Source organism: Notolepis coatsorum (genome assembly GCF_963971535.1).
Source record: "Notolepis coatsorum genome assembly, contig: SUPER_7_unloc_3, whole genome shotgun sequence".
Taxonomy (NCBI): Eukaryota; Metazoa; Chordata; class Actinopteri; order Aulopiformes; family Paralepididae; genus Notolepis; species Notolepis coatsorum.
In genome coordinates, this window is record NW_028174878.1 from 716,621 (window position 1) to 860,799 (window position 144,179).

The 144,179-nt window shown below is 43.3% G+C and overlaps 2 protein-coding genes across 2 annotated transcripts; both read right to left on the reverse strand.

Annotated features, from left to right (window-relative positions):
* Positions 1-50,199: 50,199 nt before the first annotated feature.
* LOC311232744 (B-cadherin-like) lies at positions 50,200-104,076 on the reverse strand (the record flags this gene model as incomplete). Its single annotated transcript, XM_084338324.1, has 12 exons — positions 50,200-50,320; positions 62,441-62,661; positions 74,350-74,433; positions 75,665-75,858; positions 76,813-77,032; positions 78,402-78,641; positions 81,824-82,012; positions 86,003-86,131; positions 86,854-87,026; positions 98,996-99,137; positions 99,597-99,752; positions 104,026-104,076. The coding sequence occupies 12 exons, from the start codon at positions 104,074-104,076 to the stop codon at positions 50,200-50,202; spliced, it is 1,920 nt and encodes a 639-aa protein (XP_084194450.1).
* A 12,633-nt stretch (positions 104,077-116,709) lies between these two features.
* LOC311232745 (kelch-like protein 42) lies at positions 116,710-120,275 on the reverse strand (the record flags this gene model as incomplete). The annotated part of the gene is made up of 3 exons (XM_084338325.1): positions 116,710-117,164; positions 118,316-118,521; positions 119,509-120,275. 3 exons carry the CDS (start codon positions 120,273-120,275, stop codon positions 116,710-116,712), a joined length of 1,428 nt encoding a protein of 475 aa, XP_084194451.1.
* Positions 120,276-144,179: the final 23,904 nt, after the last annotated feature.

Below are 144,179 nucleotides of genomic sequence, written 5' to 3' on the forward strand. Positions count from 1 at the left end.
GAGAACAAGAAAAAACCTCCTTCGTTAAAGAGAACAGGCTGTGTTTCGGTTGCCTTAAGCTTGGCCATCTCTCAAAGAATTGTAGCAAAAAGAGTGAATGCGACGTGTGCCACAAGCGGCACCCTACATCACTGCACTCGGATAGAGCCAAGGAATACAGGAAACCTACACACGTCAGAGAAAGGGAGTACCAAGATAAAGAGGAAACTAAATCGACACCTCCTGAAATACCCACTACAGCGGCTACGACTCACAGAGCTATCGTTGGTAATGTTGGCGCGATCACCTCTGCAATCATCCCAGTCTGGCTCTCGTCAACAACCTGCCCAGCAGAAGAAGTCCTTGTGTACGCGATGCTGGACTCCCAGAGCGAATCGACCTTCATTCTAAGGGAAGTTGCAGACACGTTGAAAGCCAACAAAGACCAGATCAAGCTACGACTCACCACGATGACTGCAACCTCTACAGTAAACTCTCTAAAAGTGAGTAATCTACAAGTCCGTGGCTACAATACAGGCAAGGCGTTATCCCTGCCACCAGCCTATAAAAGAGAGTTCATCCCAGTCAACAGAGCTCACATTCCAATGAGAGAAAAAGCAAAGTCCTGGTCCCACCTGGAGCACCTTCAGAAAGACATAGCACCTCTGTTGGACTGCGAAGTAGGCCTGCTCATCGGGTACAACTGCTCCCAAGCGCTTCTACCAAGGGAAGTTGTATCCGGCAAATCGAACCAGCCCTACGTACAATGGACAGACATAGGATGGAGCATCGTGGCATGTGGAAGTCCCTGTGTTGATTTCGGAGATGCCATCGGAACGAGTCATCATATAGAAGTAAAACAAGTGACACCGGATGTTGAGTCTTCAATCAACCTTCAAACAGAAGTACACTATGTAAATCGGCTCAAAGTGAAAGAAGTGACCCCTACAGAAATACTAAAGGCCCTAGAGTCCGACTTCTCAGAAAGGTTCAAAGAAGATAATCCCATCTCACAAGATGACCTGAAGTTCTTATCAAAGCTGAAAGAAAACATCACACAGAAGGAAAACGGAGTTACCTAACAACAAAATCAGCACGATTCACCGCCTGAAAGGTCTCGAAAGAAGACTGAACAAAGATGGAAATTATTACAAAGACTACTGTACTGTGGGAGCAGGGAGGTGTAGGTCATTTTGTCAATGGTGGTGGTGGGTGTGTCTGTCTGGAGGTGTGGGAAGAAGGGTAATTAATATCACCTGTGCCTGGGAACCACTCAGTGTTGTTTGTTACAGAGAGAGGGTGAGGCAGGGTGCCTATATTTCTGTTGACCGCACTACGTTACTCAATATATCATCTGCAAGAGCATGTAACCAAAGGTAGAAAATAAAAAACCTTGCACTGCAGCTACGGACTCATGCTCATTCATTGGACTCGCGTGTCGGTCAGATCTCCCTGCCCAAGCCCTCTCAGCGGCTTTTTACTTGTCACATTAAAATAGTCGCGTTACATGTACCTTTATGGAGAATATCATCTCCTGTGGTGACGCAGAAAGAGTCCCTGAGGAAGAGATAGACAACAGCCCGGCCTGGTACATACCTCATCACGGGGTGTATCATCCGCAGAAACCAGGAAAAATACGCGTCGTATTTGACTGTTCTGCCCGCTTCCGAGAGACTTCCCTCAACGACCATCTGCTCACTGGTCCTGACCTAACAAATGCACTGGTTGGTGTCCTGTGCCGCTTCCGAAAGGGCTCTGTCGCAGTCATGTGCAACATCGAGAAAATGTTCCACCAGTTTCAAGTAAGAAAAGAGGATCAAGATTATCTACGCTTCTTATGGTGGGAGAATGGCAAAATGGATACAGCACCATCAGTCTACAGAATGAAGGTCCACCTGTTTGGGGCCAACTTCGGCCTAAAACATCTGGCAGCGCATGGAAAAGGCCAGTTCAACAAGGAAACCAGACGCTTCATCCAAAGGGATTTCTACGTGGACGATGGTCTGGCAAGCGTGGAACGTGAAGACAAGGCTATAAGACTTGTCCAAGAGTCAAGAGAACTATGCAGCACTGGGAGGTTGAGACTGCACAAGTTTGTCTCTAACAGCAAACACGTCATGGCAAGCATCCCAGAAGAAGAATGTGCTGTAGTTAAGGAACAAGACATGGACTTAGGATAACTACATGTGGAAAGAGCTCTTGGAGTAGAGTGGTGTGTTACATCCGACACCTTCCAGTTCAGAGTCCAAGTAAAGCCCCATCCACTGACAAGACGAGGCGTGCTATCTACCATAGCCTCCATATATGACCCCCTGGGGTTCGTGGCACCCTTCGTCCTCCTCGGGAAGCAAGTTCACCAGCAGATGTGCAGAGACAAAGTCGACTGGGACGATGAACTACCAGAAGCCCTAAGACCTCAGTGGGAGTCATGGCTCAGAGACCTCCCCAACTTGTCCGAGACACACATACAAAGATGCTACGTACCTCCAGATTTCGGGGATGTCAAAGGCTACGAACTTCACCACTTTGCAGATGCAAGCATCACAGGGTACGGCGGATGTTCCTACCTTCGAACAATCAATGAGTCTGATGAAGTCCATTGCTGTCTAGTAATGGGAAAGGCAAGAGTTACTCCAACGAAAGTTACAACAATACCAAGACTCGAACTCGCTGCAGCAGTTGTTGCCGTTCGAACCAGCGACATGCTCCGGAATGAGCTCGAAATCCAAGATCTACAAGAGTCCTTCTGGACGGATTCCCAAGTTGTTCTTGGCTACATAAACAACGATGCTAGAAGATTTCAAACCTTCGTAGCCAACCGCATCGAAAGAATTAAGTACAAAACCTGAACAGTGGTTCTATGTTGCTTCTGAGGACAACCCCGCGGATCACGCTTCTCGAGGTTTGACTGCAGATCAACTTAAGTCCTCAAACTGGTTCACCGGACCAAAGTTTCTTTGGAAAAAGGGTCCACTCCTCAGAGAATGCAAGAAGGGAGAGGTCAACGAAGATGACCCGGAACTTCGCAAGGCTTTTGTGTGTAACACTGAGACAAAAGAAGAGAGATCTTTACCAAACAACCTGAAGAAGTTCTCTGACTGGACAAGAGCTGTAAAGGCAGTGGCAAGGTTAAAACGAATGGCCAAAGAACATAAAGGTCTGAAAGAACGCACCAACGAAAATACAAGTATCGAAGAAAGAAAAGAAGCTGAGCTTGCCATCATTAAGCTTGCTCAATAAGAGGTCTTCCTGGCTGAGATAAAAGGACTCAAGCAAAAGCAGGAACTTGTCAAGACAAAGGGAAGTAAGCTACACAGGCTAAGCCCCTTCCTGGACGACAACGGGATCCTCAGGGTGGGAGGGCGTTTAGGCCAAGCGGAGCTACACCCACACATAAAACATCCGGCGATACTTCCACAGAAAAGCCACATCGCATCCCTACTCATCAAACACTACCACGAAAAGATCCAACACCAAGGGCGTGGAATGACCACAAACGCACTCAGAGCTAATGGATGGTGGATTATGGGATGCAGCAGCGCTGTCTCGTCACACCTCTACAGATGTGTCAAGTGCCGAATGTATAGATGACCCCACGAAGAACAGAGAATGGGCAACCTACCTCAAGATCGGATGGAAGCAACTCCACCTTTCACCTACACCGGGATAGATTGCTTCGGCCCAATCTGCGTAAAAGAAGGAAGAAAAGATCTAAAAAGATATGGACTTATACTCACCTGTCTATGCTCAAGATCCGTTCACATAGAAGTGATTGACGATATGACTACAGATTCATTCATCAATGCACTCAGATCATTCATTGCGATCAGAGGAAACGTTCGCCAACTCAGATGCGATCAAGGAACCAATTTTGTTGGCGCAAGAAGAGAATTTACAGAACTCATGAAGGGAATGAGTGAAGAAAGACTGAAGGCTCGGGATGTGAGTTTCTCATGAATCCTCCAGCGGCAAGCCACATGGGCGGTGTATGGGAGAGGCAAATAAGAACGATAAGAAGCATATTGACTACCATACTGGACCAGTCCTCACAAAGGCTTGACAGCACCTCTCTCCGGACGTACCTGTACGAGGTCATGTCCATAATCAATAGCAGGCCGCTCTCCGCTGAGTTTCTGAATGACCCATCCGGACCTGACCCTTTGACCCCGAATCACATTCTAACGATGAAATCTACAATCATTCTGCCCCCACCTGGACAATTCACGCAAATGACATGTCATCAGCTTGTGACTGCAACTTGTTCTTGTTCGCGGACATCACTCAGCCCTGCTGGTCTCTGACAAGAACAAGTTACAGGTTGAAAAAACCCTCAGCTCAGAACTCGGCAGAATCTGCACCTGGCTCGCTGATAACAAACTATCATTACACCTGGGTTGTTATGACCCTGGCTCAAAGGGACGCAACATAAGTGCAAACAGACACCAATGCCTGTGTTTAAACCAAAAGAATACTCTAACTATGAATATTAGCACAAACTAACGATCAAAGAATGGTGGAACGTGAAAAGACTCTGTTTCCACAAACTCTTCTAGCAACAGTCAGCCTGCATGTGTGCATTGAGGAAGTGGCTTTAACCTGCATTAGCAGCCCTCACATGCATGCACAGTGACACAGGAGTGATCAAGCTCATGGTACATAACATCTCCCCCACCAAAATGGTTGCCCATTAAACAAAAAAATCTTGTGACCCATTAATTGTCAGGGCCACTACCACAACAGCGATAACGGGCCGGCCCCTGTCGAACACGACCATCAACCTGGTCGCATGCTCCCCACTGTGGAACATTGTCCCGCCTGCTGTGTGTAGCCAACCCTGGACCCGCTAACCGCGCAAGCAGAGCGTTCCGTGGAGTCGGGACATCAGACCATGACACTACCCACGAGGCAATCGCACCCAAGGGGGGACCCCGACAGAAAGGGCCGGTTTGATACGGGAGAAGCTGACATCATACTAGGTGACAAAATCTCCCCCACTGAACACCCTTCCAGCATGGACTGCTGAGGAATTGTTCTACAGCTGGACATGCAAGGAGTGAGGCCCCCACACTGCCCGATAGGGTGGGTTCCTACACACCGTAGCCCTGCAGTGATATTACTACCACCCAAATCACGTGCGCCTGCCAGACCACTGCCGGTCTTCCGGGAGTGGGAGGCACTAACGTGATACCCGGCCTGGCGAAGGCGAGGTCGGGGGAACCCGCACTGTTTGCCTCAAGAGGTCTCGAGCCCCCCTGCTGACAACCTTTGTAGTTGACAAACACCAGGCTCAACCAAACACAGACACAGAACGTGTGGCGTGGGAGCCGCTTGACAGCACAACATTCTCACGGACAGACCCAGTTTCAGCCATCAAATGGGTGTCAGCCCCTGTCCCCATGAGAAGCGAAATGTGGGGCCGCTTGCACTTCATTGAAGATACGCAACCCGCAACCAAAGGAAACAAATCAGAGCCCTTATCCCACTGGTGTTGGGGGGGGGAGTGACCGGAGAGCGAGCTGCACACAGCTAGACGGCGACGGTTTTTTAGGGCGTGCTCATCTAATGTAGCCGATCCCTCGGCCGCCAAGGCTGTCTGCCTTGCGGTCACCTGTTGACGTTGTGCCCAGGGTACCTCAGGCGGGGGAAACATGGCCGCTGGTTGAGGGCCTCGCCACAGCCGCTGGCGAGGCCGTGCTCTCACCTCTGGCTGCGCGGTGTGAGGCGGTGTGGGGCCTAGGTCAAATACCGCCTGCGCTCCTGCGGAAAGACCAAAGTCCCTCTGCGGAGAGGGGAGCCCTGAGGAGGGAAAAAACTTCTCACCCCCTCAAAGGGAGACTGATCCAACCAAAATGTCTGTAAACAAGCGTTGACAGCATCCTAGCCCTCCCTGCGGTTATAGCTTAAGGCTAGGTCAAAGCTAATAATGTCAAAACCTCGCGCGATGTTTCGACGTTGGCTGGCCTTCAAGGCCCCGCCACCCGACACCATTTTTGACAGAAAAAACAGCAATTCGAACAATGTTACTAGTCGCTGCTAATTCTATACCGTGGCGGTATAGGCTTAACAGCCCACCAGCCACCTGCCGGGCCGACTCACCTCATGACGTCAGCCAGGCGGGGCACTGTTCCAACATGCCAGAGGCAAAGGACTGATGCCACCTGCTTCACAAGCACGGAGCACCAGTGGTGGTTGCAACAAAAACTACTACTAGTGAAGCACTGCCTCACTAATAGGAATGCAGCAACCTCCACTGTGGTGTGCACCCATGAAGGGGTAAATGAATAAATGAACTAAAACTCCACCAACACACTGCAGAATGGGCTAGCCCATACACACAATGTTAAGGGGATGCAGACCAGAGAAACACTAGTCCCGCACACAATTCATAGATTCACAAAAAGCACACCAGCCCTAGGCCTCAGCCCATCCACCCATGAAAAGGTAAACAAACCCCCGTCAAAACTCCCAACAGTAGACACCGATTGACCGTCAGCATGAATGGTTAAGAGGAGGGAAGACCTTTTTAAAAAGACAGCCCTCGGCGGGGGATCAACGGAACAGTAATCCAGCATCGTAGCATAGCATTAGCCGCGCGCTCCAGGATAGCCGGGAAAACGACAACGTTTACCCAGATATCCTGCCCCTTGCGCCAATACACAACTCGGTTGTCTCACGGGACAACGAGCAGTATCACAAATGCCAGCATTGACACCTGGTGGCGCAGGCGCTACCTGGGCGCGACCTAGCCACGACAGCTAGCCGCCGCGCAACGTCCCTCGATCCGCTGTCAGAAGACGAGGAAACCCCAGGACAGGCCCGATGCGCTGTTAGAATGTGCCGAGAAGATTCCAGGGGCTGGCAAATCTCCGGCGAAAACCCAACATTGTTCAATTTCCTTCTGCATTTCATAACAACTAGTTCATGGAGTGCACTGCATCGTCCATGATGGAAACAAAAAAGAGGAAGGGCGAGTATGACCATGTCTGGTGTCTTATAGGGGGACACTGGGGCGGGGCCTAGGGTGGGGACAGTCCCGATATTGGGACATTTGTCCTGCGTCCCACTACAACAGAACAATGTCCCGCAATTCAAAGATTTTTTTTTAATAATAATATATATATATATATATATATATATATATATATATATATATATATATATATATATATATATATATATATATATATATTTTTTTTTATTATTATTCAAATATTATTTAATTTTTTTTTTTAATGTTGTTAATTTAATGCCTCATTCCAATACCCTCTTATATTTAAAATAAAAGAAATCGGGCGACGTCAAACCAATGCGCAGCCGAGCGGAGCAGCTCGACTCGAGTCTCGCGAGTCGCGCTGCCTATCACTGTCAGACAGTCCGAGACCGAGGCAGCTGCAGTGTGTGAGACGTCAGTCACTCGAGTAGTCAGAAGAAAGACCGCCAATATTACTGATACAAGTTGTTTAGCTATCTAAGAAAAACAAGAAAATGGAGGCAAAAAAAATACTTTGCTCATATAACAGAGACTGGGACAAGAAGTATACGGTAGAAGGCAGGATCTGCCACAGGAGCTTCACCATCACCCATGGAGGAGAGGGGGACGTTAAGAAGCATGGTGATGGCGAGGCTCACAAAAAAAATTAACAGCAAAGGAATACTAACAGTAGCATGACTAGCCTTTTCTCGAAGCCACAGGACAGCAACACAGACAAAGTCACAGCGGCTGAGGTGACCAGTGTCTACATAACGTGCAGCATGGCTTATCTTATAGATCTCACCTTTTCTTTATGTTATATAGGGTTTGTGGAGACTTTGGGTCTCACCCTATGAGCAACTGAGTGATCCGCTATTCACAATAAAAACCTTATTATATTGTGAAGATGAACCATCGCATTCCGTCTCCTCTCTTCTACACTTCACTGCTAATAATGCTCAGGAAAAGATGGCTGAAAAGACTTAGCTCCTGCTCTTTCTATTAATGGAGTGATTTTATCAGCTTGGATACCAAGATTGATGGTTACCTGCTTAATGATGAAAGTGTGATTAAATAAAGATGTTGGTGACATAGACAGTAGCGGCTGAGAAGGTGATTGGTGAAGCATCTATACAGTTTAATAAGATTATTAACAAAATGTGCTATATATAGCCTACCGTCTGCGTCGAATATGAAATAAAGGCATTTAAATAATAAATACATTTCTTTAATTTTAATTAGCAATACATTTTTTATTTTTTTTAAAATACTCCCCCCCCCCCCCCCACCTACGTGTCCCGCATTGTCCCGCAAAATCAGTGCTGCTGTCCTGCGACTGAACCATTTTGACCTGGTCACCCTAGCGGGGCCTGGTCAAGTGCATGGGTGCATTGTTTTCGTTAATGAAGTACAGTAGGTACTGGAGATAAAGATATATCTCGGTATGGTGACGAGCGAGACGTGAGGCCATATAACCTTTATCATGTTTTGTAACAGATTACAGAAATTCAAGAAGCCTATTGGAACGCGAGGTTCTGATATGATTTGATTAATATATCTGCATTATTTTATCCCACTTTATGCTTTGCTCTTGCTGCTTGTTTTACACAGATTGTATGTCTTATTTCTTACTGATGTAAAGCACTTTAAACTGCAATCCCCTGTATGAAAGGTGCTATACAAATAAAGTTATTATTATTATTATAACTGCTGGAATTAAAACTTGTACAACTTGATCGGCAATGATTATTGAACAAGGTCTTAAATTCTGCAATAGAGTCGAGGGGAGAATCTAAATCTTGTTCCTATGGATTTGACTTGAGGCGGTGTTTCTGAAAACTGAGAGGGTGGGATATTCTACAAACTCTACACTAAGGCCATATGAATGGAGTCTGTCCAGAAGGCCTTCCACCCACCCATCAGGTGTATTTTTGGATGATCAATGGCACTATGAAATATTAAAATCCTAATTTCCAGAGATTTCATTTATTTTTCATTTCAACCTTTATTTAAAATCGTAAGCATCTGAGGTTTCCCTCATTTACAGAAACGACGATTGTACAGTACATAATAAAAACAATATTCACAGAAATTTAAACACCAGAGTAAAACAAATTAAAAACGTTTAAAAATCATTTTAAAATATCAACTAGAACAGTTACAGGTAGTCACACAATGGTCTGAAATCATACATTTAAACATTCCAAGGGAAGGGAGAACCTCCAATTTTAGCGTGAGTTGAAGGACATTCGATGAGTTAGAGGCATCAAAGGAAAAGGCTGACTTCCCTAGCTCAGAACAAATCTGAGGAACCCTAAGAACCATCCAGTCATTCGATCGAGTTGAATAGGTTCCAATATTCCAATCTAACAGTGAGGAGATATAAACAGGTTGTAACAGATAATAGGAATGATTTGGGACTCGATGATTGAAGACGGTGCAGAACATGATGTCATGTTTAAATCTCCACTTTGACTGTTACTAAATTAACTGTAAGGTGAACGCCAGGTTGATATTGCTAATTTAGTGTTAATTTAAAGGTCTGTGTTGATTCTCTATTAATTTGTCAACCAGTGAGAAAAACAGCAACACTGCTTTAAAAAAATTGATAAAGGCAAAAAATATATATAATTTTGTTCAAATTCAAATCAAAGTTTATTTGTCACCTACACATTACACATGCACAGTGGCAGTGAAACCAAACATTTATTTTCAACACAAAAAAACGAATCGAGGTTTGCCCTCATTTTCAATATTGTGTCAAGATAAACAAATACAACGGGTGCATATAAAGATAAACAAATACAACGGGTGAATATAAATATATAATATATATATAATATAATATAAAGGTGAAAAGAATATAAAAGAAAAAAAGATCAAACAATAAAACTCTTGACCCTTTTCACTGCGACAATCCACAGCAGGTTAACCCTTTCACTGTGACAATACACAGCAGGTTAACCCTTTCACTGCGACAATACACACCAGGTTAACCCTTTCACTGCCACACAACAGCAGATTAACCCTTTCACTGACACACAACATCAGGTTAACCCTTTCACTGCAGCACTACCAAACGGTTAACCCTTTCACTGCCACAATACACAGAAGGTTAAACCTTTCACTGCCACACGACAGCAGGTTAACCCTTTCACTGCCACACTACAGAAGGTTAACCCTTTACTATCACACTACTGACGGTGAAAGGGTTAATAAAACGTGCTATGATGATAGACTACACTGATCCCAGAGCAGCTGGTGATAGACTACACTGATCCCAGAGCAGCTGATGATAGACTACACTGATCCCAGAGCAGGTGATGATAGACTACATTGATCCCAGAGCAGCTGATGATAGGCTACACTGATCCCAGAGCAGCTGATGATAGGCTACACTGATCCCAGAGCAGGTGATGATAGACTACACTGATCCCAGAGCAGCTGATGATAGACTACACTGATCCCAGAGCAGCTGATGATAGACTACACTGATCCCAGAGCAGCTGATGATAGACTACAGTGATCAGGCACGTGCACAGAGGCCAAGGGGTGCTTGAGCACCTGCCTTTTTGAGCCTCATCAAAAAAGTGCCCTTTTTGAAAAAATTAAAAATTAAATTAAATTACATATGGATAGGACAACCTTTTCATGCCAATGGTTTTTCAGTATTTGAATTTGAAATAATTTCCAAGAAATGTTTTCTGAATTCATTGATTTTGAAGGTGAGTGGATCCCAGCCCCCTGTACAAGCTGCCCTTAATGATAGATGCTGATTTTGTGAACCCAGAATGTTTGTTTTATTTTTTTATACCCAAATGTGCCTGTATGCTCTCAGTCTGGCCTTTACCCTCTGGCCTTTACCCCCTGACCTTTACCCTCTGACCTTTACCCTCTGGCCTTTACCCTCTGACCTTTACCCTCTGACCTTTACCCTCTGACCTTTACCCTCTGACCTTTACCATCTCTCCCAATTCACTGACTCTGGAGCAGCTCCAGACTTTATGCTTGATGACATCACAAAGTATATTAATAATATATTATAAATAAATAATAGATACATTTGAGATTTTGGGGGAGAGAGTTGCTCATGTTCACTATCATCGTTGGTCTTAAACATCTGCTCTGTTGTTCTATCAAGTGTTAAATAAAGTTAATATTATTATTAGAGGTGGGCATAGATTATTTTTTTTAATCTAGATTAATCTATCTGCAATCCTGGATTTAATCTAGATTAATCTAGATTAAAATGGCCCAAAAAAAAAATGCTGAAGGCATTCAAAATATGTGTGTTCTACCCAAATAATGACCAGAAGTAAGTCCTTACTTTTTCTTTCCTCCTTATGTTTCTCAGGCCAGGTGGCCCACTACACCATGAGCCCATCTCCCGATTCCAAAATGCATTACAGACTGTTTGAAAAAGCTGTTTTGCTATGATAATTGGTAATGAAATATCAAAATAATGTTCAATAAGATGTACTTGTGTTTAATAAGTTGTTTTATTCAGAAGTTAACACAAATAAATAATATTACCAGTACAGTACAGTATCTAGCACACTCTCAGGAGCAAAACAGAAAGAATCATTTCAAACTTGAACCATGTGACATGGCTTGAATCAACTGCTCCAGTGGAGTTGCAGTGGCCAATGGTGTCAACTGTGGTTGTACTGGGCAGCTCCCAGGTGTGAATGGAACTGTGTGAATGTGAAGCAGGGCGTTCCTGAAAAAGAGCGTCTGTGCTCAGCGAACCTACCCTGAGTAAATAAAGGTAAAAAAATAAAATGTACAAAAATAAAATAAAATATTTTTTTTTTCTTTTTTTTTTTTTAGATTTTGCGTTAATTATATTATCGCGCGATACTAGTATAGCGTTAACGCAGCACGTTAACGCCGTTAACGGCCCAGCTCTAATTATTATTATTAAACCATATGAATATCATATATGAATTCTGAAAATGGGTGTAGTTCCCCTTTTCTAAATCAGAGCGATGGACTGCTCCGTTGTATGTTAGAGCGACGGACTGCTCTGTTGTATGTTAGAGCGATGCTCTGTTGTATGTTAGAGTGATGCTCTGTTGTATGTTAGAGCGACGGACTGCTCTGTTGTATGTTAGAGTGACGGACTGCTCTGTTGTATGTTAGAACGATGCTCTGTTGTATGTTAGAACTTTGTAAAGAAACTCAAAGTACTAAGAGCGATACACTGCTCTGTTGTTATATATTTTTTATTGAACAATCTTATCACACCTTTTTACTGTCCGTTCTATCTTATTATCTTTAGCCTATTTTAAACTGAATCAAACCGCACTTTTCTACTCTATCTAATCTATTCTATTTTATTATTTGTATTGCTGAAGAACTGTGATTTGCCTAACCTTGCTACTGTACCTCTCTATCTCTTTGTATTTAGATTTAAAAAAAAATATGCTCGCTTATGCCTGTATTTTTTACTGTTGTGAAGCACTTTGAACTGCAACCTCTGTATGAAAAGTGCTATACAAATAAAGTTATTATTATTAAATGAAAATGGACTGCTTCTACCCTGTGCGGCTGCACTCTCTGGTTCCCAAAATTCAGATCAAACTGTAAAACTAAACGTTGCCGATCAGATCCAGCAATTGCACATCTTATTTTTCAACTAAAATGTTATCAAACATAATTTTAGTAAAAAACCTTTTAGGTGGAGAAAGTCATCATCATCAAACCTTTATTTGAATAGGCAGGTTAATTAAGTTAAGTTCTTATTTTCAATAACGGCCTATTTGGGGGTAAAAAGCCCCCTAGGGGAAAGGGGATGGGGGATAAAATTAAATAAATAAAAATAAAACAGAAAGGAACATTATTAAAAAGGCAGGACGGGGCGCCCCCCAGTGGCAAACCACATAACGCGCTGAGTCGCGGCACGGCCAACCCGGGTTCGGTTGCCGGACCCGTCGTTATTTGCCGAATGTCTTCCCCCCACTCTGTCTCCCGTTCCTCCTCTCTCTCTCTCTACTGGACTGCCCAGTAGTAAAAAAAAAAAAAAACAAGAAGCGATAAAAGCAAAAAAAAAGGCAGGACATACATACAGAGCAACAACTGCACCGAACAACAACAACTGGCGGACAACAGAACAATAGTGGCAGCATGGTGTTAGCTCACGGAGAAGCAGCTACATGAGTGCTCTATTGCAGGGGTTCCCAAACTTTTCAGGCCGCGACCCCCAAATAACGGTGTCAGAGAGCCGCGACCCCCACTATTATAGGAGGTAACACATTTCTTTTTTCTTTTTTTATAAATGGAAATGGTATGGTTGAAACATGCACACGTTCAAACGCACACACACTAATAAGCATTGGAGGCTTTTAACCAGGGCCGGACTTGGGAAATCATTCAGGCCAGGAAATATAGTGCAAAATATAGCCCCAGTCAGGCCACTTTTTAAGCAGGGGGTCTGGGGGTCCCCCACCAGGAAATGTCTTGTTACAAAGACTTCATTTTCTGCATTCTGGTGCAGGAATTTTTTTATTTGTACCCTTTAAATGCCAGTGTTTGTGATGGCATCACAAATGATTGTTAAAAAACAGGCTAGCATATATGATTAGCAACAACACTGATTTTGATGTATTTTCTGTTTTTTTGTAATGTCAGATTGAAAATAATACAATCGTTTATTCAACTTCAGCCCTGATCATAACACCACATATTCATTTTATAATTCTAACCCTTTAAATGCCAGTGTGTGTGATGGCATATATTTGCAATATATCAAATGCAAAGCAGATTTTTCTGGGGGGGATTATTACAGGCTAGCATGTGTCAATGATTAGCAACAACAGTTTTTTGTAAGGGTCCCGCCTCCACCAATCACATGCGGCTCCCTTTGTGTGTGTGTGTGAGAGCAAGAGAGAGAGAGAGAGATAGTTCTCCAACTTGTGTGAGTTGCAGTGATCTCCTGGTTGTTCCCCACCTAGGTTATCTAACTATTGCGCTGCTGCAACTAGAAACACTGGCCTGGCCTGCTTCTAAGTTCAGTGGCCTGACTGCATACATTTTTTGTTTTTGTTTTTTGGAAATTATCTGGCGACCCCCCTGCGGCGGAGGGTCGCGACCCCGACTTTGGGAACCCCTGCTCTAGGGAGTTTGTTAAAGTTGTGTGTGTGTGTGTTTTGTTGTGGGAAATTGTTTGTTGTGTTAAAGGACAAAAACGATGAGCCGTTTGTATAAATCATTCTGAGTCGTTATTAAAAATAGAAACATAGTTTATTTCATCTGTGGCCACAAAATGAAAGTTCAGTTTACAGTCAGAGACAACATGTGTTCACACACTGAATCTGACTAGCAAAGTGACCAAGAGAAATACACGTAACATTAGAACAGATATGACTGAAAGTATCAAATGGCCCAGTTAGGAGAATCAACCTTGGCTAGGCAGTGATGTTCACAATGTTCCTAACTGGAATGTTAAACAACCTTGCTAGGAGAGGAAAAGATTAGATATGTGCTAATCAATGTTCCTGTCTCCCTGATAAACTGGTTTAGATCCTGATGCGTGAGTTCCTCTTTGGTGAGCCTGTTTTGAGAGCACAGACACCACAAAAGACACCCCCCCCCCTTCTCAAAGTCAACTGGTATTAGTATAAGAGGAGGTGGCCCACAAGCAGAAGCAGAACCCAAACCACAGAGACACACATTGTATACTTTCCACTGATAGGATCCGGCAAAATGTTGAAGACCGCTTTCTGGTTCCTCTTTGTGTTCCTTGGATATGTGTCCATTGAACCTGTGGAATCTGAAAGCTTAAAGCAGAGACTTGAAGTCCTTGAAAATGCCATCAAGGAAGATTTTCTCTTCCTGAAAGAGGAAATCAACCAGCTGAAGGTGAATGAAGATGCCAGCAAGAAGGTAATCAACCAGCTGAAGATGATTGAAGATGCCAGCAAGAAGGAAATCAACCAGCTGAAGGTGAATGAAGATGCCAGCAAGAAGGAAATCAACCAGCTGAAGGCGAATGAAGATGCCACCAAGAAAGACCTGCTCATCCTGAAACAGGAAATCAACCAGCTGAAGGTGAATGAAGGTGCCAGCAAGAAGGAAATCAACCAGCTGAAGGTGAATGAAGATGCCACCAAGAAAGAACTGCTCATCCAGAAACAGGAAATCAACCAGCTGAAGGTGAATGAAGATGCCAGCCAGAAGGAAATCAACCAGCTGAAGGTGAATGAAGATGCCACCAAGAAAGACCTGCTCATCCAGAAACAGGAAATCAACCAGCTGAAGGTGAATGAAGGTGCCAGCAAGAAAGAAATCAACCAGCTGAAGGTGAATGAAGATGCCACCAAGAAGGAAATCAACCCGCTGAAGGTGAAGGTGCTCGAGCTGCAGAGACAATCCACTCCACAAGCAGGTAATTAATTAACACAATTAATTTCTCAACAGTATGTATAATTGGTAACAATCGAGGGGGCACACGTAATGAATATTTACCTAAGAACTAATAAAGAACTATTAACAAAATGTGGGAACATTATGGAAATATATTGTTAACGTTTAGAATTAAAGCCAAGCAGGTAGATAATTGGGATTTGAGAGGCAAATGTAATAGTTCTTCACTGAATGTGTCATAGAACCTTTTCACAGCGACCGTTTTGGTACATCATCACAGCCCCAGGGGTAAACACAGGTGCAATGATATTATATATAGGTGTGCAAGGGCCCTGGTAAACACAGGTGCAATGATATTATATATAGGTGTGCAAGGGCCCTGGTGCAATGATATTATATATGTGTTATATTATATAGGTGTGCAAGGGCCTGGTATTTTGCACGCTGTCCTGTCGGAATGGTTGTGACCCATTTAAATGGAATGGGACCATAATTAATGTTCTTAATTACACCTGTGATGACATGTTAAAATGACCACTGTGAGAAGGGCCTAAAGCAACACTTCCTCCTACAGTTCTTCTGTACTTTACTAACAATTATTGTTATTATCGTATTATTATCGTTATTTATTGTTATTATTATTGTTATTTATTGTTATTATTAGTGTTATAATAATAATCATTATTATGTTGTATTATTTATTTTATTGTGCTTCTTGAAGTGAAGTGTAATAATTTAAGGGTAAGCCCTGTTGTTGAAGGGCAGAGTCCTTTCTCACCACAATCCATGCTGTTCTCCATACTGATCTCTGGCTTGTCAGCCACACGCCTAATGGGGCCACGCTCCTATCTGTACAAGCACTGAAATAAATGCTGAGACCTACTTTGGTGCCTCAGTGGCTGAGGTGACAAGCTACAGGAGTTTTTTTTCTTTATTTGAATTTTTTTTTACTTCGACAACTCTCAACCTCTTGTGCATCCCTAGCAATGGTGGAGCTCACTGGGCTTAAGAGATGAAATGATGGCTCATGTTTAAAGCCATATAATTTTAACTGTTTACTATTTTTAAAACATTTTTTTACCCATGTTTAACATTCATAGCCTATTCTCAAGATATCTGTAAAAAATTACACATATTTTCGAATTTTAACCACTTAAATTAGTGTTTGTTTGATACCACGTCAGTTTTTATTGAAAAAAAAACTGATAAACCGCCATATTCACCATATATCTATTATTTTTTTCCACTACTTTACAGCATATCAAAATGGGACAAAATACCTGTGAATAAGAATCTGCCATTATAAAAAAGAAAGGTAGACTATTTCGGTCAGAAATAGCGGTCAGAAATAGCCGAGAGTCTAACGTTAGAAAGGACCGGTATATCTAATATTTCTAGCGGGGGTACAGTAGACTTATTTGCCGGTATATTTCTCAACACAGAGCCGCTCCCATGGTAGAGCGAGCCCTCTCTCGTCTCACCAGTGAGCAGCCGGGAGCAGAGGGGCTTGACCAATCACAGTGATCTAGCTGGCTGGTGACACAACTCACACAAGTGGGCTCGCTCTGTGAGGAAAGTATATTCGACCGTGGTGCATACAAATATTAATTTCTACATTTTATACATAATATCCCAGCGTTTCAACCAGCTGCACATTATACTCACATTATGTGCTCATTAGAAAAAAGAATTTACGCATATTGGTCTGGACATGGCGAAACGCACGTTTATGAACATACTGAAGAAAAAAGACAAATAGATTTCTTTATAATTCATTTTATTTTACATGTGTTAAAATTGCGTGTTGGTGACGATCGACCAACATCGACCTACGTCCTACGTGACAAGTGATAGGAGCTCCAGTGGCACAGTGATTCTGCAGCTTAATCTTGATGACACGGTCTCCATTTTCAATCAAGGCAATGTGTTTGATAGTCAGTATGATGTGTTTGATCATCAGAACCACCGCACCACTTTCAGTGGCTTCCTGCTCTTCCCAGTGTAGACTGGTGTACTATGACATGTCTCGTGACATGTCGGGTCAATCAATATACTGTAGCTCAACACCACAGCTCACTGGCCATGTTGTCATTTAACAGTAACCAAAAATAAAACTTAAATTACTTTGAAAGCGTATTGTAATCAGTAAATAAATACGTTCATGCCTATAATGAGTAAATTGAACCTGTACCTTTTGCAGCAGTGGTAATCGGTGTGTGTTTTCTGTGTAAACAGAAATGTTTGAAACCCTTTCCTTTCCTTTGGAATATCTTTTACTGAATATATGAACCACTCTAAGTGCATCCATAGCTTGGTGTTTTATCGTGTGTGCCTGCTCTTGATCTGTGCCAGACAAACTCTAGTAGTTGAATGTGGAAGGAGGGGCTGGGAGGCAGTGAAGCCATCACAGGCTTCTTCACCTGACAGAGAAAGTGTACGAGAGTCGTCTTTGAAATTAGTTGTTTTTATTATTTTACCTTAAACAATGATCTTTAATTTAGCATGACCGGCAGTATATCCATTCTAGTCTCAAAATTGCCTTGTATGTACAGTACTCTGGTGTCTGGAGTGTGAGGTGGGCGTGGACACTTATGGCCCAGTGACATCGTATTGGCCAACGTTGAAATGTATTCCTCTTTTGCTATGTTGATTGGACAATGGTATCTGTAATGTATTCATTTTCATATTCTCTTATTGGTTGATTTGTGATGCTACGTCCTTCCTATAAAACCATCATTGTGAGTCAAGCTGTTGTTGTACAAAACAAAGTGCTTCCTAGATCTGGTAAATAAACAGTTCTAACTTCTTGATGAAATCCTGGGTTGAGGTGTCTTTCTTCCGTCCTTAGCCAAGTCTCCAAGGCTGCCTTACAGTAGTGAGCAAAGAATATGCAAATAGGATAATACCTTTTTGTAAGGAGATGACTGCGATTGAATATTTAACTGGTTAATATAAAACAGCATAAAAATAACTTTGTACAGCTTTATCGTTAGTCACATTGTCAACCGGGAAGCCATACATTCCCCTATGCTAAAATCATTAAATATAGCACACAAACACATATCTCCAGTTTTAAATATGTCAATGTATTTTCATGAAAAACAGGGGCATTGCAGAAAGCTCTATCGTACTATTGATGTACAGTAAAGTAGTAAACAGATCATAGTCCCTGAGGATGCACATTACACTACAGTCCAGTTCAGGAGAAAGTACATGTTCATTGCATCAATACATTATACTGACCAAAGAAAACAGTGCAGCTCTTTGACTTGTTTTAACAGTTTTTGGACAACCATGGAGTTATATGACCTCTGGATATGATTGTGGGAGAATAATAACCCCCCCCCCCATCCACCCTGTGTCTCACCTAACGTTCCCCAGTCATGTTCCCCAGTCCACCACCCCCCCCATTCACCTTATGTCTCACCTGACACCCCCCCCCCCCTTCCCCCGGCCCCCCAACATGGACCCTCTCCCCTCCCGGAGACAGACACCTCACACCTTCGGCCCTATCCAGCCCCCAACCCACATTTCCCCCCCTCCTCCTTCTCCTAACTAGAACCCCCCCTCCCTCCTTGATACGCCAGATACAACCCCTCCCCCCTCATAGAACCACCCTCCAATCCCGACCTGAGCCAAGCCTACCCAGAATGCCCCTCTCTCTCTCTCCTATAAAGAGCCACGCCTGACTGGACTCTGGAGCTCACCTGCCTCTGGGGACACATCAGCTGGTGTCCCGGTTCGGTCATCCAGGCCTTAACTCTGAATAAACCTTTGTTTTATCAACTCTACCTGACGGTCTACCTTCATTGATCAGGTTCAATTCCCTAACAATATGAGCTGTCATCTGCTGTTGGCTAGATGGACCATGGTTTAAATGCATTGGGTTTGGTCTTTTCGTAGGTCTTTCTTGGTATACTATACTATACATAGCTATACTATGTTATTTGATACTATCTTGTCTAGCACAGTCTCTGGAGCGTAACAGTAAGAAGCATTTTGTATGAAAGTATTCTGTACTTCTGTATGACAACTATTAAAGAAACTTGAACTTGAAACTATAAATAGATTATACAAAACTATCTTTCTTGGTATTGTGACGAGCCTGGTGGTGTTCAGACTCTGAGTCTGACTGAGTTGGTCTCCCATGGGGACTTCAAGCGGTTGGGTTCGGACTGGTATCTGTGGTGGGGTGAAAGAATACAGAGCTTCCTGGGACGCCCATTTTTTTTAAAGGTTGATATGGTATATTTTCACCGGGTTGAGGTAGCGGGGTGATTCAATTCATGTAAATATCTGTCCATTGCCATTCGTTCGATTGGTGAAATGTTCTGGGGCTCTGCTAACAGCCAGTTGTTCGCTAGCCGTAACAAATCATGTTGTTGTTCTTTGGGGGACAAGGTCGCATCATCAGCCCAATCATGATACCGCTGGGAGCGAGTGAGAAATGTAATTCCCGAAAGTCGCACTATTAATTTTTTCAGAAACTCATACGTCTTATCCGCCAGCGGGGCGGTGTCATGATATGCTGTCTGGGCCAGGGGCGGATTTAGGATTGTAGGAGATCCGGGGCTGAGCCCACCGGCTTTTTTTTTACTTCGACACCACAACCTTTAACTTATACCACCACCTTAAAGCGGACAAAAGGCACTAGAGAACACTTAAATTCACACCCTTTAATTAATGAAGCAAACTATAATAATTTATAATAATAATAATAATAATAATAATAATAATAATAATAATAATAATAATAATAATAATAATAATAATAATAATAATAATAATAATAATAATAATAATAATAATAATAATAATAATAATAATAATAATAATAATAATAATAATAATAATAATAATAATAATAATAATAATAATAATAATAATAATACACTGTGTTTGTATAGCACCTTTCATACAAGAATTGCAGCTCAAAGTGCTTCACAGCAGTACAAAAAGACATGAGCACAACATTGGCAGATCAAGAGCGATGCATAAAGTGCAGACATAAAGCATAAAATAGATAGCAGTAAAATAGACAAAGTCAAGGTAAGACATAGAACATTAAATCACATCGTTTTTCATATTAGGATCTAAGATCTAGGGTTAACTCGGCGAACGTTGAGTGCCAGGACCCCCGAAAACCAGAGTATAGTCGGGTTTACATCGTTGTTTCTTTTATTCGATATTTCCATTCATAAAGACATGCCGGCAGCCTGTGTTATCACTGGGGATGGGTCTGAGATCTCAAAAGTCCAATACCGCCGCCTAACACCTTGCGGCCGCTATTGCACTCCATTTGAAACGATGTGGCTTGGTGTCTGTAATTTTGGAAATGACACCAGACCACCCTGAAACTACACTCATATTCACGACGGTATAAAACGGAAATGTATGGATGGAAAAATTATCTGTTTTTTGCATCTTGATCGGAAGAAACTCAAGGACAATCCACTATATTATTAGATCCATAGCTATAATATATAATATAGCTTTAGGCCTGCAAACACAGCCATGTATCCACATGTTAAAAGGCGCTGGCCTTTCAACAGTAACAGTAAACAGCGCCATCTGGCGCTGAAAGTGTTAATATGCGTCTTTGTTTACGGTTTGATTATCACTGATACAAAGTAAAATAGTGCAGTGCAATAAAATAGTTAGTAAAATAGAATAAAATAATGCAATAGTGCATTGCAATAAAATAGTTATCATCGTATTTTTTCGGGAGGCCGGTAAGGAGTGCATTACAGTAGTCGAGTCAGCTTGAGATAAAGGCATGGATCTGGTTTTCAGCGTCCTTTTGATTTATAAATGGCCGTACTTCAGCTATGTTTCTAAGGTGGAAGAATTATGTTTTTGTCAACTTGTTGATTGTGATTTAAAGCTTAGGTCTGAGTCTACCATAACACCAAGACTTAACTCACTCAAATACAGTTAGCAGCTGGATAGACTACAGATGGAAATTAGCTTCTGTTAAATCTGGTGCAAACATATTTTCATGTAACAATGATTAATTGTCCAAAAAATGATAATAATAATAATAATAATTGTAATTTTTTTATTTTTATTTATTTTTGAAAATAGATTCGGGGCTTTTCAGAAAACATTCAGGGCTTGAGCCCAAGTAGCCACCCCCTAGCCCTGCCCCTGGTCTGGGCTAGCCCAAATAAGAATGGTGCCAACAAACTAACCCACTGTTCTGCTGGTCAGTTCTCTCGTTCAGTGGTGCGTTCAAACGCCGACAAATAGCTTTCAATGTCGTCCTCGCTATTCAGTTTGACCAGGAAATGTCTGGGGTTAATATTGTTCATCTGCCTCTCCGCTCTGTAGGTCTCTGCATGGTGGAATGAATCGAGCGCTTCCATTCCTCCATTTCTCCGCAGTTTCCAGAGTTTCACTCAGAACCACGTCATGGGGTGTCTGGGAATCCTGCATCGCTTCCTCATGGCGCTTCTGATTCACCTGTTGCTGGGTCTCGCTCTAACGTGCCCACTCCTGAAACAATGCCGTAACATCGACTGGATTCGCCATTGCTCTTGTGTTTCTTTGTTGGAAATTATTTCGTTTTTTTTTACCAAAGAACGCTGCTCGCAGCCTCCACCAACTTCAACATGTCACGTAAAGGAGAGATTACTGAGCTAGAACAAGAAGATGACACAATAGCTCAAAAGGAACAGATCATCGAACAGGTTGAAGAGGAACCCAGAAACAAAGAAGATTCCCAAGAGCAGCCCGAAAGGTGTAAAGACGGCGACACAGCTGAAAGGAATACAAGAAAAAGTGGAAGAATCATAACTCTGACAGAGAAGGGCAGAGAGATGCAAGAGGAGAAAATTGTAGGACTCCAGCGAAGGTTCCAAGCAGTATACAAGAGATGGAAAAATAATGTGAGAGACGCCAAGGAGATACTATCACTAACTAAGACAGTGACTGGGGAACTCAAAACAGTCATTACTGATATCCGTGGTTTCTCCGCTGACGTCCACCGTGCATATGAAGAATTACGACAAGTTGACACGCCAGATCAGGAAACCCGTAGGAGAGTCGATCTGTGCACCCAAACATCCCAGATCATCTTCAAAAGAGCCTCAAGCCGACTGTATGGAACACATGAAGATGAAGATTACTATCCTGAAGACAGTACTCTATTCACAGGAAGCCACAACTCTTACTTCTCTAACTCAAAGAAGACCTCCGTACGTTCGAAAGGGTCCACAGCAAGACGTCAAGATGCTGGTGCTGACGTCGCTGCAGGCCAAGCTGTTCTCAAGCTAACAAAAGAGCAACACCAAGAACATCGAGAAATACAGCGGCTGGAAGAGGAAGCTAAAGAACAGTTAGCCAAACAAGAAGCAGCAGCTGTCCAGCGTCGCTTGGAGAGAGAGGCGGATCGCTTGGAGAGAGAAACAGATGAGTTGAAAAGAAGAATGCAGCAGGAGGAAGAGGAAGCTACAATCAAAGCTCAAATGATATCGCAGCATACAGCCCTCCAAAGAACCCTGGATGAAAGGAAAAGAAGGGTACAGCAACTGGAGGAAATGAAAAGTCTAGATGCAGCCCAAGTGAGAAAACAAGTGTACAACCAAGTGGCGACTACAGAAGAAGAAGAGAAGCTAAGCATCGAAGTGGATAGCGAGAGGAGAACAATCAACCAAATACCTGCTCCTACAACTCCTCCTTCCCCGTATGTGCTCTCTGCACCAAGAACTGTAGCCCCCCTCCTGGGTGAAAGTACTTCAGAGCTCGTCAGGATCCTAGCTGACGCAGTGAGTTCAAACAGAATCCCCATTCCCGAACCTGTAGTATTCAAAGGGGATCCATTATTATACAGTGACTGGAAACTATCATTTCAAACTCTGATAGATCAGAAGAATATCAAGGAAAATGAAAAGATCTACTATCGCGCACCACAGCATACAACGACGGCCTGGTGGCAGGCAACATGAATGACCACAAGGTGGCGCGATACAACGTAAGGAGGACAGTAATAGAGGCAAAACGGTGCTACAGGGATAAAATTGAACTCCAGTTTGAACAGGCTGACTCCAGAGCTATGTGGCAGGGCCTCAAAACGATGACAGACTACAAAGGCACCTCCCTCAAACTGAACAGTGACATCTCCTTAGCAAATTATCTCAATACCTTCTATGCGAGGTTTGAGGCTGGTAATAACAACACCAGCCTACAAGCCACGGAAATGGGGGGGGGGGGGGGGGTCTGCTGATGGAGACTCAGTGTTCAGGGTAACAGAGCATGAGGTGAGGCGGACCTTTAAAAAAGTGAATATCAGGAAGGCAGCAGGACCGGACGGCATCCCCGGCCGCGTCCTAAAAGTCTGTGCTGACCAACTGGCCCGGTATTCACTGACATATTTAACCTGTCCTTAGAAGAAGTCCACTATCATCCCTGTACCTAAAAAATCCAAGCCTGCTTGCCTCAACGACTACCGCCCTGTAGCTCTCACCTCCATAGCCATGAAGTGCTTTGAGAAGCTAGTAAAGGGCTACATCTGCTCCTCCCTCCCCATCAACCTGGACCCCCTGCAATTTGCATACCGCCCCAACAGGTCCACGGAGGACGCCATAGCCCATGTGCTGCACACAGCAGCATCACACCTGGACAAGAGGCAGGGGAACTATGTGAGAATGCTATTCATCGACTACAGCTCGGCATTCAATACCATAGTCCCCTCCAAACTCATAGCCAAGCTCAGGGACCTGGGCTTGAACTATGACCTCTGCCAGTGGGTCTTGGACTTCCTGACGGGCAGACCCCAGGTGGTGAGAGCAGGCAACTGCACCTCCTCATCCATCACCCTCAACATAGGGGCCCCCCAGGGCTGTGTTCTGAGTCCCCTCCTCTACTCCCTGTACACACACGACTGTGTGGCTCAGCGGAGTAACAACACAATCATCAAATTTGCTGACGACACAGTAGTGGTGGGCCTGATCTCTGCAAACGACGAGAGGGCCTACCTGGAAGAGGTCAAGGTCCTGGCGGGATGGTGCCAGGAGAACAGCCTCTCCCTGAACGTCAGCAAAACAAAGGAGATGATTGTGGACTTCAGGAGGTCGGGGGTCAAGGACTACAGCCCCCTCAGCATCGACGGGGCACCAGTTGAGAGAGTGAACAGCTTTAAGTACCTCGGAGCCCACATATCCGAGGACTTGACATGGACCACACACATTGACAGTGTTGTGAAGAAGGCACGACAACGCCTCTACTTCCTCAGGCGCCTAAGGAAGTTCCAAGTCAGTCAGAAGATCCTTAAGAACTTCTACTCATGTACAATAGAGAGCATCCTGACTGGCAACATCACCTCCTGGTTTGGGAATAGCACTGCACAAGACCGAAGCAGACTACAAAGAGTGACACGTTCAACCGAACGCACAACTGGAGGGGGGCTCCCCACCCTCCAGAACATTTACAACAAGCGGTGCAGGGGTAAGGCTAAGAGAATCATCAAGGACTCCAGCCACCCGAACAACTGCCTCTTTGAACTGCTGCGGTCAGGCAAGCGATACCGGAGTCTCAAGGCGAGCACAGAAAGACTCAGAAGAAGCTTCTATCCCCAGGCCATCAGGCTGCTCAATGAACAATAAACACTATACAACAACCATCAAATGCACACAGCACACACATCCACACGCACACACTCACTTTAAACAAACAACACACTGCAGCACCCACTCTCCACAGGATTTGCACTACAACTCGTACACCTTACTGTAAATTGTACCTAAATTGTACCTCATCCCATTTCTGCTTTGCACTATATAGTATTGTATATTAGTACACTGCATAGTATATTGTATATTATATGGTAACTCAGTTACGTCTATTCTGCATCAAACATTGTACATATGTCTATACTGAACACTGTGACCTCATTTTTACTTCTAATTTACATGCTATACTATGTTATTTCATACTTATCTTGTGTAGCACAGTCTCTGGAGCGTAACAGTAAGAAGCATTTTGTATAAAAGTATTCTGTACTTCTGTATGACAACTATTAAAGAAACTTGAACTTGAAACTATCTCCGCAAGTATGTAGATGGAGATGCAAGAAAGGCGATCAATGGCTATTTCCTACTCGACACAGAGAACGCTTATGTTGCAGCGTGGAAGCTTTTGAACGAGAGATATGGAAACCCATTCACTATCGCACAGTCCTATAGAGAGAAGCTCAACGAGTGGCCCAAGATCGGACACAAAGACAGCCTCGAACTCAGAAGTTTCGTTGATTTTCTCCGCAGTTGTGAGGCGGCTATGATTCACATAAAAGCCCTGGAAATCCTGAACGACTGTAATGAGAATAGGAAGATTATCTCCAAGCTTCCAGACTGGTTGATGGCCAGGTGGAGTAGGAAGTCTGTTGAAATGGAAGATCGGAATGGCCATTTCCCAACTTTCAGCCAGTTCATCTCGTTCCTGAATTACGAAGTAAGGATCGCCTGTCACCCAATTACCTCCATGCATTCAATCAAACAAGGCGAAGCAGAGCACCCAAAGGACAGAATAAATAGGACTGTCGGAGCAAAGGTACTGGCTACAAGCTCCAACGAGAAGACGGTCATGACATGTGTCTTCTGCAAGAGGGATGGACACACCTTGCTCAAATGCAGAAGGTTCATGAAAGAAGGAGAACAAGAAAAAACCTCCTTCGTTAAAGAGAACAGGCTGTGTTTCGGTTGCCTTAAGCTTGGCCATCTCTCAAAGAATTGTAGCAAAAAGAGTGAATGCGACGTGTGCCACAAGCGGCACCCTACATCACTGCACTCGGATAGAGCCAAGGAATACAGGAAACCTACACACGTCAGAGAAAGGGAGTACCAAGATAAAGAGGAAACTAAATCGACACCTCCTGAAATACCCACTACAGCGGCTACGACTCACAGAGCTATCGTTGGTAATGTTGGCGCGATCACCTCTGCAATCATCCCAGTCTGGCTCTCGTCAACAACCTGCCCAGCAGAAGAAGTCCTTGTGTACGCGATGCTGGACTCCCAGAGCGACTCGACCTTCATTCTAAGGGAAGTTGCAGACACGTTGAAAGCCAACAAAGACCAGATCAAGCTACGACTCACCACGATGACTGCAACCTCTACGGTAAACTCTCTAAAAGTGAGTAATCTACAAGTCCGTGGCTACAATACAGGCAAGGCGTTATCCCTGCCACCAGCCTATAAAAGAGAGTTCATCCCAGTCAACAGAGCTCACATTCCAATGAGAGAAAAAGCAAAGTCCTGGTCCCACCTGGAGCACCTTCAGAAAGACATAGCACCTCTGTTGGACTGCGAAGTAGGCCTGCTCATCGGGTACAACTGCTCCCAAGCGCTTCTCCCAAGGGAAGTTGTATCCGGCAAATCGAACCAGCCCTACGTACAATGGACAGACCTAGGATGGAGCATCGTGGCATGTGGAAGTCCCTGTGTTGATTTCGGAGATGCCATCGGAACGAGTCATCATATAGAAGTAAAACAAGTGACACCGGATGTTGAGTCTTCAATCAACCTTCAAACAGAAGTACACTATGTAAATCGGCTCAAAGTGAAAGAAGTGACCCCTACAGAAATACTAAAGGCCCTAGAGTCCGACTTCTCAGAAAGGTTCAAAGAAGATAATCCCATCTCACAAGATGACCTGAAGTTCTTATCAAAGCTGAAAGAAAACATCACACAGAAGGAAAACGGAGTTACCTAACAACAAAATCAGCGCGATTCACCGCCTGAAAGGTCTCGAAAGAAGACTGAACAAAGATGGAAATTATTACAAAGACTACTGTACTGTGGGAGCAGGGAGGTGTAGGTCATTTTGTCAATGGTGGTGGTGGGTGTGTCTGTCTGGAGGTGTGGGAAGAAGGGTAATTAATATCACCTGTGCCTGGGAACCACTCAGTGTTGTTTGTTACAGAGAGAGGGTGAGGCAGGGTGCCTATATTTCTGTTGACCGCACTACGTTACTCAATATATCATCTGCAAGAGCATGTAACCAAAGGTAGAAAATAAAAAACCTTGCACTGCAGCTACGGACTCATGCTCATTCATTGGACTCGCGTGTCGGTCAGATCTCCCTGCCCAAGCCCTCTCAGCGGCTTTTTACTTGTCACATTAAAATAGTCGCGTTACATGTACCTTTATGGAGAATATCATCTCCCGTGGTGACGCAGAAAGAGTCCCTGAGGAAGAGATAGACAACAGCCCGGCCTGGTACATACCTCATCACGGGGTGTATCATCCGCAGAAACCAGGAAAAATACGCGTCGTATTTGACTGTTCTGCCCGCTTCCGAGAGACTTCCCTCAACGACCATCTGCTCACTGGTCCTGACCTAACAAATGCACTGGTTGGTGTCCTGTGCCGCTTCCGAAAGGGCTCTGTCGCAGTCATGTGCAACATCGAGAAAATGTTCCACCAGTTTCAAGTAAGAAAAGAGGATCAAGATTATCTACGCTTCTTATGGTGGGAGAATGGCAAAATGGATACAGCACCATCAGTCTACAGAATGAAGGTCCACCTGTTTGGGGCCAACTTCGGCCTAAAACATCTGGCAGCGCATGGAAAAGGCCAGTTCAACAAGGAAACCAGACGCTTCATCCAAAGGGATTTCTACGTGGACGATGGTCTGGCAAGCGTGGAACGTGAAGACAAGGCTATAAGACTTGTCCAAGAGTCAAGAGAACTCTGCAGCACTGGGAGGTTGAGACTGCACAAGTTTGTCTCTAACAGCAAACACGTCATGGCAAGCATCCCAGAAGAAGAATGTGCTGTAGTTAAGGAACAAGACATGGACTTAGGATAACTACATGTGGAAAGAGCTCTTGGAGTAAAGTGGTGTGTTACATCCGACACCTTCTAGTTCAGAGTCCATGTAAAGCCCCATCCACTGACAAGACGAGGCGTGCTATCTACCGTAGCCTCCATATATGACCCCCTGGGGTTCGTGGCACCCTTCGTCCTCCTCGGGAAGCAAGTTCTCCAGCAGATGTGCAGAGACAAAGTCGACTGGGACGATGAACTACCAGAAGCCCTAAGACCTCAGTGGGAGTCATGGCTCAGAGACCTCCCCAACTTGTCCGAGACACACGTACAAAGATGCTACGTACCTCCAGATTTCGGGGATGTCAAAGGCTACGAACTTCACCACTTTGCAGATGCAAGCGTCACAGGGTACGGCGGATGTTTCTACCTTCGAACAATCAACGAGTCCATTGCTGTCTAGTAATGGGAAAGGCAAGAGTTACTCCAACGAAAGTTACAACAATACCAAGACTCGAACTCCAATCCAAGATCTACAAGAGTCCTTCTGGACGGATTCCCAAGTTGTTCTTGGCTACATAAACAACGATGCTAGAAGATTTCAAACCTTCGTAGCCAACCGCATCGAAAGAATTAAGTACAAAACCTGAACAGTGGTTCTATGTTGCTTCTGAGGACAACCCTGCGGATCACGCTTCTCGAGGTTTGACTGCAGTCAACTTAAGTCCTCAAACTGGTTCACCGGACCAAAGTTTCTTTGGAAAAAGGGTCCACTCCTCAGAGAATGCAAGAAGGGAGAGGTCAACGAAGATGACCCGGAACTTCGCAAGGCTTTCGTGTGTAACACTGAGACAAAAGAAGAGAGATCTTTACCAAACAACCTGAAGAAGTTCTCTGACTGGAGCTGTAAAGGCAGTGGCAAGGTTAAAACGAATGGCCAAAGAACATAAAGGTCTGAAAGAACGCACCAACGAAAATACAAGTATCGAAGAAAGAAAAGAAGCTGAGCTTGCCATCATTAAGCTTGCTCAATAAGAGGTCTTCCTGGCTGAGATAAAAGGACTCAAGCAAAAGCAGGAACTTGTCAAGACAAAGGGAAGTAAGCTACACAGGCTAAGCCCCTTCCTGGACGACAACGGGATCCTCAGGGTGGGAGGGCGTTTAGGCCAAGCGGAGCTACACCCACACATAAAACATCCGGCGATACTTCCACAGAAAAGCCACATCGCATCCCTACTCATCAAACACTACCACGAAAAGATCCAACACCAAGGGCGTGGAATGACCACAAACGCACTCAGAGCTAATGGATGGTGGATTATGGGATGCAGCAGCGCTGTCTCATCACACCTCTACAGATGTGTCAAGTGCCGAATGTATAGACGACCCCACGAAGAACAGAGAATGGGCGACCTACCTCAAGATCGGATGGAAGCAACTCCACCTTTCACCTACACCGGGATAGATTGCTTCGGCCCAATCTGCGTAAAAGAAGGAAGAAAAGATCTAAAAAGATATGGACTTATACTCACCTGTCTATGCTCAAGATCCGTTCACATAGAAGTGATTGACGATATGACTACAGATTCATTCATCAATGCATTCAGATCATTCATTGCGATCAGAGGAAACGTTCGCCAACTCAGATGCGATCAAGGAACCAATTTGGTTGGCGCAAGAAGAGAATTTACAGAACTCATGAAGGGAATGAGTGAAGAAAGACTGAAGGCTCTGGGATGTGAGTTTCTCATGAATCCTCCAGCGGCAAGCCACATGGGCGGTGTATGGGAGAGGCAAATAAGAACGATAAGAAGCATATTGACTACCATACTGGACCAGTCCTCACAAAGGCTTGACAGCACCTCTCTCCGGACGTACCTGTACGAGGTCATGTCCATAATCAATAGCAGGCCGCTCTCCGCTGAGTTTCTGAATGACCCATCCGGACCTGACCCTTTGACCCCGAATCACATTCTAACGATGAAATCTACAATCATTCTGCCCCCACCTGGACAATTCACGCAAATGACATGTCATCAGCTTGTGACTGCAACTTGTTCTTGTTCGCGGACATCACTCAGCCCTGCTGGTCTCTGACAAGAATAAGTTACAGGTTGAAAAAACCCTCAGCTCACAACTCGGCAGAATCTGCACCTGGCTCGCTGATAACAAACTATCATTACACCTGGGTTGTTATGACCCTGGCTCAAAGGGACGCAACATAAGTGCAAACAGACACCAATGCCTGTGTTTAAACCAAAAGAATACTCTAACTATGAATAATAGCACAAACTAACGATCAAAGAATGGTGGAACGTGAAAAGACTCTGTTTCCACAAACTCTTCTAGCAACAGTCAGCCTGCATGTGTGCATTGAGGAAGTGGCTTTAACCTGCATTAGCAGCCCTCACATGCATGCACAGTGACACAGGAGTGATCAAGCTCATGGTACATAACATCTCCCCCACCAAAATGGTTGCCCAGGAGGCAACCACTACACATCAAACCAGTAAACAAAAAAATCTTGTGACCCATTAATTGTCAGGGCCACTACCACAACAGCGATAACGGGCCGGCCCCTGTCGAACACGACCATCAACCTGGTCGCATGCTCCCCACTGTGGAACATTGTCCCGCCCGCTGTGTGTAGCCAACCCTGGACCCGCTAACCGCGCGAGCAGAGCGTTCCGTGGAGTCGGGACATCAGACCCTGACACTACCCACGAGGCAATCGCACCCAAGGGGGGACCCCGACAGAAAGGGCCGGTTTGATACGGGAGAAGCTGACATCATACTAGGTGACAAAAGCTCCCCCACTGAACACCCCTCCAGCATGGACTGCTGATGAATTGTTCTACAGCTGGACATGCAAGGAGTGAGGCCCCCACACTGCCTGATAGGGTGGGTTCCTACACACCGTAGCCCTGCAGTGATATTACTACCACCCAAATCACGTGCGCCTGCCAGACCACTGCCGGTCTTCCGGGAGTGGGAGGCACTAACGTGATACCCGGCCTGGCGAAGGCGAGGTCGGGGGAACCCGCACTGTTTGCCTCAAGAGGTCTCGAGCCCCCCTGCTGACAACCTTTGTAGTTGACAGACGTAACACCAGGCTCAACCAAACACAGACACAGAACGTGTGGCGTGGGAGCCGCTTGACAGCACAACATTCTCACGGACAGACCCAGTTTCAGCCATCAAATGGGTGTCAGCCCCTGTCCCCATGAGAAGCGAAATGTGGGGCCGCTTGCACTTCATTGAAGATACGCAACCCGCAACCAAAGGAAACAAATCAGAGCCCTTATCCCGCTGGTGTTGGGGGGGGGGAGTGACCGGAGAGCGAGCTGCACACAGCTAGACGGCGACGGTTTTTTAGGGCGTGCTCATCTAATGTAGCCGATCCCTCGGCCGCCAAGGCTGTCTGCCTTGCGGTCACCTGTTGACGTTGTGCCCAGGGTACCTCAGGCGGGGGTAACATGGCCGCTGGTTGAGGGCCTCGCCACAGCCGCTGGCGAGGCCGTGCTCTCACCTCTGGCTGCGCGGTGTGAGGCGGTGTGGGGCCTAGGTCAAATACCGCCTGCGCTCCTGCGGAAAGACCAAAGTCCCTCTGCGGAGAGGGGAGCCCTGAGGAGGGAAAAAACTTCTCACCCCCTCAAAGGGAGACTGATCCAACCAAAATGTCTGTAAACAAGCGTTGACAGCATCCTAGCCCTCCCTGCGGTTATAGCTTAAGGCTAGGTCAAAGCTAATAATGTCAAAACCTCGCGCGATGTTTCGACGTTGGCTGGCCTTCAAGGCCCCGCCACCCGACACCATTTTTGACAGAAAAAACAGCAATTCGAACAATGTTACTAGTCGCTGCTAATTCTATACCGTGGCGGTATAGGCTTAACAGCCCACCAGCCACCTGCCGGGCCGACTCACCTCATGGCGTCGGCCAGGCGGGGCACTGTTACAACATGCCAGAGGCAAAGGACTGATGCCACCTGCTTCACAAGCACGGAGCACCAGTGGTGGTTGCAACAAAAACTACTACTAGTGAAGCACTGCCTCACTAATAGGAATGCAGCAACCTCCACTGTGGTGTGCACCCATGAAGGGGTAAATGAATAAATGAACTAAAACTCCACCAACACACTGCAGAATGGGCTAGCCCATACACACAATGTTAAGGGGATGCAGACCAGAGAAACACTAGTCCCGCACACAATTCATAGATTCACAAAAAGCACACCAGCCCTAGGCCTCAGCCCATCCACCCATGAAAAGGTAAACAAACCCCCGTCAAAACTCCCAACAGTAGACACCGATTGACCGTCAGCATGAATGGTTAAGAGGAGGGAAGACCTTTTTAAAAAGACAGCCCTCGGCGGGGGATCAACGGAACAGTAACCCAGCATCGTAGCATAGCATTAGCCGCGCGCTCCAGGATAGCCGGGAAAACGACAACGTTTACCCAGATATCCTGCCCCTTGCGCCAATACACAACTCGGTTGTCTCACGGGACAACGAGCAGTATCACAAATGCCAGCATTGACACCTGGTGGCGCAGGCCCTACCTGGGCGCGACCTAGCCACGACAGCTAGCCGCTGCGCAACGTCCCTCGATCCGCTGTCAGAAGACGAGGAAACCCCAGGACAGGCCCGATGCGCTGTTAGAATGTGCCGAGAAGATTCCAGGGGCTGGCAAATCTCCGGCGAAAACCCAACATTGTTCAATTTCCTTCTGCATTTCATAACAACTAGTTCATGGAGTGCACTGCATCGTCCATGATGGAAACAAAAAAGAGGAAGGGCGAGTATGACCATGTCTGGTGTCTTATAGGGGGACACTAGGGCGGGGCCTAGGGTGGGGACAGTCCCGATATTGGGACGTTTGTCCTGCGTCCCACTACAACAGAACAATGTCCCGCAATTCAAAGATTTTTTTAATAATATATATATATATATATTTTTTTAATTATTATTCAAATATTATTTAATAAAAAAAAAAATTTTGTTAATTTAATGCATCATTCCAATACCCTCTTATATTTAAAATAAAAAAAATCGGGCGACGTCAAACCAATGCGCAGCCGAGCAGAGCAGCTCGACTCGAGTCTCGCGAGTCGCGCTGCCTATCACTGTCAGACAGTCCGAGGCCGAGGCAGCTGCAGTGTGTGAGACGTCAGTCACTCGAGTAGTCAGAAGAAAGACCGCCAATATTACTGATACAAGTTGTTTAGCTATCTAAGAAAAACAAGAAAATGGAGGCAAAAAAAATACTTTGCTCATATAACAGAGACTGGGACAAGAAGTATACGGTAGAAGGCAGGATCTGCCACAGGAGCTTCACCATCACCCATGGAGGAGAGGGGGACGTTAAGAAGCATGGTGATGGCGAGGCTCACAAAAAAAAATTAACAGCAAAGGAATACTAACAGTATAGCATGACTAGCTTTTTCTCGAAGCCACAGGACAGCAACACAGACAAAGTCACAGCGGCTGAGGTGACCAGTGTCTACCATAACGTGCAGCATGGCTTATCTTATAGATCTCACCTTTTCTTTATGTTATATAGGGTTTGTGGAGACTTTGGGTCTCACCCTATGAGCAACTGAGTGATCCGCTATTCACAATAAAAACCTTATTATATTGTGAAGATCAACCATCGCATTCCGTCTCCTCTCTTCTACACTTCACTGCTAATAATGCTCAGGAAAAGATGGCTGAAAAGACTTAGCTCCTGCTCTTTCTATTAATGGAGTGATTTTATCAGCTTGGATACCAAGATTGATGGTTACCTGCTTAATGATGAAAGTGTGATTAAATAAAGATGTTGGTGACATAGACAGTAGCGGCTGAGAAGGTGATTGGTGAAGCATCTATACAGTTTAATAAGATTAATAACAAAATGTGCTATATATAGCCTACCGTCTGCGTCGAATATGAAATAAAGGCATTTAAATAATAAATACATTTCTTTAATTTTAAATAGCAATAATTTTTTTTAAATACATATATAAAAACAATATTCACAGAAATTTAAACACCAGAGTAAAACAAATTAAAAACGTTTAAAAATCATTTTAAAATATCAACTAGATAGAACAGTTACAGGTAGTCACACAATGGTCTGAAATCATACATTTAAACATTCCAAGGGAAGGGAGAACCTCCAATTTTAGCGTGAGTTGAAGGACATTCCATGAGTTAGAGGCATCAAAGGAAAAGGCTGACTTCCCTAGCTCAGAACAAATCTGAGGAACCCTAAGAACCATCCAGTCATTCGATCGAGTTGAATAGGTTCCAATATTCCAATCTAACAGTGAGGAGATATAAACAGGTTGTAACAGATAATAGGAATGATTTGGGACTCGATGATTGAAGACGGTGCAGAGCATGATGTCATGTTTAAATCTCCACTTTGACTGTTACTAAATTAACTGTAAGGTGAACGCCAGGTTGATATTGCTAATTTAGTGTTCATTTAAAGGTCTGTGTTGACTCTCTATTAATTTGTCAACCAGTGAGAAAAACATCAACACTGCTTTAAAAAAATTGATAAAGGCAAAAAATATATATAATTTTGTTCAAATTCAAATCAACGTTTATTTGTCACCTACACATTACACGTGCACAGTGGCAGTGAAACCAAACCTTTATTTTCAACACAAAAAAACGAATCAAGGTTTGCCCTCATTTTCAATATTGTGTCAAGATAAACAAATACAACGGGTGAATATAAAGATAAACAAATACAACGGGTGAATATAAAGATAAACAAATACAACGGGTGAATATAAATATAATATATATATATATAATATAATATAAAGGTGAAAAGAATATAAAAGAAAAAATTATCAAACAATAAAACTCTTGACCCTTTTCACTGCGACAATACACAGCAGGTTAACCCTTTCACTGTGACAATACACAGCAGGTTAACCCTTTCACTGTGACAATACACAGCAGGTTAACCCTTTCACTGCGACAATACACAGCAGGTAAACCATTTCACTGCGACAATACACACAAGGTTAACCCTTTCACTGCCACACAACAGCAGGTTAACCCTTTCACTGACACACAACAGCAGGTTAACCCTTTCACTGCAGCACTACCAAACGGTTAACCCTTTCACTGCCACAATACACAGAAGGTTAAACCTTTCACTGCCACACGACAGCAGGTTAACCCTTTCACTGCCACACTACAGAAGGTTAACCGTTTACTATCACACTACTGACGGTGAAAGGGTTAATAAAACGTGCTATGATGATAGACTACACTGATCCCAGAGCAGCTGGTGATAGACTACACTGATCCCAGAGCAGCTGATGATAGACTGCTACACTGATCTCAGAGCAGCTGATGATAGACTACACTGATCCCAGAGCAGGTGATGATAGACTACACTGATCCCAGAGCAGGTGATGATAGACTACACTGATCCCAGAGCAGCTGATGATAGACTACACTGATCCCAGAGCAGCTGATGATAGACTACACTGATCCCAGAGCAGCTGATGATAGACTACACTGATCCCAGAGCAGCTGATGATAGACTACACTGATCCCAGAGCAGCTGATGATAGACTACACTGATCCCAGAGCAGCTGATGATAGACTACACTGATCAGGCACGTGCACACATAGAGGCCAAGGGGTGCTTGAGCACCTGCCTTTTTGAGCCTCATCAAAAAAGTGCCCTTTTTGGAAAAAAAGGAAAAAAAGAAAAAGAAAATTGTTTACCGTTACGCATATAGACTGCCCTTCCAACTGAAAAATGTCAGGATAGAATCAGAATATTAGGTAAAGAGAGAGAGATGCCCCATCTTCCATTGCAGTTTGCACGGCCTCCTCAGCGTGCCTCTCCGCGGACCTATATATTTTATGCATAGCGTGGGTGGTGATGATGATGATGATGATGATGATGATGATGATGATGATGATGATAGAAACCGCTGTGGCGCATACAGTTGAATGCTGGTATTACACTCATTGAGGGACACGAAGAAGTCAAGTCCGATGGGATTTGGGAATCTCAAATACAAATCGGGATTGGAATAAAAAATGCATTTATATTAAACAATACAGAATATACAGCACTTCTTGGGGTCTGTAGGGTAAGCACTTATTCCCTCCCCCCTGAACATTTATGGAGATGGGCCTTTTAAGTCAGTGATAAAAGTGTCTTTCAAGGATAAGTGAGCTCCTGCACTGATTATTATAGTTCAATATTCAATATTTGATCACCAAAACCCCCCAAAAAGCATAAAAAGGGGGCCCCCCGCCCAAAAAGGGCCCTTAAAAATCGCGCTACGCGTGCTCGGTTAATATATACACACAAGTGCAGTGCCCTTTTCAGCCTTGGAGCACCTGCCCCTCTAAAGTCCTGTGCACGTCCCTGACACTGATCCCAGAGCAGGTGATGATAGACTACACTGATCCCAGAGCAGGTGATGATAGACTACACTGATCCCAGAGCAGCTGATGATAGACTACACAATCGTGACAGGTCTAAAATTACATCAATCACATTTATATATAATTTTGAATTTAAATAACATTTATAGCATAAAAAAAAAGCACTCTTGCTGAAATAATTCATTCATCCATCCATTCATTAATTGGTGGGACTGCCGCCAGCGAGCTGGGAGGGACATTTGGCAGCACTTGTACCAGTCAGGGTGGAGATCAATTCAATATGTAACCAGAAATGGCCATTTACTTGCCAATAATAAAACATCCGTGCTCATGTACTTGTCAGTGGGTTGAATATGGATAGGACAACCTTTTCATGCCAATGGTTTTTCAGTATTTGAATTTGAAATAATTTCCAAGAAGTTTTTTCTGAATTCATTGATTTTGAAGGTGAGTGGATCCCAGCCCCCTGTACAAGCTGCCCTTAATGATAGATGCTGATTTTGTGAACCCAGAATGTTTGTTTTATTTTTTTATACCCAAATGTGCCTGTATGCTCTCAGTCTGGCCTTTACCCTCTGGCCTTTACCCCCTGACCTTTACCCTCTGACCTTTACCCTCTGACCTTTACCATCTCTCCCAATTCACTGACTCTGGAGCAGCTCCAGACTTTATGCTTGATGACATCACAAAGTATATTAATAATATATTATAAATAAATAATAGATACATTTGAGATTTTGGGGGCGAGAGTTGCTCATGTTCACTATCATCGTTGGTCTTAAACCTCTGCTCTGTTGTTCTATTAAGTGTTAAATAAAGTTAATATTATTATTATTAAACCATATGAATATCATATATGAATTCTGAAAATGGGTGTAGTTCCCCTTTTCTAAATCAGAGCGATGGACTGCTCCGTTGTATGTTAGAGCGACGGACTGCTCTGTTGTATGTTAGAGCGATGCTCTGTTGTATGTTAGAGCGATGCTCTGTTGTATGTTAGAGCGACGGACTGCTCTGTTGTATGTTAGAGCGACGGACTGCTCTGTTGTATGTTAGAGCGATGCTCTGTTGTATGTTAGAACTTTGTAAAGAAACTCAAAGTAATAAGAGCGATACACTGCTCTGTTGTTATATATTTTTTATTGAACAATCTTATCACACTTTTTTACTGTCCGTTCTATCTTATTATCTTTAGCCTATTTTAAACTGAATCAAACCGCACTTTTCTACTCTATCTAATCTATTCTATTTTATTATTTGTATTGCTGAAGAACTGCGATTTGCCTAACCTTGCTACTGTACCTCTCTATCTCTTTGTATTTAGATTTTTTTACTGTTGTGAAGCACTTTGAACTGCAACCTCTGTATGAAAAGTGCTATACAAATAAAGTTATTATTATTAAATGAAAATGGACTGCTTCTACCCTGTGCGGCTGCACTCTCTGGTTCCCAAAATTCAGATCAAACTGTAAAACTAAACGTTGCCGATCAGATCCAGCAATTGCACATCTTATTTTTCAACTAAAATGTTATCAAACATAATTTTAGTAAAAAAACCTTTTAGGTGGAGAAAGTCATCATCATCAAACCTTTATTTGAATAGGCAGGTTAATTAAGTTAAGTTCTTATTTTCAATAACGGCCTATTTGGGGGTAAAAAGCCCCCTAGGGGAAAGGGGATAGTTCTCCAACTTGTGTGAGTTGCAGTGATCTCCTCGTTGTTCCCCACCTAGGTTATCTAACTATTGCGCTGCTGCAACTAGAAACACTGGCCTGGCCTGCTTCTAAGTTCAGTGGCCTGACTGCATACATTTTTTGTTTTTGTTTTTTGGAAATCATCTGGCGACCCCCCCACGGCGGAGGGTCGCGACCCCGACTTTGGGAACCCCTGCTCTAGGGAGTTTGTTAAAGTTGTGTGTGTGTGTGTGTGTGTGTGTTTTGTTGTGGGAAATAGTTTGTTGTGTTAAAGGACAAAAACGATGAGCCGTTTGTATAAATCATTCTGAGTCGTTATTAAAAATAGAAACATAGTTTATTTCATCTGTGGCCACAAAATGAAAGTTCAGTTTCCAGTCAGAGACAACATGTGTTCACACACTGAATCTGACTAGCAAAGTGACCAAGAGAAATACACGTAACATTAGAACAGATATGACTGAAAGTATCAAATGGCCCAGTTAGGAGAATCAACCTTGGCTAGGCAGTGATGTTCACGATGTTCCTAACTGGAATGTTAAACAACCTTGCTAGGAGAGGAAAAGATTAGATATGTGCTAATCAATGTTCCTGTCTCCCTGATAAACTGGTTTAGATCCTGATGCGTGAGTTCCTCTTTGGTGAGCCTGTTTTGAGAGCACAGACACCACAAAAGACACCCCCCCCCCTTCTCAAAGTCAACTGGTATTAGTATAAGAGGAGGTGGCCCACAAGCAGAAGCAGAACCCAAACCACAGAGACACACATTGTATACTTTCCACTGATAGGATCCGGCAAAATGTTGAAGACCGCCTTCTGGTTCCTCTTTGTGTTCCTTGGATATGTGTCCATTGAACCTGTGGAATCTGAAAGCTTAAAGCAGAGACTTGAAGTCCTTGAAAATGCCATCAAGGATGATTTGCTCTTCCTGAAAGAGGAAATCAACCAGCTGAAGGTGAATGAAGATGCCAGCAAGAAGGTAATCAACCAGCTGAAGATGATTGAAGATGCCAGCAAGAAGGAAATCAACCAGCTGAAGGTGAATGAAGATGCCAGCAAGAAGGAAATCAACCAGCTGAAGGCGAATGAAGATGCCACCAAGAAAGACCTGCTCATCCTGAAACAGGAAATCAACCAGCTGAAGGTGAATGAAGGTGCCAGCAAGAAGGAAATCAACCAGCTGAAGGTGAATGAAGATGCCACCAAGAAAGAACTGCTCATCCAGAAACAGGAAATCAACCAGCTGAAGGTGAATGAAGGTGCCAGCCAGAAGGAAATCAACCAGCTGAAGGTGAATGAAGATGCCACCAAGAAAGACCTGCTCATCCAGAAACAGGAAATCAACCAGCTGAAGGTGAATGAAGGTGCCAGCAAGAAGGAAATCAACCAGCTGAAGGTGAATGAAGATGCCACCAAGAAGGAAATCAACCCGCTGAAAGTGAAGGTGCTCGAGCTGCAGAGACAATCCACTCCACGAGCAGGTAATTAATTAACACAAGTAATTTCTCAACAGTATGTATAATTGGTAACAATCAAGGTTGCACAAGTAATGAATATTTACCTAAGAACTAATAACGAACTATTAACAAAATGTGGGAACATTATGGAAATATATTGTTAACGTTTAGAATTAAAGCCAAGCAGGTAGATAATTGGGATTTGAGAGGCAAATGTAATAGTTCTTCACTGAATGTGTCATAGAACCTTTTCACAGCAACCGTTTTGGTACATCATCACAGGCCCAGGGGTAAACACAGGTGCAATGATATTATATATAGGTGGGCAAGGGCCCTGGTAAACACAGGTGCAATGATATTATATATAGGTGTGCAAGGGCCCTGGTGCAATGATATTATATATAGGTGTGCAAGGGCCCTGGTAAACACAGGTGCAATGATATTATATATAGGTGTGCAAGGGCCCTGGTGCAATGATATTATATATAGGTGTTATATATTATATAGGTGTGCAAGGGCCTGGTATTTTGCACGCTGTCCTGTCGGAATGGTTGTGACACATTTAAATGGAATGGGACCATAATTAATGTTCTTAATTACACCTGTGATGACATGTTAAAATGACCACTGTGAGAAGGGCCTAAAGCAGGGGTCAGCAACATTTTTGACATGGAGTGCCTGTTTGAAATATAGTTGTAACTAGTGTGCCTCAACAATATTCCATGCATCGTAATATTTTTTTCTCATAATCAGGTATTTTTAATGATAATTTTTACATTATTACATCATTATTGTTATTGTTATTATTAACAATATTATTATGATGGTTGTATCCAGTGCCGGACTGGGGAAATAATTCATACTGGGAGATATATCACGAAATATAGCCCCAGTCAGGCCACTTTTTAAGCGGGGGGGTCTGGGGGTTCCCCACCAGGAAATTTTTTGTTACAAAGACTTAATTTCCTGCATTCTGGTGAATTTTAGTGCATGTGAATCACAAACTAATGAGCCAACAATTGCTTAGTACAATGTACTGTTATGGACCTCAAATAAAACTGTTGTGGCACTAGCAATGCTACTCTCTCCACCTTCAAAAAGAAAAAAGCAAGAGCACAACATATTTTTCTATTTACTATTATAATACAGTTAACCACTCTCTCCTGTAAGGGCCTTTCTTTTTCTTTGTTTTATCCCTCTCTCCTCCACCCTTTCTCTTTCTTCCACTGTCCATCTTGACATCAACGTTAATTGACTTTCGCTCTACTGTATCTGTCCCGAGTCCCTCACTACCTGGCTTATTGCCTGGCTGTTATTCTGCATCTGAGTGCCGTCTGCCATTCCATTCGCCGCCTCCGCTGTTAATCAGTTGTATCGCCTGCTCCCGCCTCCACCAATCACAAGTGGCAGCACGGCTCCAATAATCAGGGGCGGAGCTAGGGGGTGGCTACCTGATTATTTTTTTTCTTTTTTTTTTTTTTTACAATTCATCATTGTTACATGAAAATATGTTTGCACCAGATTTAGCAGAAGCTAATTTCCATCTGTGGTCTATCCAGCTGCTAACTGTATTTGAGTGAGTTAAGTCTTGGTGTTATGGTAGACTCAGACCTAAGCTTTAAATCACAATCAACAAGTTGACAAAAACTTAATTCTTCCACCTTAGAAACATAGCTAAAGTACGGCCATTTATAAATCAAAAGGATGCTGAAAACCAGATCCATGCCTTTATCTCAAGCCAACTCGACTACTGTAATGCACTCCTTACCGGCCTCCCGAAAAAATACGATGATAACTATTTTATTGCAATGCACTATTGCATTATTTTATTCTATTTTACTAACTATTTTATTGCACTGCACTATTTTACTTTGTATCAGTGAATCATAGACGCCTGGCCATAAGAGCATTTGGAGAATCTCTGCTCTCCCACTATTGAACTTGGGGGAGCAAAGGTATGATCTTGCTCCACCACTTTTTGATTATATGAAAAATATGATATATCCCCCCCAATATATAAATCTAACCATAACTACGTTTAACTGAGTTTTATAGTGAAAAGAGCAGCTTTATTGGTCAAGATTGAAGGCTCTATATTGCAGGAAATTGCACGTACAGGTTCATTAAATTCAAAAAAAATCTGTCGTGGAGGGGGTCGTGCCTGACCGCCTCCAAACCACCCCTTGCCTGCCAAAAAATATATATATATATATATAAAAAAAAAAAAAAAAAAAAAAAAGTAAAAAAAAAAATTATAAAAAAAAATAAAAAAAGGGGGGCCCATCTGGGCTAAGCCCCGGATCTCCTACAATCCTAAATCCGCCCCTGGGCTCCATTGTGTGTGTGAGAGAGAGAGTCAGATAGTTCTCCAACTCTGTCGCAGACAGTGAAATCCTGGTTGTTCCCCACCCATCTAGGTTATCTAACTATCGCGCCGTGCCACAACTAGAAACAATGGCCTGGCAAAAAATAAATTAAAAAAAAATTATAAAAAAAAGATTTTTTCTTTTTTTTATATAATTATTTTTTTTTTTAATCTGTGCATGCCAGGCCACCGGGAAAACTCCCGGTGCTCCCGATGGCCAGTCCGGGCCTGGTTGTATCAACCCTAAATCTGAGTTGGGGGGGGGGTATGCAGGGATGCAATGCAGACAAACCATTTCACTCACATTTGCCCATTCATTTTTGGACACATCACACACCATCGGTGTGTGTACTGTACGTGTGCTGTCATAGCTCCACTTACACCTACGTTTTGATTGATCGCAAGACTACACTGTAAAAAAATGTATAATAATAAGTTACCAGAACTTAAAAATATTGAGTTCAGTTACTGTGCATTAAGGTTTTCAGTTTTCAATCCATAATAAGTTAACAGAAAAATAAGTACACAACCACATTATTTCAACCTAATAAAACTATGTTTATTGTCATTGTTTTAAGAACACAAGTTGACTTGGTAATACTCACATTTTGAGTAAAAAATATTTCAAAGCAAAACATTTTTAAATAATAATATATATATATTATTATAATATATATATATTTTTAATGCTGCCCCCTGTGCCTATGAAAATGCCCCCGCGTGCCTATGCAGGCACGCATGCCTAGGGTTGTCTACCCCTGGCCTAAAGCAACACTTACTCCTATACAGTTCTTCTTCAATTATTGTTATTATTGTATTATTATCATTATTTATTGTTATTATTATTGTTATTTATTGTTATTATTAGTGTTATAATAATAATCATTATTATGTTGTATTATTTATTTTATTGTGCTTCTTGAAGTAAAGGGTAATAATTTAAGGGTAAGCCCTGTTGTTGAAGGGCAGAGTCCTTTCTCACCACAATCCATGCTGTTCTCCATACTGAGCTCTGGCTTGTCAGCCACACGCCTAAAGGGGCCGCGTGTATCACTTCCGCAACGGATTTAGTCGGATTTCGGTTTCCGGGTTCGCCTGATTGGCCGCGACGGCCACGTGACACGCTGTGGCACACCCCCGCGGCAGCGGCAGACTCGGCAGGCTTGCCGCTGCGCCCTGCTGTGGCGAGACGCTGGAGTTCACTTCCCCTTTCACATCGCGCCACGCTTATGCTTATTGTACTAATATACAATACGGCTCACTTTTCCCACTTCAATGACAGAGCTGCTGTTTAATAATATTGTCGCGTTGTGGAAAGCAGGATGAGAGAGCGTAGATTTCAGTGTGTATCATTTAATCATTTATCATTTAACATTTGAAAGGCATACATTGTTGTCATACAGAAGTACAGAATACTTTTATCCAAAATGATTCTTACTGTTACTGTTACTGAGGTGACAAGCTACAGTTTTGGTTTGGAGTTTTTTTTTCTTTATTTGAATTCTTTTTTTTACTTCAACAGCTCTCAACCTCTTAACAGGCATCCCCAAAAGTGGCAATAGTTTTTTCTTGAACTTGAGGACTGCATACTGTTTTGCAATCCAAAATACTATACTTTATATTTATAGCACATGCATGAGCCTGGTCCCTTTTGAAAGAGGACATTCTGAAGTACAATAAAGATAATTCACACAATAAAGATAATTCACTTTTAGTGCTAATGAAATAGAGTAACATAGGTCCGAACTTGAGTTGTAGAAAAACGTGTTACTCACGTTATTCTGTAGTAGTTGCAATATCCAAAGTAGTATATCCAAAAAAATTTGAAGGGCTGAAAAAACACCCTCGGTCCATAGCCTGAAGTCTTGTGTTGTACATGTCCAGATTTCATAAATATCCGTTAAAATCAGTGATATAGAGCGATATCGCCAAATGATTGACTGAGCGAGAGCCTCGGGAGTCGGGAGTGGTATTCAAAAAAATAAAAAGTCTGCTAAAGACGTTAGCGCACACCTCACATATCGGCATGTAACTCAAGAACCGCTGATTGGATCTATATATTGTATTAAAAACATTGTCTTTATTAAAAATGGTTTACTTCTGTGCAATGCTCATTGCTGAAAATATCTAATGAATGAATTCAAAAAATGAAAAATCCATGTTTCTCTCTTCTTAATTTAGTCTCTGTTCCAAGAGTCGCATTCTCTGCTGCATTAGCAACGACTGACCTGAGTCGTAGAAATGTGATTTTCGACCACGTCTTCACCAACACGGCCGGTGCTTACAACAACACGGCCGGTGTTTACAACAAGGACACAGGTAATATATCTGGGGGTTGAAATGTTTTGAGCCTGCAACGTTTTTGATGAGTGTTTATTTCCAATGAAGCCTGCATTCATTTTAACTGCCATGTTATACGTTACATTTACACGGATGTGGATCCGACCTGCCCCAGGTGCCATCAGGCTCCAGCCACTCTCTGCCATATGTTCTGGTCATGCCCATCACTATCCCGATTCTGGCTTTCTGTTTTTGAAACCTTTTCATTCATGTGTGACAGGGAGATCAGCCCCAACCACTTGGTTGCAGTTTCTGGAGTGCTCCCTGGCGAAATTAGGGTATCTGTCGCTCAATCAGATGCTGTGGCCTTCTCCTCTTTGTTGGCTAGACACCTTATCTTGCTTAATTGGAAGTCAGCCATTCCTCCATCACATCGACGCTGGGTTGAAGATGTGATGGCACACCTAAAACTTGAGAGACTTAAATACTCCACCAGGGGCTCTACCCAGAAATTCATCCAAGTTTGGCAGCCATTTTTGGATTATTTTAATCTACAATTCCCGGCTGAGGATGTTTAGGCATAAGACGGTGATTTATTAGATAGGCAATTTCTATATGGCAAGTGACAACCTGTATAGGAACAATGCAATTTTCTTTTATTATTATTACTATTTTTATTTTATTTATTTTTTGTCTACTTTATTTTTCATTTATTTTAGGTATTGTGCGGTTATATGTAGTCATGTATTGTATGTATGTTTGTACGTATGTATATAATGTTGTTGAACCTTTAAAAAACCAATAAAAACTATTTAAATACACAGAACACAAGTGTAATAATGCTTTTGATAAAATGACTAAATGTAAATGTAGTATAGGCAAGGTAGATTCCTTAGTAGCAAAGTGCATAATAGTAAAAGACAGTATGAAGGTTAGTATTTATTTTTTAATTATTTGTTACATTATTATGAATGTTATAATAAAATACAATGTCAATGTTACAATGTCCTTCTGTCACAGGTATCTTCACTGCTCCAGTCGGAGGCGTGTACCTCTTCACCTTCAACACGGCCTTTCGAGACACCCATCGTTATGCCTCAGGTGCCGTGTTGGTGACGCACGACCAACATGGACCTACGACCTACGTGACAAATGATAGGAGCTCCAGTGGCACAGTGATTCTGCAGCTTAATCTTGATGACACGGTCTCCATTTACAATCTAGACAAAGTGTTTGATAGTCCGTATGATGTGTTTGATCATCAGAACCACCGCACCACTTTCAGTGGCTTCCTGCTCTTCCCAGTGTAGACTGGTGTACTATGACATGTCTCGTGACATGTCGGGTCAATCAATATACTGTAGCTCAACACCACAGCTCACTGGCCATGTTGTCATGATTTAACAGTAACCAAAAATAAAACTTAAATTACTTTGAAAGCGTATTGTAATCAGTAAATAAATACGTTCATGCCTATAATCAGTCAATTGAACCTGTAGCTTTTGCAGCAGTGGTAATCGGTGTGTGTTTTCTGTGTAAACAGAAATGTTTGAAACCCTTTCCTTTCCTTTGGAATATCTTTTACTGAATATATGAACCACTCTAAGTGCATCCATAGCTTGGTGTTTTATCGTGTGTGCCTGCTCTTGATCTGTGCCAGACAAACTCTAGTAGTTGAATGTGGAAGGAGGGGCTGGGAGGCAGTGAAGCCATCACAGGCTTCTTCACCTGACAGAGAAAGGGTACGAGAGTCGTCTTTGAAATTAGTTGTTTTTATTATTTTACCTTAAACAATGATCTTTAATTTAGCATGACCTGGTTTTATTCTGGCAGTATATCCATTCTAGTCTCAACATTGCCTTGTATGTACAGTACTCTGGTGTCTGGAGTGTGAGGTGGGCGTGGACACTTATGGCCCAGTGACATCGTATTGGCCAACGTTGAAATGTATTCCTCTTTTGCTATGTTGATTGGACAATGGTATCTGTAATGTATTAATTTTCATATTCTCTTATTGGTTGATTTGTGATGCTACGTCCTTCCTATAAAACCATCATTGTGAGTCAAGCTGTTGTTGTACAAAACAAAGTGCTTCCTAGATCTGGTAAATAAACAGTTCTAACTTCTTGATGAAATCCTGGGTTGAGGTGTCTTTATTCCGTCCTTAGCCAAGTCTCCAAGGCTGCCTTACAGTAGTGAGCAAAGAATATGCAAATAGGATAATACCTTTTTGTAAGGAGATGACTGCGATTGAATATTTAACTGGTTAATATAAAACAGCATAAAAATAACTTTGTACAGCTTTATCGTTATTCACATTGTCAACCGGGAAGCCATACATTCCCCTATGCTAAAATCATTAAATATAGCACACAAACACATATCTCCAGTTTTAAATATGTCAATGTATTTTCATGAAAAACAGGGGCATTGCAGAAAGCTCTATCGTACTATTGATGTACAGTAAAGTAGTAAACAGATCATAGTCCCTGAGGATGCACATTACACTACAGTCCAGTTCAGGAGAAAGTACATGTTCATTGCATCAATACATTATACTGACCAAAGAAAACAGTGCAGCTCTTTGACTTGTTTTAACAGTTTTTGGACAACCATGGAGTTCTATGACCTCTGGATATGATTGTGGGAGAATAATAACCCCCCCCCCATCCACCCTGTGTCTCACCTAACGTTCCCCAGTCATGTTCCCCAGTCCACCACCCCCCCCCATTCACCTTATGTCTCACCTGACAACCCCCCCCCCTTCCCCCGGCCCCCCAACATGGACCCTCTCCCCTCCCGGAGACAGACACCTCACACCTTCGGCCCTATCCAGCCCCCAACCCACATTTCCCCCCCTCCTCCTTCTCCTAACTAGAACCCCCCCTCCCTCCTTGATACGCCAGATACAACCCCTCCCCCCTCATAGAACCACCCTCCAATCCCGACCTGAGCCAAGCCTACCCAGAATGCCCCTCTCTCTCTCTCCTATAAAGAGCCACGCCTGACTGGACCCTGGAGCTCACCTGCGGGGACACATCAGCTGGTGTCCCGGTTCGGTCATCCAGGCCTTAACTCTGAATAAACCTTTGTTTTATCAACTCTACCTGACGGTCTGCCTTCATTGATCAGGTTCAATTCCCTAACAATATGAGCTGTCATCTGCTGTTGGCTAGATGGACCATGGTTTAAATGCATTGGGTTTGGTCTTTTCGTAGGTCTTTCTTGGTATAAATAGATTATACAAAACTATCTTTCTTGGTATTGTGACGAGCCTGGTGGTGTTCAGACTCTGAGTCTGACTGAGTTGGTCTCCCATGGGGACTTCAAGCGGTTGGGTTCGGACTGGTATCTGTGGTGGGGTGAAAGAATACAGAGCTTCCTGGGACGCCCATTTTTTTTAAAGGTTGATATGGTATATTTTCACCGGGTTGAGGTAGCGGGGTGATTCAATTCATGTAAATATCTGTCCATTGCCATTCGTTCGATTGGTGAAATGTTCTGGGGCTCTGCTAACAGCCAGTTGTTCGCTAGCCGTAACAAATCATGTTGTTGTTCTTTGGGGGACAAGGTCGCATCATATGCCCAATCATGATACCGCTGGGAGCGAGTGAGAAATGTAATTCCCGAACGTCGCAGTATTTATTTTTTCAGAAACTCATACGTCTTATCCGCCAGCGGGGCGGTGTCATGATATGCTGTCTGGGCCAGGGGCGGATTTAGGATTGTAGGAGATCCGGGGCTGAGCCCACCGGCTTTTTTTTACTTCGACACCACAACCTTTAACTTATACCACCACCTTAAAGCGGACAAAAGGCACTAGAGAACACTTAAATTCACACCCTTTAATTAATGAAGCAAACTATAATAATTTATAATAATAATAATAATAATAATAATAATAATAATAATAATAATAATAATAATAATAATAATAATAATAATAATAATAATAATAATAATAATAATAATAATAATAATAATACACTGTGTTTGTATAGCACCTTTCATACAAGAATTGCAGCTCAAAGTGCTTCACAGCAGTACAAAAAGACATGAGCACAACATTGGCAGATCAAGAGCAATGCATAAAGTGCAGACATAAAGCATAAAATAGATAGCAGTAAAATAGACAAAGTCAAGGTAAGACATAGAACATTAAATCACATCGTTTTTCATATTAGGATCTAAGATCTAGGGTTAACTCGGTGAACGTTGAGTGCCAGGACCCCCGAAAACCAGAGTATAGTCGGGTTTACATTTACATTTACATTTAGTCATTTAGCTGACGCTTTTATCCAAAGCGACTTACAAGTTCTGTACGACAAGCCATCAGGAAGGGCACAACTCTATCAGCTGAGCAACAATGTTCATCAAAGTGTTGAGTGCTACAGTGTAGGTTAGTTTATTAGGACAAGTGCATGACAGTACGGTTAGTTAGGGTTAGATTTTACATCGTTGTTTCTTTTATTCGATATTTCCATTCATAAAGACATGCCGGCAGCCTGTGTTATCACTGGGGATGGGTCTGAGATCTCAAAAGTCCAATACCGCCGCCTAACACCTTGCGGCCGCTATTGCACTCCATTTGAAACGATGTGGCTTGGTGTCTGTAATTTTGGAAATGACACCAGACCACCCTGAAACTACACTCATATTCACGACGGTATAAAACGGAAATGTATGGATGGAAAAATTATCTGTTTTTTGCATCTTGATCGGAAGAAACTCAAGGACAATCCACTATATTATTAGATCCATAGCTATAATATATAATATAGCTTTAGGCCTGCAAACACAGCCATGTATCCACATGTTAAAAGGCGCTGGCCTTTCAACAGTAACAGTAAACAGCGCCATCTGGCGCTGAAAGTGTTAATATGCGTCTTTGTTTACGGTTTGATTATCACTGATACAAAGTAAAATAGTGCAGTGCAATAAAATAGTTAGTAAAATAGAATAAAATAATGCAATAGTGCATTGCAATAAAATAGTTATCATCGTATTTTTTCGGGAGGCCGGTAAGGAGTGCATTACAGTAGTCGAGTCAGCTTGAGATAAAGGCATGGATCTGGTTTTCAGCGTCCTTTTGATTTATAAATGGCCGTACTTCAGCTATGTTTCTAAGGTGGAAGAATTATGTTTTTGTCAACTTGTTGATTGTGATTTAAAGCTTAGGTCTGAGTCTACCATAACACCAAGACTTAACTCACTCAAATACAGTTAGCAGCTGGATAGACTACAGATGGAAATTAGCTTCTGTTAAATCTGGTGCAAACATATTTTCATGTAACAATGATTAATTGTCCAAAAAATGATAATAATAATAATAATAATTGTAATTTTTTTATTTTTATTTATTTTTGAAAATAGATTCGGGGCTTTTCAGAAAACATTCAGGGCTTGAGCCCAAGTAGCCACCCCCTAGCCCCGCCCCTGGTCTGGGCTAGCCCAAATAAGAATGGTGCCAACAAACGTTCTGCTGGTCAGTTCTCTCGTTCAGTGGTGCGTTCAAACGCCGACAAATAGCTTTCAATGTCGTCCTCGCTATTCAGTTTGACCAGGAAATGTCTGGGGTTAATATTGTTCATCTGCCTCTCCGCTCTGTGGGTCTCTGCATGGTGGAATGAATCGAGCGCTTCCATTCCTCCATTTCTCCGCAGTTTCCAGAGTTTCACTCAGAACCACGTCATGGGGTGTCTGGGAATCCTGCATCGCTTCCTCATGGCGCTTCTGATTCACCTGTTGCTGGGTCTCGCTCTAACGTGCCCACTCCTGAAACAATGCCGTAACATCGACTGGATTCGCCATTGCTCTTGTGTTTCTTTGTTGGAAATTATTTAGTTTTTTTTTACCAAAGAACGCTGCTCGCAGCCTCCACCAACTCAACATGTCACGTAAAGGAGAGCTTACTGAGCTAGAACAAGAAGATGACACAATAGCTCAAAAGGAACAGATCATCGAACAGGTTGAAGAGGAACCCAGAAACAAAGAAGATTCCCAAGAGCAGCCCGAAAGGTGTAAAGACGGCGACACAGCTGAAAGGAATACAAGAAAAAGTGGAAGAATCATAACTCTGACAGAGAAGGGCAGAGAGATGCAAGAGGAGAAAATTGTAGGACTCCAGCGAAGGTTCCAAGCAGTATACAAGAGATGGAAAAATAATGTGAGAGACGCCAAGGAGATACTATCACTAACTAAGACAGTGACTGGGGAACTCAAAACAGTCATTACTGATATCCGTGGTTTCTCCGCTGACGTCCACCACGCATATGAAGAATAAGACAAGTTGACAAGCCAGATCAGGAAACCCGTAGGAGAGTCGATCTGTGCACCCAAACATCCCAGATCATCTTCAAAAGAGCCTCAAGCCGACTGTATGGAACACCTGAAGATGAAGATTACTATCCTGAAGACAGTACTCTATTCACAGGAAGCCACAACTCTTACTTCTCTAACTCAAAGAAGACCTCCGTACGTTCGAAAGGGTCCACAGCAAGACGTCAAGATGCTGCTGCTGACGTCGCTGCAGGCCAAGCTGTTCTCAAGCTAACAAAAGAGCAACACCAAGAACATCGAGAAATACAGCGGCTGGAAGAGGAAGCTAAAGAACAGATAGCCGAACAAGAAGCAGCAGCTGTCCAGCGTCGCTTGGAGATAGAGGCGGATCGCTTGGAGAGAGAAACAGATGAGTTGAAAAGAAGAATGCAGCAGGAGGAAGAGGAAGCTACAATCAAAGCTCAAATGATATCGCAGCATACAGCCCTCCAAAGAACCCTGGATGAAAGGAAAAGAAGGGTACAGCAACTGGAGGAAATGAAAAGTCTAGATGCAGCCCAAGTGAGAAAACAAGTGTACAACCAAGTGGCGACTACAGAAGAAGAAGAGAAGCTAAGCATCGAAGTGGATAGCGAGAGGAGAACAATCAACCAAATACCTGCTCCTACAACTCCTCCTTCCCCGTATGTGCTCTCTGCACCAAGAACTGTAGCCCCCCTCCTGGGTGAAAGTACTTCAGAGCTCGTCAGGATCCTAGCTGACGCAGTGAGTTCAAACAGAATCCCCATTCCCGAACCTGTAGTATTCAAAGGGGATCCATTATTATACAGTGACTGACTGGAAACTATCATTTCAAACCAGTGGAGGCTGCTGACCAAATTTTTAGGTGAAGCACAAATTATTATATTATATTATATTAAATTATATTTTTTAAACATCCCCAATGCTGCAACACCCCCATTCCTCCCAGGTGTCAGGCTCCTCATTCGCTCCCATTCATTTTGGGGACCATGTTTAAATATCGGAGATGAACGTTATTTCGATTGATATGAATAGCTAGTTACGTTTATATATAGAGATGATAAATTAATTAAACGTAAAAAAAAGAAGAAAAAAAATTGAAGTGATTTGAACTTGTCACCAACTGACCATAGGCTCCACAGCAAGCTGACAAACGAGTTGAGCTAACCGTCAATATTAAAAATGAGTGACGAATGTATAATTTACACTTGTGCCAATTGCCTACTTATTATTAAGCTAGGTATTGTGCGAGCGTTGCTTGATTAACCTGCGTGGTTATTATGTAGGGGGGATTACGAATGCATAATGCAGCGGCAACCGCGCCTCTGCCGCGCCGCGGCAGGGCGCGTATAAGGGGGCGTGCTAGCGCGCGGTCACGTGGGCGTCGTGGCCAATCAGAGAAACACTGAACGAAACGCTGAACGCAAGTTAGTTACCTTAAGTGTTCACGCATCAGGCCCCACGCTGTCAGGCCCCGCGCTGTCAGGCCCCTCAGGAATTTGGGTCACGAGACCGTCACAGGCCCGCTCAGCAGCGCCACCCAGTACAGTACAGCTCAATACATACAATTGTTAAGGGGATGCAGACCAGAGAAAGACTTTCGTCTCGTTTACATCAGGGTCCCCCATTTTCAATTCATCATAACATATACGACACACACGACATACAGATAGACAGTACTGCTACATCTATACATTTATGACATACCAGATTTGCAAATACAGTACTGTTTGTGATACAAAAAGTGTCCAGAAAAGAGTGTATATACATTTGACGTAGAAACTGTACATTGGAGGAGGTTGGGTAGGTGGGGTGGGGTTGGGTGGGTGGGGGGGGGGGGGCATAGGCGGCGGGTATGTAAGGCACGGGCAGGCTATGCCTTCCCAGACCAGTCTACACATTATTTTTATTAAAAAAATATATATATTTACCTTTATTTTACCAGGTAGTCACTTGAGATCAAAGATCTCTTTTTCGAGGCAGCCTAGGCTACGATATTGTGTGTGTGTGTGTGTGTGTGGGGGGGGGGGGGGCTGGGGTCGGCCGACAGAGGTGTCAATGGATAGGTGTGGTGACCGTTAACATTCCAGACGGCCGGAATACCCTGAAGACTCTGGCAGGAGCACTCATTCAAGGGTACTACGACTATGCTTGCACCTCATGGTACCAAAGCACCTCAAATGCACTAAAAACCAAATTACAAACATCTCAAAACAAACTAGCTTCCTGCTATGCAATATGATGCTGAGCGGAAGCTAGCATGAAACAGAACGTAAGGTTATGTATATAACCAAGTTCTGTGAATGCTAGTGACGCTCAGCATCTAGACGCCACTGCGGCCCTTGATCTTTCATTGTGGTGAAATTTGTTGGGAAGGAGATGAGTGTGTGGCCCCACCCCTGCTTATGTAGGCAGCAGATGGGGGTGTGGTCAGACGGATGTTGGTATGTAAAGGTACATTTTGAAATTTATTCAGTGCATATCCACTGAAGCGAGATATATGCAATATGATGCTGAGCGTCACTAGCATTCACAGAACTTGGTTATATACATAACCTTACGTTAATACGCTATAGCAGAGCGTCTCAACTCTCAATTCCATATACAGTGTAGTTACTACTTTTCATTAGTACAATGGGAAATCTTGGGACTTTCTATTGTCTTGCTACGAAGATTTATTTCCTATCATATTATTTTCCAAAGGTAGGCTAGTCTGTACATATTGTATGAAACACAAATATGAAATACAAATAATCACCATACACACATATTGAGATTATTGTAGGCTAATAGAATGACTTCATATCAAAATTGCCTTCAACCACATTTAAAAAGAAACTTTATTATAAATACATCACCCTTTTCAGTCTGTAGATAAACTCTACCTAAATAAATATAAAATGGCAACAAAATAATTAGGAAGCATATTGAAATCAGAAAGTAAAATGGCTTGACAGCTTGATCAGCCCTAAAACCCTTTCAACTTTGAAATATATTATTATTTTGCACTATACTAATATTCTGCCTGTCACACCTACACTATGTACAGAGAATAAATAGGAAAAGAAACTACAGGAAAATTTAAAAATGTATTAAATAAAAGGTGACTGTGACAGGATGATTATCTGGACATGAGGGTATATTTTCCACATCAGTATGTAGTAACATCTTTGTACTGCATGCCATTCACTGTGTGGTTTTGACCCTCAACTACATGGGACTAGAATAAACTGGTAGTTTGTAAAGATGACACTCTTATGGTTCTGTTGATGCTGTTGATGCCTTTGAGGTGAAAGTTCAAGGGATCCCTTGGAAAACAACCAATTATTCACCTCAAAAACGTTGCTAAAGCCATAGTCGTTAGACGGAAGTTGAATATTGAATTGAAGGGAGTATGGTCTGATGCAGATGGTCGGATAACTATAGCTAAGATTTTACATAAGAACAGAAAAATAGCGTTGGTAGCGGTATACGCCCCAAATTTATACGAAGTTAGTTTCTTCACTACACTTACCAGAGCAATGTTAGACCTTCCCGAATACTCATTTATAATCGGTGCGGATTTTAATGCCATTTGGAACCCAAGGATGGACAAATCAAACCCCTCCTTTTCCAATGAACAAAAAAATGCATCTAATGCATTAAAGGATTGGTCGAAGATTACAGGTGTAAATGATTTATGGCGTTCACTCAACCCCATGACCCGGAAGTACTCTTGTCGATCTGCGAGACATAATACATTATCCAGAATAGATTACGTTTTCACAACCCCGAGACTATTTGATAACTACGATGTGGAAATGATACCCAATGCATTGTCTGATCACTGTTATTTACTCTTAAAAGGAACATTTGGTATACTATCATCCCGAGCCCCAAGATGGCGATTTAACACGATGCTGCTTAATAACAAGGAATTCATTACACAAATCAAAGAAGCTCTTACGGTATTCCTACGGATAAATGTGAATTCGGTGCAGGACCCCAGAATATTATGGATGTCGACAAAGGGAATGATCAAGGATTTCACTGATAGCTTTTCCTCCCAAATACGCAAGAATCGATGCTCAAAACTGGCTGAACTGGAAACACTTTACTCAACGTTATTTAATTCTTTGCAATACAACAACTTGGTTCAACTGGAAAATCAAGTCAATATACTAAAAAAAGAGATTAACGCCATATACAGACAACAATCTGAATTGCAAATACGTAGCACAAGACAACAGCAGTACTCCCAAGGTTCCAAACCAAGTCACCTATTAGCTATGCGACTAAGAGTCAACGCAAAATTTGCAGATATAACTACCATTAGAGCACAACAAGGACTTGTTACAGAACCCAAAGAAATAAACACGACATTCAAAGAATTCTACTCCAACTTATACAAATCAGAAACGACCTTCGATCAAAACAAGATGGACACATATCTTAATCAAATTAACCTCCCTAAACTTTCAGAGGATGACGCTAAACAGTTAGAAACACCGATCACACTAGATGAACTTAGGGAGGCCATATCTGAAATGCAAAGTGGAAGGGCCCCTGGAAGAGACGGTATCCCACCAGAAATGTACCTCTCTTGTTGGGACATAATTGGACCCTTATTACTAAATATGATTTTATACTCAGTCAAGGAGGGGAACTTCCATAAGAATGACAATATTGCACTCATAACAGTCCTCCTCAAAAAAGACAAAGACCCCACCGAGTGCGGTAGTTACAGACCTTTAAGCCTCCTCGGAACCGATATCAAACTGTACTCTAAGGTATTAGCCATCAGACTACAAAAGCATATGACGTCTTTAATTCATCCGGACCAAACAGGCTTCATAAGAGGCCGCCTGATCACTGATAACATAAGACGATTACTACACGTACTAGATGCTAACAAGGAAGACAACACACCTAAGGCGATGCTGTCCCTGGATGCAATGAAAGCTTTTGACAGGTTGGAATGGTCGTATCTATGGGCAGTGTTAGAAAGGATGGGGTTAAGAAAAGGATTCATTGATATGATTAAAGTATTATACAAAGACCCATCGGCCATGATTACAACAGGTACAATCACCTCCGAAATCTTTCCAGTATCACGGTCTTCCAGACAGGGTTGCCCCCTTAGTCCCGGACTATTCAATCTATCATTAGAGCCTTTAGCACAATATATAAGACAATCCCAATCCATAGAACCAATCGTAATCAAGGGCACACAACACAAAATTAGTTTATATGCGGACGACGTAATACTGTGCATGCAAAACCCCAACACCGCATTGCCTCATCTTCTCAAGTTGATTGAGGACTTTGGAGATTTATCGGGATTTAGGATAAATTGGCCGAAGTCGGCCTTCCTCCCACTTAACGCCCCTGCAAAAAGAAATATAACCCTCCCAGAAGAGATACCGATGGTAAAACACTTTAGATGTTTGGGAGTTGAAATATTCCCTACCATAAGCCAAACGGTGAAGCACAATTACATAAAAATCCAAAACAAAATCAAATACGACCTTGTCAGGTGGTCAAAACTTAAAAACTCAGTACAAGCACGGATATCAATAATTAAGATGGACGTCCTACCTAGAATCAACTTCTTCAGCTCAATGCTACCGTTACCCCCTCCAAAGGGTTACTGGAAAGAATTACACTCCTCCACATACAAATTTATTTGGAATAACAAACCACCACGTATAAAAAGATCCACCGCACAGAGAAACAAAGCAGACGGTGGTATGGCATTTCCAGATTTCCACCACTATTTTAAGGCATACACTTTAAGACCACTGACAACATGGTTTGATCCCCAAGCATCAGTATCCTGGAGAAATTTAGAAGAAAATATAGTAGCTCCACATAGGCTGAAGGACATAGTGTACACCAAATTATCAATTAAGCAATGCGAACGGAAATTTGGCCCCATAATCACTCATGCAATCCGGATATGGCGTGAAACACAAAAAAAAGACTCTATCCCACATAAATGGCATAATCATACTCCCTTATTCAATAACAATGCACTCTTGATTGGAAAACAACCTATAAGATTCCCTAGATGGGAAAAGCAAGGCATACACACATTAGGAGACGTTTTCAACAAACAGGGTTTTTGTAGTTTTGATGAGATATGCAAAAAAATTTATCTCACCAAGTCCTCATATTATTTTTACGCACAGTTATTGGCATGTTTGAAGGCTCACGGTGTTCCATTAAGGATACCAATTGTACACCACAGATACCACAAATTCTTATATGAAAGAGAGACATCGAGAGGTTTTGTTTCAGATTTTTATCATCAATTACTAACGGCCTCGTATGAAACCCTACATCTAGACTCAGTCTGGAGGAGGGATATACCAGACCTGGAGATAGACTTTGACTGGCAAGAAGCCTGGGCAAATGTACGCCTTGCATCAAGGAACCCGGACCATCAACAAATCAATCTTAACTATATTCACAGGACATACTTAACTCCTATAAGACTGAACAAAATGGGTCTTAAACAAGACTCCAAATGCTCCTTATGTACAAATGGGGACGAAGGGACATTTATGCACATGTACTGGGACTGCCCACCAGTTAAGATATTTTGGAAAGAAGTGACCCAGCAATTGTCAAATCTCTTAACTCTGGATATACCTGTACACCCCTCTGTATTACTGCTGAATGATGTCTTTGAGCATGCAGTACCTCCACAGCTAAAGAGATTGGTTTTATCCGGTATCACAGTGGCTAAAAAGCTGATAGCATCACGATGGTTTCAACCGGAAAAAATGTGCCGTAAGGTCTGGATTCTTACATATCTCGATGTGATTTATCAAGAAATATCAACAGCTAGAATTTTGGGTCTCAATGAATCCAAAATGGCAATGTGGTTAGAAGTGGTGGAGAGAATAAAAGCCAGCATATAATGGTAGTGTCTGGTTAGGAACAAATTATAATGGTTGGATTATCCAATGGGGGGTCCGGGAGAGGGGGGTACGAGCTGGAGCATATGTGTATTTGTATATCCTATTGTGTGTTGTCATGTTTGTTTATGTGTTTGTTTAAAAAATAATAAAAAAATAAAATACAAAAAAAAAAACGTTGCTAAACCTGGGTTAGTTCTAGTTCAACATGATTCCACTATCTTCGCTCTAGCTTTAAAACATCCCATGAAATTAAAAGTGTTTTCCTCCCCCCTCCATTTTAAACGTTTTTTGTATGCACCTAGTTCTCAATCTATTTATCACTATATGCCAAAAATAATCACACATCTAAAGAAATATACTGTCTTCTCTTCCTGGAAAAAGTGCGAACACCAAAAAGAAATGTTCAAACAAGCTCATCTCCCGACACGTACGCCGTACGTCTAAATGGCAGGGGTGTGAAAAGTACCCAGAAATTATGCTCAAGTTAAAGTATGGGTACCGTCTCAAAACCTTACTCAAGTAAAAGAGTATCTGGCTAAAAACACACTTGAGTAAAAGTCTAAATGTTTCTACTTTTAAATGTACTTAGGTACTAAAAAGTAAAGTACTAAAAAGTAAGTAAAAAATTTTTTTCTGACCATCTATTCTTCTGATAGCAGTTGTTTAATCAAAGACCCTCGCTTTCTAGTCACGCACAAGGACCAATCAGCATGGGTATGGGCGGGTTAATTTCCCATTGATGGGGATTTGATTGGCTGTTTTTAAATAAATTGCGGCCGCAGGATTAATAACGTTAACGTTAGTTCGGCCAGAGAAACAAATATACAAATTAAAATGGTTGGACCTGCGAGATTTGTACTTTGTAGGTCTGCATATTAAATGTAAGGAGTAAAAAGTATGTATTTTTTCTCTGAAATGTAATTGAGTAAAAAAGTACAAGTATACAAACCTAATAATACTTGAGTAAAGTACAAATCCACAAAAAAAGTACTCAAGTATTGTAACGAAGTACAATTACTCAAGTACTTTACACCCCTGCTAAATGGTAAATGGTGCATTTATATAGCGCTTTTATCCATTCACTCACACATTCACACACAATGACGGTGGAGGCAACCATGCAAGGTGCCAACCTGCTCACTGGGAGCAGTTAGGGCAGTGGTCACCAACCTTTTTAAGCCCAAGATCACTTTTTTTTTTTTTTGGTGAAGGCAAGATCTACCTATTGAAGCGTTGAGAGAAAAAGACAGCCAAGATTGTACTTTAAACTAAATGACTTTTATTTGCCTGTATTCAAATTACATGCAATGCTTTGGTCCAACATTAAAACGTCAAAGTAGAACTGTAATATGTACTTTCTCAGTCAGTGGTAAGCAGTGATGCCACAGATTACTTGTAAAAGTAATCCGATTACTGATTATTGATTACTCCTTTAAAAAGTAATCCAAGTTACTTTACTGATTACTTGATTATCAGAGTAACTTAGTTACTTTGAAAGTAACTAGGTTACGAAGTCGTCGTCGTTCCCCCAACAGTTTTTTTTTAAACGCTTTATTGAAAGTGCATAAATTGTTTTTAACTTGTTTCTCTGCACATAACGTAAATTGTTAAACTAGTGCTTCAGCTTCTGTACCATCAGTATGGTAAAGCAACAGTCTATGATGCTCACAGCATTAGAGCAGCCAGCCAGTGGTTTTACAAAACCAGTGTATATCCATTCACATCTAACAAATGCAGGCTGAACTATTCAATTATATCAACTGTAACTATTAAATTGTTTTTTATAAATGTCTCTCTATAAACATACAATCAGTCTCTCTTTAACATGTAAATTAACTGTAAATCTGGCAAATAAGAGCTTTTGCTCTGCCACCATCAAATATACATTAATCAAAAGGGAAAGAAACAATCTCTCTCTTTTGCTGTTTGGCTGGCCTCCGAGTCCTCCTGTACCTAGTCGAAGCGTCGGCTAGTGAATGAATGAATGAATGAAAACTTTATTAACAGATTGCAGAATGGGTACAGTACAGTACAGCTCAATACATACAATTGTTAAGGGGATGCAGACCAGAGAAAGACTTTTGTCTTGTTTACATCAGGGTCCCCCAGTGTTGTGATTCCAGATGCTTTCAATGCAATTGGATGTGCTGTTTTTAGCGGTAGACAGTATTTTGTTTCCTCCGCATATGAACGTGAAGTAGTGACTGAGGCTATACGAGCGTTTTGGGATGGAAGTCTGAACAGAAACTCACTTTTAATTTTGCCAAGCGTTTTGGGGTGGAATTCTCCGACGACGGAGCCCTGCTGTCACACGATTGGCGCATATGTCACATGACATGCTGTGAAGACCCGCCCTACTCTGCCTCTGATTCGCAGACTGTGGATGGGGAATGTGATTGTACCAAAGCAGATGTCACTCACAGACAGAGTGTCCAGTCACGCCGCGGGGACACATTCTTGTGTAACCCTTTCACTGCCACACTACGTCACTCCCAAAAGAAAAACAGCTCAAAATGTATTTTTGACTGTCGAAAACGAAATAAAATACTGCATTCCGCCTGCATTATGAATTTATGATGAGATAGTAACGAAATAGTAATGCACAGCCACTTGGACAAGTAACTGCAATCAGATTACTGGCTTTTAAAGATTAACGCGTTAGATTACTATTTTCGGGGGAAAGTAATCAGATTACAATAACGCGTTACTTAGTAACGCGTTACCGGCATCACTGGTGGTAAGTGCAGTCATCTTATGCAACATCACTTTTCACATCAAAACAAAAGTAGAACTGTAATGTGGACTTTCTCATATTATTAACATTGACAAACATATTTACAATTAGCATTTTATAAAGTAGAACTGTAATGTGTACTTTCTCAGTCAGTACTAAGTGCAGTCATCTTATGCAGCATCACTTTTCACATCAAAACAAAAGTAGAACTGTAATGTGGACTCTCAGGGAAAGATACATTTTTTTTATTTTATTTTTTTTTTTGAAAAAAAAAAAATCAGGGAAAGATCTACAGGGAAAGTCTCAAAGATCAACCAATCCAATCCAATCCAATCCACTTTATTTATATAGCACATTTAAAACAACAAAGTTGACCAAAGTGCTGTACAAGTCCACAAACATAGGATAAAACATAAAACATAAAAATGTAATAAAAACACATAATAAAACAGTACAATGTGTCACATAAAAAGTCCAACCTCTCGAAAACGGTTTAAAAAACAAAAGCCAGAGCAAATAAGTGTGTTTTGAGGCGTGATTTAAACACCTGCAGAGTGGGGGCCTGCCTAACATGCAGTGGCAGCTCATTCCAGAGCTTTGGGGCTGCCACTGCAAAAGCACGGTCCCCCCTAAGCTTCAGCCTGGAGTTTGGAACGGCCAAGAGGAGCTGGTCAGAGGACCTGAGGGACCTTAGAGGAACATAGGGTTCCAGCAGGTCTGAGAGGTAACCCGGTGCCAAGCCGTTCAAACATTTAAAAACAAACAGTAAAACCTTAAAATCAATCCTAAAACGCACAGGAAGCCAGTGGAGGGCAGCCAGCACAGGGGAAATGTGCTCCCTTTTTCGCGTTCCCGTCAGCAGATGGGCAGCAGCATCTTGCACCAACTGCAAACGAGAGAGGGAGGCCTGACTGACGCCCACGTACAGGGCATTACAGTAATCAAGGCGAGAGGTCATAAAAGCATGGATAACCGTTTCAAAAACAGAACGGGATAAAAAAGGTTTGACCTTAGACAGCCTAAGCTGGAAAAAGCTCCTTCCCACCACAGTATTGATCTGCTTGTCCAGCTTTAGGTCACAATCGAATTTCACCCCTAGGTTGGTGACTGTTGGCTTCACAAAAAGCCCAAGAGGGCCCAAATCACCAGGAGGAGGCACATGACCATTGCTGGGACCAAACACCATGACCTCTGTTTTACTGTCATTGAGACAAAGACAGTTTGATGCTAGCCATGCCTTAACATCATCAAGGCATGCTAATAGTGGTTTTACCGGGTTGGTAGTGTTTCTTTTTAATGGCATGTAAATCTGGCTGTCATCTGCGTAGCAGTGAAAGGAGATGCCATGCTTTCGGAGTATAGGCCCTAAGGGGAGCAGGTACAACACAAATAAAATTGGCCCGAGAATTGAGCCTTGGGGAACCCCGCAGGGGAGAGGTGCTGTGGAGGATACAGCGTCGCCCAGGCTAACACAAAAACGTCTCTCAGACAAATATGATCTAAAAAACTCCAGGGCTTGGCCTTTAATGCCAACCCAGTGCTCCAAACGGGAGAGCAGAATATTGTGATCCACTGTGTCGAAGGCAGCAGTGAGATCTAAAAGTACGAGAATAAGGGAGTCACCAGAGTCAGTGGCGAGAAGGATATCATTAAAATCAAGATCGACGGGTTGGTGACCACTGAGTTAGGGGTTAAGTGTCTTGCTCAAGGACACTTCGGCACGCTTAGTTGTACTGTCAGAAGATTTGCTGGGAATATTCATGACCCCTAGGTTGAGAGACCTGTTGATTTGCTGGGAATATTCATGACCCCTAGGGGGAGAGTTAATCTGGGTGACCCTGTGACCTTTCCTCTGGCGCCACCATAATGATCTATAGCCAGAAATAAATGTTGCAACATCAACTCTTGTGTCGTCTACCCAGTAAAGTGTTGCATGTGAGTTATGGCAAAGTGGGTGGAGGTTTGCACCGTGTGCATTCTTGTAGTTGTGTGACTAACAAGATACGCTAATTTGAAAACTGAAAGTTTGGCCTGATGGTGTCATTAGAGGAAAAGGTCATAGGGTCACCAAAATCAACAGGTGTCTTCCATTCGAAAGTATTACTTTTCCAGATATATATTGTTCACAGACATCCAAACGGGGGACGAAAACAATAACGTCTTTGGCGGAGCTAATAACCTATGCCACTATAATAACCTTTTTCTTTAAATAGCGATACTGTGTGTCCAGTCCTGTTTTCCCTGGCAGTGTTTCTGTGTCGTCATCGTCCTCCTCCTCAGCCTGAGTGGTGTACAGGTCGGCCAGCCTGCTGAAGCGTGGCCCCCAGCCGTTCAGGCGCCCGTAATCCGGCTCCTCCTCTGAGCTGGAGGAGCAGATGGTGCTGAGGGAGCCGGCGTCGGAGCCCTCGCCTTCGTAGTCAAACACCAGGAGACGGTCGTTCTGGGAGAGAAGCGTCGTATTAGCTACACAATCATCACGTCACACAATGAAACGTCCCCATCCCGGGTAGAATTAGACTTCCATCTATCTCATCATATCTTCTTTTAACACATATGAATATGATATACACCTGTTTTTTTTTTTTTTTTTTAACAGTTTTTCTTTATTTTCCCTTTTCAACATGAAACAAGACAATACAATACAATAACAATACTGATAAACAAGACATCACAGGACAATAACAGTAATAATAATAATAATAATAATAATAATAATAATAATAATAATAATAATAATAATAATAATAATAATAATAATAATAATAATAATAATAATAATAATAATAATAATAATAATAATAATAATAATAATAATAATAATAATAATAATAATAATAATAATAATAATAATAATAATAATAATAATAATAATAATAATAATAATAATAATAATAATAATAATAATAATAACGACAATGACAAGACCATCAGTTAACACTTTGGTTGCCTAAGGTTAAATTAATGATATACCATAGATTGCCAGCGCTATTTGTCTATGGAGAAAGTCCCCTTCTTTGCAGGGCTATAACTTTTTAAATTCTATTGCTACATTGCCATTATTAGGGCCCATTCAAAGTCCTATATGTATTGTTCATTGTGTAGCAACGTTAAACTTTTTCATTCACATATTCATAGTAAAGTATGGTCTAATGTATAAGTATGTTTTCATCTCTTTCTGCAGCTTTCTCCAGAACGTGATATATAGCCCCAAATGCATTATATTGATGATGAAATACAGTTTGATGGCAATCAGCGCGATATAAAAAATTCCAACTAGACGTACTTCTAGAAGTTACTACACGTCATCTGATGTTGACCGGATGGGCGAGGGGGCGTTTATAATTCCGTGGGCAGCGTTATACCAATCATCTAATGTGGGTCAAATGTTGATAATATCAGTTATTATCGAAGACGGTAACGTTACACGCTGAAACTCACCCCAGTCTCCGCGCGCCGTTGGGCGATCATCGTCGAGTAGAAATTTTATCATTATGGGATATATTATTACCCGGTCCATCTCCAGCTTGTATAATGGTATATACGTCCAAATCATGTTGTTTATCGAGTTATTGGCAATCGATCGCTATGTAGAGTGACGAGCTAGAGTCACGGGACATATACCGAGTGGCCGGAAGCAATACGGACGTCTAGCAAAACCTCTAATGCGCTTCCTGTTAAGCGCTTGCGCCGATCGGCCACCAGATGGCGCTCCTGAACCGCCAGAGAGCTCAGTGGGTCCTGCTGGTGGATCCCAGGCCAGCGGAGGGACATTATGAATCCGATCGCAGATTTTTGAAATATTGATATAAAGACGACGTACAGCGTCCCCCGGCAACTTTAGCATGGCCAGCAAAGACGTCTAAAGACGGCTCCCGGCACCCAAAGTGTTAAATCAGAATAATGAAAAAAAAAAAAAAAGAAAAAGTCATGTATAAATTAAATATATAAATTAATAAGAATATATATAATATATATTCTTATTAATTTATATATTTAATTTATACATGACTTTTTTTTTTTTTTTTTTTTTCATTATTCTGATTTAACACTTTGGGTGCCGGGAGCCGTCTTTAGACGTCTTTGCTGGCCATGCTAAAGTTGCCGGGGGACGCTGTACGTCGTCTTTCATATATTATATATACATACATATACATACACACACACATATATATACATATATACATGCATATACCCACATGTATGTACCATAAGGCGAGATTACTTGAGCACCCGTCATCTCCAGTATCGACAACCAAGGTCCCTACCCCGTGAGGACCCCAAATCCGGCGCCCCAGCGAGCCAGAGCATCATGCCTCTTTAACACTCCGACTCACCAAGACCTCGAATCAGGGGCCCCCACCAGTCCGAGACCGCGTCTTGTTTGCTTTTCTCATATTTTTATATTCAGAGTTAATGATATTGTTTACACTGTTCATTTTTTCTCATACGTATTTTTAAATAAACAATAATAAATAATAACAACAATGACAACAACAACATCATTGTTATACAACAGACAGGCCTCTTACGCGTCTGTTGTACAACTTCTTCCACTAGGGAAACCCACCTCCAAAAAATACACAACCGGGGATAGACATCCCAAGACCCCCGGCCCCCACCCCTCCCCCAACCAAACAGCAAAACCACCAATCGACACGGCCAGCGACAGCATGCGGATATATTCACATACCGCCACTAGCCGTATCAATCAACAGTCCCTCTGCTCAATCGAGAAAACAGCGGAGACCAAAGGTCCCGGAACATCCACCCCCGGCCGCGCTCCTCCAAGGTCAATCTCTCCAATGGAAGAAGCTGGGATATCTGATCTTGAAACATCTCAAAAGTGGGCGAAGAGTCATTTTTCCAAAACAGGAGAATACATTTCTTGGCAAAGTATGTTATAACAATCAGCAGTCTATATTTTTTTGGATCCATCTGGATCTCTGGTAATTCATTAAGTAAATAGGCACATGGGGACAAGTCAAATTCCGTTTCTAATACAGATTTTGTAAATAAATTAATACAATTCCAGAATCGTTTTAGTTTATCACAGTGCCAAAACATGTGTAGAAATGTTCCTTCGTTAGTTTTACATCTAGGACAGTTTATTGAATTATCTCTAGACATTTTATGCATTTTTATTGGAGTTAAATACAATTTATGGATACATTTTAAATTTGCTTCTTTGATTTTGTTACTTGTAAATGGAAAGTGTATTCTATCACAAATATTTAGCCATGTATTTTCTGCAAATTTCATGGTTAGGTCTGTCTCCCAGATCCTCAACAAAGGCAAAAAAGATGAGTGACATTCTTTGGAGAAGATGTCATAAAATTCACTAATTTTACCTTTAATTGTGGTCGATGACATTAGTATTTCTTCTATTTCATGTAATTCTAGTCTTATTTTATTTTCTCTTCTCAGTATGTGTATAATGTTTCTCATTTGTAAATATTTAAAGAAATCAGTATTTGGGATGGCATATTCTGTTCTTAAATCCATAAATGATTTTAACTGCATATTTGTATGAAACAGGTCTTTGAATTGACTTATCCCCAACTGAGCCCATTTAAGTATATTAATTGATCTTAGATGTTTATCTAGATCAGGATTGTGATAGATAGGAGAGTATATGGAGGTACAATTGGTGATACCCAGTTTTTTTGAGCAGTCCTTCCAAGCACATAGTGTGTTAAAGACAGTGAAGCAATTACCTATGTTTCTTATCTTTTTAAATTGTTTTATAAATATGAGAGAGTCCAATGGTAACGGGTCAACAAATTTAGCTTCTAACTGAAACCACTGTGAGTCCCGTCTTCCCAACGACCATGACAGTACATTTCTTAATTGGGCTGACCAAAAATAATGTTGGAGGTTGGGGAGACCGAGACCTCCCATGGATTCTGGTTTCATAAGTGTCAATAACTTTATCCTAGGCATTTTGTTGCACCAAATACATTTTGAGATGGGTCTATTCATAGATTTGAAAAATTCTGTAGATAAGTAACATGGTAACATTTGAAAAAGGAAATGTAGTCTTGGAAGGACGTTCATTCTTATTACATTTATTCTTCCCAGCAGAGATAATGGGAGCGTGGACCATTTACACAAATCAGTTTTTATCTTTTCTATAAGAGGACAATAGTTTTCCCTGTACAAGTTCTCTAGTTGCGGTGTAATGTTTATTCCCAAATATTTAAACCCTTCTGGAGACCAATTAAAAGGATATGTTTTATACATCGTTTCAGTTGGGGTCATATGCAGGAGACAAGCATTTGATTTATTAAAGTTTAACTTATATCCAGAGTATTTTCCAAATTGTTCTATTTCGTTATATAAGTGTGATAAGGACTGTTCTGGGTCTTTTATGTATAAAATAATGTCATCTGCGTATAAGGATATTTTATGTTCCTCCTTATTCATTTTCAGTCCTTTAATGTGAATATTGTCTCGTACACATGACGCCAGCAATTCAATCACCATCGCGAAGAGTGAACTCGACAGTGGGCATCCTTGTCTTGTCCCTCTCGTTAGTGTAAAAAAATCAGAGGAAGCTCCATTGGTAATGACAGCTGCTTTAGGATTTTTATAGATTGCTTTAATCCAAGCGATAAAGTTTGGTCCCATATTAAGCTTGTCAAGTATAGAAAAAAGAAAGTTCCATTCAACCCTATCGAAGGCCTTCTCTGCGTCCAGTGATAGGAGCAGAGAAGGGCTCCGACTGGTGTCCAAATGGTTTATTACATTTAAAAGTCTCCTTATATTGTCAGCAGAATATCTCCCTTTTATGAAACCTGATTGGTCTGGATTAATCAATTTAGGCAAAATATCTTCTAGTCTTTTTGCTAATAATTTGGTTATAATCTTGTAATCGTGATCTAAAAGACTAATAGGTCTATATGATGAACAATTTAAAGGATCTTTGCCACTTTTGTGCAATACTGTGATATGTGCTAAGTTCATTGATTGAGGGAGTATTCTATTGTGACAGAAATTATACATCATTGCCATAAAAATGGGATGAAGTTCAGTCCAAAATTCTTTATAAAATTCAGCAGAAAAACCATCTGGTCCTGGGCTTTTATTTATGGGCATTAACTTAATTGTGGCCAGAACCTCTTCTTTTGTAAATGATGAGTTAAGGTATTGCTGGTCTAATTCAGACAATTTTGACAATTTCTTATTTTGTAAGTACTGGTCCAGTTGTTCTTGTGAATGAGAACTTTGAGATTTGTAAAGTGTATTGTAGAATTCAAAGAAAGCTTGATTAATCTCTTTAGGTTGATATGTTATATTATCATTGAGATTAATTGCTTTAATAGTTCTTTCAGTTTGTTCTTTCTTTAATTGATGGGCCAGTAATTTACTTGGTTTATTGCCAAATTCGTAATGCTTTTGTCTAACGTAATTCATTTTTGTTGTAATTTCGTTTGAAATATTAAGGTTTAGTTTGGCCCTGGCCACAATTAGTTGTCTCCAATTGTCCTCTGTAGACGCTGTCTTATGAAGTGCTTCACATCTTATTACTTCTCTCTCAAGTTCTTGTGCTTGTGCTCTTTTTACTCGCTTTTTAAATGAACCATATGAAATTATTAGTCCTCTTAAAGTGGCTTTTGCAGCCTCCCAGATAATGTTAGGGTCAATGAGGGGGTCATTATTTTCCTTTATGTAGTTTGTAATCCATGTTCGCGTTTTTACTTTAAATTCTTCATCTTGGAGTAATGAATTATCAAATTTCCATTGTTTGGTGAACGAGTTGTTCCTATTAAACTGAATAGTCATGCATATTCTGGCATGATCTGATAAAATGATTGGGCTAATTTCACATTCCTTTATCATGTATATATATTTTGAGTAAATAAAGGCATAGTCTATTCTACTATATGAGTTATGTACATTTGAGAAGAAGCTGTAGTCTTTAATGCCTGGATGTAATTCACGCCAGACATCAATTAGGCCACTTTCTGCACATAACCCTTGAAGAACTTTTGAGGATTTGGAGCTATGGTTAGTTTGACTAGACTTATCCAATGCTGTCATTGTCAGATTAAAATCTCCCGCCATCACTCCAAAACCTTTACAGTTTTCATTGAACAGCAACACCATGTCAGACATAAATGTGGGTTCATCGGCATTGGGGGCATAAATGTTCAAAAAAGTAATGGATGTTCCCCAAATGCAGCCTGACACCAAGACAAACCGTCCGTTTGGGTCTGTAATTGTTTTTTCTACTGTAAATGGTATTGTTTTGTTAATCAAAATAGCCGTTCCCCTGCTATGACTTTTATATGATGAGAAATAGACCTGACCTACCCATTCTCTTTTTAACTTTGCGTGTTCAGTGTCTGACAAATATGTTTCTTGTAAAAAAGCCACATCTACTTTGTTTTCTTTTAGAAGGGATACAATTTTTTTCCTTTTAATAGGATTTCCCAAGCCTTTAATGTTCCACGAATTTATAATTATATCTGACATGGTAGTTGGTGCAATCTTTGAGGAGTATCTATGACTGTATACATTTGCCTCGAAAATATTGCCATTGCTTTTATTAATAAACATGACCAAAAAACTAAAACATAGAACACAAAACATACATAGAATAAAAAACATACATGAAATACATCAACCCACCCCAGCCATGGTTTTCTGAACCACGACATTTACCCCCTTACTCCTAGTAGGCCATAGAGAAACAATAATGGAAAAAACAAAATAACTGAAAAAGAATTAAATCTTTCTTATATTGGCCCCTGGAGCTCTTGTCTTCAGTGTAATAACTTCCTTTTATTTATTTGTATTTCTCTTTACACCCCCTCACCTCTTCACTTCCCCCCATGTTGTTAAATATGAGTTGGTCACCTGATATTACTGAATGGTGAGGGGTGTTTCTTATTAGGCATTGTTGTATTAAAGTCAAAGAATAAGACATCCATTGACAGTGATGGGATAGATATGATTATAGTGAAGAAGACAATTGATTGTATAATCAAACCTCTCTGTTATATTTGTAATCTTTCTTTTCAGACAGGTATTTTTCCAGACAGGATGAAGGTAGCAAAAGTGATCCCACTTTACAAAGTAGGAGATAAGCACAGCTTCACTAACTATAGACCAGTGTCATTGCTCTCACAGTTCTCGAAAGTGCTTGAAAAACTGTTTTTGCATAAGTTAGATGGTTTTGTGGAAAAGAATAAACTGCTGAGCGAAAGCCAGTATGGCTTTAGGCAAAACAGATCAACAGCGACTGCCTTAATGAATATTATTGAAGAAATAACAACAGCAACAGATAAAAGGAAATTAACAATAGGGGTGTTTATTGATTTAAAAAAGGCATTTGATACCTTAGATCATAATATTCTAATTTCCAAATTACGTTCATATGGTGTGAGAGGAATGGTTCTTGAATGGTTGAGTAGTTATCTCCACAATAGGCAACAATATGTGCAGTTGGCAGATGTCAAATCTGAGCTCATGAAGATTGAATGTGGGGTACCGCAAGGTTCGGTTTTGGGGCCCAAACTCGTTCTTTTATATATTAATGATATTTGTGATGTTTCAAAACTATTACAGTTTGTCTTGTTTGCTGATGATACAAATTTTTTTTGTTCTGGAAATAATTTAAAGGAACTAGCTGAATATATTGTGTATGAAATGACAAAGCTAAAGAAATGGTTTGATGTAAATAAGCTATCACTGAATCTGAAAAAAACTAAATTTATGATTTTTGGCAATCGAAAACTAGATGAAAATATAGTACTGACCATAGATGGAGCTGATATAGAGAGAGTTAATGAATTTCGTTTTCTTGGTGTAATTATGGATGATAAATTAACATGGAAATCGCACATAGCACACGTTAAAAAAAAGATGTCCAAGAGTATTTTTGTTATGAATAAAGTAAAGGATGTGTTAGAGTATGAGGCAATGAGAACACTCTACTGCTCACTCATCTCACCTTATATCAGTTATTGTGTTGAAGTATGGGGGAATACTTATGGGACAAATATAAAACCATTATATATACTACAGAAGAGGGCTGTACGAATCACACATAAAGTGAGTTATCGAGAACACACAAATATATTATTTATTAAATCTAGAATAATTAAACTTGAAGACATGGTTAAGTTTCAAACAATGTTAATTATGTTTAGGGCAAGAAATAATACACTGCCAGAAAAACTACAAAATCTTTTTCATTTAGAAAGTGAGTTTAGTAGGAGAAAATACAATTTTAAACATCAGTTTGCACGTACCACACTTAACTGGTCCTTCAGTTATTGGTGTAAAGTTATGGAATTCTCTCCATAGCGAGCTTAAGGGATGTAACAGTGTTTATCAATTCAAAAAAATGTATAAAAAAAAAATATTTAGTCAGTATGAAAATCAAAATGTGATCTGAATAGTGAGATCTTTTTTTTTCTCTTCTCTTTCTTTTCTTTTTTATTCTTTATCATTATTATTATTATAAAAATTTTTCTTGTTTAACTGTGGATTGTGTTTCTTTTATAATGGTATAAATGATTATTTGTGTAAATAAGGTTATACGCCGACCATTAAGAAAATACATGTTAGTTTAGGAATAAGGGGCAGGTAATTATAAGATTTATTCTTCTTCCTGCTCCTTTTGTCCATGGAATGGCTATTTATGATTTTTTAATGAAGAAACTATGATTGTATTATTCCATGTGGCAAATAAAAACTCTGAACTGAACTGAACTGAACCCTTTTTTTTTTTTTTTTTTTTTTTATTATACTGCCGAGAGTTCTCCTCTCCACATACTTTTTACCATTCAGTCATTGTGACCTTCTAATGTTTGAGAGAAAAATATCAGTGCAAAACAGATGCATGTTAAATTCGTGCCATTCCTTGTACCCCCCTCCCTTCCTTTAGTCATGGTATCGTCCGTATGACGTCACACGTTGTTGCAGGAAGTACCGCTACCAGACAGTAAATACACGTTGAGGAGAAAAGAAAGAACAGCCGATCGCGACTGTATTGGCAAATCAATACCCCTTCCTCTGGGGTTTCAAAGTCAAGTGATTTGTCCGTATTATAACAGTCATAATGAGGGGGTGCAAACAAACAAAAAAAAACGTAAATGTCATCTTCTTACCTCCACCATGGGTAACGGTTTACGAGGCAAACCTCAGTCCAGCTCGTCGGCGAATGATTCTGCCTCTTTTGGATCGTCAAACAGGACAATTTTGTTTTTATGGAGGATTCGAAGCCGGTGAGGGTATGCAAATCCTCGAAACATGCCCTTTTCGATGAATATCTTGGTCATCCGGTCGAATTCTCTGCGTCTTCGACGTACCTCTGTGGGCAGGTCCTGGCGAATGGTGAGTTTGGCTTCCCCCTCTGTGATTGTAGATTTCTTTGCTGCTTGTAGGATCAGCTCTTTGTCCCCGATTCGTAAAAAGCGGATTAGGACTGGTCTGGGATATTTCCCAGCGTGTGGTTGTGATTGTGGTCGCGCTGGGCGAAACACTTGTTCCAGGTCGAGTGTTTTTTCCAATGAAAGCTTGAGCCAGTTGGGTAGTTTGTGCTGAATGTACTCAGGTAGAGTTTGGTCACCCTCCGATTTCTCTGGAAGCCCCAGCAAAACCAGATTTTTCCTCCTCCCTCTGTTTTCCAACTCATCCGTTTTCATCTCCATTGTTCTCAATGTCTTTTCGGCTCTGTGTAACTCTCGCTGGGTTGTTTGCAGGTTGTCCTCTAGTGCAGAAATCCTCTCTTCCGCCTCATCCAGGCGCTGCTTGTGTTTGTTGACTGCTTTGTTTGTTTTAGTCAGTCCTTCTTTAATCGCCGATACTTGGTTTGTCACCTTTTCCAGACGAGTATCGATACCGTCTAATCGGCCCAATATTGCAATGCGTTGAGATTTTAACTCTGACATAATTTCGACCAGAGTGGGGTCATTGTCTGTTTCAATTGTTTGGTCGTCGACACCTGGTTTGTTTCGCTGGCCTTTCCTTGTTGTTGACATCTTGCAAATCACCACGTTTTATCAAAAGCCTTTACTTAATTTAAGTTGAAACAAAATTATTGAAATTGTCCTTGAGTGGAGGTAAGAATTGCAAATTTAATCACTGAGACAGTGTAGAGCTCTTAGTTCAGGCAGCCATCTTGTTTCCCAGCAGCCGTCTTTTGGCTCTGTTTTTAAAGAAAACTGCTACCTTATTTTCATAATTTGATAACTGATGTGGAATCATTTGACCAGATTATTTGTGGAGGCGGACAGCAGTCTTTGATTAAGGATAGAGTCTACTGACAGATTGACACGACAGACCTAAAGGTTACAGCAATGGTCCTACAGCCTAGATCTCTAAAGATGGCAAGCTATGGATTTATACAGGAAAGTAGGCCAAACAAAGTGGCACCATGACGTACAGACTATGAGTTATAGATATGCTATGCAGACTATGAGTTATAGATTTGATATGCAGACTATGAGAAGGCTATGTGTGTGCATGTGTGTGTACAAGTTGAAGGTTATGTGTATGCATTTGTGTGCATGTGTGTGGGATAGAAAGATAGAGAGAGAGAAAGTGTGTTGGTAGATTTCAATAGCCAATAATAACTTCAATAGTGTCTGTACAAAAGGCCCAAGGACTGGGCAGACATAAGAACTGTGGGGCGCTGTTCTGCTGTTCTGCTGTTCTGCAGCTGGACGCCTCTCAGACATAAAGGCTGTGGGGGGCTGCTCTGCTGTTCTGCAGCTGGATGCCTCTCAGACATGTCTAGACATGTCTGTCGATAGCCAGCATCTATATATACTAGTGGGCTTTAGTGATTCCTTCAGTTCATGTGTGGTCCCTGATCACAAGTAAGTGTTAAATATGTGCATAATGAGGACGCTTAGTTATTGTTGGTGATTTATATGGTTAAGGCTTATACTAATGTTATAATTCTACCAGCTGTTTAGGAAGCAATTTACCAGTATGTTTATAGTGATAATCTAGCCTATTGGGTATAATCTATGTTGTTGATTATAGTATTTAGTATCTGTTTAGCACAGTTTATCCCTGTAACTAGTACAGGTAAAGCACTGCTTATCCCCATTGGTAGTTCCACTCGTGAGGTTTATGTTACTTGTAGCAACAGTATATTGTATAGTATATAACAGACTGATTAATAAGTATTAGTAACGCTGATGTCTTTGTTTCCTCCCCATTTAGAACCACACACACACTCTCACATACTCCCACCGTGTTAATGGGAAATAGAAGTAGAAATTGCCTGTGCATCTGTCTGACCATTGATAATAAAACTCATCAAAGAACGTTCCTGCCTCCCGTGTCCTGACTAGACACCCCGTGTTGTTGACTACATTTCCTAACCACCAAGAGCTTCACTACAGTGTCCCATGAGGAGTCACAAAATCCATGTGTCAAAATGTCCAAATGCTGGAAATCTCGTTTTGGAATGAAATTGTATACTACACAGTGGTGGAAAGTAACTAAGTATTTTTACACAAGTACTGTACTTAAGTACAATTTTGAGCTACTTGTACTTTGCGTATTTTCATTTTATAAACTGAAATGTATACTACATTTCAAAGGAAATATTGTACTTTTTATTCCACCACATTTATCTGAACCCATCAGTTACTAGTTACTTTGAAGAAACCTTTCAACTTCAAGAGGACATCATCAGAGCAGCATAACTGGACCACATACCACTTCAACATCACCTTTAAATGGTAAATGGTGCATTTACATAGCGCTTTTATCCAAAGCGCTTTACAATTTTTGTTCCTCACATTCACCCATTCACTCACACACCGATGGCAGAGGCGACCATGCGAGGAGCAAGCGGGGAGCGAGGAGCGGGGGCCTCTGTCGCCCTTTAGAGGTCAATGGTTTGAGGATTCCCAAGCCCAAGCACTGGGATACACAGACATCATGTAGAATGCATACTTTTACTTTAGATACTTAAGTACATTCAAATACTCCACTTTTACTTAAGTAGACATTGAATGGAGGACTTTTACCAGAGTACTCGTTTATCTGGGTATTTTTACTTTTACTTAAGTAAAGGAACTGTGTACTTCTTCCACCACTGACACTACAATTGTATACTTCATACTACATGCATACTATAGAACAATACAGGAACACTCACATCTTCAATACGGTTGCCAATCTCCTCAGACTCCCGTGGTGGTGAGCGGTAGACGGGGAAGGAGAGCTGGCTGAGGTCATAGTTCTACAACAGAGGGGAACATTCAAAACACCTGCTCACTAGTCCAACATCTCTGAGTAGATCATAATCATTTGTAATATTAATAATAATAATAATAATAATAATAATAATAATAATAATAATAATAATAATAATAATAATAATAATAATAATAATAATAATAATAATAATAATAATAATAATAATAATAATAATAATAACAACAATAGTAATAGTAGTAATAATATCAACAATAATAATAATAACAACCTTTATAGAATACTTTTCAAAACACAGTACAAAGTGCTTCACAAAATACCAACAAGTAGAATGGTTAAGAAAGGAAAACAGGAAATTAAATAAGTCAGTATAAATAAAACAAAAGGTAAAAGTACCACCATTAAAGCCAATCCAAAAACAACAATTAAGTGAAAGTGAGTGTGCAGAAGTGCGTAAAGTGTGTAAAAGACACTCGGGTAACAAGCTCAGGTCATCTTCCCCCTTCACTGTTCTCCTACACTGTGGAACCACCAGGTCTCTCTCCCCAGTACGTCAGCCCTTCTCCTCTTCCCATGCACCCACTCCTTCTTTTACCTGCTCCTCTCTTTCCTCCTCCTCCTCTCCTGTGCCCACTCTTTCTCTCACCGCGTCCTCTCCTCCTCCTCCTCTTCCTCTCCTGTGCTCACTTGTTCTCTCACCACGTCCTCCTCTCCTCCTCCTCCTCCTCCTCCTCCTCCTCCTCCTCCTCCATCTCCTGTGCTCACTCTTTCTCTCACCTGGTCCTCCTCCTCCTCCTCCTCTCCTCCTCCTCCTCCTCCTCCTCCTCCTCCTCCTCCTCCTCCTCCCCTTCCTCCTCCTCTCCTGTGCGCACTCTTTCTCTCACCTGGTCCTCCTCCTCCTCCTCCTCTCCTCCTCCTCCTCCTCCTCCTCCTCCTCCTCCTCCTCCCCCTCCTCCTCCTCCTCTCCTGTGCGCACTCTCTCTCTCACCTGGTCCTCCTCTCCTCCTCCTTCCTCGTTGTAGTGGACCAGGCTGTCTCTGCCCTCCTCCTCCAGCAGAGGGAGCTCCTTCTCCACGGGGCTCCTCCTCCTCCCCCTCCTCCTCCTCCCCCTCCCCAGGATGAAGAGCAGCAGCAGCAGCACTTATGATCAAAAGAGAAACTGGGTGTTTGAAAACAGCAAGAGTCAAAAGCAAGCCAGTGTTAAAGCAAATAGAGAGGGGGACGCGCCGCCACATACACAGCGATCCAAAGATGACTCCCAGAGCTCCAAGTGCGAGGAAGGAGACGCGTGCCGGCGAGGCCGCCCGGAGCGGGACGACACCGCGGCACTGGCGCACCTCCACGTCCAGCGTGCTGTCCTGGTGGAGCATCCCGGCGTCGTAGACACGCATCAGCACGGAGTAGTCGCCTGGGGACAGCGGCCTCTTCGGCACCAAGGCTGCCACGTCACCTGCAGACACGGTAGAGAGGGTTAAGAGGGGTAAGATTGACTTCATTGTCAGTTTACACAAGGCAATTGTGGGGTGCAGCGCCCCTGGAGCCCCTTGCTGACGGGCACTGAAGATGTAAGACCAACCCCACCATCCTGTTGGTACTGAGGTCACTAGTCTGCCTCTGGACCTCTAGGCCGTCCTGCCACCATCCTGTTGGTACTGAGGTCACTAGTCTGCCTCTGGACCTCTAGGCCGTCCTGCCACCCTCCTGTTGGTACTGAGGTCACTAGTCTGCCTCTGGACCTCTAGGCCGTCCTGCCACCCTCCTGTTGGTACTGAGGTCACTAGTCTGCCTCTGGACCTCTAGGCCGTCCTGCCACCATCCTGTTGGTACCGAGGTCACTAGTCTGCCTCTCGACCTCCTGTGTTATTCACTCCATGATGCAATTAAAAGAACCCTTTCACGTCAGCATACAGGATGATTTTTGTATGGTCTTGTTCATCATGCATGATGTCATGTATGAAGTAACTGGTAGAGAACTGAGCATTTTCGCCACGTGTCAAGGTTATCTGTTGATGTGTTTATTCGATTCTAAGCACCTCCGGTAATGTCACTAACTAACTCACTCATTAATTCACTCACTCACTCACAATTAGCCACTCTGTCTCTAGTGGTGGCTGACATACATGGGACTTTAACAAGACCAGTTCAATCCATGCACTTTGCATTCATGACAAGTTGGGCCAGTTTCACAGACAGTGAGTAAGGACTAAGGACTAATGATTCTCAATTGATAGCGAAAGTTTAGTCTAGGACTAGGCTTAATCCATGTCCTTTGTGTCCTTGTAATATTATCATTGCTTGTATACAGTAGTTCCTTGTTAACGGTCAATTATAGTGTCGCTCATCACACGTCAACTAGCTGGTTGACGTGTGATGAGCGACACTAGGGTCCAGTAGGGGTTCTTACTTGCGGAGTCGGTGCTGATGGTCCAGTTGGTCCGATGCTCCGCCTGAAGCTCCACAGTGAACGGCCCGGCGTACCCAGGCCCGTCTGGGTCCACGATGTCCAACAGAGCGGGAGGCGAGTCCTCGTTGCAAAGCACGACGTGTCTCTGCCTGATCAGAGGAGCGTTTGACGTCCAGCAGGTTGAGCAGCAGGGTCCCTGTGCTCGTGGCTGGGACTGGGTCTGGACAGAGGGGAGAGGTGTTGTTTTTCTAGTGCTATGTCCGCCCATCACTAACACGCAAACTGTCTTAACGCCTGTCCCGTCTCCCTGTGAGTGGATGTCTCGTGGTGATGACCGGAGTGGTGGACGTCCCGTGATGATGGACGGGAGGATGCGATCCTCTCTACGCCGCCCCCATATGGATCCGTCATCATCAGCTCTATTTTCAATCTTTCAAAATGTGCTTATGTACCCCAGTTGCTATTGCATGTACTTATTTGTGTTTCATTACACATACATGCTTACCAACTGTTTCGCCTGTTTTATAGCAACACTACTATCACCGACATCTAAGAAGGGAGATCCCCCCTTGAACAGCCCTTCTAAGGTTTCTCCCCTCCACATTGCCTGTGGTGGTTTTTTCCTATTGCTAGGTTTTTAGTGAGTTTTTCCTTACCTTCGCGTGGGGTATGTCTGGGAGTGTTGCATTAATTAATACATTTTACATTTTATTTTGGATTTCATGGTGTTTTTGTTTTGTTCTTGATTCATTGTGATGTTTCTTCTTGACTTGTTTAAAGAAGACGTGTCCGGCCCATGGGGACTGATTGATTTGATTTGAGGTGTGTGGGGAGAAGGCTTGTTAAACATGTGCAGCTTACTACAGTCATTCTAGTTGGATAATAACCATCTTATTACAAGAATCCAATACAATATTTACCATTATCATAAGCCAAAATTAGGACAGTGTATTTGCCATCTTTGACAACAGTTGACTCTCGATCCATCCGGCTTTTGACTTTGATCAGTCCAGTATCAATATTGATGTTCAGCCAGTGTGCAGTGTCATTACTCAGTTCAAATCTGAGAGAGAGGGAGAGAGAGAGACCGTTACTTAACAGGATAGTATTGTATTCAATTGCAAGAGGTGTGTGTGTGTGTGTGTGTGTGTGTGTGTGTGTGTGTGTGTGTGTGTGTGTGTGTGTGTGTGTGTGTGTGTGTGTGTGTGTGTGTGTGTGTGTGTGTGTGTGTGTGTGTGTGTGTGTGTGTGTGTGTGTACTTTATAGTATGGGCAGTTCAGATCACATATTCTGAACATTCCTGTTTCTGATTGTAACTCTTTTAATTGATTTACATTTAATTGAACTCTTTATTTGTCTACTTTGTCTTGTTTTATTGTGCCTTATTATTTTATTGTGATTATTGTGATGTTTTATTGTGATGTGATTATTATTATCTAATTGTGGGTTTTTGTGGTGTTGGATTATATAATGTATGACTTCTTATTGTTTTTTGTAATCTCGGCTGCATTGAAAATGGGGGCTCGTCTCTCGATTGTATTTCAGAGTATAAAATAAAGGTCATGATGATGATGATCCTTTTACCTAACCGCCTGTCTCCTGGCCGTGTCTGGGTCCTGGGCTTTGCACTGGGCCACAGTGCCCCCTACAGTCAGATCCTCTGACCTGCTCACATGGAGCTCCGCGGGGCTGAAAACCGGAGGCTCGTTCTTGTCCTCCACCCTCACTGTGACCGTGGCCGTGGAGGTGGTCACAGGCCTGGAGAACCCCACCTCGTTCTCCACCACCACCAGCAGAGTGAAGACGGGGACGCTCTCAAAGTCCAGCTCCTTCAGAGGGGCGGAGAGAAAAGAGGGTGGGAGGGATTGATTGATTGAAAAGTTTATTAACAGATTGCAGAAAGGGTACAGTACAGTACAGCTCAATACATACAATTGTTAAGAGGATGCAGACCTGAGAAAGACTTTCGTCTTGTTTACATCAGGGTCCCCCATTTTCAATTCATCATATGACACACACGACATACAGATAGACAGTACTGCTACATCTATACATTTGACATACCAGATTTGCAAATACAGTACTGTTTGTGATACTAAAAAATCCAGAAAAAGAGTGTATATACATTTGACATAGAAACTGTGCATTGGAGGAGGTTGGGTAGGTGGGGTGGGGCTGTACATTGAAGGTTGGGGGGGGGGGGGGGGGGGGGGGGGTTGGGTAGGGGGGACGACGACACTGTACATTGGAATACTGACATACATTTGACATAGAAACTGTACATTGGAGGAGGTTGGGTAGGTGGGGTGGGGTTGGGTGGGGCTGTACATTGGAGGTGGGGGGGGTTGGGTAGGGGGGGGGGGGGCACTGTACATTGGAATACTGACAAAGCCATGCTTGGTCTTTATTGTACAACTGGGTTAGGACATTTGTAGGGGCCAGTTTCGAATTGCAGTCTCCCGTAGGTGTTCTTTGAGAGTGTTTTTGAAGGTGGGTAGTGATTCACATTCCTTTACAGCTTTGGGTAGGGCGTTCCACATTGATGTGGCATAATTGCGAAACGTGTTTAGTCCCTTGTTTGAGCCGAATCTGGGTTTTACATGATTTGTGGAGCTCCCTCTGGTGTTGTGATCACTGACCTTTGGGAAGTATTTTGACATGTACATGGGTACCTTGGTCATGTAGTGTATCTTGTAGACCAGGCCCATTGCAAGTTGCTGTACTCTGTCGTCTACTCTAAGCCATCCTAGGTTGGCAAAGTGTGCAGGGGTGAGGTGGGTTCTAGGAGTCAGGTCAAGCAGTAGTCTGACTAGTTTGTTTTGAGATGTTTGTAATTTGGTTTTTAGTGCCTTTGAGGTGCTTTGGTACCATGAGGTGCAAGCATAGTCATAGTACCCTTGAATGAGTGCTCCTGCCAGAGTCTTCAGGGTATTCTTGTTTACCAGAGAGGAGATCCGGTACAATAATCGAGTTCGTTGGTTGACTTTTTTTATTACATTGGATGCCATTTTGTCACAGGAAAGATTAGCCTCTAGGATGGAACCCAGGTAGGTAATTTCATCTTTCCTTGTGACAATATTGTCACCCACTGTAACTGAGAAGCCGTCGGTCTTGCTGAGTTTGTTATTTGAACCGAAGAGAATGGACTCTGTTTTGCCCATGTGTAATGATAGTTTGTTGTCGGCGAGCCATATGCAGATTTTGCCTAATTCTGAGCTGAGGGCTTTTTCAACCTGTAACTTGTTCTTGTCAGAGACCAGCAGGGCTGAGTCGTCCGCAAACAGGAACAAGTTGCAGTCACAAGCTGACGACATGTCATTTGCATGAATTAGGAACAGTAGTGGTCCTAGTATGCTTCCTTGTGGAACACCACAGTTCACTGTGAGGAGGGGGGATAGGGTACCGTTTACCTCCATCATCTGTTCTCTCCCCTCCAGATAGGATTGCATCCAGCTCACTGATAAACTATCAAAACCAATTGCTTTTAGCTTGTCAATCAGAATGGTGTGATTGACAGTGTCGAAGGCCTTTTGTAGGTCTAGCATGACCATGCCGCAGTATTTGCCCGCGTCCACCTCTTGCTTGATGTGGTCGTTCAAATAGAGAAGGCATGTGTCAGTGGAGTGGGATGTTCTGAAGCCAGATTGGAATTCGTAGATTCGATTTTTTTCCGCTAGGTACTTTTCGACCTGTTCGTATACTATTTTTTCCATGACTTTCGAGATGGATGTAAGGATAGAAACAGGGCGGTAGTTGCCTGGGTCTAATTTGCTGCCCTTTTTGTGCAGGGGTGTTACTCTTGCTATTTTGAAGTCCTTGGGGACGTGTCCCTATTTTATGGAGAGGTTTATTATGTGTGTGATGACTGGGGTGATGGCGGCTGCTGAGTCTCTGAGGAATTTGGAGGGGATGTTGTCATGGCCAGTGGCCTTGTTCGGTTGGAGGGCGCTCAGTTTATTGAGTACCTCATCTGTAGTTACCATTTCCAGTTTGAAATCGTCTTTGTGGACGCCTAGGTTCTTGTAGTATGCTACTATGTGTTCTACCCCATACTGCTCTGAGTGGGAGGGTAGTTTGTTTACCAGTGTTGTGGCTATGTTTGTGAAGAAAGTGTTTAAGTAATTGGCTACATCCAGTTTGTCTGTGATGAGCGTGTTGTCCGTCTTTATGTTTATGTTTGAGAACCTGGTTTTAAGTTTTTTACTGCAGCCTAGTTGATTGTTGAGTAATTTCCAAAGTTCACGTGGTTTATTTTTGTTTTCCTCAGTTTTGTCATTGATGACATTTTTTTTTAGCCGTTTTGATCATGGAGTTTACGTCATTTCTTAGTCTGTTTCTTTCTAGTTTGAGTTCAGTCACGTGGTCTTGGAGTTCACTGCTCGTGCTTTTGGTAAGCTTTGACTGACTTTTACGAAACTCAGAGCATTTTTTGTCTCTGGCTTTCATAGCGGTCAGTATTTTGAGGGGGGTTGAGAGTCCATTCCCTTTAGGAGTTTTACAGTGCGATCATTCAGATTCAGGTCACCCTCTCTTCCCAAAGCCATGTGGCTTCTACAAGGAAGACATGTTCCTTTATTGATCCATTGGGGAAATGTGGGCATCACAGCAGCATGGGGGAGGGGTATGGGCAGGGTAAGAAAGACATAAATATAGGCAATGCAATATCTGAGTATAAAATTGTGAGAGAAATAAACAGTGTAAACAAAGGTTATAATATGTGTTACAATAAAATAATTATTGACAATAGATACAAAAATAATAATAATGACATGATAATGGCAATACATTTTAATCTGAATATATACTATGAGTAAGAGTAAACAGTAGACACAAGGTGCAGGTGAGGGGCTGTACCCTAACTGGCATAATATACAGTACGTTATAGCCCGTAAAAAAAATGCTCTTTTGTGATGGAGTTCTTTCACTTCCCAGCAGACATCCGGCAGGAAGATCAGCTGAACAGTTAATACCGAGAACAGATAAGAGAGTCTGACATTCCCCCCACCCCCACCTTGGTCGTAGTCAGGATCCCCTCCATGTTGCCGGGGCCTGTGCTGATGGCGAAGTGTCCTCCCTTGTTGCCTCTGATGATGGAGTACTTGGTGTTGGCGTTAGGGGAGCCGAGCTCGTCCTGGTCGGTCACTTTCAGCCTGGCCACCTCCACGCCTGGCTCCCCGTTCTCAGGCACTGACGCAGACATCTGAGGAGAAGAGCAGGACAGAAACACATCCCTCTGTGTCTGTTATCACAGTCATTTACCCTGAATACACAGGATACGTTCATCCCAAACAGATGGGGGGGGTTTGAGAGATGGAAGCAGGAAGGTCTCGCTGTCCACCAAGGGGGTAATAGAATGTTTTGAGGAGCTGGAACTGAGACATGGATTTGGAACCATGGCTTCTGTAGATATCTCCAAGGCATGTCACTATTTAAATCAAACCATTACAAAAGATCATAGAAGAATCATAGAAGAAGGTCGTATTGAAGGTATTCATAGCAGCATACAATTCGGAGCCGTGTAGAAGGATCATAGCGAAAGTATGAAATGGACTACAGAACCTGAAATTGATAAACACAACATGTATCAAGGAGAACTGGGAACAGGGAGTGCATTTTACTATAATGATAGATGAATGGGGGGAAATATGTAAACAACAGTGGAAACACTTGGAGAGAATTTGAGATGAAAAACACCGTCAGATTCTTGATCACACCCTCTCAAAGAAGGAGCTGTCGGAGGGAATACTGGAATAAAGACGCCGACCACCATCATATCATCTGGGATTGCTCCTCCATTCTCCCTCTATGAAAATAATTTGAAGTCGAAATACCATTAAAAAAGTGATTTATTTAGGGAAAATAGATTTCAACATAAGGGACAATGATGAGGAGTACATTTTTTTTTACTTATTAAGGGTGGCAACCAAACAGGCTCACAAGGAAGTGGAGGAGTCAGGTGGTGCCGACGGAGGGAGAATGGATGGAAGTGATTCATGAGATCTATGTGATGGAAAGGTTGAGGTACGCACTGAGACAACGGAAGGCAAGGTTTGATGAGAGGTGGAGGAGATGGAGGGAGTTGTTTAGGCCCATGAGGACAGACGTTGTGTGACTGTGTGAAACATGGATGGAAGAAAATGGTGAAATGCCCCTTTTTGTTTCGGCTAATGATCACTTCACTCGAGGAGCCCCATCTCTACTGTGTGTGTAGACGCTCTACACTCATGTACTCACATCAGTCACGGTGAACTGGAGCCCCATCTCTACTGTGTGTGTAGACGCTCTACACTCATCTACTCACGTCAGTCACGGTGAACTGGAGCCCCATCTCTACTGTGTGTAGACGCTCTACACTCATCTACTCACATCAGTCACGGTGAACTGGAGCCCCATCTCTACTGTGTGTGTAGACGCTCTACACTCATGTACTCACATCAGTCACGGTGAACTGGAGCCCCATCTCTACTGTGTGTGTAGACGCTCTACACTCATCTACTCACGTCAGTCACGGTGAACTGGAGCCCCATCTCTACTGTGTGTGTAGACGCTCTACACTCATGTACTCACATCAGTCACGGTGACCTGGAGCCCCATCTCTACTGTATTCGTTTTAGTTCGTTCGTTTTTTTGCATTTTTGTTTTAGTTCGTTCGTTTTTTTGTGTACTTTTTTTTCATTCGTTTTTTTGTGTTCTTTTTTTTGCGTTCGTTTTCGTTTTAGTTCGTAAATTTTTTTGCATACTTTTTTTCCGTTCGTTTTTTTGTGTTCTTTTTTGCGTTCGTTTTCGTTTGTTTTCGTTAGTTCGTTAATCTTTTTGCATACTTTTTTTTTGTTCTTTTTCGTTTTAGTTCGTTCTTTTTTTTGCGTTTTTTTTGTGTTTTCGTTTGTTCGTTTTTTTGCGTTTTCGTTTTAGTTCGTTCTTTTTTTTGCGTTTGTTTTTTTGCGTTTTTGTTTTAGTTCGTTCATTTTTTTGCATATTTTTTTGCGTTTTCGTTTTAGTTCGTTAGTTTTTTTGCATTTTTGTTTTAGTTCGTTCTTTTTTTTGTGTTCTTTTTTTTCCGTTCGTTTTCATTTTATAAGTTATCTACTGTATACCATCATATAAGTTATATACTGTATACATCAGTCAAGGTGAACTGGAGCCCCATCTCTACTGTGTGTGTAGTTTTAGTTCGTTAATTTTTTTGCATACTTTTTTTTTTTTGTTCTTTTTCGTTTTCGTTTTAGTTAGTTCTTTTTTTTGCGTTCGTTTTTTTGCGTTTTCGTTTTAGTTCGTTCTTTTTTTTGCGTTTTTTTTGCGTTTTCGTTTTAGTTTGTTCGTTTTTTTGCGTTTTCGTTTTAGTTCGTTCTTTTTTTGCGTTCTTTTTTTTGCGTTTTCGTTTTAGTTCGTTCTTTTTTTTGCGTTTTTTTTTGCGTTTTCGTTTTCGTTTGTTCGTTTTTTTGCATTTTTGTTTTAGTTCGTTCTTTTTTTGTGTTCTTTTTTTTCGTTCGTTTTCATTTTATAAGTTATCTACTGTATACCATCATATAAGTTATATACTGTATACATCAGTCACGGTGAACTGGAGCCCCATCTCTACTGTGTGTGTAGACGCTCTACACTCATGTACTCACATCAGTCACGGTGACCTGGAGCTCCAGCTCTACTGTGTGTGTAGACGCTCTACACTCATGTACTCACATCAGTCACGGTGACCTGGAGACCCATCTCTACTGTGTGTGTAGACGCTCTACACTCATGTTCTCACATCAGTCACGGTGACCTGGAGACCCATCTCTACTGTGTGTGTAGACGCTCTACACTCATCTACTCACGTCAGTCACAGTGACCTGGAGCCCCATCTCTACTGTGTGTGTAGACGCTCTACACTCATGTTCTCACATCAGTCACGGTGAACTGGAGCCCCATCTCTACTGTGTGTGTAGACGCTCTACACTCATGTTCTCACATCAGTCACGGTGAACTGGAGACCCATCTCTACTGTGTGTGTAGACGCTCTACACTCATGTACTCACATCAGTCACGGTGAACTGGAGACCCATCTCTACTGTGTGTGTAGACGCTCTACACTCATCTACTCACATCAGTCACGGTGACCTGGAGCCCCATCTCTACTGTGTGTGTAGACGCTCTACACTCATGTACTCACATCAGTCACGGTGACCTGGAGCCCCATCTCTACTGTGTGTGTAGACGCTCTACACTCATCTACTCACCAGGGGCGGATTTAGGATTATAGGAGATGCGGGGCTTAGCCCAGATAGGTGCCCCCCCCCCCCCTTTTTTTAATTTTTTTTTTTAATTTTTAATTTATTTTTTTAATTTATTTTTTTTTGCAGGCAAGGGGTGGTTTGGAGGGGGTCCACGGCAGATTTTTTTTTAATTTAATTAACCTGTACGTGCAATTTCCTGCAATATAGAGCCTTCAATCTTGACCAATAAAGCTGCTCTTTTCACTATAAAACTCTGTTAACCATAACGTAGTTATGGTTAGATTTATATATTGGGGGGGGATATATCATATTTTTCATATGATCAAAAAGTGGTGGAGCAAGAGCATACCTTTGCTCCCCCAAGTTCAATAGTGGGAGAGCAGAGATGCTCCGAATGCTCTTATGGCCAGGCGTCTATGATTCACTGATACAAAGTAAAATAGTGCAGTGCAATAAAATAGTTAGTAAAATAGAATAAAATAATGCAATAGTGCATTGCAATAAAATAGTAATCATCGTATTTTTTCGGGAGGCCGGTAAGGAGTGCATTACAGTAGTCGAGTTGGCTTGAGATAAAGGCATGGATCTGGTTTTCAGCGTCCTTTTGATTTATAAATGGCCGTACTTTAGCTATGTTTCTAAGGTGGAAGAATTAAGTTTTTGTCAACTTGTTGATTGTGATTTAAAGCTTAGGTCTGAGTCTACCATGACACCAAGACTTAACTCACTCAAATACAGTTAGCAGCTGGATAGACCACAGATGGAAATTAGCTTCTGCTAAATCTGGTGCAAACATATTTTCATGTAACAATGATGAATTGTAAAAAAAAAAAAAAAAAAAAAAAAAAAAAAAAAAAAAAAAAAATCATTTTTCTTTATTTTATTTTTATTTTTTTTAAATAGATTCGGGGCTTTTCAGAAAACATTCGGGGCTTGAGCCCCAGTAGCCACCCCCTAGCTCCGCCCCTGCTACTCACATCAGTCACGGTGAACTGCGGGGCGTGATCGTTGCTGTCTGTGATGGTGATGATAGCGGTGCAGGAGGTTGTTAACCCTCTCCCTTCCACATCAGCAGCCTCGATGACCAGCGTGTACTTTGGATGAGTCTAAATGTAAATGTAAGAAGGGGGGGGGGGGTTAGAATGAAGAGCAGATCTATGTACAGTATGGATTAGGGATGGGATGATAAGAGTAACTCACAATACGATACTGATATCTAGCCCTCCATAATGATAATATCACTCAGATACACAATATCTGCGATAATCAATATATTGCAAGAAATGTAATCCTAATATACACAATATATGTAACTGAAGAAGAAAAGATACCCATGAAAAGGCACAAAGCAGGAATTATGTATTTTTCACAGAATTGACATGAAAGCGTATCAGATTATTTAGTGTGCATCACAAACTACCCAATTTAAACAATGTACAACAAATTGCATAGTGGCTCTTTAATACACACTGACCGCAACTTGATTATTAATTATGAATGATGTGCCCAACGGAGAACTTTGTTACCATCTGCAATAAAAACAAAATATATATACATCATCTGTTTCATCTAATAAGATAACGTTTTCAGTCTGTTCACCTCATTCCAATCATTTTTGTTGCAGTAAAATGGGATTGTCAAGAAAAAAGAAAAAGAAAACATCTTCTTTAAAAAAAAAAAACATATAGAGAGAAAAGTATCGATAACATGTGGAGGATGTACGGCGATATATGGCAGTATGGACCTTTTGTCCCGCCCCTAGTATGGATGGATGACAAAGTGAACAATAGAGGTGTGGAAGAGGACATTGCTGTAGGAACTACTTTACCTCTCTGTCCAGTCCGGATGCTGCCACACTGATCACTCCGCTCACTGGGTTTATATCAAACATCGCTGGCCGGGGGAGCGCCGGCACCTGAGTCAGTATCCGATAGCTAACGATGCCGTTATACGTCTCTGGGTCATCTAGATCCACAGCCGTTACCCTCATGAAGGGATGATCTGGGTGGTTTGAAGCAAAGGGAATAGATTATTTTGAACTGGCAAATTATATTTGAAATGAAATCAAGTTGGGAGGACTCAAGTTTAAACCTTTATCAGAAACACGTCAAGAGGCACAATAATAGCGATCAAGCAGGAGGAACTAATGAGGAATCATTGGAGCACATTATGTCCTCATGATAGTGGGTCATGTATAGTTCCCCCCCAATGAATGAAGGACATATGATGGCATGTACACGTACGTTTTATGTCGTCTCTTGTGGCCTTTTCAGGACGTGTGTAGGTCTCAAGTGCTTTCACACACACACACACACACACACACACACACACACACACACACACACACACACACACACACACACACACACACACACACACACACACACACACACACACACACACACACACACACACACACACACACACACACACAGTCCTTCCTCAGCACAGTCCATGCTGTTCTTCACACTGGATACCTGCAGCTCTGGCTGGTTCGCCACAAAACCAATATAAAGTAATGGGGCCACACTTCAGCTAGTTAGCCACAAAACCAATATAAAGTAATGGGGCCACACTTCAGCTAGTTAGCCACAAAACCAATATAAAGTAATGGGGCCACACTTCAGCTAGTTAGCCACAAAACCAATATAAAGTAATGGGGCCACACTTCAGCTAGTTAGCCACAAAACCAATATAAAGTAATGGGGCCACACTTCAGCTAGTTAGCCACAAAACCAATATAAAGTAATGGGGCCACACTTCAGCTAGTTAGCCACAAAACCAATATAAAGTAATGGGGCCACACTTCAGCTAGTTAGCCACAAAACCAATATAAAGTAATGGGGCCACACTTCAGTCTGTACAACCCCTGAAATAAGCAAGCGCACCTTTTGAGTATGTTTAAATGTGTAAACATGTTAAGTGCCATTCAACAATATCACAGCATGGATCGTGCCGAGAGAGGAGCCTACCATTCAGCAATATCACCTGTTGTGAAGGGCCAGATTAAACCGAATATATATATTTATTATATATATATATTTAATTGTATTTGTATATTCTCTAATATTCCTTGATATCCCTTGTATATTCCTTGTACAATATGCATTGAATATCCATTCTAGCCTACTGAACATCCCATAATAGTCTCCATTCTACTATTGGTCGAGACCTTGGTGCCAGGCTGCCATACCCCCCAGACCCAGTTCAAACGTACCGCTCAACATGTACGAACAAGTCCTAGTTCCGCGTAGGAATCTGGCTACCGCACCACTAATGGGACTATTTGTTCATAGTGCGTATATATACTGCGCTACTAAAGTAGGACTTCCTTTTCAGTCCAGTTTCTTACCCTCCAATAGAGTGACAGACGTAAAGCCTCCCCGCGACGCCACGTGTGGGAGTAAGGCCAAGTTCGGCCTACCATCGGTATTGAGACATCGTGTATATTAATATTTGAATAGTCATATTTGGCACTATATCGTCGAGTTGGACGTAGTCTATTAAGCTAATAATAGTCTGTTAATATATAGTGCTTCGTGCGGTGAGAATACTACCGTAGTCAGCACCCCATCGTTTCGGGCAGAAAACTGGCTGTTTATCCAGGATGATCGACCCCATGTGAGATTGCACCCGAGGAGCCCCAGAGCCGACGAGCGAGTGGACCTGTATACCGGATTATTCTACCGACGACAGCCCGCCTTCCCAGGCACGGATTATGCTTTGTATACGTTGATTATTCCATGGATAAAGACCCCCGACACTGCCGTGTGTTGGAACCCCCCCCCCTGGAGAGGACGCAAGGTGAGGAGACGCTCTGCAAGACGAGGTCGCTTCACGTCTCTTCTCCGTGGACCGGAGGACGCCGGCCCACAAAGAGTCCATCTGCTTTCATCTGCGGTCCAAGGATCGCCGGCGCATTGAACGGCACTACAGTGGTTTCACCTGGGATACCCTTGGCCGGATGAGGCAGCCGGACTCTACCCCCCCCCCTTCCTACTCCTGTCGGCTTACAAGCGACCGGATTAACCCCCCCTAGTGTATCCAGTCTATAATCATTAAAGTATCATTGCTGCTTTTCCTTAACTATTCCAGGTCGTATATGTACCACCTGCGCCTTCAGAGATTGGACATTCTCTATTGATATACCGACGAATACTCTTGCCATAAAAGTGCATACTAATTCCCATTCATAAATGTGATTGATTTGATTAAGTGCTTGCTCTACACACCATCGCTGTGTAGAAATAAAGACCTATTTCTAATTCGTACATTTGTGTTGGATCCGTTTCATCTACGTGACAGTGTTCATCATAATATATTTATGCCGAGTACTGGGTGGCCGAATATTAAGTACAAAGGTAGTGGTAGTAAGTATCATATCTAGTAATACAGTCAGGGAATTGTACCCCTCAGTTACAATTGGTCCTTCGAGCCGGAGGGTAATTAGTGTAATATTAATATAGTGTTATTAATATTGAAATGGCCTATGATGAACACTCCACGAAACGATCCTCCTAACCAACGCCCGCAGCGCGAACGACGGCTCCCTCAGTACTTAGAGGTTTACGCTGTCAGTCAACAACCTAGTCTTCTACTAACAGTAAACGCGGTAAAACTAGAAAGTAAAAGTATGTCTAACCCCAACGCCCAGACTACCCCGACCATAGAGGCCCCTACGGGTTCTAATGTAACTGACCAAGTTCACGGTGGGGACCAGTGGGAACCAGACATGACTTCACACCCCGCCAGTACTGAAGAAGTAGTCCCCGATGAGTCCCGGGAGGAATACAACGCTACCGAGAGAGAACTCGGCACGGAAGAAGACGGGGAGAGCACCGTGGAGATAGAGCTCCAAGGCTCCGCAAGGAGTACCCCGAGGGAAGGCTCCCCTATACAACCGCCTTCTCCCAGCGAGGCAGAGAGGACCCTACAGCAGGCCTTCCTCATCAGCCTGAACGCCGCTGCTGAACGCGAACGACTGCAGATCCAGCAGCGGAGCGAAGAAGAGCATATACGTCTAGAAATAAGACGCATTCAGAGGGAAGAGAATGTGGCCCGAGACCGAGCAGACAGCCAGCGAGCAGCTGCTGGTGCTCTACGGGACGCAGAGCGCGACAGACAGCAAGCGCAACTAATAGAACAGCTGATCAGACGGACAACACCCTCTCCCTCCGCCAGAGGCTCCAGGAACTCGTCTAGACACACCTCCAGGGCGGCATCCCCTAGCCGAGTAAACAACCCTGAACTTGACCAACAGACGAGGTCTATACCCCCCACAGACCACCTCCCCCCACCGGTCCAAGCGAGACCTAGCAACCGGGAAGGAGCAGCATATCCTGTGGAGAGGCTAAACCAGAGACTACAAGCACTGGATGACCTAACTGAAGACGAAGAGGAAGAGGAGGAGAACCACGCCCGACGACAGCACAGTACTCTACCGGACCAGGAGGTCCGGTACAGCCCAGGCTATACTCCCGCGGAGCTGCGCTACAGACCCCCGACTCTATACACGGGTGAGCACGACGCACAACCCGCACCGAGGAACAGCACCTGGACAAGCGGGCCATGGTACACTGCCGGTACCAGCCCATACCAAGGAGCGTGAGGAGACTCGCCTAGGAGGCCTCTCCCCCAACGCTCGCCGATGTATCCACAGTCAGCGTCATACATTGGCACGCCTATGGTACCCGACTTCACCCAAGAGAACCGGGCCCAGTATACAGAACTCCGCATGTGTCTGGAGACCATGTTGGTGGATGTATTGGATGAACGCCACAAATACGCCATCCTACTGAAGCACTTAAAGGTACCCCGCGCACATAATATAGCGCTCGCCTACGCGACTTCCACCACCCCATACACAGCAGCGCTGGTAGCATTGGACCAGAGGTATGGGCGCATATGGGATTACGTGATCCAGGAGATCCGACACATCGACCGCTTACCCCCAGCAATAGACAATCGAGCACTGGACGACCTGTCCATCAGAGTGCAGTCCCTGGTAGGGATGTTGGGAGCGCAGAGAGAGAAGGGGAGGCATGAACTTTACGCCAACTCAAATGTGGAAAGGATCTTGGAGAAGCTGCCGCCCGCTCGACAGGAGCGTTTTAGGCGGCAGAGAGACCACCGAGACCCGAATGGCCCCGAACCGAACCTCCTCGATCTAGCAGACTTCCTGGCGAGAGAAGTCAGCAGCCTACGGCTAGATACATTCGGACGGAGCACCCCTGGCTCCAGAGAAGGAACCAGACGACTAAATGATGGAAGAAGATCGGTGACTGTGATGCACCAATCGGAGTCAGTACCGAGCAGCAGGAGCCACAGTACCCCCTCCAGAACGGAGAAGTGGAAGATAGTGTGCCCCTACTGTGAGAAAGAACACTGGCTAGCGCAATGTGACTCCTTCCCCAAGCTGAACGCGGAGGAAGCAAGTCAATGGATAAAGTCCAACAAGCGCTGTTTTCGCTGTGCGCGCTCACACATGGCAGCCGAATGCCGCTTAAAGAAAAGGTGCACCAAGTGCGATGGAGCCCATCTGGACATACTTCACGACAGTAACAGACGGCGCCCTTCACCCGCACCATCCAGCAGCAAAGCGAGCGTCATGTACATCGATCCCGCCAGCAGCAGTGGAGCCCGAGTACTCCTAAAAGTAGTACGTGTGACACTAAGCTACCAGAATAAAGTCCTGGACACTTACGCCGTCCTCGATGACGGGTCAGAGAAGACCCTTCTGCTCGCCTCCGCTGCGGCCCAGCTAGGGCTGCGGGGAAGCGAAACCCAAATGACAATTCGGACAATAAGACGAGATTTGAAGACGATAAAGGGCGAGAATGTCTCATTCTCTATCGCAGCAAGCGGCCAGCCTGAGCGACGGTACCAGATTACAGACGCTTTCACCAGCCAAGAAATAGGACTGTCGCGGTACACATACCCCGTCGCCAAGCTGATGGAGAAATATGTACATCTGCGCAAGTTACCGATCCCGCTCATAGACAATGCTATGCCGACCCTGTTGATAGGCTCCGACCATGCAGACCTCATTGTCCCGATAGACCGGGTTCATACCGGACCCCGAGGCTGTCCTGCAGCAGTCGAGACCCATTTGGGATGGACTCTCCAAGGCCCGCTCGCCAAATCTCTCAACCGAAGTACAGCCACTAGATGTCTCCACTCCCGAGTCACAGAGGGAGAAACCGCACTACTGCAACACGTAGAGCGGCTATGGACCTTGGAACAAATGCCCTTTAAGAACGGAAAGAAAGACATTCGCTCTAAAGATGACATTTACGCCATTCACCTCCTCGAGACAGGGACCAAGAGAGTCCCGGTCAACGGCGTGTTGAGATACGCCACGCCACTCCTGCGGCGAGAAGGAATGCCTACTTTCCACGCCAAGACAGACGCCACAGAACGGTACCTGCTGAACACGGAGCGGCGCTTAGCCAAGAACCCCGCCCAAGAGAGTGTATACCGCGCTGAGATTGAGAAGCTCATCACAGTGGGACACGTCACAAAGATGGACATTAAAGAGGCTGACCAGACCACTGAATCGTGGTACGTGCCTCACCACAAGGTCCATCACAACGGTAAAGACCGCATAGTATTTAACTGCAGCTACCAGATCGGATCCCAAAATCTGAATAAAGAGTTACTGCCCGGTCCCACACTCGGCCCCTCCCTACTCGGCGTTCTACTCCGCTTCCGCCAGGAAAAGGTGGCCATCAGCGGGGACATTAAAGGAATGTTCCTGCAGGTGAGATTAGTAGAGGAGGACAAGCCCCTGTTACGGTTCCTATGGAGAGAGAAGCCAGGAGATGAGCACCCAGCCATCTACCAATGGGAAGTCCTCCCCTTCGGAACGACGTGCAGCCCCTGCTGTGCTACATTTGCACTACAGAAACATGTAGCAGAGGACCCAGCAGCGGACGAAGAGGTCCGACACAGCGTAAAGAACAGCTTCTACGTAGACAACTGTCTACAAAGCCTTTCAACCCAGGAAGAAGCCGAGGCTCTCCTGATTAAACTCCGCGCCTCATTGATCAAAGGCGGCTTTGATCTCAGGCAGTGGGCCAGCAGCGATCCGCAAGTACTGTGCAGCCTCTCCTCCGAGGACAAGGCAGCCAGCAGCGAGACCTGGATGGCTACAATCCCGGGAGAAGCCCAGGAGATGACCCTGGGATTGGTGTGGCGATTCAAAACAGATTCGCTTCACTACAGACACAAGCCCCTGACTACGGAGCAGGGAAGGCCGGCGGCGGCGCCGACCACCAGACGGAGTGTGTACACAACACTCGCCCGACAATATGACCCGCTAGGATGTATTCTACCGTACACCACCAGGGCAAAAATGATTGTACGAGCATTGTGGGACAAGGACCAGGGCTGGGACCACCCCATTCCCGCACACCTTGCATCCACCTGGAGAGAGTGGGAGATGGAGCTCCGCTCGCTCCCAGGCGTTAATATGCGCCGAAGCTACTTCCCACCCACGGTGAGGCCAGAGACATGTAAAATGGACTTACACGTCTTCAGTGACGCCTCAGAGGTCGCATACGGATCAGTAGCCTACTTGCGGGCCCAAGAAAAGGGGGGAGAGATCTACACAGCATTTGTCCTCGCCCGCTCGAGAATAGCCCCACGCAAGCAACAATCTATCCCACGTCTAGAGCTCTGCGCAGCCCTAGCCGGAGCGCACCTAGCCACGCTCATCCAACGTGAGCTCACCATACCGGTGTCTAGAACAATCCTGTGGTCAGATTCCACGACAGTACTCGCCTGGATCAAATCGGACTCATGCAAGTACAAAGTCTTCGTGGGAGTCAGAGTCACCGAGATTCAAGACTTAACCGAAGAGTTAACCGGAGAAACAGAGTGGCGCTACGTTGATACAAAACAGAACCCAGCTGACGTCATCACCCGGGGGATGCCCCTGGATGACCTCACCCGTCACAATGCTTACAGTGACGGCCCCGCATTCCTAAGACTCCCGGAAGGACAGTGGCCCATGCCTATCCCGAGGGAAGCAAGTCCAGAGGAGGTGGAAAATAAGAAGTCTGTGTTCTGTGGATTGAGCACCGTAGCCTCCACCGACCCTAACATAGACGATTGCACGTCCATAGAGAGTGCACAACAAAGAACATTCCTGCGGTACCACCCGGAGTGCAAGTCCCCCGCTGATATGTCAGCAGCTAACTACGAGGAAGCAGAATTGCTTCTACTGCAGCGAGCCCAGAGAGACTCGTTCCCCGATGAATTGGCCTGTCTACAGGGAGGAAAGCCCGTCCCATCCGACAGCAGATTAATTCATCTGGCCCCCGAGAGCGACGCTCATACCCTCATCAGAGTGGGTGGTCGCCTACGCAGAGCCCCCAATCTACCGGATGACATTAAATACCCGATCGTATTGAACAGCCGACACAAGGTCACAGAGCTGATTATAAAGAAATACGATGAGGATGTACATCACGCAGGAGCAGAAAGAGTCTTCGCGGAAATCAGACGTCGTTACTGGATCCTACAAGGAAGAGAGGCGGTACGACGCTTCCAGCGAACATGTCTAGACTGCCGCAAGTGGCGCGCGCAGCCCAGCATACCAAGGATGGCTGACCTTCCTCCATGTCGCCTCTGAATCGGTGACAAGCCATTCCACTCAACGGGTATGGACTGCTTTGGCCCGCTGCACATAAAGAAAGGAAGAGGAACGAGAAGCGATTCACATCACGGAAAGGAAGACCGTCTACCCTATTGTCCGATCATGGGACAAACTTCAAAGGCGGCGAAAGAGAGCTGAGAGAGAGCTTCCAAGCTATGGGCCCAGAACTTAAGACCCACCTCGCTCCAGCACAGATTGACTTCCAATTCAACCCCCCAAACGCACCCCACTTCGGTGGTACTTGGGAACGGGAAGTGCGTTCCATAAAGACAGCCCTGTACGCAGTACTTGGGGCCCAGACTGTGGCGGAAGAAGTCCTAATGACAGTCCTCACGGAGATTGAGGGAGTATTGAACTCTAAGCCCCTCGGCTACGTCTCCAGCGATGTGGCGGATATCGACCCAGTTACCCCCAACACACTCCTGATGGGGCGGCTAGATCCCGCGTTACCCCAGACAATGTACCGGCCTGAAGAAGCGAACGGCCGACGAATGTGGAGGTACAGCCAAGTATTAGCCGACAAGTTTTGGAGCAGTTTCCTACTGCACTACCTACCGTCTCTACAGACCCGCCAGAAGTGGGTAAAGGAGAGAGACAATTTGACAGAAGGAACAGTCGTCATGATTATTGATCAATCACTGCCCAGAGCTATGTGGCCGGCCGGCCGCGTAAGCAAAGTGATCACCGGTGCCGACGGCAAGGTCCGAGCAGCTGAAGTGCTTGTCCAGGGTCGCACTTACACCCGTCCCGTGGCAAGGCTCATAGAACTGCCCCGACTCCCAGACACAATCGATGATGACCATGACCCTATAACCCTATGACTTTGTGAAGTTGACTGACCCCTACAGCAAACCCTTATGTGTAAATAGACAACGCGATTAATCTGTCTCTGCTTAACTGATTAGGTCTGGGACCAATCAGGGGGTGGCTGTTGTGAAGGGCCAGATTAAACCGAATATATATATTTATTATATATATATATTTAATTGTATTTGTATATTCTCTAATATTCCTTGATATCCCTTGTATATTCCTTGTACAATATGCATTGAATATCCATTCTAGCCTACTGAACATCCCATAATAGTCTCCATTCTACTATTGGTCGAGACCTTGGTGCCAGGCTGCCATACCCCCCAGACCCAGTTCAAACGTACCGCTCAACATGTACGAACAAGTCCTAGTTCCGCGTAGGAATCTGGCTACCGCACCACTAATGGGACTATTTGTTCATAGTGCGTATATATACTGCGCTACTAAAGTAGGACTTCCTTTTCAGTCCAGTTTCTTACCCTCCAATAGAGTGACAGACGTAAAGCCTCCCCGCGACGCCACGTGTGGGAGTAAGGCCAAGTTCGGCCTACCATCGGTATTGAGACATCGTGTATATTAATATTTGAATAGTCATATTTGGCACTATATCGTCGAGTTGGACGTAGTCTATTAAGCTAATAATAGTCTGTTAATATATAGTGCTTCGTGCGGTGAGAATACTACCGTAGTCAGCACCCCATCGTTTCGGGCAGAAAACTGGCTGTTTATCCAGGATGATCGACCCCATGTGAGATTGCACCCGAGGAGCCCCAGAGCCGACGAGCGAGTGGACCTGTATACCGGATTATTCTACCGACGACAGCCCGCCTTCCCAGGCACGGATTATGCTTTGTATACGTTGATTATTCCATGGATAAAGACCCCCGACACTGCCGTGTGTTGGAACCCCCCCCCCTGGAGAGGACGCAAGGTGAGGAGACGCTCTGCAAGACGAGGTCGCTTCACGTCTCTCCTCCGTGGACCGGAGGACGCCGGCCCACAAAGAGTCCATCTGCTTTCATCTGCGGTCCAAGGATCGCCGGCGCATTGAACGGCACTACAGTGGTTTCACCTGGGATACCCTTGGCCGGATGAGGCAGCCGGACTCTACCCCCCCCCCTTCCTACTCCTGTCGGCTTACAAGCGACCGGATTAACCCCCCCTAGTGTATCCAGTCTATAATCATTAAAGTATCATTGCTGCTTTTCCTTAACTATTCCAGGTCGTATATGTACCACCTGCGCCTTCAGAGATTGGACATTCTCTATTGATATACCGACGAATACTCTTGCCATAAAAGTGCATACTAATTCCCATTCATAAATGTGATTGATTTGATTAAGTGCTTGCTCTACACACCATCGGTGTGTAGAAATAAAGACCTATTTCTAATTCGTACATTTGTGTGGATCCGTTTCATCTACGTGACAGTGTTCATCATAATATATTTATGCCGAGTACTGGGTGGCCGAATATTAAGTACAAAGGTAGTGGTAGTAAGTATCATATCTAGTAATACAGTCAGGGAATTGTACCCCTCAGTTACATCACCAATGAGTGGGTAATAAGGCTAGGTATCCAAAATCGGACCATATTGAAGGATTTGGGGTGCTTTTTCAATGTATGTGATGTATAGATTGGGGGGAGATGATCACAGCTAAAACGGTGAGATCGAAATGTGCATGGAAGACGGTGATAGAAGAAGCGTTTCAGAGGCAGTAGCCAGCAGAATGTTTAGCAGCCAGCCGAATGTTTGTTGACATTCCTTGTAAGAACATCTGAGATAAGAGCGAGTGTCTCCCAGAGCAGGAGGGAGAGAGGTTCATCTTAATGAAACGTGAAATGTGTGTAAAGGTTATTAACGCAGTTGTCATGACAACACGTCGCATGACAACCAGAAGGCGGGCCGTCGTTGCTACGGCGAAGATCTATAAGTCGAACGGTGTTTCCGGGTGTAGGGCAGACTAGAATCTGACCAAGAGCGAGTAGGACTGAGATCACACAGAAGACGCTCTCTCCTCCCATCACAGAGAGGGGGGGGGGGGGGGGGGGGGGGGGGAAGAATGCCACATCATCATTAGCTTCGGCTAACACGAGGAGGGTTCAGGCTAACGACCAGGCCTGACCACTATTGGACATAACAGCAAAAGGACAATAATCTGAACACACCGAAAGATCATTAGAATAGACTCTTCAAGGACAATACAATCTGTTAACATCTGAGCTGAGGTTTCTGTTTATCAAATAAAACCACGCTTTTCCTTGTAAGGTATTTCACGTTGTCGAAGTGTCGAATTCTTACGGAGGTGGAGAATTAGTATGGTTTATGGATTGCACTAACAGGGGAGATAAGGATCTTATCAGCCAGTGTCGGAGAGACGTCAGGACCATTAAAATGACACAACGCAGAGGAATTGGATGGAGAGCCAAAACAGATGAAGACGTGATACTGGCCAGTTTGATCAGGATCTAACAATATCCAATAACCATCTGTTACTCAAGTCTCAAATCTGTAGCACTTTTTGTAATATGGATGTGTTGTGTATTACATAAATTATTGAAATGATGTATGGTGTAACTTAAGGCTGTCTCCCTCATAGGTAATCGCTAGGTTTGGTCTCAGTCAAGATGTTGCTAGCCGATTAGTTGATTTTTATGCTTTTCTTTTCAAGCTGAACAAGTTATTTCCTGATAAATGATAAGCACATCTCTGGTAAGCACTAGATTTAAACAGGTCCTTCTGTATGACGCAGGGAAATAGAAATTTGACAGATGTGTTGATGAAATAAATGTATCAATTAGTTGACAAATCCTATAACTATTGGTGGACTGAGAATTTGTTTAGGACCATCCCTGGTATGTTGTCATGGGGTTTCCGCCTTCGGTAGTGTGGTAGTGAAAGGGTTAACCATTTGTAGTGTGGTAGTGAAGGGATTAACCATATGTAGTGTGGTAGTGAAAGGGTTAACCAACTGTAGTGTGGTAGTGAAGGGGTTAACCCTTTGTAGTGTGGTAGTGAAATGGTTCCATTTGTAGTGCGATAGTGGTGGTGTAGTGAAGGGGTTAACCATCTGTAGTGTGGTAGTGAAAGGGTTAACCATCTGTAGTGTGGTAGTGAAAGGTTAACCTTCTGTAGTGTGGTAGTGAAAGGGTTAACCCTTTGTAGTGTGGTAGTGAAAGGGTTAACCAGCTGTAGTGTGGTAGTGAAAGGGTTAACCATCTGTAGTGTGATAGTGAAAGGGTTAAACATCTGTAGTGTGGTAGTGAAAGGGTTAACCATCTGTAGTGCGGTAGTGAAAGGGTTAACCATCTGTAGTGTGGTAGTGAAAGGGTTAACCATCTGTAGTGTGGTAGTGAAAGGGTTAACCCTTTGTAGTGCGGTAGTGAAAGGGTTAACCATCTGTAGTGTGGTAGTGAAAGGGTTAACCATCTGTAGTGTGGTAGTGAAAGGGTTAACCCTTTGTAGTGTGGTAGTGAAAGGGTTAAATAACGATCTCACCGATGGCTGTGCCCTCGCTGACGTTGCCGTGGGAGGGGTCTTGGCTGAATACAGGTCTATTGTCGTTCTGGTCAATGACTTTGATAATGACATCCATGGGTTCTTCAACCTGTGCTCCCTGGACCAGGGCATGGGCCAACAACTAGGAAACACCACAGAGCACAAACAAACATGCTACATTAAAGGAACACGCCAACATTATGGGATATGTGCTTAGCGTCTTCTCCAGAGTCAGACAAGAAGATTTCCTCTCTGTGTGCGTTCAGGAAGCAAGCTATCTGGCTGCAAACTAGCCTAGATTAGCACAAATGAGCGGATACGGACCAGCTAGCCCAGCTGTTGGCCAAAAGCACCTCTCCCAGAGTTTTAAGCTAGGCTAGTGGTCCGTATCCGCTTCCATTCATTTGTGCTAAGCTACAGTAAACTAGCTTGCAGGAAATTGGTGTCCATCTTCTTGTCGGACTCTGGAAAAGACGGTAATCACATTTCCCATAATGTTGCCGTATTACTTTAAGTAATGGATTGGTGATGGATGAACAATATAAAATAATTATACTGTGTGTTGTTATTACGCGGTTCTCTGAATTTTGCCTCAACTCACCCTGTATTCAGCCTTCTTCTCTCTGTCCAGTCGCTCGGTCACGTACATCCATCCAGATCCCTGGTTGATGGTGAACAGGCCCTCCGGAGGTTCGTCAGCCCCTGGCCCAGAGATCTTGTAGTTGATAGCAAACTGTCTGTCCAAGTTTGACCTGATCTAAATTAGAAAATAAGAACGACAAGAAAGTCCGAAAGTTTATTCAAAAAATGTTTTAGTCATGTGCTACAAACAATTTAAGTATTGATTCAAAAATATATGTTTTACTATTGCAAAGGTCATAGATTTCATTGTGAATAGTAGTTACCTGCGCCATGACTTTTGGATACGGGCCGTTGTCGTTTTCTGGGAGGTTTATATCTGGAAGAACCCAAGCCCTCTTCCTCCGATTCAAACCACCGTTGAAAACATGTGGAAATTCCAGGACTAGAAGTTGATGGGTGCCCAGTTTGGAACTGTTCTGTTTGAGTAATTACATACCATAAGCATAATTATACTACTTTGTGTCACTGAATTTGATTCTTACATTCAACATTGTCTATTGTACAGTCTTGCCAGGGTTTCTTGAAATAATAATTAATCATTCCCACCAATAATCTTGGTGATATTATGTGGTATTATGTGGCATAATGCCCTCCTATATTATACACTGTATAAAAACATTGTTTCAAATAAAATAGAAAAATATAACCAGAGAAAACTACTCACAATTGGATTACTAAAGACTGGGTGCTGAATGGTCAGTGTATGTCAAGATCAGGACGACACTCCGAGGTGAGGTTTTATTGCCCTTATTCCGCGTGTATCTGACGAACATTCTATAGTCACGGGTGGGGTTAATTATAGGCGGCCCCAGCCATCCAGACAGGTACAGTACATCCCACCAGGAGGGCTGGCTGGGGTCGACTGTGACTATTTTCAAGTTTTGTTTTATTTGTCACATATAAGGTACATTACAGTTAAATGCTTGGTTCTGTATGAGGCGCCTGAAGTTGTGCTTCATACAGTAACAAGTAAAAAGAATAAAGACAAAAAATGTTGTATACATTTTTGTAAATTAGTTTGTACATTTTAATATAAGATAAGATAAGATAAGATATTCCTTTATTGATCCCCTTGGGATCAATAACAATGTCAGTACAACATGCAACCAAAATGCAAAAATGAGGTAGAGATGTAGTGTATATAGCAAATCCTTTAGTAATACATATATAAAACATGGTGTAGTGTTAAAAAGTGTTCAAAGTGTCTAAAGTGAATGTTAAATGTCAATGTTTAAAGTGAGTGTGTACATGTGGATGTGTGTGCAATGAATATAATTCTATATACTATACTAACTATAGATTAGAATGTTTGCCAGATACACGCTGAAGAAGTGTCTTGCCTGAAACGTCCTTATGACAATGCAAGGTCAAATTGGGAGTGCTGTCCTGCTCTCTAACCCATTCAGTGCCAACCACGAGATTATTTGGGTAAACTCGCCATGCGTTGAGTGCCAAGACCCGAGAAAACTCGGGTTTTACCACTTTGAGTGCCAGCAGGGGGCGCACGATTTAGCGCTTGAGTGCCAGCGCTGTAGTCAATGGGAGGGCGAGCACATTTGCGAACGCATAAACTATATCTTAAATTATGGCTGTCTAATACGCCCGTCGCTTATAAATGACTTGTTTGCAGTCAACATTGTCAAAACGGATTGTTTTTTTAATCGGTACATTTCCATTTTATACCATTTTGAAAAACGCTCGTTTTTTTAAACTTCCAGAAAAAAAGGTGATTTTGCAGGAATCACGCTTTAGTGGAATACACAAAACACGTTGTCATTTTTCGGCCTATTTATGAATAGTTTTCGAATAAACACTAGATTATCGATAGTATATGTGTACTTATGCACGCTAGAGAAGCGGGCTGAAAAATCTATTATCTTATTTCCTGATCAGCACACACACACACATACACACATATGGGACACTCTGATTATCCCCAAGACTGGTAAAATAGATTCCTTACCTCAGATCAGATGTTCTCCAAAAAGATTATTCCAATTCCTGATCGCCATTCCAAATATCGATCGCGTTTATTGATCCAACGCTGGGTACTGGAAACACATATTCCACGCTGTTCTGCGGCTCGGCAATGAATGGAATCGTCTCCGGTTACATGCCTGACAAGTAAAATGTGGATTCCGGACTCTTTTTTTCCCATCCATTTCATTCAGTCCAATCCAATGGGTGCATACCATCCGGAGAGACGATAGGGGGCGGTACTTTCCCTGTTCGAGCTCAGATAGATCCCCAATGGTAACGTGAGGCTAGATTGATGAAAAATTAATGGAAATCGATAATAAAAAAAATTAACGATTAAATAACGAGATTTCTCGTTCTTGGCACTCAACGCATGGCATGAACTAACGAGATTTCTCGTGGCTGGCACTCAAAGTGGTAATTGTTATTTATTTTATTAGCAATATCCATAAATTTTTCATCCATCCAGCCTGACGATATCATTGGGAATGGGTCTGAGCTCGAAAAGGGCAAATACCGCCACCTATCGTCTCCCGGATGGTATTGCACATCATTGGGTGGGACTGTGCATCAAAAAAATAAGTCCGGTCCAGGTTTTACTTCTCGGGCATGCAGCTGGATACTATTGCATTGAGTCCCCCCACTGGGAGCAGCGTCGATTATGTGTTTTGGTGCTATAACGTTGGATCAATAAACGCGATCAATATTTGGAATGGCGATCAGGAATTGTATTAATCTTTTTGCAGAACATCTGATGTGAAGTAAGGACTCTATTTTACCAGTCTTGGGTTAATCAGATGTTTTTTTCTCCGCCATCGCAGCGTGTGTGTGTGTGTGTGCGTAACGTTAGCCGTATCCACGGCATGGATAATCGATTTTTCAGCCCGCTTCTCTAGCGTGCATAAGTACACATATACTATCGATAATCTAGCGTTTATTTGAAAACTATTCATAAATCAGCCGAAAAATTACGTGTTTTGTGTATTCCAGTAAAGGCCGATTATCGCGGAAAGCAAGTCATTGATAAGCGAGGGGTGTTTTAGACCCATAGCCATAATTTAAGATATAGTTTAACAGTTCGCAAATTTCCCCGTCCTCCCATTGACTTCCTTATTGGCACGCTATCCCTAATATGGTTAAAGGGGCGTGGCTCTGAATGAAAAACACATTTAAGTAAGGCAAGCTCAAACACACACATGAAATAAGTGTAAAGACAATGTGTTACCTGTAATTGGATATAATTTTTAGTTTTTGGGACTTGATAGCTGATGAGGCGCTCTGCTTCAGCCAAAGCAGCCCAACAACACTATAGGATACAAAAGTCGTAATCATAATATGTAGAACTCACTACATTACTTTGCCACGAATATTAAAGGGTCTGTTCTATGAGTGAAAACTTAACAAAAGCTAAAGTAAGGCTGTAACCATGAATAAATGTGCTGCATTAAGAGGCCCATCTCACATGGGATTAGAAAAAAGCTACAAGTCGGGGCGGCTAGGTGGCGCAGTGGGCAAGGCGCTCGCCACCAACGCAGGAGATGCTGGGTTCGAGCCCAGCTCTCTGCGTTGCTACCAGCTTGGCTGGTCGTTCCTACTAATACAATTGGCAGTATTAGGGGGTGGGAAGCTAGTGGGTGGGGATCGGACGTTGTGGACAGCGACTCCTACAGGTCGGTTGGTGCGCCTGCGCAGTAGAATCAGGAAGCGACGAGGGCAGCGTGTCCCTCCCACGCGTTACTCCTCGCCGCTGAGAGGCCGCGCTGTGCAGGTGAAAAGATGCGACGGCTGCCTCCTCGAGTACCGGAGGGGACACGTGATGCAAGGCTTCGTCCACATTGCAGCCGGCTTGTGGGAGGCATGGCCTAACAGCGTTCGAGACAGGGGAGGGGAGAATTGGACGATACGAAATTGGGGACGGGAGAAAAATAGAAAAAATTGGGAGAAAAAGTAGATAAAAAAAATTTAAAAAAGAAAAGGCTACAAGTGGGCGGACCGGTGCTCCCACTGTCCTCAGCCCACAGCCTCATACAGACACAACCCCACGGTACGAAGATCTTTAGTGAGGCAACAGGTGAATAAATAGAGGCCCATATTACTGTTATTCTGACTCGGGCATCGCAACCCCTGGAGCCCCATACACATAATACAAAATATACACATTATGCAGACTGAAAGATAATGATTATCTTTCTCATTTGCCAAGCCTTTTTCCTAATATTCGGCATAAGAAAATAATTGCGGTTTACACTATGTGTGATTCATGAATACATGCCGACTGTCACTTTTTTTCATCCAAAGGATCATTTATTAGCTGTATTGATATTACACTTGTAAACTTGGTGTTTTACCCATTTCTCTAATAATTCACAAGCATTGCTAATGCGGGTCTGCGAGATGTCAAACAGGTTTACCTGGAGCAGGACCAGCAGAGAGATGAGCCCTGTGGTCCTGCGGGCCTCCATGATGTCCACAGCTCTGTCCGCACCTCGGGGTTTGGACTGCTCCGCTTGCCGCTCCTCTCTCCGGGCTTATCTCCAGATCTGAATGAATGAATGAATGAAAACTTTATTTAACAGATTGCAGAATGGGTACAATACAGTACGGCGGCTCAATACACACAATTGTTAAGGGGATGCAGACCTGAGAAAGACGTTTGTCTTTTTCCATCAGGGTCCCCCATTTTCAATTCATATAGACATTTATGACATAGACAACATACATGACATCATGGCATAGGGACATATAGGTATTTAGTACTGATACATTTGTGACATAAACGGTATTCAAATATCCTAGATCCTGACAGAGTAGGGAGGGGACGATACACAAATGTTCTAGAATGTTTGATTATGACATCATACTGTGACATCACGAATGCTCTAGAATGTTTGACTATGAACTGTGACTAGGGATGGGTACCGTTCACATTTGAACCGATACGGTACTGGTACCTGTGAATCTATACCGGTACCCTTAAAATTTAATCTACCTACCTCAGTCGTAAAAAAGAAATCCAAACTTCAAATAACTACACTTTCGACCGTTTTCGGCTTGCCATTGCCCCGACTGCTTTGTTGTTGAATCAAGTCAAATCCTAGGACCTAGGTAAGTGTATTGTAGAGGAGCCAAAGCTATATATTTAGGTTATTGTATTATATGAATGTTTATATGTTTATTTTTATAACCTTACATTGAAACGGCATTAGGAATATTGATTGGATTTAGATAGTCATTGAACTGTATTATTTGTCATAATAGAACCTTCTAGAAAATTTGTGATGTCACAGTTAGGGATGGGTACCGAATTCGGTACTTTTAAAGGTACTTACTGAAACACATCAGTACTACCGAGTATCGATTCACGTAAAAGAAAGAAAAAATAAATAGTTTGCACTTTTTTTTAACCTTTTTTCTTTTCATGTCGAGTTCACACGCACAATATACGTATCAGGGCCGACGTTCCACTCCACTGGTTAAAGTTGCTTACTCGTGAGTAGTATGTTCATTGATAAAGAAAAATAAGGTCCACAGCCGCTCTGGTGTAAAACAAAGCTATCCAAATGGTTTATTTCTCTTCCACAGCGAAGTCTTTCTTTACAGAAGTGATCCTAAAGCTATTTTCCTAAATATTCACGTCACTACAAGGTAAGAAAACTGTATTTTCCCAGTCTCCAAAATCACAGCCGACTCGACACATGAAAATTCCTCCTCACCTGAAAGCCGTAAATCAACTTGCCGGCTCTTTCCACAGCGAAACGGTCAGCAAGGCACCTTGGTTGAGAGATGCAGGCTTCAATCTATGTTGTTTAGTCTATCTGTTCAACAATGAGCTCTTCTTCTTCTTCTTCTTCTTTAGAATTTCCGGCAGTGTAGACGCATCGTGGCGTATTACTGCCCTCCGCAGTTCTTTTGATTGAGCTCTTCTTCTTCTTCTTCCTCTTCTTTCTTCTTTTGAATTTAGGGAATTGTTGAATATATATAGATACACAAATGTTCTAGAATGTTTGATTATGACATCATACTGTGACATCACGAATGCTCTAGAATGTTTGACTATGACATCATACTGTGACATCACAAATTTTCTAGAAGTCTATTATGACAAATAATACAGTTCAATCTAAATCCAATCAATATTCCTAATGCCGTTTCAATGTAAAGGTTATAAAAATAAACATATAAACATTCATATAATACAATAACCTAAATATATAGCTTTGGCTCCTCTACAATACACTTACCTAGGATTTGACTTGATTCAACAACAAAGCAGTCGGGGCAATGGCAAGCCGAAAACGGTCGAAAGTGTAGTTATTTGAAGTTTGGATTTTTTTTTACGACTGGGGTAGGTAGATAACATTTTTAGAGACTAAAGTACCGAAAAAGGGTACCGGTATAGATTCACAGGTACCAGTACCGTATCGGTTCAAATGTGAACGGTACCCATCCCTATTGCTTATGTCCAGAGATTCCACCATTGATAACTAAAGTAATGACACTTGACTTACCTGTTATATTATGTTTTGCCTTTTTAAACATGTCCCTTATCACGCTGTCCTCTGGCTGCGCTTAAGCCACGACAGCTGTCACGAGACGCGCACTGAGAGCTGGCCAGTATACCGCAGGACTTTTTATGAAACATTCTGATATTTTCGCGGGCACGAGACCACTGCACAAGACCCGCGAAAATATCTCCTAACAGTTAAATACGCCTATACGGGCTAAAGAGTTATGATAATAATAATAATACATGTAACGAGTGATCCTAATAAAATGTCTATTCGATTCATGCATGTCTGACTGTTAAACAAGTAAAAAATGATGTAAATATGTTGTTAGAATGGTACAAATATTCATCTGGTGACATTCTTCATAGCATTAACACATTTATTGACCCAGAAAATGTATAGTTTGACACCCAAATTGATCTTGTATGTTCAACATTCTAACAACAAACCCTAACCCAACATTCAAATTTTTGGCAGTTGTTAGAATGTTCGACACATTTGTACCACATGCACAAACCTGCTTGATTATTGCCCCAAATTGCATGCAAGTTGGACAAAGTGGGTATGTCTGGAAAGAAGAGGCGTGTGGGTACCTATAAAACCAATGTGCACTCTGATATATTCATGTGAACAGCCAAGGGACCTTTTGGAAGATGAGCATGGCAGTTATTTCTGGGCGAAAATTTAACATAATTTTGAATCATTGCCTATTAAAACCCCCTTCCCAACAGTTGGGCTTAATGAAAATGATACCAATGGAAAGCTTAGCTTCTCTAGTTTACAGGGATACCAATACCTTTGTGTTCGCTCAAATATTGAGCACGCTATATGGACCAAGATATTTATTAATGGGCAGAACCTTGATTTTACATGGCGGCCATCTTGAAATCCATCATGATGACGTGGCCCCTACCCCAAAATGAAAGCTATGATGATGAGGAACACGTGGGGAAAATTTGGTGCTTTTGTCCGGCGTGTCCACATCCTTCTCAAATCTGGTGCTAAGCCACCGCACTACTCACCTGATTCCCGTGAAAGGTGTTCCCAGGACAGACCTAGAAGTGAATTAGAACCACTCAAAACGAGAAAGAGACTTCCAAGTAATCCTCCACAACATAGCCTATGTCATTTTACATACTTACATTCTGCTAGTGCCTCAGGTTAAGCTTTGTCTGCAAGACTGCTGAGGTTTTCTCACAGAAGACGCTGTGCGGGTGTTTATGTAGCCGGTGTGATCTTAACTGCGTTGTGTTTGTCGATTCGACCCCTGTTAAGGGATCGCCCTGAGTGGGAGTTGAACCCCGATCTCCCGCGTCGCGGGCGGCATCACAGACCACTATACCAAGAGGTGAATTCACTTCTTGCTTCCGGGTCTGGATGCCTCTGGGGAGTGAGTTTACTTGCAGTACCGCTTACCATCCACAGCCACTGAACTACTTGTACCATTGTGACTGGATATACTGCGGTACCTCCGTTACACTCACCCCCCTAAACTCACTCCACCCAGGGCATCCGGGTCTAGCGGCACCACGTGTAGCTGGTGTGATCTTACTCTGCATTGTGTTTTTCGATTCGACCCCTGTTAAGGGATCGCCCTGAGTGGGAGTTGAACCCCGATCTCCCGCGTCGCGGGCGGCATCACAGACCACTATACCAAGAGGTGAATTCACTTCTTGCTTCCGGGTGTGGATGCCTCTGGGGAGTGAGTTTACTTGCAGTACCGCTTACCATCCACAGCCACTGAACTACTTGTACCATCGTGACTGGATATACTGCGGTACCTCCGTTACACTCACCCCCCTAAACTCACTCCACCCAGGGCATCCGGGTCTAGCGGCACCACGTGTAGCCGGTGTGATCTTACTCTGCATTGTGTTTTTCGATTCGACCCCTGTTAAGGGATCGCCCTGAGTGGGAGTTGAACCCCGGTCTCCTGCGTCACGGGTGGCATCACAGACCACTATACCAAGAGGTGAATTCACTTCTTGCTTCCGGGTGTGGATGCCTCTGGGGAGTGAGTTTACTTGCAGTACCGCTTACCATCCACAGCCACTGAACTATTTGTACCATCGTGACTGTGGATATACTGCGGTACCTCCGTTACATTTACACAACACTAGTGGGCAGGACAGGCTCATCAGGATAGTCGGCTAAATTAAGTGCGTCAGGAGCCATGTTTTTAAAAGTGTATGTAGGAGCCAAAGCTATATATTTAGGTTATTGTATTATATGAATGTTTAATATTGATTGGATTTAGGTAAAGTCATTGAAACATGGTCAAGCATTCTAGAGCATTTGTGATGATGCATCCGGCGTTGTAAAAGGGAAAGGGTCTAGAGCACCATCCACTACAATTTCCAGAACATCATCTGCAAGCCAGCGTCTGAAGGCTGACTTAGGGCCGAGTTGCTAACCCAGGCTTCCACTCTAAAACAAAAATAACAACTCGAGGAACACGCTCTAAAACAAAAACGACAACTCGAGGAACAGGAGGCTCTGCTAAGAGCAGAGAGGGAGGAACAGGAGGCTCGGCTCTTAGCTACCTCAGCTAAGCTAAGAGCAGAGAGGGAAGAACAGGAGGCTAACCTAAGAGCAGAGATAGAGGAGTTGCAGGTCCAGGCTGCTTTAGCTGCCTTGGAGGCTAAGTGCAAAGTACTGGCAGAGTACAAGAGCCAGCGAGCCTCATCCAGAGTGTCCCGTAGGGATGGAATGAACTCTTACATAGAGAAAAAGAGTTCCTTCGTATCACAAGCTCACGAGCAGGCTACGCCTACTCCCCAGGCCGTAGCGATAAAAGGAGAACCTGCTTACAGTAGCAGCTCCAGAGTACCTGGCGGTGCTACACCGAAAGAACAAGAGTCTCCGTAACAAGAGTCCAAACGAGCCATGGTGGATTTCCTAGTGAAGCAACAAAACCATGCTACTCTGCCCCCTCAACAGATTCCTATATTCAAGGGAGACCCTATGGAGTACAGGCTATTCATCAGGGCCTTTGAACACGGAGTGGAGGACAAGACAGATAGTAACAGAGACCGGCTGTACTTCATGGAGCAGTACACGGATGGACAGCCAAGAGAGCTGATAAGAAGTTGTCTTCACATGGAACCAGAGCGAGGCTATCACGAGGCAAGAAGGCTCTTGGAAAAAGCATTTTGGAAATGGATACAAGAGCTCAATGGCGTATATAGACAGGGCACTGAACTGGCCTACTATCAAGTCCGATGACGGAGAGGCGCTCCACTCCTTTGGCCTCTATCTCACTGGATGCCTCAACACTATGGCTGACGTGGAGTACATGCAGGAGCTTGACAGCATATCAAATATGCGTGCCATCACAGCCAAGCTTCTGTACAAGCACAGGGGCGGGGAAGAAGAGGGCGAAGCCAGTTCTATGGTCAGTGGATGCATCAATGCAGAAACGAGGACCTGCAGAGCTACTGGAGCCGGCAACATCGAAAGCATCTAGGCTATCGTTCCGGTCCACATCAAAGCCAAGAAAGGCAACAAGATGGTGGCGGCCTACGCGTTTCTCGGCCCAGGCAGCAACGTCACTTTCTGCACAGAGAGGTTAATGGCAGCGCTTAACGTCACCGGCAGGAAGACAAGTATCCTGCTAAGGACCATGGGAGGCGAGCAGGTCATGAGCGGCCAGAGGGTGTCTGGGTTAGAAGTCTATAGCTTGGATAGTGACAACTTCCTAGAGCTACCCAACACCTTCTCTCAGAAGTCAATACCTGCTCGTAAACAGACCATCCCACTGCAAGAGGAAGTCGATAAGTGGCCACATCTCAGTGAAGTGCAAATACCGAAGATAGGCCTTCTCATCGGGACTGACGTACCCAAGGCAATGGAACGATGGCAGGTGGTACCCAGCGTGGAAGAAGGGCCGTACGCGGTGAAAACGCGATTGGGCTGGTTCGTCAATGGCCCCACCAGAGGAGAAGATGGCCATGAAGCTACCAGTGGACTCATACAAGCCACGTACAACCGCACATCCGTGGCCACGCTAGATGAACTTTGGAGTCAACAGTTCAAGAACGACTTTCCAGAGTGTCAAGACGACCGGTTTGAGAAGTGGAGGGACGACATCCAGTTTCTGGAACTGGTCTCGCAGTCCGTGAAACTTACAGAGGGACACTACAGCAGCGGCCTACCAGTGAGGAACGCAGTCTTCAAGATGCCGAACAGCAGAAGAGTAGCTGAACAGCGAGCTCTCAACTACAGCTATCTGCTACAGAAGAGTGATGACAACAAGCTTCATGTTGCCTTGGTCATGGCAAAGGCGAGTGGCCCCACTCAAGCCCCTCACTATGAACTCTCGCGGGAGCGAGCCACGCACAGCCTTCAGAGCGAGGCGCCACAGTACCTCTCAGCCGGCTGCTCCCGGCTGGGAAGCGACTTGCTACGGTCGCGCAAAGCGCCTATTGGCTCAGAAAAGTTGTCAGTCACCAGCCACGTGACAGCCAGGGAGTTATGAGACGTTTGATTGATTGATAACTTTATTATGTTATGCGTTATCATCATATCATCATGATAAACTTCAAGCTGTCAGACACACACACACACATGCGTCGTCTGTTTTGCCTCAATACTGTATATATAATTCTGTTTTGCCTCAATATACACAGTATACATATATATATTGATGCAAAACAGAATTATTCAGCAGTGTGTTGTGTGTGCGTGCGGCCAGGAACGCGCAACAAGATGGTATACATTATGGTATATGAATAGTATATTCCACTATAGCAGTATATGGTGTGCTGTACATTTGAATCTGATCTAATTTTGCATTATAATGAGCTGGACAGGTGTGTAATGTGTGTGTGGTGATGTGAAAGCGTATCTGCCTTGCGAGACTAGGCGAGAGGCTCTCGTGAAATCGGAAGTGTCCGCCTTTTTAACTCCTCCCCCGGCTTCACTCGGCTACTCTCGTCTACTTTCGAGGCGAACCGAAATCCATCTCGAACAAGCCTAATGTCATTGAGCATCCTGATGGCCTGGGGATAGAAGCTCCTTCTGAGTCTCTCTGTACCGGCCATGAGACTCCAGTAGCGCTTGTCTGACCGCAGCAGTTCAAAGAGGCAGTTGTTTGGGTGACTAGAGTCTTTGATTATTCTCTTAGCCTTGGCCCTGCAACGCTTGTTGACAAGAATGGGTGTTTTGGGTCTTTGAAGTGGAACCTCGTAGGCTGTCATATAGACGGACAGAGGCATGTTAAACATTTCTGTTTCTTCTCAAAATGTGCAGTTTAAAGGAGGGAGCACTTGTCAAGGTGAAGTGGGAAAATGTACTCTATACTAGAGAATACACTAGAGTATACTGCCCCCTTCTGGTGATTTATTTCTCCACAGTAGAGACTGCGTTTCCAGTTAAATTCCTAATTCCACTGTACTTATATACTGTAGGCTAATTATACTGTACTTATATACTGTAGGCTACTTATACTGTACTTATATACTGTAGGCTACTTGTACTGTACTTATATACTGTAGGCTAATTATACTGTACTTATACTGTAGGCTACTTGTACTGAACTTATATACTGTAGGCTACTTGTACTGTACTTATATACTGTAGGCTACTTGTACTGTACTTATATACTGTAGGCTACTTGTACTGTACTTATATACTGTAGGCTACTTGTACTGTACTTATATACTGTAGGCTACTTGTACTTATCCCACAAGATCTTCTTTGATAATCATGTGAAAGAGAGGATAGGTTTTTCTTTAGTTTTTTAAAACATTTTGTTTACCCCCTACACTAGCACTGCTAATAAATGCAGATTTGTCCATTTCTCAGAGGTGAAAGCTCTAATCTAATGTGTCAAAACCGTTTGAATGTCTCAGGAAGGGACTTAGTTAATAGGATATAGGCTTAGAACTAAGAAAAATACAGAATCGTCCCTTTAAATACTCTAATATGGTTACCCAGTGTTGCCTGTATGGCCTTCTGGTCCTGTGCCGTGCTGTTTCCATACCAGGCAGTGATGTTTCCAGTCAAAATGCTCTCTACAGCTCCGGAGTAGAAGGACTGGAGTATCTTCCCAGATACTCTGAACTTCCTAAACTGTCTCAGGTGGTAGAGGCGCTGCTTCGCCTTTTTTACGACTGAGTCTATGTGTGTTGTCCATGTCAGGTCCTCTGAGTTTTAGGAGAGAGTGTGTGTGTGTGTGTTGTCCAGTATCTGCTGTTATTGGTAGCTGCTCAGTTAGCAAGGTGTTGCTCAGTATGGAGGAGACGCTGCTTTTTTGTCTGTTACTTTTCACCTGCTACTGTAAGTGTTATTATCCTGTTTGTGTGCAACAATGTGGCCAATCAGGCACTTTTGTAACCGTCTCTCAATATCTGATCATTCTCAATATCTCAATATCAGCATTATTAGTGTTTATGTCCTTGATATACTTGTATTTATGTGGATATAAATAAATCATTCAAATGTGTGTGTGTGCGTGTTTGCTTTCAGACATGGTACCTACTGTATATAATACCACAAACAAACCAATTATTCAAGCACACTCACACATGGGTTTCTCAGTCTGTTATGGCAGGTGACCTTCTTTCTATCTATCTATCTTCTCTAAATCTTATAATGCAAATATTTTTTTAATTATTATTATATTTATCTAATATATTATAATATAACATAAGACATCTATAAATAAAACAATTAAATACAAATGGAAGATTAATCAAAACCGTTTACCTCGTATTAAAAAAAAGTCATTAAAATTGTAGTTGCTGCACTTTCGCCTTTTACATGACATTTGTATAACTTTTTTCAATATGAGGAAAACAGTTTTAATTAATCTTCCAGTGTCTTACGAGTTGAAATAAAGTTTTGAAATGAAAATATGAACTTCCTTGGGCCGGGGGAGGCAACTCTCCACCTATATCCTGGTTCCCAGCTCCCAGGAGTGGAGAGCACTGTTTCAGACTGGTTGGTCTCCGATGGATCGTACCTTTTTTGGGGGAAAGAATGGAGCACGGTGACCCACAGGGACCAATGCGTATTCTAGAGCCGTGTCTCGGGTCACGCGGGGAGATGAAACAGATATAGTCGGAGGATGTAACGTCACAGTGACATGGGTTGTGAACAACTCGTCCTCTCACGTTGCGTGAAGACTCCACGAGAATGGACCTCAGGGATTACAAGGAAGGGAGAGAGGCCAAGTACCAGGATGTAAGGAGCGGCAGACAGGCAGACAGAAATGACTGTGTAGGCGAAGCATACTTCATCTAACTTGAAGGAACATGCCAACATTTTGGGAAATTAGCTTACCGTCTTCTCCAGAGAGAGACAAGAAGATAGATACCAGTTTGTTTCCTCTCTGTGCGTTCAGTAGAAAGCTATCTGGCTGCATGTTAGCCTAGCTTAGCACAATGAATGGAAGCGGACATGTACGGGTAGCCTACGCATTTGTCCAACTAACACCTCTCCTGAAGGCTACCCGTACATGTCCGCTTCCATTCATTGTGCTAAGCTAGGCTAACATGCAGCCAGATAGCTGAATGTTGGCGTGTTCTTTTAATCAATGTTTAGCTGCTGTGGACATTTTGTGTGCGAGATTATGTGCAAAATAAATCTGCAGTTTTTTGGTGAAGTGCCCCTTTAAGGATCACAACCCCATTCTCCAAGCAGAGATCTAATCAAACTATTTATAATATGTATATATTTTCTTATCGGTTATCTATTTTTCCAGTTAGAAGAATGAATGGCAACAGCACGTCCCTGAATCTTTTCTTTATTGTCGCGACTCAATAACTTTCCATGGCATGTGTCAGAACAAGCGAGTGACAGACGACATAAACGTAAAACATGAAACGGCACACGTTTCCTCAGTACAAAGAATTGCATTTGTAAGTGCTATATTTTCACAGGATTTAAATCATACAGATGCCTAAAATCATTACAGATGCCTAAAGTAATTTTCTGTACATGCGTTCTCCTTAGTGAACTGCAGAGAAGACGGTGAACTGCAGAGTACCTTAATGAAAATTCTAATTCAGCAGTGAGAAACGAAAGAAAACACAGCGGTTTGTCAGTTGCTGGTTATTTAACAGTCTTGAAATTTTTTTTTGTATCCACTTTTTCTCCCCATTTTCTATTTTTCTTCCATCCCAATTTCGTATTTCCAATTCTTCCCTCCCCTGTCTTGAACGTTGCTAGACTACTGTATGCCTCCCACTGGTTGGCTGTAGTGAGGATAGAAGCCTTGCATCACGTGTCCCCTCCGGTACATGAGGAGGCAGCCTGTCGCATCTTTTCACCGCAGCAGCTCGAACTCTCAGTGGCGAGGAGTAACGCGTGGGAGGCTCACGCTGCCCCCCGCTACTTCCTGTTTCCGCCGCACCGGTGTCACCCAACCGACCTGTAGGAGTCGCTGTCCACAACGTCCAATCCCCACCCACCGGCTTTCCCACCCTCTATCACTGCCAATTGTGTTAGTATGACGGCCGGCCAGCCGGTAGCAACGCCGAGAGCTGGGCTCGATACCAGCATCTCCTGCGTTAGTGGCGAGCGCCTTGCCCACTGCACCACTCAGCCGCACACAGTCTTGCAATTTGTGCTTCTTTCTAGTGATAAGAGTCATCGGTCCGGTCCGGCCAATATCTGGCATTTGGAAATAAAAGACATCGGCTGATAACGGCGTACGCTCTGATTATCAAAAGTGGTCTAGCGCTCGCCCCTTGTGTTAATCTCGTATAAAGTCTAATTTGATATATATTTTTGGATTCCTATTTTCAATCCGTTTATTTTGTTCGATACATTTACTTACTAAAGAAAAGAAGAGAAATGTTTTGTGTCTCATGTGTTATTATTAGACTGTTGTACTTTATCAGATGCAAAAGAAAATCATCATATCTGTATTGGCCATTGAAATCGGTCGAGTGTATGAAGCATAAAAAACTCTGGGTGCTGAAGGCACATATCCATTAAGGGACCTGGGCTGTAGCTTTGCATAGTGTATCCTTGAAAAATAAGACTTTGTAAGTGTAATCGATGCCAAGCTCCTTCTCAGTCACCTCACATCTAATGGTACTTTGTCTAATAATTACCTGTTCAAACAATACGTTCTTGAAGTGATATTTCACTCTTATAGAACATTTTAATTATAATTTTTTTTGGAGTCAGAAGACGACCCTGCCTGCCTTGTGTTTCAGCCTTCACCGTCCACATTCAGGATAGTTTTAATTAATGTTGTGACAGAGGTACTTGGTTGTAGAGTTGGGTGATAATTCAATATTATGAATATTATTATTAAGTTTATCGTATCATATCGTGATGAGATATATTATTATTATTATATTATATTGCACAGAATTTGGGGCAGAACATATATTATAAGAAATATATAAGAAATATTTTCAAATCCTTAGACCAAATTTGACAACTCCCCTTCCCAATCAGAACGCATCAGAACGCTTCCAAAGCCACGCCCCACTGGGTAGCTAGCAGGCAGCTATGTGCTTTGTGTACACACGCAACTGTATACTGTATACGTGTGTCACTAGAGGGTTTGATAGACAGCTCGCTCGTTCCAATCATTTGACTTGGTCATTGGTTTGATTGGATGCCATTGCCCTTACTGGAACGACAGATTTTTTTTTTTTCGGTGTCGAACATCTTATTTCTTGAGTACTATCAAATACTGTTGAGATATAATAAGAAATCTAAAATGTTGCCAAAAATCGGCAGCTGCCTATTGATCCTTTAACTAAAATCTCTCTCAAAATGAGATCTTGCATCATCATGCGGTTCAGCGTGATGAACAGCAATTTGATCATATATCTTGTAGTTTTGGCCATGTGAACAGATAATATCGTGATGTATATTATCACCCAGCCCCACTCGGTACTGTTGGGACAAGCTGCAAAGCCAGAACTCATCGTAGTTTACTACTTGTGTGTTTTGCCGCGCTAATGTATTAGAGGTATGACTTTCAGACTAACGGTTTCTAAATGACCAGTCAATAATAGGTGGCGATGACTGGTCTGTTTAGTTGATAAATCACTAATGTGCCTACATGTGCACTAATTAATTCTTTTTTTACATGTTATACCGTAGTGAAAAAAACAACAACTTTGAATCTCTCAATAGTGCCAGTGTAAAACCAAAGCCATGTTTTCATCTGTATCCGTTAGGCCATAATAATAGACACGTGTTCAGTTTCAGAGATATTCGCAGTAGCTTTTAAGGTTGGTAGTGAATAAACATTTGTGCGAATCCCACCTATTGCAGGGTAAATATCAGGAATGTATCACGACCCACATAATCTGACGAGCATGCCGTTTTTACCATGCTACGTCGCCAGTGGCCACAGGGTGGCACCGCAGTCACTCTCGGCTTCGCTGCTATTTCAACACGTCTGTAATGGCGGTATAAATAATTCGACCGTTTCAAACAATTAAACAATATGGCGTATATCAGTACAAGGCACAATGCTCGTTCAGTAGGCAACCGCCCGCCCCGCCCACCCGGCCACCCGCTGACCTGTGTGCGCCGAGGCCGGCCGAGCGGACCGTGCCGTCTCTCCGTTAGTAAGTATCAGTTTTTCGACATCCTCCGCCCCTCTGCGGTGGGTCACAGCGGCGCGCCGGGCAGGTAGAGGGAGCAGAGGAGCATGTTCTGGCCCAGCGCCGGGATCCGTCGGAAGGCCTCCCAGGCGTCCGAGAAGACGTTGTACTTGAGGAAGACCCGGTGCGCCGGGCTGGCGGGCGGGCTGACGTCGCGGCTCATGATGTAGATGCCGTCGTTGTGCAGCGCGCAGGTCAGATTCAGGCCCGTCTTGGACGTGTTCTCCTTCAGCCGGAGCCACTCCCCCGTGGCCACGTTGTACGACTGCACCGTCAGCGTGTCCTCCGTCTGGCTGGGCCGCCACCGCCGGTCCAGCTCCAGCTGGTGCGTGTAGCCGCCCACCAGGTAGATGGTGTCCTCCACCGAGAGCATCTGCTGCTTGCGGACGTGCGCCGGGCAGGAGCGGAACACCGTCCAGGTGTCGGAGGACGGGCAGTAGCGAAGGACGCTTGTGTTCCGGTCTGTGGGACGAACAGAAACAGCATACTTTTAATAAAAACACGGCAGCTGACCACAGTGGCGGCACGGGGTCTTGGGTGGTTTACAGCAGGACGGCCCCAAAGTGAGGCCCCCCGTGGGACAGATGTGGCCCCAAAGTGAGGCCCCCCGTGGGACAGATGTGGCTCCACAACATTATTATACCCTCCAGAGGGTTCCAGATAATTATTAGACATTTAGTTTTGATCTATTTTGACACACTTTACACTACTACTACACGAGAAGGGATTCTTAAAGTAACTTGACTATTACAAGGTACAGTACAAACGCACTTGTAACGTGTCTGGCTGTGACGTTCAACTGAATAATAACACAAACATATAATAGGCACATTTGTTTAGACTGCCCGCCACCCGTGATACATTGCGGCCGTTGGCCCTCCTCCCATGTGCCAAAGGTTTTGAGGCAAACCCTGATTCATAGTAACTGATAGGGCTGGGCGATATGGCCTCAAAATAAAATCCCAGATTTTTATTTTTTTTTTTTTAAATCTGATTTACGATTTTAATCAATTTTTTTCTCTTGAGCAAAACAAATATTATTTTTTATTTTACACAAAAAAATTATCAAACCAAGATGAATGTCCCTATTGGGATTGAAGTGCAAACCTAACTTTCACCAATCTTCACTTAATTTTTTTAATATATATATATATATATATAATATAAAAGGTTACTCTTGATCAAACAAAGATGAATGTCCCTATTGGGATTAATAGTGCAATACCTTGCTTTTTTACCAAACTTCACTTAAAACAAATAAAAGGTGCCTCTTGATCATCAAACAAGAATGAATTTCTCTATTGGGATTAATAAAGTGCAAATCTAACTTTCACCAAACATCACTTTTTGTCAAATAAAAGGTGACTATTAAAAAAGAAAAAGAAAAAAAAGATAAAGATTTTGAAAATCGATAAAAAAAATTCAAAATCGTCCTAAATCATTCATTCGAATTAATCGAAATATAATAATGTATTTGTTCACATTCTACCCGGCTGGAAAATAATGTCGACCTTCAGTGTCGACCATACCAACCTCTAGAGGTGTAACCTCCCATGACGTAGATCATACCAACCTCTAGAGGTGTAACCTCCCATGACGTAGATCATACCAACCTCTAGAGGTGTAACCTCCCATGACGTAGATCAGGCCCCGGCACTCGCAGGCGGAGAACTCGGCCAGGGGGTCTGGCATGGAGGACACAGGGGTCCACCAGTCCTGCTCCGGGCTGTAGCACTCCACCGTCCCCAGACACTGGTGGCCTGAGTGGCCTCCCACGGCGTAAAGCTTCCCTCGCACCGCCAGCAGTTTGAAGTTGGACCTGCGAGCAGATGATGATGTCAACTCACAGTCGGCTCTGAATTTTTAACAGATTCGGGTGCATTGGACTGTAGAAGGATATGTGTACAGTATGGATGCACCAACAACAAGATCAGATTCCACTTTTGTTCCACTGTCAATATACAAATTCTGAGTCCTTAATTTTTAAGTATCAGCTGCTGCAGATACAGTTATTTTAAGTAACTGAAAAAGTACTTAAAAAGGAACACGCCAACATTATCATCTTCTCCAGAGAGTCAGACGAGAAGATAGATACCAATTCCCTCTCCCTCTGTGCGTTCAGTAGAAAGCTAGGCTAGCTTAGCACAAATTAATGAAAGCGGTTACAGACCAGATAGCCTGGCTTGAAACTCCGGGAGCTAGCTGGTCCATATCCTTGCAGCTGGATGACTTTCTACTGAATGCAGAGTGAAAATTGGTATCTCTATCTATCTTCTTGTCAGACTCTGGAGAAGACGGTAAGCGCATTTCCCATCATGTTATTGTGTCCCTTTAACATTTAACATATTTGGGTGCACTGGATCATGTGTACAGTACGGATGATGCACCAACACAATCAGATACCACTTTTTCCACTGTCAATATACTCATTCGGAGTCCTTAATTTTAAGTATCGGCTACGGATACAATCCATTAATTTTACTGAAGAAGTACAATAAGCTTGGATTCACAGCACAAAAATTAACAAGAACACCGTCTCCATTATTTAAGAGATCTAACAATGCTTCTGTGTGCCAGAAATACTTAGTAGTAGTAAGTGACTTGACATTCTGTGTTTCTGGCACAAGAGAGCATTGTTAATACGCATTGTTGATTTCCAACGCGGTGCACACATAGCTCTGTCTGGTTTTAGTATAGATGGGAACTTCTCCAGATATACCCTGCTTTTAGCCTGGCGTCGGCCTGATATACTGTATATATATCGGTGCATCCCTGGTGTTCGGGTCAAAGGTCGATCTAGGCCTACCTCTTCTGGTTCAAAGGAGCGATGTGGTTCCATTGGTTTGTACAGGGGTTGTAGCAGTGTGCCACAGAGATCTCCTGGCCCGTCATCCTGTATCCACCGACCACAAACAGATAGTTGTCTAGGACCGCAGAGCCATAGCCTCTGACGTTGATCATGTCCAGGGGGAGGTTGTTCGCCAGGGGCTTCCAACGCTGCTCCAAGTCCCCGTACCTCAGCATGGACCAGGGCTCCTCCTGCTCGGGGACGTCCAGCGCCAGACAGGCGAAGTCTCCGATGGCCACCAGGGTGGCCGTGCCTTTCATGCGCATCTCCCGGACCTGGTCTCGCAGGGCAGAGGGCAAACTGTTGAACTCCGGCCGCCTCAGCATCGCGTGGTAGTGGCAGGCCATGTACCTCAGGCAGGCTTTACGCAGGTCATGGGTCCCGTAGACTCCGGAGAGACCGTAGAGCTCCACGCAGTTCTCCAGCCTGATCTCCGAGGAGAGGAGCTTGAGGATGGACGTGACTTGCAGGAAAGAGGCCGCCTCGATCAGGTCTTCGAGTGTCTCGTTGACGACCTGCACTTTGGACGTGTTGATGAACTCCAGCACCAGCTCCAGCCCCGGGACACTGAGCCCGGCTTGCAGCTGCACAGAGTCCCCTGTGGACTCTCGCATGCCAGAACTATACAATGCACTAAAGTAATCACTTTTTTCAATGAGCTTCCTTTTGTTTACCTCATAGGTTTTGTCATCCATGACGATTGCAATCATTTGGTCAGATGACATATTTACCTGGCTAGTGGTTTCGGCTTGATGACTTGATGTTGCACAGCTAGATTTTTGTAACTTATTGCCTACCCTCTTACAACATCATGCTGAGTTAGCTAGCTAAGGCACTGAGGGAGTAATACATCGTTACATTTCACCAGAGAAGGAGGTCTCAGGTCTGCACTCTGCAGCTCCAAAGGCACCTATATATGGTGATGTTCAGCCCATAGATCTGGATGATGAAGTTTGGCTAAGTTATGCTAAAAGGACTGCAGCTAGCTATGCTGGTCAAATAAACCGCTTATCTCTGATCAGCAATCATCATTGGTCCACTGCACGGGCATTCCAAAATATATGGACTAAATGGTAGCGATTATTTCTGCCATTTGTTGTTGCATTTCTATAGCGTTCTCTTGGCCGTTTGTAAATAAGTTGAGAGGGTGTGCTGCCGAACTGTCAACATTAACTGTTTTGGTTTTGTGAATGCGTCATTTCCTGGATTTATTCTTCTTCTGAAGATTACGTTATTATAGAGCTCTGGTAGTACTGCCACCTGCTGGTGAATATAGGCTATTAGAATAGAATAGACTTTTAATTGTCATTGCACAGTATACAACGAAATTTCAGGGGAGCTCCCACAGACCGTAGTACATCAGTGGAGGCTGCTGACCAAATTTTTAGGTGAAGCACAAATTATTATATTATATTATATATTAAATAATATTTTTAAAACATCCCCCACTGTGTGTCAGTGGTCAGTGGACACAGATGAAAACATATTAACATTAGGTGACAGCGGACCTGACCAGATGAAAACATATTAGGTGACAGCGCACCTGACCAGATGAAATCATATTAGGTGACAGCGCACCTGATCAGATCAAAACATTTTAGGTGACAGCGCACCTGACCAGATCAAAACATATTAGGTGAAGGTGACAAGGAAGCCACAGACTCATACCCCCCCGACACTCAACTAACCGCCTCGGACAGTCCTTCATACCAGTGGCCATCAGGCTCCACAACAGTGGGCAGGGACTGCTGCCAGACATCAACCTAGAACTAATAGGAACCCAAGTAGGACAATAACACTACCTTATGCATACTGCACCTTATGTGGATACTGTGATACTGTGAATAATGAATAATGTATATTTCAGTTAGTTAGATAGTAAATTATATTGACCTATTTGTTTACACTGCTTGTGTTGTTTTACACTGCTGTACCCCCCCCTTCACCCATGCTGCTATGATGCCTGAATTTCCCCAAGGGGATCAATAAAGGAATATCTTATCTTATCTTAAAAGGAAAGATGAAATTACCTATCTGGGTTCCATCCTATAGAGGCAAATATTTCCTGTGACAAAATGGGATCCAATGTAATAAAACTAAGTCAACCAACGAACTAGATTCCTGTACCGGATCTCCTCTCTGGTAAACAAGAATACCTTGAAGACTCTAACAGGAGCACTCATTCAAGGGTACTACGACTATGCTTGCACCTCATGGTACCAAAGCACCTCAAAGGCACTAAAAACAAGTTTACAAACATCACAAAACAAACTGGTCAGACTACTGCTTGACCTTACTCCTAAAACCCACCTCACCCCTGTCCACTTTGACAACCTAGGATGGCTTAGAGTAGACGACAGAGTACAGCAACTTGCAATGGGCCTGGTCTACAAGATACACTACACCACTAAGATACCCATGTGCATGTCGAAATACTTCCCAAAGGTCAGTGAATACCACGACCACAACACCAGAGGGAGTTCCACAAATCATGTTCAACCCAGATAAAATAATAATAAAAAAAAAAAAAAAAAAAAATTTAATAAAAGAAAATAGTCATAACTTAGAAATTAGATTGCATAGGTCTATGAATCGATATCGCGATTCTGTTTCGATTAATTGCCCAGCCCTACAGTGTGTACAGTAAGTTAGCTTGGTGATTATCATTGTGATGTAGGCTAAGCTGCCTAGCTACTGTTAGCATACAACAGTGGCGGCCGGTGGGTATTCGCCACTAGGGGCGCTATACCAAATATTTTGTACAGTACAGTACAGTACCACGCAACACTCATGGCAAGACGTGAGCGATTCGACTCACGCTCACGGCAATGAATCGGCTCTTATGAACGAGTCGCTCAGCTGTTACTACAACAACACACAACCAGTCAAATAAAGTATAGTCTAGACTCTAATTCACAACTTGAAACACAATATATAAATAGAAAAGTTAGAAACAAAACTCGCCCGTCTACAAACACAGGCAGATCTCTCCCTCTCTCCTTCTCTCTCTCACACACAGCGCGACGTGGAATCGATTCGTTACACAATCAGACCTATTATATACCAAGAATAACTTCAGTATGAGTACAGGGCTGTACACATATTTTGCATATTGTTAAACGAGCCAAGGCTAGCTATTAAACTATCGATATGAATCGAAAATCTGGGACCCTGATGTAAACAAGACAAACGTCTTTCTCTGGTCTGCATCCCCTTAACAATTGTGTGTATTGAGCCGTACTGTATTGTATACCCATTCTGCAATCTGTTAATAAAGTTCTCATTCATTCATTCATTCAAACATAGACGATCTCTCTGTCTCTCGGATCAATCAAATCAAATAATTAACACATGTATGTTGTCATTTTAAACAACTCACCATTCATTCATTATGCATCAGCAGCATCAGAGAGCATTTTAGTAGTTACATTTTCAACAAGATTGCTGCTATTTAAACACTTCATGGAAACGGGGTAACGTTAACCTTATGTCGACTGTAGTATTGTATGACCTCGACATAACGTTTAAACGTTAACGTTACTCCGTTCCATGCACTAAGTGGCCAGCTAAGCTAACGGAGCTAACAGCTAGCAGTACAACATTATGCGGCATCAGTAGACAACGTATCATGTATTAAACTAGAGTTAAGATCGCTAATCTACCTTGTTGTTGGCTTGTTGATAAAGTATATCCACTCCATGGCATTGTCCATCCAGCCTGTGTTGATGTCCATCCATTGTCCATACATGTCCCTCCACACTGCCTCCATAATATAGCTTGTTGTTAGTTAGCCAAGAGCTGTGTCTTTGTCCATTTCCGCCTCGAACAGCCTGCAAACTACCTGGCGTTCTATCGCCATGCTCTAAGACAAACTCTAACCTTAACCAACTTTGAAAGAGTGCCTAAGCTCAGTGTAGTAACAGTTGCTGTTGTTGTTGACGAGTCGACTGAGTTGCATTCTCTCTCTAACCAACCCGAGAAATGCGGCAATGGAAAAAAACTGGCATCGCGTCGGCCAATCAGAGAGCGTCTCCGCGAAATGCGGCTATGGAAATTCTTCACGGAAGTTCACACGCTGCTGGCTAGACCGCTTCAAATCGCGCTCGGATTCCAACATAATAGTCATATTTCAACGCACAACGCCGTATGCACTGATTGGCTGTGACGGAGACAGCGATCAAACTGTGACGCGCACGCAGAGCGCTATCGCTTCTTGCCCGGGCGAGAAATACGAAAAAATTAAAAAAAACGTCACTTCCTGCCCATGAAACCAATGTTTTTTTAATTTAGATAATAACGTTATATTGTGCATTGGAAATACAAACATACTTAAAATGAGTAAATATTATTAATTTTAAACATGTTTATATTATTTATAGGGCTATAAAACACAAAAACGAAAAAGTTGTATTGTCTTGTTCTCTGATTTAACAGCAGCTGGCCAGCAGGTGGGTCGGCGCCCTAGCGCCCCTAGTGGTAGAGCCGCCACTGGCATACAAGCACTGTAGCCTACTTACTTTTTCATCCACAACGTTTTTTCTGATCCAGATGCATAAATCCACTTCTTCATGTTGCTCAGTTGCTGGTTTATACTTCGGTCCTAATGTTGGCGCAAAGTTTAATTTAGCCTGACTTGTTATAGCTGTACAGCTTACTAACTACTAAACAACAACTTTCTCATAGTCTCAACTTTCACATAGTCAAAATGGGTCCAGCTGCATGTGAGGAGGATAGGTTTAGCTCGGGCCAATCTCAAGTTTCTCAAGTTTCTTTATTAGTTGTCATACAGAAGTACAGAATACTTTTATACAAAATGCTTCTTTATGTTACATTTTGTATAAAAGTATTCTGTACTTCTGTATGACAACTAATAAAGAAACTTGAGAAACTTGAGATTGGCCCGAGCTAAACCTATCCTCCTCACATGCAGCTGGACCCATTTTGACTTTGCAATGCAGAAATCTCTGATTGGATTTGCAAGGCTGCCAATCATATTCAACCTCCGTGTATTGGATGTCAAGGGCTGTCAATCAATCAATCCTCCATTCAATGGCAAGAGTTTAACTGCACAGACCGTTCTTAGATGAAGTTAATAGCCTATTTTGATTCGCTGTTATTTATTATTTATTTAACAATGGGTCACACCTGTGAAGTTTTCTTCACGAATAATTACTGCAGGCAATACTGCAGTGCAGGCCTGCTCAGAGCTGTCAATTTTGGCCATTTTTGAAGAAAAGAAAATTCACTGGCATTTTTTTTACAGAGGAAAACATTTATAATAAAAAAATAAAAAAAAATAAAATAAAAAATATATATATATATAGTTTTTTTTTTTTTTTTTTTTTTTTTATATATAGGTATATGTAAATTAATAATAATTATGAATTATGAGTGAATTTGTGTTTCACGTGTTGTCATAGAGAAACCTCCACTGTTTCAAACTCTGATAGATCAGAAGAATATCAAGGAAAATGAAAATATCTACTATCGCGCACCACAGCATACAACGACGGCCTGGTGGCAGGCAACATGAATGACCACAAGGTGGCGCGATACAACGTAAGGAGGACAGTAATAGAGGCAAAACGGCGCTACAGGGATAAAATTGAACTCCAGTTTGAACAGGCTGACTCCAGAGCTATGTGGCAGGGCCTCAAAACGATGACAGACTACAAAGGCACCTCCCTCAAACTGAACAGTGACATCTCCTTAGCAAATTATCTCAATACCTTCTATGCGAGGTTTGAGGCTGGTAATAACAACACCAGCCTACAAGCCACGGAAATGGGGGGGGGGGTCTGCTGATGGAGACTCAGTGTTCAGGGTAACAGAGCATGAGGTGAGGCGGACCTTTAAAAAAGTGAATATCAGGAAGGCAGCAGGACCGGACGGCATCCCCGGCCGCGTCCTAAAAGTCTGTGCTGACCAACTGGCCCCGGTATTCACTGACATATTTAACCTGTCCTTAGAAGAAGTCCACTATCATCCCTGTACCTAAAAAATCCAAGCCTGCTTGCCTCAACGACTACCGCCCTGTAGCTCTCACCTCCATAGCCATGAAGTGCTTTGAGAAGCTAGTAAAGGGCTACATCTGCTCCTCCCTCCCCATCAACCTGGACCCCCTGCAATTTGCATACCGCCCCAACAGGTCCACGGAGGACGCCATAGCCCATGTGCTGCACACAGCAGCATCACACCTGGACAAGAGGAAGGGGAACTATGTGAGAATGCTATTCATCGACTACAGCTCGGCATTCAATACCATAGTCCCCTCCAAACTCATAGCCAAGCTCAGGGACCTGGGCTTGAACTATGACCTCTGCCAGTGGGTCTTGGACTTCCTGACGGGCAGACCCCAGGTGGTGAGAGCAGGCAACTGCACCTCCTCATCCATCACCCTCAACATAGGGGCCCCCCAGGGCTGTGTTCTGAGTCCCCTCCTCTACTCCCTGTACACACACGACTGTGTGGCTCAGCGGAGTAACAACACAATCATCAAATTTGCTGACGACACAGTAGTGGTGGGCCTGATCTCTGCAAACGACGAGAGGGCCTACCTGGAAGAGGTCAAGGTCCTGGCGGGATGGTGCCAGGAGAACAGCCTCTCCCTGAACGTCAGCAAAACAAAGGAGATGATTGTGGACTTCAGGAGGTCGGGGGTCAAGGACTACAGCCCCCTCAGCATCGACGGGGCACCGGTTGAGAGAGTGAACAGCTTTAAGTACCTCGGAGCCCACATATCCGAGGACTTGACATGGACCACACACATTGACAGTGTTGTGAAGAAGGCACGACAACGCCTCTACTTCCTAAGCGCCTAAGGAAGTTCCAAGTCAGTCAGAAGATCCTTAAGAACTTATACTCATGTACAATAGAGAGCATCCTGACTGGCAACATCACCTCCTGGTTTGGGAATAGCACTGCACAAGACCGAAGCAGACTACAAAGAGTGACACGTTCAACCGAACGCACAACTGGAGGGGGGCTCCCCACCCTCCAGAACATTTACAACAAGCGGTGCAGGGGTAAGGCTAAGAGAATCATCAAGGACTCCAGCCACCCGAACAACTGCCTCTTTGAACTGCTGCGGTCAGGCAAGCGATACCGGAGTCTCAAGGCGAGCACAGAAAGACTCAGAAGAAGCTTCTATCCCCAGGCCATCAGGCTGCTCAACGAACAATAAACACTATACAACAACCATCAAATGCACACAGCACACACATCCACACGCACACACTCACTTTAAACAAACAACACACTGCAGCACCCACTCTCCACACTTTAGATCACCTAAACACACTTTATATTTATTGATAAAGGATTTGCACTACAACTCGTACACCTTACTGTAAATTGTACCTAAATTGTACCTCATCCCATTTCTGCTTTGCACTATATAGTATTGTATATTAGTACACTGCATAGTATATTGTATATTATATGGTAACTCAGTTACGTCTATTCTGCATCAAACATTGTACATATGTCTATACTGAACACTGTGACCTCATTTTTTACTTCTAATTTACATGCTATACTATGTTATTTCATACTTATCTTGTCTAGCACAGTCTCTGGAGCGTAACAGTAAGAAGCATTTTGTATAAAAGTATTCTGTACTTCTGTATGACAACTATTAAAGAAACTTGAACTTGAAACTATCTCCGCAAGTATGTAGATGGAGATGCAAGAAAGGCGATCAATGGCTATTTCCTACTCGACACAGAGAACGCTTATGTTGCAGCGTGGAAGCTTTTGAACAAGAGATATGGAAACCCATTCACTATCGCACAGTCCTATAGAGAGAAGCTCAACGAGTGGCCCAAGATCGGACACAAAGACAGCCTCGAGCTCAGAAGTTTCGTTGATTTTCTCCGCAGTTGTGAGGCGGCTATGATTCACATAAAAGCCCTGGAAATCCTGAACGACTGTAATGAGAATAGGAAGATTATCTCCAAGCTTCCAGACTGGTTGATGGCCATGTGGAGTAGAAAGTCTGTTGAAATGGAAGATCGGAATGGCCATTTCCCAACTTTCAGCCAGTTCATCGCGTTCCTGAATTACGAAGTAAGGATCGCCTGTCACCCAATTACCTCCATGCATTCAATCAAACAAGGCGAAGCAGAGCACCCAAAGGACAGAAGAAATAGGACTGTCGGAGCAAAGGTACTGGCTACAAGCTCCAACGAGAAGACGGTCATGACATGTGTCTTCTGCAAGAGGGATGGACACACCTTGCTCAAATGCAGAAGGTTCATGAAAGAAGGAGAACAAGAAAAAACCTCCTTCGTTAAAGAGAACAGGCTGTGTTTCGGTTGCCTTAAGCCTGGCCATCTCTCAAAGAATTGTAGCAAAAAGAGTGAATGCGACGTGTGCCACAAGTGGCACCCTACATCACTGCACTCGGATAGAGCCAAGGAATACAGGAAACCTACACACGTCAGAGAAAGGGAGTACCAAGATAAAGAGGAAACTAAATCGACACCTCCTGAAATACCCACTACAGCGGCTACGACTCACAGAGCTATCGTTGGTAATGTTGGCGCGATCACCTCTGCAATCATCCCAGTCTGGCTCTCGTCAACAACCTGCCCAGCAGAAGAAGTCCTTGTGTACGCGATGCTGGACTCCCAGAGCGACTCGACCTTCATTCTAAGGGAAGTTGCCGACACGTTGAAAGCCAACAAAGACCAGAACAAGCTACGACTCACCACGATGACTGCAACCTCTACAGTAAACTCTCTAAAAGTGAGTAATCTACAAGTCCGTGGCTACAATACAGGCAAGGCGTTATCCCTGCCACCAGCCTATAAAAGAGAGTTCATCCCAGTCAACAGAGCTCACATTCCAATGAGAGAAAAAGCAAAGTCCTGGTCCCACCTGGAGCACCTTCAGAAAGACATAGCACCTCTGTTGGACTGCGAAGTAGGCCTGCTCATCGGGTACAACTGCTCCCAAGCGCTTCTACCAAGGGAAGTTGTATCCGGCAAATCGAACCAGCACTACGTACAATGGACAGACCTAGGATGAGCATCGTGGCATGTGGAAGTCCCTGTGTTGATTTCGGAGATGCCATCGGAACGAGTCATCATATAGAAGTAAAACAAGTGACACCGGATGTTGAGTCTTCAATCAACCTTCAAACAGAAGTACACTATGTAAATCGGCTCAAAGTGAAAGAAGTGACCCCTACAGAAATACTAAAGGCCCTAGAGTCCGACTTCTCAGAAAGGTTCAAAGAAGATAATCCCATCTCACAAGATGACCTGAAGTTCTTATCAAAGCTGAAAGAAAACATCACACAGAAGGAAAACGGAGTTACTTAACAACAAAATCAGCGCGATTCACCGCCTGAAAGGTCTCGAAAGAAGACTGAACAAAGATGGAAATTATTACAAAGACTACTGTACTGTGGGAGCAGGGAGGTGTAGGTAATTTTGTCAATGGTGGTGGTGGGTGTGTCTGTCTGGAGGTGTGGGAAGAAGGGTAATTAATATCACCTGTGCCTGGGAACCACTCAGTGTTGTTTGTTACAGAGAGAGGGTGAGGCAGGGTGCCTATATTTCTGTTGACCGCACTACGTTACTCAATATATCATCTGCAAGAGCATGTAACCAAAGGTAGAAAATAAAAAACCTTGCACTGCAGCTACGGACTCATGCTCATTCATTGGACTCGCGTGTCGGTCAGATCTCCCTGCCCAAGCCCTCTCAGCGGCTTTTTACTTGTCACATTAAAATAGTCGCGTTACATGTACCTTTATGGAGAATATCATCTCCCGTGGTGACGCAGAAAGAGTCCCTGAGGAAGAGATAGACAACAGCCCGGCCTGGTACATACCTCATCACGGGGTGTATCATCCGCAGAAACCAGGAAAAATACGCGTCGTATTTGACTGCTCTGCCCGCTTCCGAGAGACTTCCCTCAACGACCATCTGCTCACTGGTCCTGACCTAACAAATGCACTGGTTGGTGTCCTGTGCCGCTTCCGAAAGGGCTCTGTCGCAGTCATGAGCAACATCGAGAAAATGTTCCACCAGTTTCAAGTAAGAAAAGAGGATCAAGATTATCTACGCTTCTTATGGTGGGATAATGGCAAAATGGATACAGCACCATCAGTCTACAGAATGAAGGTCCACCTGTTTGGGGCCAACTTCGGCCTAAAACATCTGGCAGCGCATGGAAAAGGCCAGTTCAACAAGGAAACCAGACGCTTCATCCAAAGGGATTTCTACGTGGACGATGGTCTGGCAAGCGTGGAACGTGAAGACAAGGCTATAAGACTTGTCCAAGAGTCAAGAGAACTCTGCAGCACTGGGAGGTTGAGACTGCACAAGTTTGTCTCTAACAGCAAACACGTCATGGCAAGCATCCCAGAAGAAGAATGTGCTGTAGTTAAGGAACAAGACATGGACTTAGGATAACTACATGTGGAAAGAGCTCTTGGAGTAGAGTGGTGTGTTACATCCGACACCTTCTAGTTCAGAGTCCATGTAAAGCCCCATCCACTGACAAGACGAGGCGTGCTATCTACCGTAGCCTCCATATATGACCCCCTGGGGTTCGTGGCACCCTTCGTCCTCCTCGGGAAGCAAGTTCTCCAGCAGATGTGCAGAGACAAAGTCGACTGGGACGATGAACTACCAGAAGCCCTAAGACCTCAGTGGGAGTCATGGCTCAGAGACCTCCCCAACTTGTCCGAGACACACGTACAAAGATGCTACGTACCTCCAGATTTCGGGGATGTCAAAGGCTACGAACTTCACCACTTTGCAGATGCAAGCGTCACAGGGTACGGCGGATGTTCCTACCTTCGAACAATCAACGAGTCCATTGCTGTCTAGTAATGGGAAAGGCAAGAGTTACTCCAACGAAAGTTACAACAATACCAAGACTCGAACTCCAATCCAAGATCTACAAGAGTCCTTCTGGACGGATTCCCAAGTTGTTCTTGGCTACATAAACAACGATGCTAGAAGATTTCAAACCTTCGTAGCCAACCGCATCGAAAGAATTAAGTACAAAACCTGAACAGTGGTTCTATGTTGCTTCTGAGGACAACCCTGCGGATCACGCTTCTCGAGGTTTGACTGCAGTCAACTTAAGTCCTCAAACTGGTTCACCGGACCAAAGTTTCTTTGGAAAAAGGGTCCACTCCTCAGAGAATGCAAGAAGGGAGAGGTCAACGAAGATGACCCGGAACTTCGCAAGGCTTTCGTGTGTAACACTGAGACAAAAGAAGAGAGATCTTTACCATACAACCTGAAGAAGTTCTCTGACTGGAGCTGTAAAGGCAGTGGCAAGGTTAAAACGAATGGCCAAAGAACATAAAGGTCTGAAAGAACGCACCAACGAAAATACAAGTATCGAAGAAAGAAAAGAAGCTGAGCTTGCCATCATTAAGCTTGCTCAATAAGAGGTCTTCCTGGCTGAGATAAAAGGACTCAAGCAAAAGCAGGAACTTGTCAAGACAAAGGGAAGTAAGCTACACAGGCTAAGCCCCTTCCTGGACGACAACGGGATCCTCAGGGTGGGAGGGCGTTTAGGCCAAGCGGAGCTACACCCACACATAAAACATCCGGCGATACTTCCACAGAAAAGCCACATCGCATCCCTACTCATCAAACACTACCACGAAAAGATCCAACACCAAGGGCGTGGAATGACCACAAACGCACTCAGAGCTAATGGATGGTGGATTATGGGATGCAGCAGCGCTGTCTCATCACACCTCTACAGATGTGTCAAGTGCCGAATGTATAGACGACCCCACGAAGAACAGAGAATGGGCGACCTACCTCAAGATCGGATGGAAGCAACTCCACCTTTCACCTACACCGGGATAGATTGCTTCGGCCCAATCTGCGTAAAAGAAGGAAGAAAAGATCTAAAAAGATATGGACTTATACTCACCTGTCTATGCTCAAGATCCGTTCACATAGAAGTGATTGACGATATGACTACAGATTCATTCATCAATGCACTCAGATCATTCATTGCGATCAGAGGAAACGTTCGCCAACTCAGATGCGATCAAGGAACCAATTTTGTTGGCGCAAGAAGAGAATTTACAGAACTCATGAAGGGAATGAGTGAAGAAAGACTGAAGGCTCTGGGATGTGAGTTTCTCATGAATCCTCCAGCGGCAAGCCACATGGGCGGTGTATGGGAGAGGCAAATAAGAACGATAAGAAGCATATTGACTACCATACTGGACCAGTCCTCACAAAGGCTTGACAGCACCTCTCTCCGGACGTACCTGTACGAGGTCATGTCCATAATCAATAGCAGGCCGCTCTCCGCTGAGTTTCTGAATGACCCATCCGGACCTGACCCTTTGACCCCGAATCACATTCTAACGATGAAATCTACAATCATTCTGCCCCCACCTGGACAATTCACGCAAATGACATGTCATCAGCTTGTGACTGCAACTTGTTCTTGTTCGCGGACATCACTCAGCCCTGCTGGTCTCTGACAAGAACAAGTTACAGGTTGAAAAAACCCTCAGCTCAGAACTCGGCAGAATCTGCACCTGGCTCGCTGATAACAAACTATCATTACACCTGGGTTGTTATGACCCTGGCTCAAAGGGACGCAACATAAGTGCAAACAGACACCAATGCCTGTGTTTAAACCAAAAGAATACTCTAACTATGAATAATAGCACAAACTAACGATCAAAGAATGGTGGAACGTGAAAAGACTCTGTTTCCACAAACTCTTCTAGCAACAGTCAGCCTGCATGTGTGCATTGAGGAAGTGGCTTTAACCTGCATTAGCAGCCCTCACATGCATGCACAGTGACACAGGAGTGATCAAGCTCATGGTACATAACATCTCCCCCACCAAAATGGTTGCCCAGGAGGCAACCACTACACATCAAACCAGTAAACAAAAAAATCTTGTGACCCATTCATTGTCAGGGCCACTACCACAACAGCGATAACGGGCCGGCCCCTGTCGAACACGACCATCAACCTGGTCGCATGCTCCCCACTGTGGAACATTGTCCCGCCCGCTGTGTGTAGCCAACCCTGGACCCGCTAACCGTGCGAGCAGAGCGTTCCGTGGAGTCGGGACATCAGACCCTGACACTACCCACGAGGCAATCGCACCCAAGGGGGGACCCCGACAGAAAGGGCCGGTTTGATACGGGAGAAGCTGACATCATACTAGGTGACAAAAGCTCCCCCACTGAACACCCCTCCAGCATGGACTGCTGAGGAATTGTTCTACAGCTGGACATGCAAGGAGTGAGGCCCCCACACTGCCCGATAGGGTGGGTTCCTACACACCGTAGCCCTGCAGTGATATTACTACCACCCAAATCACGTGCGCCTGCCAGACCACTGCCGGTCTTCCGGGAGTGGGAGGCACTAACGTGATACCCGGCCTGGCGAAGGCGAGGTCGGGGGAACCCGCACTGTTTGCCTCAAGAGGTCTCGAGCCCCCCTGCTGACAACCTTTGTAGTTGACAGACGTAACACCAGGCTCAACCAAACACAGACACAGAACGTGTGGCGTGGGAGCCGCTTGACAGCACAACATTCTCACGGACAGACCCAGTTTCAGCCATCAAATGGGTGTCAGCCCCTGTCCCCATGAGAAGCGAAATGTTGGGCCGCTTGCACTTCATTGAAGATACGCAACCCGCAACCAAAGGAAACAAATCAGAGCCCTTATCCCGCTGGTGTTGGGGGGGGGAGTGACCGGAGAGCGAGCTGCACACAGCTAGACGGCGACGGTTTTTTAGGGCGTGCTCATCTAATGTAGCCGATCCCTCGGCCGCCAAGGCTGTCTGCCTTGCGGTCACCTGTTGACGTTGTGCCCAGGGTACCTCAGGCGGGGGAAACATGGCCGCTGGTTGAGGGCCTCGCCACAGCCGCTGGCGAGGCCGTGCTCTCACCTCTGGCTGCGCGGTGTGAGGCGGTGTGGGGCCTAGGTCAAATACCGCCTGCGCTCCTGCGGAAAGACCAAAGTCCCTCTGCGGAGAGGGGAGCCCTGAGGAGGGAAAAAACGTCTCATCCCCTCAAAGGGAGACTGATCCAACCAAAATGTCTGTAAACAAGCGTTGACAGCATCCTAGCCCTCCCTGCGGTTATAGCTTAAGGCTAGGTCAAAGCTAATAATGTCAAAACCTCGCGCGATGTTTCGACGTTGGCTGGCCTTCAAGGCCCCGCCACCCGACACCATTTTTGACAGAAAAAACAGCAATTCGAACAATGTTACTAGTCGCTGCTAATTCTATACCGTGGCGGTATAGGCTTAACAGCCCACCAGCCACCTGCCGGGCCGACTCACCTCATGGCGTCGGCCAGGCGGGGCACTGTTACAACATGCCAGAGGCAAAGGACTGATGCCACCTGCTTCACAAGCACGGAGCACCAGTGGTGGTTGCAACAAAAACTACTACTAGTGAAGCACTGCCTCACTAATAGGAATGCAGCAACCTCCACTGTGGTGTGCACCCATGAAGGGGTAAATGAATAAATGAACTAAAACTCCACCAACACACTGCAGAATGGGCTAGCCCATACACACAATGTTAAGGGGATGCAGACCAGAGAAACACTAGTCCCGCACACAATTCATAGATTCACAAAAAGCACACCAGCCCTAGGCCTCAGCCCATCCACCCATGAAAAGGTAAACAAACCCCCGTCAAAACTCCCAACAGTAGACACCGATTGACCGTCAGCATGAATGGTTAAGAGGAGGGAAGACCTTTTTAAAAAGACAGCCCTCGGCGGGGGATCAACGGAACAGTAACCCAGCATCGTAGCATAGCATTAGCCGCGCGCTCCAGGATAGCCGGGAAAACGACAACGTTTACCCAGATATCCTGCCCCTTGCGCCAATACACAACTCGGTTGTCTCACGGGACAACGAGCAGTATCACAAATGCCAGCATTGACACCTGGTGGCGCAGGCCCTACCTGGGCGCGACCTAGCCACGACAGCTAGCCGCCGCGCAACGTCCCTCGATCCGCTGTCAGAAGACGAGGAAACCCCAGGACAGGCCCGATGCGCTGTTAGAATGTGCCGAGAAGATTCCAGGGGCTGGCAAATCTCCGGCGAAAACCCAACATTGTTCAATTTCCTTCTGCATTTCATAACAACTAGTTCATGGAGTGCACTGCATCGTCCATGATGGAAACAAAAAAGAGGAAGGGCGAGTATGACCATGTCTGGTGTCTTATAGGGGGACACTAGGGCGGGGCCTAGAGTGGGGACAGTCCCGATATTGGGACGTTTGTCCTGCGTCCCACTACAACAGAACAATGTCCCGCAATTCAAAGATTTTTTTAATAATATATATATATATATATATATTTTTTTTTTATTATTATTCAAATATTATTTAATTAAATTTTTTTTTTGTTAATTTAATGCATCATTCCAATACCCTCTTATATTTAAAATAAAAAAAATCGGGCGACGTCAAACCAATGCGCAGCCGAGCAGAGCAGCTCGACTCGAGTCTCGCGAGTCGCGCTGCCTATCACTGTCAGACAGTCCGAGGCCGAGGCAGCTGCAGTGTGTGAGACGTCAGTCACTCGAGTAGTCAGAAGAAAGACCGCCAATATTACTGATACAAGTTGTTTAGCTATCTAAGAAAAACAAGAAAATGGAGGCAAAAAAAATACTTTGCTCATATAACAGAGACTGGGACAAGAAGTATACGGTAGAAGGCAGGATCTGCCACAGGAGCTTCACCATCACCCATGGAGGAGAGGGGGACGTTAAGAAGCATGGTGATGGCGAGGCTCACAAAAAAAAATTAACAGCAAAGGAATACTAACAGTATAGCATGACTAGCTTTTTCTCGAAGCCACAGGACAGCAACACAGACAAAGTCACAGCGGCTGAGGTGACCAGTGTCTACCATAACGTGCAGCATGGCTTATCTTATAGATCTCACCTTTTCTTTATGTTATATAGGGTTTGTGGAGACTTTGGGTCTCACCCTATGAGCAACTGAGTGATCCGCTATTCACAATAAAAACCTTATTATATTGTGAAGATCAACCATCGCATTCCGTCTCCTCTCTTCTACACTTCACTGCTAATAATGCTCAGGAAAAGATGGCTGAAAAGACTTAGCTCCTGCTCTTTCTATTAATGGAGTGATTTTATCAGCTTGGATACCAAGATTGATGGTTACCTGCTTAATGATGAAAGTGTGATTAAATAAAGATGTTGGTGACATAGACAGTAGCGGCTGAGAAGGTGATTGGTGAAGCATCTATACAGTTTAATAAGATTAATAACAAAATGTGCTATATATAGCCTACCGTCTGCGTCGAATATGAAATAAAGGCATTTAAATAATAAATACATTTCTTTAATTTTAAATAGCAATAATTTTTTTTAAATACATATATAAAAACAATATTCACAGAAATTTAAACACCAGAGTAAAACAAATTAAAAACGTTTAAAAATCATTTTAAAATATCAACTAGATAGAACAGTTACAGGTAGTCACACAATGGTCTGAAATCATACATTTAAACATTCCAAGGGAAGGGAGAACCTCCAATTTTAGCGTGAGTTGAAGGACATTCCATGAGTTAGAGGCATCAAAGGAAAAGGCTGACTTCCCTAGCTCAGAACAAATCTGAGGAACCCTAAGAACCATCCAGCCATTCGATCGAGTTGAATAGGTTCCAATATTCCAATCTAACAGTGAGGAGATATAAACAGGTTGTAACAGATAATAGGAATGATTTGGGACTCGATGATTGAAGACGGTGCAGAGCATGATGTCATGTTTAAATCTCCACTTTGACTGTTACTAAATTAACTGTAAGGTGAACGCCAGGTTGATATTGCTAATTTAGTGTTCATTTAAAGGTCTGTGTTGACTCTCTATTAATTTGTCAACCAGTGAGAAAAACATCAACACTGCTTTAAAAAAATTGATAAAGGCAAAAAATATATATAATTTTGTTCAAATTCAAATCAAAGTTTATTTGTCACCTACACATTACACGTGCACAGTGGCAGTGAAACCAAACCTTTATTTTCAACACAAAAAAACGAATCAAGGTTTGCCCTCATTTTCAATATTGTGTCAAGATAAACAAATACAACGGGTGAATATAAAGATAAACAAATACAACGGGTGAATATAAAGATAAACAAATACAACGGGTGAATATAAATATAATATATATATATATAATATAATATAAAGGTGAAAAGAATATAAAAGAAAAAATTATCAAACAATAAAACTCTTGACCCTTTTCACTGCGACAATACACAGCAGGTTAACCCTTTCACTGTGACAATACACAGCAGGTTAACCCTTTCACTGTGACAATACACAGCAGGTTAACCCTTTCACTGCGACAATACACAGCAGGTAAACCATTTCACTGCGACAATACACACCAGGTTAACCCTTTCACTGCCACACAACAGCAGGTTAACCCTTTCACTGACACACTACAGCAGGTTAACCCTTTCACTGCAGCACTACCAAACGGTTAACCCTTTCACTGCCACAATACACAGAAGGTTAAACCTTTCACTGCCACACGACAGCAGGTTAACCCTTTCACTGCCACACTACAGAAGGTTAACCGTTTACTATCACACTACTGACGGTGAAAGGGTTAATAAAACGTGCTATGATGATAGACTACACTGATCCCAGAGCAGCTGGTGATAGACTACACTGATCCCAGAGCAGCTGATGATAGACTGCTACACTGATCTCAGAGCAGCTGATGATAGACTACACTGATCCTAGAGCAGGTGATGATAGACTACACTGATCCCAGAGCAGGTGATGGTAGACTACACTGATCCCAGAGCAGCTGATGATAGACTACACTGATCCCAGAGCAGCTGATGATAGACTACACTGATCCCAGAGCAGCTGATGATAGACTACACTGATCCCAGAGCAGCTGATGATAGACTACACTGATCCCAGAGCAGCTGATGATAGACTACACTGATCCCAGAGCAGCTGATGATAGACTACACTGATCAGGCACGTGCACACATAGAGGCCAAGGGGTGCTTGAGCACCTGCCTTTTTGAGCCTCATCAAAAAAGTGCCCTTTTTGGAAAAAAAGGAAAAAAAGAAAAAGAAAATTGTTTACCGTTACGCATATAGACTGCCCTTCCAACTGAAAAATGTCAGGATAGAATCAGAATATTAGGTAAAGAGAGAGAGATGCCCCATCTTCCATTGCAGTTTGCACGGCCTCCTCAGCGTGCCTCTCCGCGGACCTATATATTTTATGCATAGCGTGGGTGGTGATGATGATGATGATGATGATGATGATGATGATGATGATGATAGAAACCGCTGTGGCGCATACAGTTGAATGCTGGTATTACACTCATTGAGGGACACGAAGAAGTCAAGTCCGATGGGATTTGGGAATCTCAAATACAAATCGGGATTGGAATAAAAAATGCATTTATATTAAACAATACAGAATATACAGCACTTCTTGGGGTCTGTAGGGTAAGCACTTATTCCCTCCCCCCTGAACATTTATGGAGATGGGCCTTTTAAGTCAGTGATAAAAGTGTCTTTCAAGGATAAGTGAGCTCCTGCACTGATTATTATAGTTCAATATTCAATATTTGATCACCAAAACCCCCCAAAAAGCATAAAAAGGGGGCCCCCCGCCCAAAAAGGGCCCTTAAAAATCGCGCTTGCGCGCTACGCGTGCTCGGTTAATATATACACACAAGTGCAGTGCCCTTTTCAGCCTTGGAGCACCTGCCCCTCTAAAGTCCTGTGCACGTCCCTGACACTGATCCCAGAGCAGGTGATGATAGACTACACTGATCCCAGAGCAGGTGATGATAGACTACACTGATCCCAGAGCAGCTGATGATAGACTACACAATCGTGACAGGTCTAAAATTACATCAATCACATTTATATATAATTTTGAATTTAAATAACATTTATAGCATAAAAAAAAGCACTCTTGCTGAAATAATTCATTCATCCATCCATTCATTAATTGGTGGGACTGCCGCCAGCGAGCTGGGAGGGACATTTGGCAGCACTTGTACCAGTCAGGGTGGAGATCAATTCAATATGTAACCAGAAATGGCCATTTACTTGCCAATAATAAAACATCCGTGCTCATGTACTTGTCAGTGGGTTGAATATGGATAGGACAACCTTTTCATGCCAATGGTTTTTCAGTATTTGAATTTGAAATAATTTCCAAGAAGTTTTTTCTGAATTCATTGATTTTGAAGGTGAGTGGATCCCAGCCCCCTGTACAAGCTGCCCTTAATGATAGATGCTGATTTTGTGAACCCAGAATGTTTGTTTTATTTTTTTATACCCAAATGTGCCTGTATGCTCTCAGTCTGGCCTTTACCCTCTGGCCTTTACCCCCTGACCTTTACCCTCTGACCTTTACCCTCTGACCTTTACCATCTCTCCCAATTCACTGACTCTGGAGCAGCTCCAGACTTTATGCTTGATGACATCACAAAGTATATTAATAATATATTATAAATAAATAATAGATACATTTGAGATTTTGGGGGCGAGAGTTGCTCATGTTCACTATCATCGTTGGTCTTAAACCTCTGCTCTGTTGTTCTATTAAGTGTTAAATAAAGTTAATATTATTATTATTAAACCATATGAATATCATATATGAATTCTGAAAATGGGTGTAGTTCCCCTTTTCTAAATCAGAGCGATGGACTGCTCCGTTGTATGTTAGAGCGACGGACTGCTCTGTTGTATGTTAGAGCGATGCTCTGTTGTATGTTAGAGCGATGCTCTGTTGTATGTTAGAGCGACGGACTGCTCTGTTGTATGTTAGAGCGACGGACTGCTCTGTTGTATGTTAGAGCGATGCTCTGTTGTATGTTAGAACTTTGTAAAGAAACTCAAAGTAATAAGAGCGATACACTGCTCTGTTGTTATATATTTTTTATTGAACAATCTTATCACACTTTTTTACTGTCCGTTCTATCTTATTATCTTTAGCCTATTTTAAACTGAATCAAACCGCACTTTTCTACTCTATCTAATCTATTCTATTTTATTATTTGTATTGCTGAAGAACTGCGATTTGCCTAACCTTGCTACTGTACCTCTCTATCTCTTTGTATTTAGATTTTTTTACTGTTGTGAAGCACTTTGAACTGCAACCTCTGTATGAAAAGTGCTATACAAATAAAGTTATTATTATTAAATGAAAATGGACTGCTTCTACCCTGTGCGGCTGTACTCTCTGGTTCCCAAAATTCAGATCAAACTGTAAAACTAAACGTTGCCGATCAGATCCAGCAATTGCACATCTTATTTTTCAACTAAAATGTTATCAAACATAATTTTAGTAAAAAAACCTTTTAGGTGGAGAAAGTCATCATCATCAAACCTTTATTTGAATAGGCAGGTTAATTAAGTTAAGTTCTTATTTTCAATAACGGCCTATTTGGGGGTAAAAAGCCCCCTAGGGGAAAGGGGATAGTTCTCCAACTTGTGTGAGTTGCAGTGATCTCCTCGTTGTTCCCCACCTAGGTTATCTAACTATTGCGCTGCTGCAACTAGAAACACTGGCCTGGCCTGCTTCTAAGTTCAGTGGCCTGACTGCATACATTTTTTGTTTTTGTTTTTTGGAAATCATCTGGCGACCCCCCCACGGCGGAGGGTCGCGACCCCGACTTTGGGAACCCCTGCTCTAGGGAGTTTGTTAAAGTTGTGTGTGTGTGTGTGTGTGTGTTTTGTTGTGGGAAATAGTTTGTTGTGTTAAAGGACAAAAACGATGAGCCGTTTGTATAAATCATTCTGAGTCGTTATTAAAAATAGAAACATAGTTTATTTCATCTGTGGCCACAAAATGAAAGTTCAGTTTCCAGTCAGAGACAACATGTGTTCACACACTGAATCTGACTAGCAAAGTGACCAAGAGAAATACACGTAACATTAGAACAGATATGACTGAATGTATCAAATGGCCCAGTTAGGAGAATCAACCTTGGCTAGGCAGTGATGTTCACGATGTTCCTAACTGGAATGTTAAACAACCTTGCTAGGAGAGGAAAAGATTAGATATGTGCTAATCAATGTTCCTGTCTCCCTGATAAACTGGTTTAGATCCTGATGCGTGAGTTCCTCTTTGGTGAGCCTGTTTTGAGAGCACAGACACCACAAAAGACACCCCCCCCCCCTTCTCAAAGTCAACTGGTATTAGTATAAGAGGAGGTGGCCCACAAGCAGAAGCAGAACCCAAACCACAGAGACACACATTGTATACTTTCCACTGATAGGATCCGGCAAAATGTTGAAGACCGCCTTCTGGTTCCTCTTTGTGTTCCTTGGATATGTGTCCATTGAACCTGTGGAATCTGAAAGCTTAAAGCAGAGACTTGAAGTCCTTGAAAATGCCATCAAGGATGATTTGCTCTTCCTGAAAGAGGAAATCAACCAGCTGAAGGTGAATGAAGATGCCAGCAAGAAGGTAATCAACCAGCTGAAGATGATTGAAGATGCCAGCAAGAAGGAAATCAACCAGCTGAAGGTGAATGAAGATGCCAGCAAGAAGGAAATCAACCAGCTGAAGGCGAATGAAGATGCCACCAAGAAAGACCTGCTCATCCTGAAACAGGAAATCAACCAGCTGAAGGTGAATGAAGGTGCCAGCAAGAAGGAAATCAACCAGCTGAAGGTGAATGAAGATGCCACCAAGAAAGAACTGCTCATCCAGAAACAGGAAATCAACCAGCTGAAGGTGAATGAAGGTGCCAGCCAGAAGGAAATCAACCAGCTGAAGGTGAATGAAGATGCCACCAAGAAAGACCTGCTCATCCAGAAACAGGAAATCAACCAGCTGAAGGTGAATGAAGGTGCCAGCAAGAAGGAAATCAACCAGCTGAAGGTGAATGAAGATGCCACCAAGAAGGAAATCAACCCGCTGAAAGTGAAGGTGCTCGAGCTGCAGAGACAATCCACTCCACGAGCAGGTAATTAATTAACACAAGTAATTTCTCAACAGTATGTATAATTGGTAACAATCAAGGTTGCACAAGTAATGAATATTTACCTAAGAACTAATAACGAACTATTAACAAAATGTGGGAACATTATGGAAATATATTGTTAACGTTTAGAATTAAAGCCAAGCAGGTAGATAATTGGGATTTGAGAGGCAAATGTAATAGTTCTTCACTGAATGTGTCATAGAACCTTTTCACAGCAACCGTTTTGGTACATCATCACAGGCCCAGGGGTAAACACAGGTGCAATGATATTATATATAGGTGGGCAAGGGCCCTGGTAAACACAGGTGCAATGATATTATATATAGGTGTGCAAGGGCCCTGGTGCAATGATATTATATATAGGTGTGCAAGGGCCCTGGTAAACACAGGTGCAATGATATAGGTGTGCAAGGGCCCTGGTGCAATGATATTATATATAGGTGTTATATATTATATAGGTGTGCAAGGGCCTGGTATTTTGCACGCTGTCCTGTCGGAATGGTTGTGACACATTTAAATGGAATGGGACCATAATTAATGTTCTTAATTACACCTGAATGAATGAATGAATGAATGAATGAATGAATGAATGAATGAATGAATGAATGAAAACTTTATTTAACAGATTGCAGAATGGGTACAATACAGTACGGCTCAATACATACAATTGTTAAGGGGATGCAGACCTGAGAAAGACGTTTGTCTTGTTTCCATCAGGGTCCCCCATTTTCAATTCATATAGACATTTATGACATACATAACATACATGACATTTATGGCATAGGGACATATAGGTATTTAGTACTGATACATTTGTGACATGGGCGGTATTCAAATATACAGTACTGTTACCCCTAGATCCTGACAGAGTATATACATATGATGGGGAGGGGACTGTACATTAGGAGGGGGTGGGTGGGTGGGAGGGGAATATACATACGGCGGGGAGGGAATATATACATGCGGTGGGGAGGAGACTGTCTATTAGGAGGTGGTGGGGGTTTTGGGCATTTACGGTGGCCAGTTTCGAATTGCAGCCTCCCGTAGGTGCTCTTTAAGGGCGGTTTTGAATGTGGGCAGGGATTCACATTCCTTTACAGCTTTGGGTAGGGCGTTCCACATTGTTGTGGCATAATTGCGAAACGTGTTTAGTCCCTTGTTTGAGCCGAATCTGGGTTTAACATGATTTGTTGAGCTTCCTCTGGTGTAGTGGTTGTGGTATTCACTGACCTTTGGGAAGTATTTTGACATGTACATGGGCACCCCGGTCGTATAGTGTATCTTGTAGACCAGGCCCATTGCAAGTTGCTGTACTCTGTCGTCTACTCTAAGCCATCCTAGGTTGGCAAAGTGGGCAGGGGTGAGGTGGGTTCTGGGGTTCACAGGGTGTCACCTGTGATGACATGTTAAAATGACCACTGTGAGAAGGGCCTAAAGCAGGGGTCAGCAACCTTTTTGACATGGAGTGCCTGTTTGAAATATAGTTGTAACTAGTGTGCCTCAACAATATTCCATGCATCGTAATTTTTTTTTCTCATAATCAGGTATTTTTAATGATAATTTTTACATTATTACATCATTATTGTTATTGTTATTATTAACAATATTATTATGATGGTTGTATCCAGTGCCGGACTGGGGAAATAATTCATACTGGGAGATATAGCGCGAAATATAGCCCCAGTCAGGCCACTTTTTAAGCGGGGGGTCTGGGGGTTCCCCACCGGGACATTTTTTGTTACAAAGACTTAATTTCCTGCATTCTGGTAAATTTTAGTGCATGTGAATCACAAACTAATGAGCCAACAATTGCTTAGTACAATGTACTGTTATGGACCTCAAATAAAACTGTTGTGGCACTAGCAATGCTACTCTCTCCACCTTCAAAAAGAAAAAAGCAAGAGCACAACATATTTTTCTATTTACTATTATAATACAGTTAACCACTCTCTCCTGTAAGGGCCTTTCTTTTTCTTTGTTTTATCCCTCTCTCCTCCACCCTTTCTCTTTCTTCCACTGTCCATCTTGACATCAACGTTAATTGACTTTCGCTCTACTGTATCTGTCCCGAGTCCCTCACTACCTGGCTCATTGCCTGGCTGTTATTCTGCATCTGAGTGCCGTCTGCCATTCCATTCGCCGCCTCCGCTGTTAATCAGTTGTATCGCCTGCTCCCGCCTCCACCAATCACAAGTGGCAGCACGGCTCCAATAATCAGGGGCGGAGCTAGGGGGTGGCTACCTGGGCTCAAGCCCCGGATGTATTCTGAAAAGCCCCGAATCTATTTAAAAAAAATAAATAAATAAAAATGATTTTTTTTTTCTTTTTTTTTTTTTTACAATTCATCATTGTTACATGAAAATATGTTTGCACCAGATTTAGCAGAAGCTAATTTCCATCTGTGGTCGATCCAGCTGCTAACTGTATTTGAGTGAGTTAAGTCTTGGTGTTATGGTAGACTCAGACCTAAGCTTTAAATCACAATCAACAAGTTGACAAAAACTTAATTCTTCCACCTTAGAAACATAGCTAAAGTACGGCCATTTATAAATCAAAAGGACGCTGAAAACCAGATCCATGCCTTTATCTCAAGCCAACTCGACTACTGTAATGCACTCCTTACCGGCCTCCCGAAA